At 35.0% G+C, this 144,179-nt stretch overlaps 1 protein-coding gene and 1 pseudogene across 4 annotated transcripts; one reads left to right on the top strand and one right to left on the bottom strand.

Moving 5' to 3' along the window:
• Positions 1-60,967: 60,967 nt before the first annotated feature.
• PTBP2 (polypyrimidine tract binding protein 2) lies at positions 60,968-126,348 on the bottom strand. 4 transcript variants are annotated; one of them, XM_033092961.1, is made up of 14 exons: positions 126,116-126,348; positions 124,467-124,497; positions 103,222-103,297; positions 92,080-92,252; positions 90,853-90,996; positions 84,583-84,747; positions 84,390-84,500; positions 78,986-79,181; positions 70,120-70,274; positions 68,643-68,676; positions 68,135-68,227; positions 63,079-63,295; positions 62,900-62,977; positions 60,968-62,727 (listed from the first exon to the last, which is right to left on the bottom strand). In XM_033092961.1, exons 1-14 carry the CDS (start codon positions 126,121-126,123, stop codon positions 62,598-62,600), a joined length of 1,611 nt encoding a protein of 536 aa, XP_032948852.1. In that variant the 5' UTR covers positions 126,124-126,348; the 3' UTR covers positions 60,968-62,597. The 4 variants fall into 4 exon arrangements, with proteins under 4 accessions (XP_032948852.1, XP_032948851.1, XP_032948854.1 ...); XM_033092960.1 differs by having other exon boundaries at positions 61,219-62,730; positions 126,116-126,259; XM_033092963.1 differs by having other exon boundaries at positions 61,219-62,727; positions 70,120-70,259; positions 126,116-126,259.
• On the top strand, positions 86,479-86,578 carry LOC117015495 (uncharacterized; annotated as a pseudogene).
• Positions 126,349-144,179: the final 17,831 nt, after the last annotated feature.

Below are 144,179 nucleotides of genomic sequence, written 5' to 3'. Positions count from 1 at the left end.
CAGAAACATTGGCAAAGGGAAGAACTTTGACCATGTCCTATCTGCAACCACTCTTTGTGGAATGGTGGGGGTGGTGGTGAGGGGAGTCATATATGAGGTCTGACGATTAAATTCACAAACTCATCCTAGAAAAAGTGCTACATACCTCTGTTGAATATCACTATGGTCACCTTTGAAGTACTCCGCTTCCAATGCCAGCTCTATTCCACCCTTCAAAGCAGTTTTGGAACTCTTTCTGGAATGGCCGTCAGAGCTGTCATCATATTACCCTTGATGTCCTGAATGTCATCCAAATGTCTTCCTTTCAATATTTCCTTTACCTTTGGGTAAAGAAAGAAGTCACTGGGGGTGAAGTCAAGTGAGTAGGGAGGATATTCCAATACAGTTATTTGTTTACTGGCTAAAAACTCCCTCAAAGACAGTGCCATGTGAGCTGGTGCATTGCCATGACGCAAGAGCCATGAATTGTTGGCAAAAAGTTCAGGTAGTTTTCGTCTAACTTTTTCATGCAGCCTTTTCAGTACTTCCAAATAGTAAATGTGGTTAACAGTTTATCCAGTTGGTACAAAATTCATAATGAATAATCCGTCTGATATTAAAAAGGTTAGCAACATCGTTTTGACTCTTGATTTGGACCGATGGAACTTTTTCAGTGGTGGAGAATTAACTGGCTGATTTCCATTGTGCACTTTGACGCTTTATTTCAGGGTCGGATTGGTACACCCATGTTTCATCCCCAGTGATAACACAGCCCAAAACATTGTCTTGACTCTCCAAAAAAGTTTTGGAAAACTTTGACTCTCCTTTGCTTTTGTTCATCAGTGAGCTCCTTTGGGACCATTTTTGCAAATACCTTTCTCATGCTAAGATTTTCTGTTAAGATTTTCCTAACTGTTTCTCTATCAATGTTTACTTAATCTGCTATGCTTCTCACAGTCAGCTGATAATTTGGATGCACAATTCCATGAGTTTTTGCAATGTTTTCGTCAGGTTTGCTCATTACCGGCTGCCCTGACCTCTCTTCTTCAGTGATGTGTTCTCTCCCCTCAGAAAAACGTTTAATCCATTTGTACACTGCTGTTCTCTTCATGGCATTATCCTCATAAACTTGGACTAACATGTCCCTGATTTCACTTCTACTCTTGCCAAATTTAACAAGAAATTTAATGTTTGTTCATTGCTCTAATTCTAGCTCAGACATTCTCGTGACAGCACACAAAAACACACAATAATGAACTCCACTGAGAAAGATACCACCACATGTCAACACAAACACAGCTGTGAGACACAGATATCCCAAGGTTATGAAACTTTACCGAACTGTTTGTACAGCGCTTCCAATGTAAGTGCATGGTGACAAGTTCGTGAACTTAATTGTTCCTTGTAGGAGAGAGTAGGAAGGAACAGATACAGGAAAACAGAGTAAGCTAAACCTCTATAGCCAGTGAAAATAAGAAAAGCTGAGCTCAAAGACCTCTGGACCTGAGCAGTCATTCTGGAGTTTTACGGTATGAAGGCCTTTTCCTCCTGGGCAGGAAAGTGTTCTGTGGATGGAATTACTGGTCAGGGAGCTCTGACAAAAAAGCATGCAGTCTTAGAAGTTTGTATATAAAGTTGCTTCCTCTCCTGTGGAAGTGAAAGAGGTCATAAGCAATAAGGGTAAAGAGAGAAAATAAAGAAAAGTGAGCTGAGACAGAACCTGTAGTGCTTAGGGCGTTGGCAAAGGTGAAGAACACACACACACACACACACACACACACACACACACACACGAGGCAATTTCAGAAATAGAAACTATGCAGGCACAGAAGCCAAGGACAAAGAATGTTCCAGGAAGAAATAGTGAGGTATCAAAGAATGCTACAGAAATATAAAGGATACAGGGACTGAGAATGGTCAAGATGAAGGTCATTGGCATGACCCTGTCTATCACTGGCAGGAGAAGAAAGTTGATGAGACAAAGTATGGGTAGAGTAAGGTACTGGCTTAATGGGAAAGCACATGTTGCACAGAGAGACACATGTCTCTTGGCTTCTTGAGGAATATGGGTAAACATAGGCCAGAATCTTAACTTACGTCAAAAATGCTTGGTAGCTGCCTCGTAATCATAGAATTGAAGTACCTTATCTTAAACCTGATCTGTAAGGCCCTTCACAATGGGTTCCCAATTTCTCACTTCTCAGTCTGACCTTTATTTACTCTTACAGGAACTCTTGACTGCATCCTAAAGGGACTACTTGCTCTTTTAAAAAGTAACTTGTACTTTTCTACCTCTAAGTCTGTGATCTCACTGACCTGTTCAAAATATTTTCCATTCCAAATCCACCCTTCTTGTAAGGTCTGTCTTTAATTCAGCCCCTTTAAGTCGTATCTGGCAAAACCTAAGAACATTCGAGCTCCGCAATCTGACTAATTGGTTTCCCTCCTGGTCTAACGCTTACACAATGCATGACTTTCATCAAGGTGCTAAATGTCCTTGTGCTTCAGTTTCTTCATCAGTAAGGTGGGAGTAATGGAGTAATGGCACCTTCCTCTTAGGGTCATTGTAAGTCTTATATGAGATAAAATGAATAAAGCACTTACAACAGTGCCTAACTATAATAAGCTTCCAATAAATGTAATAAATGTTAGCTTTTACTAACCAGGAAGCCTACTTTAATCGCCTATTTGGAAGTTATCCATCATTTTTGTTCTTTTAAGCAATATGGTCTGGTCTACTTACGTGTCATTTTACTACTTGAGATTCTCAGTTATCCTTCTATTTGCCTTTCTTTGTTTCTCTTTTCAATTGGATTAACAAGTTCTCTGAGGAGCAAGGTCATGTCTCATAGCTGCCTTCTTACCCCTTACCTAAAATATACCTTTGCAATACATAAATGCCTACAGTTATTTAGATGATATGTATCTATCTAAGTCATCTGTAAAAATCCAAAGAGAGACTTTATTAGGAAACTGCTTATGTATATTTTACTATATACAAAGACTCTTGAACATCAAAGAATATTATTCAAATGTTCACATCTGTAATATAATTAACTTTCACAAAACTAATAACAAGTAGAACCTGTGTGTGTGTGTGAGAGAGAGAGAGAGAGAGATCACTGAACCACTAGAAGCTGACCACTTCTAGAAATTCAAAAAATAGTTTTAAATATTATTTTCCTCTTGACTACTTGTATTAAGTACTACTTGAATTCATTTTTATCCACTGGGAAAGGCAATATAGTTTAGCAGACTTTATTCCATCATTGAAATGTTATGATGAAAAACAATAATTTCATAGGTGGTGAGATGGGACATGAAGATATTGTTAGAGACTATCCAGTTGAAGTTATTTTGTCTTTCCAAAACTGGGACAGGGCTGCATATAGGACGGGGGTGGTAAGCAGCACTGCCTAATCCTCTCCCACCGTCAGGAGACTTCAGGGTCTGAAGTTCTCTGACCCTGTGAAGAAGAAAGCCTAGAACCCCAGAGGTTGCCTTTCCCCTTGACCTTTCAGTACAGTAGTTCAGAGCTTCAGAGTAACCCTGCAGGGGACTCCTCTAGATTAAAAGAGACTAAAGAGAAATAACAATTAAGTATAATGTGTGATTCTTGATTGGATCCTAGATTTTTTTTTAACAAAAGGTGATTTTTTTTTAACAAAAGGTGAAATCCGAATATGTGTATTATATAATAGAACTATATCAGAGTTTAATTTCCTGAATGAAATAACTGAAATTTATTTATGTAGGAGATTTTACTATTGCTAAGGGATATTTGAGGGAAAAGTGGCAAAGAATAAATGTATTTACTTGAACTAGGGTAGTTGCAATTCTAATGTTGACGGATAAATGGGCAGCCCTTATCATTCGTGTTGGAGTAAACTATTTCATTAAACTCATTTATTCAATAAGTTGTATTGAGCATCCATCATATATCAGGTTCTATGCCAGACTGAAAATACAAAAATAAATGTTAATCCTGCCCTCAAGGAACTTACTTTCTATAGAGTTCACTGTATGAGTCATCAGTTTCCAACACCATATATCTTTATAGCATGTTTTGTTGCAGTGTTAAATTATCTCATTTTCTCATGAGAAAAAAATTCTAATGAGACCAAATTCTAAGATTAAAAAGGCTGTTTTGGCAATTCCAGATAGGTACGTGGCATCCATTTCTATTCTTTTCCTTTTTCCTTCTTATGAGCTTTCCTCTGGGGGATGGAAAAACTATAATCTTTATTCCTCAGACATCCTTGTAGCTAGAGTTATAAATGCAAATTAATTTCTGTCAGTTAGATGCACTCTCATGAGACCTGGAAGGTAGAAGAGAATTAGAAAGCAATTCCTGCTAACTAGTGCTGGCAAACATTGTCAAGGAGACAATGGCAGTTGTGGTGGCTGGACTCTGCTTCCTGGGGTCTTGTCATTGGTTTTACCTTGGTCAAGTGACAGTTGTGGCAGCAGTTGGGGACTGGGAAGTGGGAGATAGAAGCATCTTCCTGACTCCTGGATTGTAGTTATGGGGGTGTATTTTTAAACTCATTAGTTAAGTTAATCATTAATTAAGTTAATCATGACTCGAACTTCTCCTCCTTTTCCAATAATTTTTATATTTCTAATACCCTATATTATATTCCTTACTTTTTACTGCTAATGTTTCAGGTGTTCAAAGAGATCTGTCTACTAAATTAGTCTGAGCAGACACACTTTCCAACCCTGTTTGAGGTCTGAGAATTATTCGTCTTATCATGCCTGTAGTTCTTTGCTTGTTCTAGTAGAATTTCGTGGTATGCACACACAGTTTATTCGTCAAGCAAATACACTGCGTATTCCAGTGCAGATTTCTGGAAATCTTGCTCTAGCTCACTCTCTCCTCTGCAGTGCAGTGCCCACACACTCTAACCACCTCAGCCTCCCTGCATTTTGATCTGACTCCACTGTTCAGTGACATCTCTGTGCTCTGTTTGGGTTCAGCTTCCTTTTGCTACAGTGTGGAATGGGTCGGTAGGCAGAAATCCAGGACAATTGTAGGAATAATTTTATCTGTTTTCCTTTTCTTAAGAGTCACTGCCCTGCTCTGCAAGTAATACAATGTCTGAAAGCCACTGTTCAATATACATTTGTCCAATTTTCTAGCTGTTTAAAGTGGGCAGACATTTCAAGTACTCATTATTCTATCATGGTCAGGTATGGAAGTAACTAAAATTTTTAAAGAGAAAATTTTAGTATTTTTAAAATAAAAAAGCCTTTGAGAGTAAACTTCCTTTAATTCACTTTATAGAACTCAATGAGAATTCATATTCAGAATGATGATCCAGAAACACTGTAATATTCTAAATCATCAAATAATCTACATTAAAAATATTAGAGCTATTTTATAAGAGTAAGACTACATAAAAATACTTTTTGAGGGCTAAAATAATCACTTTTTGGTTGTTTAAGTTCTCTAGAAATTACTTTATATGCCCTTTTCATTACCTGAGTATTCTGGTACATAAACTGTTTTATTACATTTTGTTGTTATTAACATTTTAATCATTTATATTTTCATGCTTACATGTGTATGCTTTATTTTTCATTTACCCCGGGCTGTGTGTGAATATTAAAGTATATTTTTTTCATGTCTTTGATAAGTTGTTTTGGGGACAAATTCTGATTTATCTTTCTGCATAGCAGGGCAAGGAACACCATAAAAAAGAGTCTCATTTATTTCCCCAAGTAGATAATTGTCCATAGTGAGTTTCCTGAAAAAGAGTTGTACCTGGACACTAGAAAGAAGAAAGCTCAAATCATGCCAAAATGAAAAATTGAATCAGTGCCTGAGTAGGCTAAAATGGCCTTCTCCGCCCTCAATACAGCACTTGGCCTACTTTTTTTTCTTAAGATTTTGTTTCTGGCTCCCAGTTTGTCATTTCTGTAATGGGCTTTTAAATGACTTTTTCTTCAGGAAGGTAGCATTTATCATGGTGGTAGAAAGAGCCCTGGGATGGGACTTGGGAGAACTGGGTTATGGCCTTGCTGGTTCTCTACTTCTATGAGCTGTGTGATTTGGGGAAAATTATTTACCTTGTCTGAGGTTTGGAATAGAACAGGAGTTTTTTCATTCTGTTTTTCTTTTGCTTATTTGTTTTGGCAGTGGTTTTTAAGCTGCAGAATACTGTATCTAAAATAATATTTTATGAAAGTGCAATGTGAGCAAGAGATGAAAGTGGATCTTTCCTGATGGATGGGAATCTTGAGGCTCTGTAGCCACTCCTCCTCTCCCACTGGCCCCTGAGGGTACCTAAAGACAGCCCAGGGCTTTCAAGACAAGAATGTAGAACCGCAGGACTATATGAACCACCTTTCAGTTATGGCTTCCTTTGATTTCAGGTTTCTATGACATTTTCTCCACTCCATACTTTTCAACTATGATAGCTCAGAGGACAAGTTCTTCCTCCAAGAAAGGCATTATCACATCATAGAAAAAATTAAAAGAGTTGAGCACCGTCTTGTCTCTAACTCCTCTTAGTTGAGGGATATTGAATACAAAACTTTTTTCCCTTTATTTTAATTTTCTCAGTTTTATTGAGATATAATTAATATACAACATTGTATAAGTTTAACATATTCACCATAATGAATGACTTGACTTACATATACTGTGAAAAGATTACCACAAGTTTAGTTAAAATCCATCATCTTATATAAATATAACATAAAAGAAAAAGAAAAAATTTTTTTCCTTGTGATAAAGGATTTCTCTCTTAACAACTTTCATATATACCACAGAGCAGTGTTAACTACAGTCATCATGTTGTACATTACATCCCCCATGCTTATTTATCCTATAACTGGAAGTTTGTGCCTTTTGACCTCCTTCATCCAATTCCCTCTCCCCTCCCCCGTTCCTTGTTTCTGGTATCCACAAATCTGTTCTCTTTATTCCTATAAGTTTTGTTTGTTTGTTTGTTTGTTTTAGAGTCCATATTTTAATGAGATCATGTAGTATTTGTCCTTCTCTGACTGACTTACCTCATTTACCATAATGCCCTTAAGGTCCATCCATGTTGTCTCAAATGGTAGGATTTCCTCTTTTATGGCTGAATAAAATTCTATTTTCATATATATATACACACACATACATATATATATATACATACATATATATATATGTATGTATATATATATGTTATATATATATATATACACATATATATAAATACATTCCACATTTTCTTTATCCATTCATTTGTTGATGGACACTTCGGTTGTTTCCATGTCTTAGCTATTGTAAATAATGCTGCAATGAACATGGGAGTGCAGATCTCCCTTCGACATACTGATTACATTTCCTTCAGATAAATACTCAGAAGTGGAATTATTGGATCATATGGTAGTTCTAATTTTAATTTTTGAGAAACTTCCATACTGTTTTCCATAGAGGCTCTAACAATTTACATTCCCGCAATTTATAAAGGATCCCTTTCTCCACATCCTCTCAGCATTTGTTATCTCTTGTCTTTACGATAGCCATTTTAACAGGTGTGAGGTGATATCTCATTGTGGTTTTGATTTGCATTATTACCCTACTAGTGATGTTGAGTACCCTTTCATGTATGTACTTATTGGCCATTTGAATATCTTCTTTGAAAAAAATGTTTATTCAGGTCCTTTGCCCACTTTTAATTGAATTATTTGGGGGGGGGGGTTGCTATTGAGTTGGATGAGTTTCCTGTATATTTTGGATATTAACCCCTTATCAGAGATATGGTTTGCAAATATTTTTTCCCATTTCATAGTTTGCTTTTTCATTTTGTTGATTTTCTTTTTAGTTTGATGTAGTCCCACTTATTTATTTTTTTATTTTGTTGCTTGTGCTTTAGGTGTCATTGCCAAAAAAGTTATTGCCAAGACACATGAAAAGGAGCTTGTTTTTTCTAGGAGTTTTATGGTTTTAGGTCTTACAGTTAAGTCTTTAATCCATTTTTGAGCTAATTTTTGTAAGTGAAATAAGATAGGAGCCCAGTTTCATTCTTTTACCCGTGGATATCCAATTTTCTTAGCACCATTTATTGAAGAGACTGTCTTCTCTCCACTGAGTATTCTTGACTCCTTTGTCAAATATTAGTTGACGGTATATGCTTGGCTTTATTTCTGGGCTCTGTATTCTGTTCTGTTGGTCTATGGTAATGAACACTGTGTACTTTGACATTTGTGTCTTCTAGATTTCATTCATCAATATGAGTAGAGACCTTTCACCTCCTTGGTTAAGTTTATTCCTAAATATTTTATTGTTTTTGATGCTATTATAGATGGAATCATTTTCTTTATCTTTTTCAGAAAATTGTTAGTGTATAGAAACACCACCAATTTTTTATGTTAATTTTGTATCTTGCAACTTTACTAAATTTGTTCATTAAATCTAACAGTTTTCTGTTGGCATCTTTAGGACTTTCTACATATAAAATCATATCCTATGCAAATAGAGACAATTTTTTCTCCTTTCCAATTCCAATACCCTTCATTTCATTTCTTTTCCTTGCCTGAATGATCCGGCTAGGACTTCCAGTATGTTGAATAAAAGTGGTGAAAATGGGCATTCTTGTCTTGTTCCTGATATTAGAGGAAAAGCTTCCTACCTTTCACCATTGAGTATATGTTAACAGATGGCCAATCATATATGCACTTTATTATATTGAAGTACATTCCTTTTGTACCTACTTTAAGAGTTTTTATCAAATTTTGTCAAATGCTTTTTCTGCATCTATTGAGATGATTGTATAATTTTTTTCTTTCATTCTATTAATATGATATGTTACATTTATTGATGTGCATATTTTGAACCATCCTTGCATCCCTAGAATGAATCTCACTTATCATAGTGAATGATCGTTTTAATGTGCTCCTGAATTCAGTTTACTAATATTTTATTGAAATTTTTGCATTTACATTTATCAGGGATATTTTTCCCTGATAGTTTTCTTTTCTTATAGTGTCCTTTTCTGGCTTTGGTATGAGGGTAATTATGGCCTGGTAAAATAAGTTTGAGAGAGAGTCTCTTTCTCTTCAATTTTTGATAAGAGTTTGAAAAGAATTCGCATTAATTCTTTTTAAAGTGTTTGGTAAAATTCATCAGTGAAATAAGCTGGTCCTGGGATTTTTCTTCATTGGGAGATTTTGTAACAACGTATGTTACACAAATCTCTTTATAGGTCAGGTTACTAGGTTCTTATGGTGAAAGGGATTCTCAAAGAAAAAGCAATGTTATAATGAAAGCATTAGAATAGAATCAAATAGAATTTGATGTTAGTCTGAACTCCATCACTTGCAAACTCTGTGACCTTGGGCACATTACTAAACATCTCTAAACGTCAGTTTCCTCATCAATAAGATATCTATCCTATCTATTTCAAATGAAGATAAATATGCTTAACCAAAAATAAGGGACTCTTATTAAAACAGAAGTGCAGAGCAATGTAGACAAATTTTGCCTTTTTAATGCTTTCCCTAGAAACAGTTATCTCTACTCATATTCCAGTCGGAACGCTCAGAAAATCCTGTAAAGTAAAAATTCTGTACACCACACACTAATTTAAATATATTTCTAGCAGTACAGAATTTTGTGAAGGGATAAAGTGACTTTGAATGGAGTGCTGTAAGCACAATGTTCTCTAAATTACATTATATGAAAAAGTAAAGGCTATTTCAGACAAAATAAATCATGTTGGTGCATTTCAATACCTCTCTATAATTAACATTCAAGGGAACTTCATTAGGTGATTATGTTATCACTGTGAAATATTACTTGGTTAAAAATATAATTCGGAAACTGTAATATATAACCTGAATGCTTTGGGCAGATGGAATTACTTTCCTCTAGGACCTCAGGGTACTTGGCAAACATTTATTCACTTCTGCTCAGTCTCTGTAAGTCAGGTCAGGGTTTTTGTTTTATGGATGCAAAAATTCAGACCTATGGAATATTTGGAAGACTTGGTCATGATAGTTCATCATACTTCCAACCCTGAAAGGGAGATTATATAAAGTTACTTACATCCATTTCTTGTCAGTCTACCACGCTGTGCTTGGTGTGAGTGTTACAGAATTATACAGGTACAAAAAGATGCCTTTCTAAAGTTGAGAGTTGGGCTCTTGTTATGGGTTGAGTGTGTCCCTCTAAAATTTAGTGTAAAGTCCTAACTGCCAGTATCTTAGATTGTGACCCTATTTGGAGATAAGGTCTTTATAGAGGTGATTTAGTTTTTAACCTCATTTCATGAGGTCACTAGTATGGGCCTTAATACAATATGTCTGGTGTCCTCATAATAACAGGAGATTAGGACACAGACACACACAGAGGGAAGGCCACGTGAAAACACGGGAAGAAGACAGCCATCTACAAGCCAAGGAGAGAGGCTTGAGAAGAAACCAACTTTATTGGCACCTTTATCTCAGACTGCCAGTCTCCAGAACCATGAGGAAATAAATTTCTGTTGTTTGAACCATCTGCTCCATGATACTTTTTTATGGCAGCCTAAGCTCACTAATACAGATTCTATGGGAGTTTGGATCCTAGAGCAAAGGGAGTTATATATTGGAAATCCCACCTTCTACCTGGATTCACAACTGCTATTACTGAGACAGGAGGCCAGCATATTGGAGGTGAGCAAGGCTTAAACGTCTGAACTCACCAATTCTATCTCTAGTGAACTTCTGCCTTTCTGTCCTCAGCATCCAACTCGGCTACACTTTGTGACTTGCAATTATAGGAAGTCCCACAGATATAGGGTCTACTATGGGACCTGTCACTAATGAGCTAGATTGTGACAGCAGGTCTGTTTACTATTGGGCCTCAGTTTATTTATCTTTACAATGAGTGACATGATTTTGACATCAGCTTACACTACATTCTGCCTCTTAAATTTTGATCACTTAAGGCAAGAAAAAATATTAGCAAAATGTGATCCACAATCCAAAACCAACCTATTGCCTGTTTTTGCACAACCCATGAATTAACAGTGATTTTACATTTTTAAATGTTTTTTCTAAATCAAAAGAATGATAATGTTTATATCAAGTACTTTATCATATGGCATGCATTATTCTAACTCTTTGCATTTATTAATTCATTTAATTTCTATAACCACCCTGCGAAGTAGGCACTATTATTCATTTTATCAATGAGCAATGTGGAGCAAGTAGTCAAAGATCACACAACTAATGGGTTCCAATTGGACTGGAATTCACACTCAGGGAATCTTACCCCAGAGCCTGTGCTCTGAACCCGCCTCCCCATGTTGAAAATCGTCTAGCACTATGAGGGCAATACTACGGGACTCCCTAAGGGCCTACCTAAGGGCCAAAGAGAGGTGCTGGCAACACATTTCAGAGTGTTCCCTGGGAAAAAGACTGCTGTGCTGCAGAGAAGCAAAAGAAGGCTTTGGAGGAGAGTGAGGACACATTTACGCCAGGATGACAGGGAACACTAGCTTTGAATCCCAATTAAGCAACATATTACGCCCCAAACAATTTCAGATTTCTCATGAATAGACCTATCGTACAAAAAAAAAGTGTTCAATAATTATTATATTGATTAATAATATTCAATTATTAGTTTAAAAAATTGTCAACATTTGTTTTCTCTCTTTTAAATAAATAACTGCATAATATCCTAGATTTTGCCCCTAAGCCCACAAAACCTAAAATATTTACTATCTGTTCCTTTACAGAAAAAGTGTGCTGACTTCTGCTCTAGAATATTAAACTGTGAAAATAAATTTGGGTGATTGGAAAGATAATTGTAATCATTAATATTAACCTTCCTTTCCTATATTAGCAAGTTGTCAGTAAAATTAGGTATACTTCAGCCATCATGATTCTAATTATGTTTTAAATTTAATATATCATTTTAAGTTTAAGAAGTGACTATTGTTTGAATGACAGAAATACAAATATCTTTTGAATGAAGACAAAACAGAATGAATGAGGGTACAAAGAAGCACCAAACAGTGAGTGTTTTAATCAGATTTTGTTCCTGTGGCCATGGGCCATGTAATGACAAGTGATAGCATTCTATAGACAAAAGGTAAAGACAGTATAAATCTTAGTGCGAGATGCCCCAGACATGCTCTCTACATCCTTATTTGGATGGTTATTAATTTATTGTTTTGCTTACTTATTTACCTGGATACCCTTATATAGAAATTTTCCCACTACAACACTCTTGATTTTCATGAAAACATTACCATTATTTGTGTGAAATTAAATGTGAATTAGAAACTAAGTGCAAGTAATTCCTATAACTTTATCTAGATACTTATGTTTAAAAAAAAAAAAATACATGTAGTCCAATGAGCTGAGTTTCAGCCCTGAGTTCTTCTTCAGTTTGACATAGCCAGTCAAAATGTTCTAAATCTGTTCCACAGAAATGCTAATATATCACTATTTCTTTAAGTGTTTAAAACTGGGTTTTGATTTCTTTATATAACTATACTATATTAGTGACTCTACTTTCACCATATTGAACAATACATAAAACACCTCGAACGGCAAATTTCGGCAAAATTAAAAGCCAGGGTGTTTTATCTTCTCCTCAAATTTAACATGGGTGAAACTCAGTTCTAGCACCTTGCCAAACTAATAAAGTCTCCTTCTGTCTGCTCTGTTTCTAAAAATAGTACCAAAATCCACTCAAGAATAAAATCTCATTGTGTTTTATTCTTTTTCCTTTATGGTTTCAACAACCAGTCACTAAAATTGTAAACATTTATCATGGACCTACTACAGGCTTTTCAACATCTAAGTGCTTCACACATATATTATTTCTAATTGTCATAATAACCTTGCAAAGTGGATTTTATAATTTAATTGATAAAAAAAATCTTAGTCTCAGCGATGTTAAATACACTGCATGTATGTATCTTTTAAGTACTTGTCTAGATTAAAATCCATTGTGCCTGATTGTAAAGTGTTAATCTTCCAAAGTATTATTGATTTTTCCTTCTCACAAACTTTCCTATCTTCTGTTCCTTTCCATTTCTGCAATCCTGTTAGCTAACTCTGGTGCCAATTTCCCTCTTACCAGACTCACAGGCTCCAGCTTCTCCCCATTCAATCACCTGCCCCCTCCCACTCTTACTGACCTTTGTATGAATGGAGTAGAGCTGTTGGAAAACTTCCCTAATTGACTCACAGAACAAGATCCCTTCTTTTGAACTTTTATTCTTTTATTGGTCTAATATTAGTTTAATAATATTAGTTTAATATAAGGACAAATTTGTCCTTGTATGATAATTTTTTCATCTCTTTTCCTATTATAGTTAAAGATTTTACAGGCAGGAGTTTATACTCAAATATTGCTTAACATATGAAAAACCATAATTTTTCTGTTCCCTAAAAGAATTTCTTTTTTTGTTATAAATAGCTATTCTTTTATTCTTGAAAGTCAACAAGGAAATATAATAGCAGGAGGACCTTGCCGTGAGAAAACTTTTTTATAAATGTGTGGTTGCCTGGAATAAGAATAGAATTGCACTTTTCCTAGAGAGAACTGTGCATCATTTTGAGTAGCATTCAAATGACTCTCTTTGCTACATCTCCCATCTTATTGCTGTCTTTGTTAAAGTCAGGGCACCAGGGACTTCAAGGTGAGATTTTACCGACATGGTGTCGAGCAACACGCTGTCCCCTCTTGTGTTTTCTAAGATTGCTTTATATTGTTTTCACATCTCAAAACAGCACTGCCCTTCTTTGCCCTGGCATTGCACTGTAAACTCCTATTCAATTTGTCATCCACCATGCTCCCAAAATCTCACTCAGCATGACAGCTTCCTGAGTAATACCCCCACAATTTGAATCTGTGCTAAGAGTTATTTTCTCTCAGGTGCATATATTATCTTGCATGTCTTTATATTAAACCTCATCTCACTTTTGTTCAATCCGTGCCCTGAATTACCTATATGCTGCTGGGTTGGTAATATGTCATCATCTTTATCTCTTCTACCAGCAAGCTTTGTGCTATTTGCAAATTTGGTCAATATCACTTTGACCTTCTATTCAAGGTCAGTTGTAAAAAGGATTAGATGGAAAGGGTGGGCTCTGGCTCATGCCTTGATGGAGCACATAGGCCCATCCTGATAACCACTCTTTGTGTCATCTTTGTAAGCCATTCCAGTGTATCACCAACTCTCATTGTTCTCCAGACAATACTTATCTAATCTCTCAGCCAGTTGTGTGTGAGTTGGGGTCAAGTGCCCTGGGAAAAACAGAAAAGCATCAAGACTATTTATTCTAAGTGCCAAGGTGGAAAGGGCAAAAGGAAATACAATGTCCAAACTTTTTTTTAGCTCTAGTACAGGTATTATAAAGATGAACACCGTTTAGTTAAGAGCTGTCAGCTGCCTTATCCACCATTTCATGTATTGGATGTTTTAACCCCACTCCTCTGATTTTTAAACCCAACATCTGCACTTTGTTCTTGTAGAGTCCATCAGGCAGGGGATTTACTTGCAGCTGAATGCTTATGTGTCACTCCCCAAATGTATTCACCACTTTATCTCAGGTTTATTTCAAATTGTTTATTAAACTTTCAAACCAAATCAAGTTCAAAAGTTCTGCCCCTGTGTGTTTGGATTCCAAAGAGGGTAGCAGCTAATGTGCAATTTGGAATTCCTTGAGAAGGTAGCAGAGCTCTGGTCCAGAGTCAGTAGATGGAGCAGTTAAAGACAAAGGGCTGTAGTTATGTATTTCTGTGGCCTCAATTCAATTCATTATCTTCATTCTTTTCCCTTGCCATGGGAACACTAGTATTATTTATTATTAAGGGGAATTTTGTGGTTTTTAAAAAAATTTATTTAAATTTTATTTTTTTCTTTCAGTTTTATTGAGATATGATAAACATAAGGCACTATATAAGTTTAAAGTATACACCAAAATGAATTACTTGACATATATATTGTGAAAGTTTGGTCAATATCCATCACCTTATATAGCTACAAAAAAAATGTTTTTATTCCTGATGATTATAATTTTTAGGATCTACTCTCTTAACAACTTTTACATATGCCATACAGTAGCATTAACTATAGTCATCATGTATATTACATTCTCAGTACTTATTTATCTTATAACTGGAAGTTTGTACTTTTGACCTTTATCCAAATCTTCCTCTTCCCATCTCTGGAACCACAAATCTGATGTTTTTCTATGAGTTTGGGGGTTTTTTGTTTATTTTAGATCTCACATATAAGTAGGATCACACAGTGTTTGTCTTTCCCTGACTGACTTATCTCATTTAGCATAATGCCCTCAAGGTCCATCCGTGTTTTCACAAATGGCATGATTTCCGCTTTCTTTTTTTTTAAAGGAAGAATAGCATCCCCTTGTGTGTGTGTGTCTGTGTGTGTGTATAATCACATTTTTATCCATTCATATGGACAGTTAGGTTGTTTCCATGTCTTAGCTATTGTAAATAATGTTGCAATGAACATGGGGGTGCAAATATATTTTTGAATTAGTATTTTCATTTTCTTCAGATAAATACTCCGAAGTGGAATTGTTAGATCATGTGGTAGTTTTACTTTTAATTTTTTGAGGAATTTCCATACTGTTTTCTGAAGAGGTTGTACTAATTTACAATCCCATCAACAATTTGCAAGGGTTCCCTTTCTCCATATCCTCATCGGTATTCGATAGATACATCAAGTCTTTTTGATGACAGTCATTCTAACAGGTGTGAGGTCATATCTCATTGTGGTTTTGACTTGTGATATGATTGCATTTCCTTAATTATGAATGATGTTGAATACTTTTTCATATACCTGTTGGCCATTCGAATGTCTTCTTTGGAAAAATGTCTATTTTGTTCCTTTGCCTATTTTTAATTGGATTATTTGTTTTTTGCTATTGAGTTGTGATTTTGTAGTATTTTCATATTTTGTAATACTTTTAATATTTATGGATTTTAATATCTCTTATCTATAATTTTTGACAGAAGTAAAATGGCTCTTATTTCCATTTTTATTTCCCTTTTAACATTCACCTCTCAGGCATTGCCACACTTTTTTTCCTTAGACTTTTTAAAGAACTGTTTTACATAGAAATGCATCCCCAAGCGAACACTATCAGTGTGCTTATTATACTCAGAGAAGCTGAAGAATTTCTCAACAGGTGGTATAAAATTTCAATTCATTCTACTCTAACACTTGGAACAACCTAGAATCAGTATCAATTCACTATCAATAAATTTTCTTCTCTACTTTAGATTCCAGAAATGACAGGGCTAAAAACATAAGTGAATATCCAGCTGTAGACCCCCACCTGCAGTGGTTCTCAACCAGGGGAGACTTCACCCCCAGGGGACATTTGGCAATATCTTGGAGGCATTTTGGGTTGTCACAACTTGGGAGACTGCTACAGGTATCTAGTAGGTAATAGACCACGGATGCTGCCAATCATCCTATAATACACAGAACATTATTGACCTCTAAATGTCAATAATGTCAGCGATGAGAAACCCCTGGTCTAATGTTTTTACAACATTACACTACTCCAAAAAAAAAAAAAAATCCAGTAAGGTAATTGATGTAAATTTACATATGTCTTAGTACTCCCTATGTCTCAGTACCTCCCAGTAAACTTGAGGTATTTTCCCCAATAGTTTTCTTTCCATTCAACTCTAGCTTGTCTATTAATCACAATTCTAACATTAGTAGAAAAAAAACAACACATATCACCACTCTACATAATCACAATCCTTTCTTAGCCCTAAAGCAGGGGTGTCCAAACTGCGGCCCAAGGGCCAACTGCGGCCCGTGGTCCATTTTTTATTGGCCCGCCGCAAATTCCAAAAATATATTTAGTTCATTTAAATAAACCAGGTGAGGCAATATGTACTTCACCTCGAGTGAGTGGCCCGACTGTTTGTGTATTTTACTGCATATGGCCCTTGGTGAAAAACATTGAAAAAAGTTTGGACACCCCTGCCCTAAAGCTTCATCAAGAGTCCTTCAATTTCCATTTCTCTAGATGTAGGACCTCTTACAAAATCATTCCTTTTCCCTTTCTCCCTTCTGGATGCTATTGAAGGTTTTGGATTTTTATGTCATCATTCGACAAAAGCTCCTTAACCTGTGGCTGCCCCAAGGCTGTTCAACTAATGGATATCTAACAAGGGGTAGAAGGGATTGGTTGGTGAAAAAAGAGGAAGAGAGGGGAAGGGGTAGACAGAAAAGAAAGAGAAGACTGCTGAATCAGACAGAACATTTCATCCCATTCTTATCTGGCAATTAATTTACAGAATTTCTTTCTTCTTGCCAAGTGCAGCATATATCAAGTCACCCTCTTGGTTGCCTCACACCTTCATGGTGGGTCTGTTCTCCAATTAATTTTCTACCTCATGCAGATAGACACTTACTAAGTATCTGATTAATGATGCTGATGTCACTTGCTTTAATCGTTCCAAGCAGTCACAGCCACAGACCTCTCCAAGGAGTCCAGTGTCCTGTGCTGTGGTCTGATGACCCAGTGCACCCAGAAGGTGTGATGACCAGTGTGATCGGAGCGAGGAGAGGTGGCTGGTGCCATCAGGGAGGAGGTGTTCTTCTCCTTCTCCCTCCTCCTGTGAACAACAGTCTTCCCTTTCCTTTCTCCTTTGGAAAGAAAACTCTACTTCCTGTCATTTGTAATAGCCATTGGCATCTCCCACTGCAATGCAGCCCTGCATTTCTCAGTGGCCTCAATATTATTTTCAGATTTAACCAAATGTCATCAAGATAAAGAATGTTGACAGTGTTTTGATCTGTGTGCGGACAGCGTAGAACTGAAAGTTATTGTATATTTTTTAAGCTGGAATCAGAGCCAGAATTTGCACTGGTCCAGAAGATAGGAGATAATTGATCTCATATTCCAGATAAGAGAATCTGATTTCTTTGCCAAGCAACTTTCTATTAGACAATTGATAAAAGAGATCTCTCCCTCTGTTCTGTGCTTGTACTGCATTTATAGGTTACATGCCACTCTACAAATATAGGGAGAGGTACATAATCATAAATATGTATATTGTATATGGACCAACGGTTTTCTATTAATGACATCATAGAATATAGTTCAATTCAGTGAGCATATGTAAATATCCCCATTCTGCCAGGCACCGTGCCAACAAAGGTGAGCCAGACCAAGCAGATACAGTCCAGTGGTTATTGAGGGCTGTCAACAAGTTAGGTGCTGTGTTGTGTCTTTTACAAACAGGCTATCATTAATCCTTACAATAAACTTATGAAGAAGGAATTTTTTCTTCTATTTTTAAAAAGAAAGAGCCTTTTACTTTCCCAAGGAGATTTATCAGAAGGTTTATAAAATGATGTCAAAGACCTTTCTTAAAGATTTGTATGGGTTGGAATCTGTGTGCAAATCTGATGTGCAAAGCATTTTTTTTTTCTTTAATTCAACTAAATTTCTGTCTGATGTGTCCGTTCTGCCAGATGGTGGAATCTTCATCTCAGTCAGTTTGGGGTCGCAGTCACCTTCTGGGGATGTTCACAGTACCTAGGTAATACGTGTGTGGAGGGGAAAAGTGGTTGGCATCTACAGGGACAGCTATCTTCCTACCTGCTCCAAAGGGCTGGTCCATGCAAGTCACACCCAGCTCATCCCACACATCCAGTAAAAGGCCACTTCCAATGTGCCAAATCCCTCCTGCTGTTGTTGCTGCACTTTGGGAAACCAAGGTGCTAAAATCCTATAGCACTTTCCTTCATGAGATCATTTTGAGATGCCATAGTCCTGTAGACTGGGGACTCCTAGAAGAGCTTTAGACCTGTCTGCTGAGGTGGACCACACGCCATTCCCTATCTGGGTACTGCTCCCCTCAAGGATATAGCCTTTTATGCTGTCAATCACACACCTCTCTGAAAAAGCTGCCTCTCCAGTCCATCTTCTCTTCTTCTGGGACCCTCCCCTGATGCTTACTCATTTCTCATTTCTGCTCCAACTCCTTCCTCCACACATAGGAGAGAATTCACGTCTGGTGCTGGGGAAAAAAACTGCTTTTATGCTTTATTATTTCCTCAAATCTGTGCCCTTTCTTCCCCTGAGGGCCAAACTAAGGCTTTTAAAAATCCAAAGGCAAGGGTGGACTTTCTTGTCATTTGTTTTCTGCTATTCCTGAGACAATAATGCCTGAGACAATTTATTCCTGAGAATAAATGCCGTAGCTGACAGAATGAGGAAAAGTCAATGGATAAAAGGGGGTAGAGGAGAGAGGCTATCTTTGCTGTTTCAAAAGATTAAAAATTATTCAGGTAGACAAGTTAAGGAAGGGGTTACAGGCCGATGGAACCTAATGTATAAAAAGTCATCAGAAAACACACAACGGGTGTTTTGGAATAGATGAGGGGCATCTTGTAAGGTGAGGGATGACCGATGTGTTGGGAGGCAGTGGGGAGTCAGGGAGCAGAGTGTGAAAAGTTTGCTAATTCAAGGTGGGAGACGGATTGAATGTTTGTGACCGGCCCACCAAATTCCTATGTTGAAACCCTACCCCTCCCCACCCCCCAGTATGATGCTGTTAAAAGGAGGAGCCTTTAGGACGTAATCAGACTTGGATGAGGTCATGAGGATGGAGTCCCTATAATGGGAGTTGTGTCTTTGTAAGAAGACGAAGAGACACCAGAGCTTCCTCTCTCTGACATGTGAGGACACAGCAAGAACAGCATCTGCAAACCAGGAAGTGGGCTCTCACCAAATCTCAAACCAAACTGATCCCAGCCTTCCATCCTCCAGAACTATGAAAAGTAAATGTCTGTTGTTTCAGCCCCCCCCCCCCCATACACACACACATCCCCAGTCTGTGATGTTTGTTATATAGCAGCCAGAGCAGTAAGACAGAGGTAACAAATGAGTTTGGGTTTTAGGAAACATGTCCTGGCACCATGAGAACAGAAACCAGGCCTTTTCTGGGTTTTCTGTAATTGTAATGCTGAAGCACAGAGAAGGTGTCCATACGTACATTTAAGAGAGAGTAGCATTTCACACATTAGAAACCCTGCCAGTGAAACTGTCCTATCATTTATGTAAAATGAGTCCTCAAAAGTGACGCAGGCCTGCAGATTTCAGAGTAACACACCAGAGAGGAAACTTTGATACTTACTCCCTTAATTTCCATGTCTTGTTTACCTTCTTCACAAATGTCTGTGATATTTTTTAGATTCTTTTATTTTAAATTGTGGTTATTAACCTAATTTGACTTTTCAAATTAAAGAAACTGAAATGTAGCAAATACCTAATCAGAGTATAGGTTTGTTTTAAACTGAATTTAAGTGTTTAAATGCTTTGATTAGTCAATAGGAGATTTCCCCCAGTATCAAGCCCTCATTTTTAATTAAAAAACAAAACCCTGATTAGTTGCTTACCACATGTACTTAAATAACTCAGGAAGGGTGTGGATAGAATTATAAAAAAAATTACTGAGGAGGGATCCTATGTCTATATATGGGTTATCATTTATATAAAGCCTTGGGTTTGTTTTGTTTGTTTGTTTGTTTTTTGGCTTTATTATCTAATTTATAATATTCTTGGCAGTTCTTATTTTCTATGATTTCAAAAAGGGGTACCTCATTGTACACCTGAAATCTATTTAATTTTACTAACAATTGTCACCCCAATAAATTTTAAAAAAAGAGGTACCTCATCTTACGAAGCCTCAAACTGTCTGATTTTAGGGTATGTACTGAAATTATAACCACTAAAAACACTTTTAACTCTACAATTGAAATAAAGCAAAAAAATACAAACAATATGCCTTTTCATAAATATACACTTCGTTTATGCTATGGTGTTATTTGATATGTCAGACTTTTTGATGAGTGCAGATTTTGATAGGGAAAAAGGGGAGCAAAGGAATTCGGTGGTTAAAGTAGAGAAAACTTATCAATAAAGGGTTTTTGTTGTTTGTTTTTTAAATGTCAAAAATAATTCATTGAAACACAGAAGACAAAGACTTACATTTTCACCAGTCTGCTGGGAACATGCTCACTTATTAGTAGCACAAAATATCCTCAGGAACTATATTCTCCCCCAGTATAAGTAATTTATGTTGATGTTTAAGTCATTGGCTGCATCACTATATCTAGTCCACTTCTAGTACTGGAGTTACAATGCACTTGTGTGGTACAGTCAGTTATGAAATGTTGTAAGTAATTTGCCACCTTTAATAAGTACAAAGGTATAGGGACAATTGGATTTTTCATAAACATTAGACGATAATCAAGATTATATCACTATAATATGAATTTCACTCACAACTCAATATGTTCTTGAGTGAAAAAGAAAAAAGTGGACTAAGAACTAGGCTGCCAGGATTTGCATGTAAACTGTACCCCACCCGGTCTTTGCTGTACCCTATGACCTGGGTATGCCCATAAGAGTGTAGTGCACATATAAAGACCATCTCTTTTATGAGTCACAGCAGAAAAAAATGGAAAACCATTGATCTAGTGTCACCAAAATCAAAAGTAATCTATATTCAGAATCCAGGTGGTTTTCTCAAGGCAGCCAGGCCCAAATCAAGGTCAAATAGATACCCTCAGGGGCCCATGTCCACTACTTGACCTAGTTAACAAATATGGAGGCAAAGCAAAAGGTGACATTATATTTGAAACTTGAAAGACTGCTTTTCCTCTAGCTTTGATGAATTGCATAGATATTTTCCTTAATCAAGTCCCCGGTTCTGAGAAAGGCAACTTAAAGCAAACAGTCTGAAGACAGGCTAATAGATTAATGGAAAGGTTGAAGAGTTGAGAGAGAGTATAGCATGAGATAAAGTGAATAAATAACTAAAATGTAACCACTGGGCTCTCTCTAATAGCCTCCTGGGCTACACGATGGCTTTGGTTGATTGGGCACTAGGACACTGCAAATACATGGGAATTTAATTACATCTAAAGGAAGGGCTTTAAAAGGCTATGTTCTGAGAATGTTTAATGTTCTTACAATATCCTTCAAATTGTGGCTCTAAAACCACATGTGGCATTCCCACATAAATTGGCTACACAATGTCTACTGCATTTTCATGACGCATCAGTGTGATGACCATACCACAAAGGGAAGTAGGGTGAGTTTGGCATGATTTACTCTTAATTAATAAGGTTGATTCATGTTAATGGTGCTTCCTTTTCTAAGTATTTGTAAATATTTTTCTAAAAGCAAATTCAGCTGACAACTCATCTGCTTGTAGTTTGAAAAACCCTTCTTCCCCCTCATGTTTTGTTTTTGTTTTTGTTTCTTTAAATCAAGACTAATGTCTTCAGTTTGAGGGTACCTCTCCAGGACTTCCCATTTCTTCCAAATCACTAAGTACCATTTGAAGGTTGTACTTGTAAGTTCTGAGAGCAATCTGGGAGGCAGTCCCTCCACACTAGGACACTTGAACTTTTCCCTCTCTCAGGACTTATGTCTAACAAAATTTTCTGCTAAAGATAATTTTCTTTGAGAGGAAAATAACATGTGAGTTTAATGACTCTTTCCTGTATGTCTCTCACAAGTAGACCCAAAGCATCAGTTCCTCTCATTGCTTTCTTAACCTTCTGAGAGAGAAAACTGTCAGTAGAACAAGTCAAGAATTTATATCATAATGTTTCCTTTAAAGATGGATTTCCTCTTCTAGGCCATAAGCTACCTGAAGGTTGAGACCATACTTTGTAATTTCCCTATCCTGTATCTGAGTCATACTACTTAACAGAGTGCCTGGTGCAGAAGAGATACTCCATAAAGACTGAATTTCTCTATTTTATAGAGTTGAGTATCAGGGGAAATGTCAAGGGAGATTGTCCTAGTTATTCAGATTCTGATTCCATTTCTCCCTGACCTTGTCCAGAAGGATAAAGGAGATCCCAGGCTACTGAGGATTTCTGACTCAAAACACTGAGGAGAAGAAGGGTCTCTTTTCCCAAATAAAGTTATCTATTCATGACATGGTTCAGTAAGTACATGCTTTTAAGATTCTTATTAATACCATATTTAGCCATGTAAAATCTGCACATTTTTTGCCCAAATTTGTGAGGGAAAAATAAGGGTGAGCATTATATATATAGGTAGTACTAATTCTGTATCTATATAAATGTTTTTAATTCTTTTATTTATGCTCATGAGTTAAAAGTGTAACTCTAGAAATCAATAACAATATCCGTATGCAAAATAACACCCTGGAATGAACTTACTTATGACAAAATTGCAGCAACAAAAAATTCTTGGCCTTCTTTAATGCAAAAAATAGCATAAATTTGTTACCAGTACATAAAATTTCTTTACCTTGTAGCTGTTCTTCTGTTTTGTAATTATTTGTTACATAAAATTTCTTGTACCATAACATGTTAAAAAGCAAATGCTAAAATTCCTTTATAATACAAAAAAACGTGTACTTAAATGTAAACAAATAAGAGACATCATCAAAATGGCGGCGTGACGTGAGCCTCTGTAAATCTCCCCTGGAATTTATAACTAATCGAACACCTATAACTCCACAAAGGACTCCCTGCACAGCAGACAGGCAAGACAAAGAGGCCCACTACTGAATTCACCTAAAGGTGGGCGAACCGCGCGAGCTGGGGAGGAGGGAAGGGAGAAGTGCAGAGACGGAGCCGCTGGGGCACAGGACGCAGACCTCCTAGCTCAGTGCTCCGAGCTCACTGCATCCCAGAATAACCACAGCTGCAGGAGAGGGAAGAAATCAGACTGCTAGGGCTCCATTTATGGCCCACAGGGCTGAGGGGACAGCATAAAACACGGCTGAACCCAATGGCAGAGACCTCGGAGCAAAGACTGAGGGAAGAAGGCTGAAAACGGTGGTTTAAGCCCTCACTGCCAAGCAGAGAACGGAAGCCTTAGGCACTGAGACGAGCCGCCCCCTCCTTACCCTCCCAGAGCTCACCCTGCCCCCACCTGCCTGGTGCTAGAAGTGGAACAGTAGCAGTGTCAGATCAAAAGAACAGAATATTTGCTGTTCTGAGAACTGTGGACCGCAGACACAGATTCGCAGCCCAACTAGTTCAGGCAAAGGGGAGGGTGCTGTGGAAGCAGGACCGGCTGTGGTGGTGGTCGCCGCCATTGCTATGGGCCACCTCTCACAACTCATCCTGCCCCTGGCCCCACCTATCTGGGCGGATCCCTGCAGGAGTAAACAGTACTGCTGAAAGACATGGGCTCTGAATCTGGTGCAGGAAGAGTTTTGGAACTTCAAAAGCTCTCTGCATACCCACATGGACACTGCGCCCTGTGACCCAGGCTAACTATTAACAGAGGAAAAGCCCATCACCCAGGGAATCCTCCCATTGTGTGAGAAAGCTGGAATAGTACAGAGTAAACATAGCACTACTGTGTGAGAGAGAAAAAAAGGCTGCAGTCGGAGAGAAAATAAAACATTCTACCAACAAGTACCGGAACACAAAAGAAAGACATCTTCCTATCAACCTGTTGCAGAAGCCACTACTGTAGATGTCTAGGAAGAGAAATAATAAATCAGTAATTGCCATGAATAACCAAGGCAACAAGACAGCTCAGAAAGAAAGTGAAAAGTCTCCAGAAAAGGAACTTAAAGATAATGGAAATATGTGACTTAAATGACAGAGAATTCAAGATTGCAGTTCTGGAAAACCTCAACGAGATGTAAGAAAACACAGAAAGGCAGTTTAATGAACTCAGAAACACAATCAAAGAACAACATGAGCATTTTACAAAAGAGATTGAAATTTTAAAAAAGAACCAAATAGAATTTATGGAGATTAATAACTCAGTAGAAGAAATTAAGAATGAAATAACCAGTTTAGGTAGTAGAGTTGACCAGATGGAGGAAAGAACCAGTGACATTGAAGATAGAAACCTGGAAATTACACGGATGAAAGAAGAAAGAGACTTGAGACTTAAAAGAAATGAAAGAACTCCACAAGAACTTTCTGACTCCATCAGAAAGAGCAATATAAGAATAATGGGCATACCAGAAGGAGAAGAAAGAGAGAAGGGAACAGAGAATATATTCAAACAAATTGTTGATGAGAACTTCCCAAACTTGTGGAAAGAACTGGATCCTCAAATCCAAGAAGTAATAGACCACCTAATTACCTCAATGCCAACAGGCCTTCTCCAAGGCACATTGTATTGAAGCTGTCTAAAATCAACGACAAAGAAAGAATCCTCAAGGCAGCTAGGGAAAAGAAGACGGTAACCTACAAAGAAAAGCCCATTAGATTATCATCAGATTTTTCAGCAGAAACTCTATAAGCCAGGAGGGAGTGGAACCAAATATTCAAACTATTGAAAGAGAGAAATTATGAGCCAAGAATAATATATGCAGAAAAGATATCCTTTAGATATGAAGGAGGAATAAAGACCTTTCCAGATGTACAGAAGCTGAGGGAATTTTCTAATACACGATCTGCACTACAAGAAATACTAAAGGAGGCTATTCAACCACATCAACAGGGACAACTTGTGGCAACCAAAACATAAAAACAAGGAGAGTAAAGGCCTGAAACAGAATATGGGAATGGAGAAAGTAAGCGTGCTGAAGAAAATGGAATACTCTAAATACCAAACTTTATTTTACATAAACATAAGGGTGACCACTCAAAAAAAATCCAGAACTGAAATATATACTGTAATAAAAGAAGAAACAGAGGGAAACATCATAGAATACCACCACACAGAAATAATAAACAACAAAAAGGCAAAGAAACAATGGAGACACAGTCTTAACAGAAAACTAAGGACAGAATGACAGGAAATCCTCACATATCAATAATCACCCTAAATGTAAATGGACTGAACTCACCAATAAAAAGGCACAGAGTAGCAGATTGGGTCAAAAAACTAAACCCACCATATGCTGTCTCCAAGAGACACATCTCAGCCACAAGGACAAGCATAGACTCAAAGTGAAAAGGTGGAAATTGACACTCCAAGTAAATGGTATCCAGAGAAAATCAGGTGTAGACATACTGATATCAGATGAAACAGACTTCAGGGTGAAAAAGTTAACAAGAGACAAAGATGGACATTTCATAATGGTAAAGGGGACTATATAACAAGAAGACATAACAGTCATCAATATTTATGCCCCCAATCAGGGAACACCGAAATATACCAAGCAACTACTAACAGAACTAAAGGGAGAAATTGACCAAAACACAATTATATTAGGGGACTTCAATACATCATTCACAGCTATGGATATCTCATCCAAACAGAAAATAAATAACGAAATAGCAGCCCTAAATGACACATTAGATGAAATGGACATATTGACATATATAGAGCACTTCATCCTAAAACATCAGACTATACATTTTTTTCTAGTGTACATGGAACATTCTCAAGGATAGACCATATATTGGGACATAAAATTAGCCTCAGCAAATTTAACAGGAGTGAAATCATACCAAGCATATTCTCTGATCACAAGGCTTTGAAATTGGGTATCAACTGCAAAAAGAAAGAGGGAAAAACCACAAATACTTGGAGTTTAAACAACATATTCTTAAAGAACGACCGTGTCAAAGAAGAATTTAGAGGAGAGATCAAAAGATACATAGAAACAAATGGCAATGAAAATACATCCTACCAAAATTTTTGGGATGCAGCGAAAGCAGTATTAAGAGGGAAATTTATATCATTACAGGCCTATCTCAAGAAACAAGAAAAATCCCAAATAAACAACCTCATGTTACACCTTAAAGAACTAGAAAAGGAAGAACAAATGAAACCCAAGGTCAGCAGAAGATAGGAAATAGTGAAAATCAGAGCAGAACTAAATGAAATAGAGAAAAAAAAGACAATAGAAAAAAATTAATGTGACAAAGAGCTGGTTCTTTGAAAAGATGAACAAAATTGACAAACCCTTGGCTAGACTCACTAAGATAAAAAGAGAAAAGACACTAATTAACAAAATCAGAAATGAAAAAGGGGAAGTTATCACGGACACCAGAGAAATACAAAGGATCATCCAAGAATACTATGAAGTACTATATGCCACCAAATTCAATAACCTAGAAGAAATGGACAAGTTCTTAGAAACATATAGCCTTCCAAGGCTGAACCATGAAGAACTGGAAAATCTAAACTGACCAATCACTAGTAACAAAATTGAATCAGTCATCCAAAACCTTCCCAAAAGCAAAAGTCCTGGACTAGATGGCTTCCCTAGTGAATGCAGAAAAAGCATTTGACAAGATACAACATCCATTTATGATTAAAACACTTAATAAAATAGGTATAGAAGTTAAATACCTTAATATAATAAAGGCCTTTTGACAAATCCTCAGCTAATCTCATAATTAATGGTGAAAAACTGAAGCCCTTTGCTCTACGTTCAGGAGCACGACAGGGCTGTCCCCTATCACCTTTGCTTTTCAACATAGTGTTGGAAGTCCTTGCCAGAACAATCACGCAAGAGAAAGAAATAAAAGGCATCCAAATAGGGAATGAAGAAGTTAAATTGTCACTCTTTGCAGATGACATGATGCTATATATAGAAAACCCTAAAGACTCCACCAAAAAGCTATTAGAAATAATCAACGAATACAGTAAAGTTGTCAGCTACAAAATCAACGTACAAAACTCCATTGCATTCCTATAAAAAAGAAATACAAAATACAATTCCTTTTGCAATTGCAGCAAAAAGAATAAAATACCTAGGAATAAACTTAACCAAGGATGTGAAAGACCTATATGCTGAAAACTATAAGACATTTTTAAAAGAAATTGAAGAAGACACAAAGAAATGGAAAGACATTCCGTGCTCATGGATTGGAAGAATCAACATAGTTAAAATGGCCATATTACCCAAAGCAATATACAGATTTAATGTAATCCCAATCAAAATCCCAATGGCATTTTTAAAAGAAATAGAACAAAACATCATCAGATTTGTTTGGAACCACAAAAGACCCCGAATGGCCAAAGCAATGTTAAGAAAAAAGAACAATACTGGAGGTATCACACTCCCTGACTTTAGCTTGTACTACAGGGCTACAATAATCAAAACAGCATGGTATTGGCAGAAAAACAGACACATAGACCAATGGAATAGATTTGAGAACCCAGAAATAAAACCACATAAATATGGACAGATTTTTGACAAAGAAGCAAAAAACATACAATGGAGGAAAGACAGCCTCTTCAATAAATGTTGTGGGAGAATTGGATAGACACGTTCAAAAGAATGAAACTGGACTGCTATCTGTTACCACGTACCAAAATTAATTCAAAATGGATCAAAGACTTAAGCATAAGACCTGACACAATAAACTGCATAGAAGAAAACATAGGTACTAAACTTATGGACCTTGGGTTCAAAGAGCATTTTATGAATTTGACTCCAAAGGCAAGGGAAGTAAAAGCTAAAATAAACGAATGGGACTATATGAAACTTAAAAGCTTCTGCACAGCAAAGAAACCATCGACAAAATAAAGAGGCAACCAACTGAATGGGAGAAGAGTTTTGCAAACTGTGCCTCCGATAAGGGCTAGTATCCAAAATATACAAGGAACTCATGAAACTCAACAACAAAAAAACAAACAACCCAATTGAAAAATGGGCAAACGACCTGAAGAGACATTTCTCCAAAGAGGACATACAATTGGCAAATAGACATATGAAAAAATGCTCAACATCACGAATCATCAGAGAAATACAAATAAAAACCACAATGAGATATCACCTGACCCCAGTCAGAATGGTATCATCAACAGGACAAAATGTTTCCATCTCTCTCACTACCAACCCCACTTCCTTTCCAAGGCACCAGAGTCCTGTATATTATTTCTACTTAATTGCTGTAAGCTGTCCACTTGTGTTTACTGACCTACCCGATATATGTAATCTCCTCCTAAGTACAATCTTATCTACACGGTCATCGTTTATCCTTCAAAACTCAACTTGAGCATGTGGATGAAAAAGGGGCCACATACTAAACCTGACAAGCTCCAGGGAGGCTAGAATGGCAGGCCCTATAAACTCAGAGACCAAAAGTAACTACATAGGATGGACTGAACATGACAATTCCTTAAAGTGGGTCATGGCTGGTGGTCACGTCCTTGGCCTGTAGCTTCCTTGACAAAGGTCAACCTTTACCTTAAGTGAGCCTGTCTGTTGTCTTTTTGCATCTAAGATAAAATACCCTTTGGAATGTCAGACTAATCCCTTTTTGCGGACCCCTAGGACACAGCCCACCACACCAGAGCAGGGACCACAGAACCCTTCATTATTATCTTATTCCCCAATACCATCTCTATGTGCTATAAATGTTAATTATCAACTATCCTGTACCCATCAATATAAAAGAAGTATGTGTCTCTCCCTTTTACGTTTTATCCAATCCCAGAGATTTCCCTGCTTTGCTTTCTCCCACCACCTTAATCTACCACCAATGGATTTAATGTAACCCTCCTTAGGCCTCTTCCTTTGATTATAATGTGTAAAAAATAAGCTACAAAACTGCCATTCTCCAGAACATTTTCTTAATCCGTTGAGATTTTGTTTCCCAGCAATTGTCGTCAATTTGGTTTAAATAAACTCACTAAAATTCCCTACAGGTTTGGAAATTTCTTACATCGACAAACATCACTCCCTCCAGGCAGCCTTCCCGAACCCAACACTCTGATTTTTATGCCTCTCATAGATACATCTGTCAAGCACTTACCTTCTGCATTGTGAGCACCTACTACCTTATGTCTCCTCCATTATCTCCTGAGTTCTTTCAGTGCTGGCATCGTGGCTTTTTAACCCCAACATCCATGAGACTGTTTTCAGACTGAATAAATGAGGTGGGTTTTGTTTTTTTGAGATTCTTCTTCCTATAAATTCTTGCTTGTAACTGAAATTTTTTGTTTAAAAAAAAAAAAAAAAAAAAAACCCTGCTTTTAATCACAGATCTGTGGGCCTCAGGCGTTGCTAGAAAGCCAGCCTGTGAGTCAGCTCCTAACCTGCCAACTGGGAGCCACCTGTCTACCAAGCACACACTTGAATTCTCAAGGGCAGTGGCAAGACCACAAAGGAGAGACTCTAGTGAATAAAAAGAGAGAGGGAGCACCCAGAGTTGGGGGAAAGGGGACCCTCATCCAGCCGGGTTCACAAGAGTTGCTATGAAGAAAAAAGGAAAAGTCCCTGCAGTTCCTTTGCCAGAGATGACAGGAGAGAGTAGAAAAGCAAAGATGCCTGTATTAACCTGTAGGAATACAAAGAAAGGGGCTGGAGAAACCATCTGTTTGTGTGTGTGTACGCGCACGCATGCGTGTGTGTGTGTATGTGTGTGTGTGTGTGTGTGTTGAGTTGTATAAGTTTTTAAACAAATTCTGGATATTAACCCATTATGAGATGTATCATTGGCAAATATCTTCTCCCATTCAGTAGTATGTCCAGTAGGACTGGAATCGGAATGTACCCAGCCAAGCCTCTGTGCTCAGAGGAGGTGATGAAGCCAGTCCCCAACTTTGCAGAGAAAGAATTTGCTGGTTGAGGGGAGGAAGATAAAGCTGACCCTCCCATCACGCCCGCCCCCACACCTCTGCCCCCACCCCTGTCCCCACCCCCAAACACACACAAGTTCACCTGGCATCTTTTGACTACAGGGAAGGAATGCAAGACTGCTTGGAGTTGTAGAGACCTCTTCCATTGAAGGAGTAAGCAGATATGACCCTTTGTTCCAGAAACAGTGGATGCAGATAAGGGGTGGCCCTAGTTGGCAACTGACCCCTAGAGTGTTACTAATTTTGACAACAAATCCCTTTCTGAGAGTCATACTGCCATTTCTGACTGCCATTAAATAAGCATCCACTCCCTACTTAGCCATGTGAAGAGTATCTTCTGACTTAGTTGAGCCCCCCTGGGACAAATTCCTTTGATCAGAAATTTTGTTTTGTTTCAGCTCATGGAGACAGATCACAGTGAGGCTTCTGAGAGTCAATAAGAAAATGTTAATAGATTTTCTCTCACTGGGGAGGAGTACCAGTGTTTTAATCATCTTGTGCCTGCTTAATTAACATTTGTTGGCATTATTTCTGCTACTGTTAGCAAAATGTAAATATTTAAATGGCATGTATTTTTCATGGAGCAGAACTGTGAGCACAGAATTTGAGGTGAAGATCTGGCCTCATCTTCATCTCAGTTTCCATTAAAACACCCTCTTAGCTTTTGGCAAATGTCTTAACTTCCTGACTTTTCTACCTCGATTTCTTCACCCATAAAAGAGAGATAATGCAAACAGCTCTAAAGGGGGTTATAAAGATTAATCACCAACTGTCCGGAAAAAAATCTTTGAAGCTGAAAAAGAGAAAATGTAGCACTTCCACCTGTAAGCAGGACTCAACAGACAAAAAACATGAAGGGACTGGAATTATATACAGAATTTATTTTACCTACTTTGTATTCACTCCATGTAGCTGCTCAGGGTGATGTATTTAGTTATACAAGCAGAACTCCAAGATATTGTGGGTTCAGTTCCAGACCACCATAATAAAGTGAATATCACAATAAAGAAAATCGTCATCTTTTCTTTTTTTTTCTTTTGTGAGCATTATTTAGGTGGATTTTTATTTGTTTTTTATTTTTATTTATTAGTTTAGGTGTACAAAACAACATTATTAGACATTTACACACCTCGCAAATTGATAACCCCAACAAGTCTACTGCCCCTCTGACACCGTACATAGCTATTACAATACCATTGACTGTACTTTACAACCTGTAAATATATATATACATATTTAATTATAGTTGACATTCAATATTATTTTATATTAGTTTTGGGTGTACAGCACAGTGGTTAGCCATTTATATAATTTATGAAGTGATCCCCCTGATAAGTCTAGTACAAATCTGACACGTTATATAGTTTTTACAGGATAATTGACTACATTCCCCACACTGTATTTCATATCCCTGTGACTATTTTATGTCTACCAATTTGTACTTCCTAGTTCCTTCTCCTTTCTCACCCATCTCCCTAACCCCCCTCCCATCTAGTATCTATCAGTTTGTTCCCTGTATCTATGAGTCTATTTCTGTTCTATTTATTTATTTAGTCTGTTCTTTAGATTCCACATACACAGTCTGACAATTAAACTCATGAACTTACCACTGTGCACTTACATTGGCAGCACTCTACAAACTGCTCAGTGAGGATTTATAACCTTGGTATATCAGTGTCTCACAGTTGTGTTCATGTGAATGTGTGGCAATGTCTTGCTGAGTAACATTCATTATTGTTGTGTGTTTTTTGTGTGCCGTCGCAAGAATATATGAGCTTGAATGAGACCAATGAACAAACATTACATTTCTTGTTAAACTTGGAAAGAGTGGAAGTGAAATCAGGGACACATTAGTCCAAGTTTATGGGGATAATGCCATGAAGAAAACAGCAGTGTACAAACGGATTAAATGGTTTTTGAGGGGAGATAATGTGTCACTGATGAAGAGAGGTCAGGGCGACCAGTAACGAGCAGAACTGACGAAAACATTTCAAAAATTTGGCAAATTCTGCGTCAAAGTTTTGGTTGACTGTGAGAAGCATAGCAGGCCAAGTAAACGTCAATAGAGAAACAGTTAGGAAAATCTTACCTGAAAATCTTAGCATGAAAAAGGTGTGTGCAAAAATGGTCCCAAAGGAGCTTGCCGATGAACAAAAGGTAAGGAGAGTCAAAGTTTGCCAAGACCTTTTGGAGAGGCAAGACGATGTTTTGGACCATGTTATCACTCATGATGAAACATGGATGTTTCAATCCGACCCTGAAACAAAGCATCAAAGTGCACAATGGAAGTCAGAAATTTTCCAGGACCAAAAGAGTTCTGTCAGTCCAAATCAAGAGTCAAAACAATGTTGCTAGCCTTTTTAATATCAGAAGGATTATTCATTTTGACTTTGTACCAACTGGACAAACAGTTAACCAAGTTTACTATTTGGAAGTGCTGAAAAGGCTGCATGAAAAAGTTAGACGAAAATGACCTGAACTTTTCGCCAACGATTCGTGGCTATTGTAACACGACAATGCACCAGCTCACTCGGCACTGTCTGTAAGGGAACTTTTAACCAGTCAACAAATAACTGTATTGGAACATCCTCCCTACTCACATGATCTGGCTCCCAATGACTTCTTTCTTTCCCCAAAGATAAAGGAAATATTGAAAGTAAGACGTTTTGATGATTCAGGATATCAGGGTAATACAATAACAGATCTGATGGCCATTCCAGAAAAAGAGTTCCAAAATTGCTTTGAAGGGTGGACTAGACGCTAGCGTCGGTGCATGGCTTCCCAAGAGAAGTACTTCGAAGGTGACTGTAGTGATATTCAACAATGAGGTATGTAGCACTTTTCCAGGATGAGTTCGCGAACTTAATTGTCAGACCTCATATAAGTGAGATCATATTTGTCTTTTTTAGTCTGACTTACTCCACTTAGCATATCTTCTAGGTCTATCCACATTGTTTCAAATGGTAAGCTTTTGTTCTTTTTTATAGCAGAGTAACACTCCATTGTATAAATGTACCGAAATTTCTTCATCCAATCATCTATTGATGGACATTTCAGTTGTTTCCATATCTTGGCTATTGTGAATAGTACTGCAGTAAACATGGGGAGCATATATTTTTTCGAATTAGTGATTTAGATTTCTTTGGATAATACCCCTGGACAGGAATTGCTGGGTCATAATGTAGTTCTATTTTTAATTTTTTAAGGAAATTCCAGTAGCTGCACCAATTTGCCATCCCACCGACAGTGCACAAGGGGTTCCCTTTTCTCAACGTTCGCTTCGACACTTGTTGATTTATTGATGATGGCCATTCTGACAGGAGTGAGGTGGCATCTCATTGTGGTTTTTATTTGCATTCCTCTGATGCTTAGTGACATTGAGCATTTTTTGATATGTCTATTGGCTATCTGCATGTCCTCTTTGGAGAAATGTCTGTTCAGGTCCTCCACCTATTTTTAATTGGATTGTTTTGTGTGTGTGTGTTGTGTGTGCACGTGTGTCTGTGTGTGTGTGTGTGTTGAATTTTATGAGTTTTTTAATAAATTCTGGATATTAACCCATTATCAGATGTATCATTGGCAAATATCTTCTCCCATTCAGTAGTATGTCTTTTTGTTTTGTTGATGGTTTCCTTTGCTGTGAAAAAAAACTTTTTAGTTGATATAGTCCCATTTGTTTATTATTTCTATAATTTCCCTTACCCAAGGAGCTACATCAGTAAAAAATATTACTAAGGGTAATGTTTGACAGTTTACTCCTATATTTTCTTCTAGGAGTTTTATGGTTTTGGATCTTTCATCCATTTTGAGTTTATTCTTATATATGGTGTAAGAAAGTGGTCCATTTTTATTTTTTTTACATGTATATGTCCAGTTTTCCTGGTACCATTTGTTGAATAGACTGTCTCTACCCCAGTTTAAATTCTTGCTTCCTTTGTTGTAGATTAAATGACCATATATGGATGGATTTATTTCTGGGCTCTCGTATGTGTCTGTTTTTATACCAATACCGTGGTGTTTTGATTACTATGGCCTGATATTACGGTTTCATATCAGGTAGCATGATACCACCATTTTCTTCTTCTTTCTCAGGATTGCTGTGGCTATTCGGGATCTCTATGGTTACATATAAATTCTAAGATTATTTGTACTAGTTCTGTGAGAAATGCCATTGGTATTTTGATAGCGATAACACTGAATCTATGGATTGCTTTGGGTAGTATGAACACTTTAACTCTATTAATTCTTCCTATCTATTAGCCTGGTATATGTTTCCATTTATTTGTGTTCTTTATTTTCTCTCTTCAATGTCATAATTTTCTGAAGACAGGTCTTTTACTTCCTTGGTTAAATTTATTACTTTTTTTGGATGCAATTGTAAATGGGATTGTTTTCTTAACTTTTTTTCTGATAGTTCGTTATTAATGTATAAAAATGCAACTGATTCCTGAATACTACTTTTGTATCCTGCTACTTTACTAAATTCATTTACCAGTTCTGATAGTTTTTTAATGAACTCATTAGGATTCTCTGTATATAGTATCATGTCATCTTCAAATAATGACAATTTTACTTCTTCTTTTCCCATTTGGATGTCTTTAATTTCTTTTTCTTGTCTCATTGCTGTGGCTAGGACTTCCACAACTATGTTTAATACAAGTGGTGAAAGTGGACATCCTTTTCTTGTTACTGATCTTAAGGAGAATGCTTTTAGCTTTTTCCCATTAAGAATGATATTAGCTATGGATTTGTCCCATGTGGCCTTTATTATGTTGAGATATGTTCCCTCCATTCCCATTTTGCTGAGAGTTTTTATCATACATCAATGCTGGATTTTGTCAAATGCTTTTTATGCATCTATTGATATGACCATATGATTTTTATTTTTCATTTTGTTTATGTGGTGTGTCATGTTAATTGATTTGCAGGTTTTGAACCAAACTTGCGTATAAGGAATGAATCCCATTTGATCATGGTGTATGATCTTTTTAATGTATTGCTGAATTTGGTTTGCTAATATTTTGTTATGGATTTTTGCATTTATGTTCATCAGGGATATTGGCCTATAGTTTTCACTTTTTGTAATGTTTCTGTCTGGTTTTGGAATCAGGGTAATGATGGCCTTGTCAAATGAGCTTGGGAGCCTTCCAGCCTCTTGAATTTTTTGAAATAGTTTGAGAAGGATAGGTGTTATTTATTTCTTATTTCTTATTTGAATGCTTGGTAAAATTCACCTGTGAAGCCATCTGGTCCAGGACTTCTGTTTGTTGGGAGCTTGTTGATTATTGATCCAATTTTGTTGGCAGTAACTGGTCCATTCATATTTTCTTTTTGATTCAGCCTTGGAAGATTATATGCTTCTAGAAATGTATCCATTTTTTCCAGATTGTCCAATTTGTTGGAGTATAGTTGGCTCATGGTATTTTCTTAAAAGTTTTTGTATTTCTGTTTTGTCAGCTGTCACTACTCCTCTTTCATTTCTGTTTTTATTTGTTTGGGTCCTCTCTCTTTTTGTCTTGATAAGCCAGGTATAAGGTTTGTCCATTGTGTTTATCTTTTCAGAAAACCAGCTCTTGGTTTTGTGGATCGTTTTCTTGTTTTCTGTTTTGTTTTTTTTTTTCTTTTAGCCTCCATTTCATTTATTTCTACTCTGATCTTTATTACTTCCTTCCTTGTACTCACTTTGGGCATTGTTTGCTGTTCTTTTCCTAGATCCCTTAGGTGAAAAGTTAGATTGATTATTTGACATTTTTCTGCTTTCTTAAGGTAGGCCTGCATTGCTATTAATTTCCCTCTTAGGACTGCTTTTGCTGTGTCCCACAGATTTTAGGTCATTGTGTTTTCATTATTGTTTGTCTCAAGGTATCGTTTAATTTCTTCCTTTATTTCATTGATGACCCTTTCAATATTTAGTAGCATGTTATTTTGCCTCCATGTGTTTGTGTGCTTTTCAGTTTTCTTCTTGTAATTGATTTCTAGTTTCATATTATTTTGATTAGAGATGATCCTTCATATGATTTCAGTCTTCATAAATTTATTGAGACTTGTTTTGTGGTCTAAAATGTGGTCGATCTTGAAAAATGTTTCATGTGTACTTGAAAATAATGTATATTCAGCATCTGGTCTAATGTCATTTAAGACCTCTGTTTCCATGTTGATTTTCTGTCTGGAAGATTTGTCCATTGGTGTTTGTAGGAATTCCTCCTCCTGGCACAAGACCCCAGGCCTGGGGAGCCAAGTTCGTGCTGGGACCTTTCCCTCCTTTAGGAGGACCTCCACCAAGGAGGTGTCCCTTCCAGTGTTCAATTACTATCTGTGGGTTTGGGGTCAGCCCATTTCACATCTTCTACCAATCTCAATGTGGCCTCTTCCCCAGATCCCGAGTTATAGAGGTTCTGTTCAGCTAGTCTTGAGATGATTATTGAGGTTGATTTTTATATAATTTATTTGTAATTTTATTGTGATCTTGGGAGGCAGTAGGCATAGCATTTACCTAATCCACCATCTTGGACCTTTCAAGTTGTCATCTTTTTGCTGCTGGAGGGTCTTGCCTTCAATTTGCAAAAAACACAACATCTGTGAAGCAAAATAAAATGAGATGCCTATATACGCTCACAGAGCATGGTGAGCAACAGAATATTCAAGAGAATAGGCTAGATAATCCTAAAAATATTGTTGTTCACTGAGAAGCTGTTTATTTCCAACTGTAGCTAATGCCCAAATGAATCCATTAAATAGATCCAATCACAGCCTTTTGCTTAAATTTCTAGATTCAAACTGTTTACATGATAGGAAAAGAGAAACTGCAAAAAATAGAATTGTAAGTGTCATAGAACAGGCAGTCCTGAAAGAGAAGCATTATCATTCATGTTCAGCCTGTAAGAAGGGAGTTTTTAAATATCTTGCAAGACTGCATGGAGATTGGTCCATCTTCAGTGGACTTCCAGCCCTTACACTGTGCTCATATAATGCAGTGGTTTCCACGAGCAGGGACCCATTACAAAAGGCTGTAGGAAGATGAAAGGGGCTGGAAAGTGAAGTCTGGAACATCTTACACTGTCTTTAATAGTGAAAAATTACCTTCATTCTAAGTCCACTTTTATCCTACTCCCTAAGTTAAAGCAGATTCCTAGGGCTTCCATTTTGAACTTAGCCAAAAAATGCTGCTTTAAAAAAAGGGATATTTTAGGAAGTGGAAAGATTATTAAGTTAGGTATTCTATTTATAGCTTCAACATTGTACAGCAGTGGTGGAACCTTTGTTTCCATACCTGTAAAATAGAGACACTATAGAGACTTACAGTGGAGTGATGAATGTGCAGGCTTCAGATCGAACCTTCCAGGTTTAATTCCATACTCAATTGCATGCAGCTAACATATCTGGGATGAATTACTTCTTTCTTAATTTCCTAACCTGTAAAGCAAGAATGTAATAATCATAGGGGATTTTGTGAGACTGAAATGATAACATATATAAATTGCCAGAACAGACAAGGGCCCATAGTTAGCGGTCCATTAAAAGTTAGCTACTATTATCATCATTCCCTTCCTCCAGACTTCCCCAGAGTGTTTTTTGTAAAGCCCAAGTGAACGTAGAAATGCATTGCAAACAGCAATGAACTACATGAGTATAAGGTATAAACATTTTAAATAAAAAGTCCATACCTGAGAGTCTGAGATAACCCAGACAATGTAAAAGTCACAACAAGCAGCTCTCAGAGAAAGGTAGCACATTCCACCTACAGCTTGAAAGAGTCTTCTTTGTTCAACAGATTGGAGCTAGGTGTCAGGAAAGCTCAGTGCTTATTACAGTCCTAATGTTGTATGCTAGCGAAATTCTTTCACCGATCTATGCCCCTGTTTACTCTTCTCTCCAGTGTGCCATGGTTTCAGCTGCCTCATTCAGTGATCTACACAGGCAAGGAGGCTACTTCTGCCCTGGGAGAGAGCAGTGTTTCCCGAACAAAAAGCGTTCGGAAAGTTCAGGAGGTGGAAGAGGAGAGTAAAGATTATGAAACATGGAAGAGAAACATGAGGATCTGTAAGCCCAGAGCTGCTTTTCCAGCAGCAGGCCTGGGGCACATGTGATCTACATAGAACAGGAATCAACATTTGAGGCAGGATGGGGGCATCTAAAGTAGGAAGGGAAGGAAAAAGAGAAAAGGCAGATTGCCTGTTTTATTGGTAGAGAAGGTACAAATTTCAGTCTGTCAACTCAGCTGAGAAAGAAATACAGCACTGTTTTCCTTTTATGGAACTCATTTTTGGGTCCCTATTTCTAAGCGGAAGATACGCTCAAGCAGTTCCTGTCCTGGTCTTTGTAGCTCTCACATACCAGGCAGGAGCTGCTCAAACACCCCCTTATCAATGAAGTGTCTCCTAATCACATTATATAAAATAGCATCCTCAGACCGATTCCAATCTCTCTCTACCTTGTTCTGCTTTATTTTTTTCTCCATTGAACTTGTCACTACTTGATATATATATATATATATATATATATATATATATATATATATATAAATATATATATTATATATTATATATAAAATTATATATAAAAATACATACATGTGTATTATATAAAAATATCTAGTTTATATATATATATATCAAATATATAAATTTGTTTGGATATATAATTTATAATACACATACACACACGTATATATATATATATATACACATATATACATATATATGACAATTAAGTTCGCGAACTTGTTGCAACGATGTTGCTAACCTTTTTTGATATCAGAGGATTATTCATTATGAATTTGTACCAATTGGACAAACAGTTAACCAACTATACTATTTCAAGTGCTGAAAAGGCTGCGTGACAAAGTTAGACGACCTGAACTTTTCACCTACAACTCATGGCTCTTGTATCACCACAATGCACCAGCTCACACGGCACTGTCTGTGAGGGAGTTGTTAGCCAGTAAACTAATAACTGTATTGGAACACCCTCCCTGCTCACCTGATCTGGCCCCCAATGACTTCTTTCTTTCCCCGAAGATAAGGAAAATATTGAAAGGAAGATATTTTGATGACATTCAGGACATCAAAAGTAATAGGACAACAGTTCTGATTGCCATTCCAGTAAAAGAGTTCCAAAATTGCTTTGAAGGGTAGACTAGACCTGGCGTCAGTGCATAGCTTCCCAAAGGGAGTACTTCGAAGGTGACCATAGTGATATTCAGCAATGAGGTATGTAGCACTTTTTTTAGGATGAGTTTGCAAATTTAATTGTCTGACCTCGTGCGTGTGTGTGTGTGTCTGTGTGTGTGTGAAACTTGTTTATTGTCTATCTTCTCCCACTAAAATGGAAGCTTCGTAAGACTTATTGAGTATTAAGACCACCTGTGGCAAGCCGACTTAGATGACTGTAGACCACCTATATCAGCGTAACTTAGTTGTTTGTTACGGAAAACCTATTTCCAGAAAAGGCAAAGCTGTAAGTCAATAAATAACACTGCTGTTTACTTCAGGAAATTCCCTCAGAACAATTTATCAAAGACAATGACCAGCTCACCTGAACAAACAGTTTGCTTATTAACCCGTTTCCTTAGCAAGACTCACTTCCAAGCTCACTCCTCTGTGTTTGCCAGTCCTGAAAGATTATATCACCATCTCTGTTCAGTTCCATTCAGGTCTCCACTTTGAAACACCCACCTTAAGTTACTTGAGCTCAGACCCCAAACTCAAAAGTTTACTTAAGTTTACTTTTCAGTTCTCCTTTCTGAGACATGCATACCTAAAACTCCATTAAGGTTGTATTCTCTCTTACTGTAGCAAGTTCTAATAAATTTGTCTGGTGATAGAACTGACAGCTTGTCTGGTGATATTTTGGGAAATAGCAGCGTTGTTTGAATTCAGTGTTGGCCGTGCCCAAACCAATAATAGAAAGATGATAGGTGCTCTATGAGTATCTGTTGAATGGATGAATGAACAAAGAAACAGGCATAGGGTCTCCACCTCCTAGTTCCTGTAGTTCATTGAAGGGAGGTTATTCATTGGCACCAGGTCTGTGGTCCAGACTGGCATCTGTTTTGACATCAGTCATCCTTTTGGGTCCTTAGCCATTGGATCCTAAAGGATGCTGATAGGTCATTCCTTTGTTCTTATTTGTGGTGTCTCTTTCAAGCCCTGATGGCATTCTTGGTTATTTTTGTACAGTGATCATTGTGCTGCTTCCATGCCACACAAATTGCAAAAAAGTCATTAGGACCAACTTAGACTTTTCTCCAGTTTTTTGCCATTTTGAGTTTATGGGAAGTAAGCTAACTGTTATGTGCCATGCTGGTTGTTTTAAGCCCATCCATCTAAGCACACTAGGCATTTCTTCTATGCTGCACAATATTCCAAACTTCTACTTGGGGAACTGGAATTTGCCAGTGCCCAAAGCCAAGGATTGGTAAATGTTTTCTGTAAAGGGTCAGACAGTAAGTATTTTAGGCTATGCAAGCCATAAAGTCCCTGTTGCAACTGTTCAACTCAGTCATTTTAACATAAAAGCAGCTACAAACAACATATAAATGAACAGGCATGTATTTACAAAAACAGGCAGCTGGTTCATGGGACAATCAGAATTTGATGGCGCCTGTCCTAGGCTTTCCGAGGGAATAGAGGACAGGCCTTCTCTACTCTTGGAACTACAAATTTATTGAGGTTTGATCACTTCTCCCCAAGTCTCAACCTACTTTGGGGCACATGTATAATTCCTCCTCAGCCCTTGTAAACGTGCTAATTTCTTTGTTTTCCCTTTAAGTATTTCTTTCTCCCAAAATAAAGTATTGGGGACAAAAAAAAGCTGGCTTTGACAAATAACTTCTTCTTCCAAATCTATTATTTTATCTTTGAACCTCACTTTTAAGAAATACTAAGTATTTGATTCTCTTATCTATTCTTCTCGAGGAAAAGATGTATTATTTGTCCAAGTGGGAGAAAGTAAAAATATAATAAATACGATATTCCAGGAGGAAATATCAACTAATGTTTCAAAATATCATTGGCATTTTATTATAACATGGTTACTAGGGAGGATGGTAGATGGAGATGAGAAGAAAACTCATGCAGTCCATCACTGGGATAACTGAGGGAGTGCATTGTGACAGCAAAACATCCACGAGGGGTCCCGCTTTACAGGGGATGAAAGCAGCTGTGAGTCATGATGTGGCAGACCTTTCTCTCACTAACTCAATGGATTGAGGCCAAAAGTTAAGTTTTCTGCCATTCAAACTGAGGAGAGAATTTTGGTGTGACTTCTAGAAAGAGAAATTTGACTCTTTCTGGGGTGGAATCAGAAGAAAGGAGGCAGATAAGAATTCTAAGATAATGTCACCTAGGCACTCTGCTCATTTTCTTCAGGTTTGAGAACTGGATAATGATGAATTAACAATCTAGTAAAATCAGAGTGTGGTTTGGACTGGAAAAAATGAGTGTGAATTGAACAATGGCAAGGGAATCTTCCCAAACAGGTATAACCAAAGATATATTATACATATATTTGAAGATCCCCCACGTGAGTTTTAACACATATCATAGAAAGCGGCTACCATTTGGAAATGGTCACAGTAGTGCCTCCTCTAAAAATGATGGCTTCCCACTTGGGGGTGAAAAACCTGCCTTGCATTTATATAGTGTCTTATGATTTCCAGTGTGCTTCCTTATCTATGCCCATTGACACGTGTGCCTCATAATAGGAGTCAAAGCTCTAGAATTAGGAAAAGAAAAATATATTAAACTGAGTAGTATTTTTCTAAAAGAAAGAAACCACTTTGGAGGGTGGGGAACATTGCAAGGAAAGAAATATGAAAAAGGAAACTTTAGAAAGAGATAACGAAGGAAATATATTTCAGAGGGATCATGAGTGCAAAGGCAAAGGAAAAACTAATTTGAAGCAATCAGTGGGATACAAATATTTGGAAAAAAGAGGAATGAAAATTAAAAGTGAAGAAGTAGAAGTACATATGTAAAATTTTGATGTCAAAGAAAAGCTTTTACAATAGATGGAAGGAAGATGGTGGGTATCAAATAATTATGAGTTTTGAGTTCCAATAGTTTTATTTAAAAGTAACATAAGTTTAATTCTAAAAATAACGTTTATGATATTTTGGAAATTAAATCTTATCATTATTCAAATTTATAACAAGAAATTTTAGATGTCAACTTAAAATACTTTAAGGGGTACATTTTCAAAGTACTTTTAGGAGGTACATGAACAAAAAATACTGAAGATCATAGTTACATAAATATATAAATGACTTTTCTTTTTTTTCCATTAAAGTTTATTGGGGGAGGGGTGACAATGATTAGTAAAGTTACATAGGTTTCAAGTATACAATTCTGTAGTACATCATCTATATTTCACATTGTATGTTCACCATCCAGAGTCAGTTCTCCTTCCATCACCATATATTTGATCCCGTTTACCCTCATCTACCACCTCCCCTACTCCCCTTACCCTCTGGTAACCACTAAATTATTATCTGTGTCAATGAGTTTTTGTTTCTTTATTTGTTTGTCTTGTTCCTTTGTTGCTTTCAGTTTTATATCCCACATATCAGTAAAATCATATGGTTCTCAACTTTTTCTGCCTTACTATAGGTAGTAAAGGCTATGTATGTCTTGTTTGTATACTGTGCCCTTAGGATCTAGTGCAATATCTAATACATAGTACAAATTTCATACATTTTTGGAATTAAGGAAGATTATTTTTTATAGAAAATTTACTATAAAAAGGGGAAAGAAAATAGTTTTTTGATACCAAAAAAATTTATAGCATAAAAAATCACAACAGATGTAAAGGTGGTAGAATGTCCTTTGGGAAAGCACCATTTCTCTATTCTTATGTGCTTAGGACATCAGGGGCTGAAGCAAGTGATTCAGTCTTGGCCGATCAAAGAATCAACACCCTAGCTACTGGGATTGGTTCAGAGGAAGGCACATGACCCCAACTTGTCCAACCAGAGACATTCTATACTCGAGCCATAGTGATTATCTCACACATTGGCACGTGACCCAAACTGATCCCACCAGGCTAACTTCTGAGGCTGGAGGAATTACTGGGAAGTGAAGTTCATCATCTGCAAAACTGGGATAAGAATATACACTCGATAGGACGTTAGAGGATTAAATGCAGTGACATCTGTAAACTACTTGCTTAGTAAATTTGGCAGTTAAGTCATTAATGATTTGGTAAGAGAAGTTTCTGTGGGATGTTGGTGACAGAAGTCAGACTGCAGTTGACTGAAAAAGCAGTAAGTCATGAGAAATAGTGAGTAGATTACATCTGTAAACAGTGTGAATGTAAAGGGAAGATTACATTATAGTTAGAAAGGGGCATAGACCAAAGAGGTGCATATGTCTGTGTGTGAGAGATTATTTTATCAATTTGAATATGTTTGTTTATAGGCTGAGACAGAATCCTAAGGGACAATTTACAGATAGAGAAGACAGAGTAATTCATGTGGGAGTTTCTAAAAGGACAGGAAGTGGGGCATTAAGAGAAATTTTGACTAGAATAAGCTCATTCTCCAAGACTGAAGAGAAGGGCACACGTGATGGTAATGTTGACAGGGAGAGACTGAATTTCTATTTTGATTATAAACTTGGGTTGTGAGTAGGGAGGGATATCACAGGATCATCCCCCCGCCCCAATTCAATTCAATGAAGATTTTTAAGTTTTTTAAAATTTCAGCTTTATTGAAGTATAATTGACAAAATTGTAAGATATTGGAAGTGTACATTGTGGTGATTTGACATATATTCATACATTGTGAGAGAATACCCCAAATCTAGTTAATTAACATATCCATCACCTAATAATTTTTTTTTGCAAAAAAAAATTATACAAGTGTTATCAATATGTCACCATGTTTCACATTAGATCCTCAGACCTTATTCATCTTATAGTTGAAAGTTTGTATCCCTTTACAAACTTTTCTATTTCCCCCATCGCCAGCCCGACAAACATGGCAACCACTTTTACTCTCTGTTTCTGAATTTGTGATTTTTTTTATTCTATATGTAAGTGATATTAGGCAGTATTTGTCTTTCTTTGACCTATTTCACTTAGCATAATACCCTCAAGGTGCACTCATGTTGTCACAGATGGCAGGATTTCCTTTCCTCATGGCTGAATATTCCATTTCATTCTTTCATATATACATGTAATTTACATAAATAATATGCATATATATATATATATATATATATATGTGAAATCTCATATTTATCTGTTGACAGACATTAAGGTTGTTTCCATATCTTGGCTTTTGTGAATAATGCTGCAATAAACATGGGAGTGCAAATATCTCTTCGACAACCTGTTTTCATTTCCTTCGTATACCCAGAAGTGGGATTACTGGGTTATATAGTAGTTCTATTTTTTATTTTTTTGAGGAATCTCCATACATTTTTTCATAGTGGTTGCACCAATTTACATTTCTACCAACAACGCACAAGTTTTCCTTTTCCCTCACATCCTCACCAACACTTCTCTTTTTGATAATAGCCATTCTAACAGGTTTGAGGCGGTATCTCATTGTGGTTTTGATTTGCATTTCCCTGATGGTTAGTGATGTTGAGCACCTTTTCATGTGTCTGTTGGCCATCTGTATGTGTCCTTTGAAAAATGTCTATTCAGTTTCTCTGCCCATTGATTTTTTTTTTTTTACTATTGAGTTATATGAGTTCTTTATATATTTTGGATATTAACCCTTTACCATATATAAGATTTGCAAATTCTTTCGCCTATTCCGTAGGTTGCTTTTTTATCTTGTTGATGGTTTCCTTTGCTGTGCAGAGCTTTTCAATTTGATATAGTCCGTTTGTTTTTGTTTTTCATTGCCAAGGAGCTTATCCCCCTTCTTCTACTTTTATGGTTTTAGATCTTAAATTTAAGTGTTTAATACACTTTAAAGAGTTGATTTTTGTGTATAGTGCAAGATAGGGTCTAGTTTCATTTCTTTTGCATGTTTTCCCACCACCATTTATTGAAGAGACTATCTTTCCCCATTGTATATTCTTGACTCTTTTGTCATAAATTGACTATACAAATGTAGTTTTATTTCTGGGCTCTACATTCTGTTCCATTGATCTACATGTTTTTATGCAACACCACAGTTCTTATTACTCCAGCTTTGTAATACATTAGGTTGCTGCAAAAATAATTATGGTTTAAAAGGTTTTAATTGCAAAAACTGCAATTACTTTTGCACCAATCTAATAGTTTGAAATCAAGAAGTGTGATGCTTCCAATTTTGTTTTGTTCCTAAAGATTGCTTGGGCTAGCAGAGTCCTTTGTGGTTTCATACAAATTGTAAGATTGTTTTCTCTCTTTCTGTGAAAAATGCTACTGGAATTTTGATAGGGATTGTATTGAATCTATAGATTTATTTGGATAATATAAACATTTCAATATAATGATTTATTCCAACCCATGAACACAAAATATCTTACCATGTATTTGTGTCTTTCTTTATCAATGTGTTATAGTTTTCAGTGTATAAATTTTTCACCTCCTTGGCTAAATTTATTCCTAGGTACTTTATACTTTGGACACAATTGTTGAAGGGGATATTTTCTTCATTTCTCTTTCTAATAGTTCTTAGGTATAGAAAGGCAACTGATTTTTAAATATTGATTTTGTATTCTTTATTGAATTTGGTTATTCTAAGTTGTTTGGTAAATTTTTTAGGGTTTTCTATATATAATATGTCATCTGCAAATAGAGACAGTTTTACTTCTTCCTTTCTGATTTGGATGACTTTTACTTCTTTTTCCTGTCTAGTTGGTTTGGCTAAGACTTCCAGTACAATGTTGAATAACGGGTCATCCTTGTCGTGTTTCTGATCGTGAAGACAAAGCTTTCAGCGTTTCACCATTGAGTATAATGTTAGCTGTGGGTTTGTCATATATAACCTTTTAACGTTGAGGTACATTCCCTCTATACTCAATTTATTGAGATTTTTATCATGATTAGATGTTGAATTTTATCCAATGCTTTTTCTACATCGCTTAAGATCATATAACTTTTATCCCTCGTTTTGTTAATGTGGTGTATCACATTGATTTGCTGATGTTGAAACATCCTTGCATCCCTGGAATAAATCTCACTTTATCATCGTGTATGATCCTTTTAATGTATTGTTGAATTTGGTTTGCTAATATTCTGTTGAGGATTTTTGCATTTATGTTCATCAGGAATATTGGCCTGTAATTTTATTTTGTTTTAGTGTCCTTGTCTAGTTTTGGTATCAGGGTAATGTTGGCCTTGTAAAATGAGTTTGGAAGTGTTTCCCCACTTTCTATTTTTAAGAAGAGTTTGAAATCCAAAAGGACAATTTAGAGACAGAGGGGAGAGGTGGTTCTTCATAGGGCATTTTCTCTTCTTCATAGGGCAGGAAGATGACCATTGAGAGGAATTATTCTTGAATAGAATGAACATGTTTTCTGAGACTGCAAAGAGCTTATGTGATAGTTATGTTGGCAGGGATAAATTGAGAGCTTTCACTTGATTTCTATTTTGATTATAAAGCTGGGATAGGGAGAGGGGAGTGGTATTATAGGATTGTTTACTAAGTGAAACAGCACATGCATGCATGCATGCATTAGGGCCATATGTTTGTGTGTACATGTTTATCAGGTAGGGGACTTCAGTTACATGTGCTGAGGAGAAGGGGAGCAGTTCATCAAGGTAAATTAAAATGACTGATAGGAGGCACTGAAGACCAAGTGAGACTAGAAATCCCAAATTTGTTACGGCCTCAATCTGATAGTTGTGAGCCTAAGCCCAGGTGCGTGAATGGAGATGTCTAATTATAAGACTGCACTAAGAGTAGGCAAAACACACCACTAAACAACTGATATTCACAGTAAGTTTTGGACAGACTTGCCATTTGGGTCCCATCTAATGCACTCTTTAAAGCAACAGTAATAATATTCCAAGGAGCTCTCCATCATCATTTTATACTTAATATATTCTAAGTCTATGATCTTAAATCATACATGTTAGGTCTTAAAAGTCCCAGAGAGATCTTTTAGGCCAACCATGATTTTCAAGATAAAAGCACTGTTGTTCAGTCCTTAAGCTAGTTCCTTATTTTAGGAACTCAGCTCTTCTAATCTAGATCAGTGTTTTTCCCACTATGTGTAATTTTTTTCTTCCACTTAATCTTTTTCGTTCTTTTTCTTCCTAGAGATCATATAGTCAATTACTTTACCATTAAAAGCATTATTCATTGTCAACATTTTTAAAAATGTGCAGCATTTTCTGTTTTTCCAAGAAGGAATATTTTAGTTTATCTGCAATTGTATCAAATTTTTATAGTAATTCTGTTCATGAGAAAATTTATCTTCTAAATGAGTAAATTGTTTATTCAAAGTCAGATTTAAATCAGTGGCAACTCTCCTAGACTTTTAATGTTTTTCCTTATATACTAAGCTTCAGTTTTTTAAAACTGAATTTTTCATGATAAACATTCTCTAGATGAAAAAAAAAAACAATTGAACTAAATAAATGTAGTAAATCAGAGGCTACAAAGTCTTCAGTTTGTATAGACTTCAGTATAAACAAATTAAGAGTCTAAATAAATATTTTTATTAATAACTTATTTTAAGTAATCATTTTTGAACTATATCTTGCCTAATCAATTGGGGAAAAACAGCTTAGTTTAATAAAAGTATCCAGGGGGAAAAAGTGCTCTGAAATTTTACTCTAGGTAGGATCTTATATTGTATTATTTCAAACAAATGGTCTTTATAGGCCTCACAAATTCTTGCCAGATCAAATATAAATGGAGTGAAACTAACCTATACTTCGTATGGTCATCAGGAAAGGTTTAGAATTTAACAAATAAAGTACACATGCTTCTAGGTGCAACTTAACATTTAGATCAATACACAAAGAGAAATCCTATTTTGTTTGCAATTTTGGTATATATCCTCTGATTTTTGAAACATGTTTTAGTTTCATCCATTTAAGAATTATGTACCCTAATAGTAACAGATACTGGCACATACTGTGTTTCCCCGAAAATAAGACCTAGCCGGACCATCAGCTCTAATGCGTCTTTTGGAGCAAAAATTGATATAAGACCCGGTCTTAAATTAATATAAGACCGGGTCTTATGTAATATAAGACCCGGTCTTATATTGTATTACATAAGACCCGGTCTTATATTACATAAGACCCGGTCTTACATTATATAAGACCCAATCTTATATTGTATTACATAAAACCCGGTCTTACATTATATAAGACCGGGTCTTATATTAATTTTTGCTCCAAAAGATGCATTAGAGCTGATGGTCTGGCTAAGTCTTATTTTCGGGGAAACACAGTAAATTGTTTAGATAATTATGGTCTTTTTTTTTTTTAAAGTACTTACAGTATGAGAAATTAATAGAAGAGTTTTTGTTACCACAAAGGGATTTTTTTTTTTTAACAAAACAGTACATAAGATTTTGAGCTACCAGTGAACAGTTTTAAGAAATATACTTTTGTTCTTATTTTGGTGAATGATTTGTCCTAACATTTTAAAAAAATCCATCAAGTATTAGATTTTACTTACGTATTGTCTAACAGCCACATTAGTAAATCATGGCTGTTGTGATAATCATTAACTATCAAAATAACTTGATAGTCAAATTAATTCCTAAATGGAAAATATACTTACATAGCACGTAGTGCTCTCTCTTATCGCTGTTAAATGGACGGCTGAAAGTCAGCCATAGTCACATACTTTTGAGTTAATACGTATTGTACTCGAATCCTTTTATTAATACCACACAACCAAAATCTGATATGTAGGATTTGGCAAACTTCCTGGTGTATCTATAGTTAAATACATGAAGATAACACATGATAAAAGTACCAATATACAGAGTATTAGTCTCAAAGAACGCTAAATTGAAATTTATACTAAAAAATATAATAAGTAATGAAACTTCTGTGATTGACTGATTGGCATTTCTCAAGAGTTACACGAATAAATTTGAACCCAGTCAAAGCAGTATTTTAGCACTTACTGATTTCCTATGATAAAAATAGGTTTCCCGAGATTGAACCTGAGAATGAAATTTCTAGCAGCTTCATTACAGCAATAAGACAATTTTAAGGCAGTGCTTCTTAAAATTATAATCACATTTGCGAATTTCAAATAAAGCTCAAGTTTCAATTCTTCAAGGTCATGATTACATATTTTCCTTTAAAGTAATTTTAAAGAATGGATGAAAATCTAAAAGTTTGTAACTGAATATTGTTTTGGTGTCATAATATATATTTTAAAATATGATACTCTGGGAAAAACATCGTGCTGAGGAGGAGCAATGCAAAGCTTTCAAGTGTTTTATAAATCAGATCATTACTATCAACTAAGCACTATAAGTAGTCAATAGCTGTAAGAAATATATAGCTACTGGCCCCCTTTAATTTGAAAAATATGGAGAAACTAATGATGTGAAATGCTTATTAGACTTGATAGTTATACAGATATAGATTAAGAATCAGCACAAAAATGATAAGCTGAACCACAGAAAAGAGATTTTGAAGCAATTACTAATCAGGAAAAGATTCTAATAAATCAATCAGCATTTCAGTTGCTCTTCATCAGCTAGATTCATGGTATTGCAAATTATTTACATTTTTAAATGGCTCACCTGGCTTAGCAATGATATTCAAATAATTTTCATAATGTTACCTGACAAGGACATCTTAGAAAATTGCTTATTTAACTCTGAGATTTCTAATGGATCAAGGGGAGGGAGAAGGAAAAAACCCTACTAAGCCAGGTAGAGGAAATATAAAGAAAAAAAAAAGCGCCATAAAGGAGTAAAATTTTAAGAAATATCAACACATATAAATTCAGCCTATCTACACAGAGTATGTGTGTCGATGTAGAATTGTGATTCTTCTGATATTATAAGTCATTTATATAATTAAAGAATATTGATTTCTAAGCCTTTTTTGTACATTTGGTGAAAATCATACAATACATAGGCCTATTCGTATGTTGTAGAATTACTGATTAGCAAATATGGAAGCTTCATAGCAGAACAATAGAAAGTGACAATACTGCATAAATATTACTTTTAAAAAAAGTTTCTGTCCAGAAACACTTCTGAAGTGAAACTTTGTCTGGATTTATCTAGTAAGTTCCATAGACCATTCAAATTTTTCCCTGCAGTGGAATTTCAGTGGAATTTCATCATATTATACACCTTCCCAGAAATTACTTCCTCAACTATTCTGTGCTGAACAGTGTGTAAGCAAAGAAAGAAGAGTGCTTCAAAGATAAAACAACAAAGAAGGGGGGAAAGTTCTTTATCAGATACCCATTTGTGTTGAAAATATGGATTTCCTCTTTTGGGCTCTTAGGAGGATACAAAATTTGACTCAATCCCAGCCTCAATGAGCACACAGTCTATTTGGATAGAGTTGAGATAACATGGTATAAAAATTTCTACCCACTCCTATTGCGTAAACTACTATCTATATGGTATGGCCACAGGCTCCCTGGATATTATCTCCACTCCCACCTTTTCTCTGGGTTCCATACATGCTTTTACAATGTTAAGTGGATGTTCCAATGGTTTTTTTAAAGAAACTGATGCTCTAAAACCATACTCCAAGTGCTACTTCTTTTCCTACATTTTTAATACAAATAGCATAACCCTCTGGTTATCAACTTTCTTTTCCTTCACTTTAGTTCCCCAGCCCATCTCTGAAATATTTCTCAAATTCTCTCCATTTCCATTGCCTGAGTTCACAGCAAGTGTTACATTTGGCTTGCATTGTTTCATGAGTTTCCCTCCTGATCTCAGCTCCTCCAGGTTCTCTTCACAATCCATCCTCATTACTATGTTATCTAATACAGATCTGATCACATAAAGCCCTTGTTTAAATACAATTTTGTATTCATAGGGAAGACTAAAATACTCAACATGACAACTTACCAACTTTTCTAGTCTTATTTCTCTCCATCCCACCTCCAATACTGTATTTCATCAATCTTTATTCATGAACGTAATGTCTTTCCATTAATCTGTACCTAAGATGCCCACCATATCCATTTCTCCTGACAAATAATTACCCTTTAATACTCTGATTAAATGTCACTTCCTCTGTGGCATTAGTTTATCTTTCCCATGTGCTCTCATAGCACAGTTATACATCTTTATTACAATCATGGCAATATAGTTGTTTTATATTTTCTTCCCTAGATTGTGGGTCATTTTAGCAAGTTTTGTTTGAACAGAGTTGGCAAGTGCAGTGATACAGATATACAGTTCATTAGTGGAGACAAATGACCAAGCCTGGGTTGAGAAATCAGGGAAGGGTTCCAGGAACACAATTCAATAATTTAAGTGCCCATCAGCAGGCTAGGAAAGAATTACAGAAGGGAGGACAAACGTTATGTTCTGTGATCTGTTTGCTAGTGGTAAAGTTGGAAATATATATTTAAAATATATATACACTGTATATATAGTATATATATATATATAGTATATATATATATATATATATATATATATACTATATATATATAGTGTTGGAAATATATATATACTACGGGAAATAGGAAAAGGGAATTGACCCTGTATTTAGCAATTCAAGCAAATATAGATTTTGATGTTGATCTGGATTGGGATTAGTTGGGCAGATGTGGTGTATTACAGGTATAAAGGAAATAAAAGATTTTAGTGAGTAGTTCAGATGACAGTCCTTGGTTTTAGACTAGGCAGAATTAGGAAGAATCAAGGAACACAGGCTCTTTGTTATCAAAAACTAGATATACTAAGAGATTGATATTTAATGTTGTTTCATGAATCTAACAGGTATTTATTAAGCATTTACTATATGCCAAATATACTGTTTTAGGTGCTGGGGATATAGCAGAGGAAAAGACAAAAATTCCCAAGATGTTTGTTGAAGTTCAAATTTTCAGAGGTAAAAGTTCTGGAAGATACAAAGATCAGATATTGTCATGGGAAAGAGAGAAAGACTCTCCTAAAGAATATATCCCATATGTCATAAGCATGGACAGGAAATCAATCAGGACATGTCAGTACTTAGGTCACAAGAGGAAAAAAGCCAGGTGTGAAGTCTTCAATAAATGTGAAGGCGTAAGCAGGAGGTTGTTATATTGTAGAGATGAAAGCGCGCAGGAGGCACAGTCGGATGCAAAAGTTTCATTGTAGTAGTGTTTACCTGAAAGTAAGGGATAGAGAATTGCAGTTCAGAGACAAGAGCATGCCCTACTTTCTGATCATGTGGGACACATGAAATAAGAATCAGGTTTTAGTTAAGGAGGTGGAAAACACATTCTAGGAACACCCGAAGGACTATGTTTACCATGGAGGAGTGAGGTTCCATAAGCCCAGTACAAAGGGAAAGGAGAGTGGCAGTGGGAAGCTGGCTCAGAAACAAAAGCACGGAAAAGATGAGTATACGGTGGATGATAAATGAGAAACACTTTCTGAGCAGGGATCAAGGAGAGGACTTAAGGGACTCAATGTCACAAAAAGCATAGGCGCAGCAGATAGAGCCCAGGTTGTAGAGACAGAGTTCCTAAGCTCCATTTCCAGCTTCACCGCTTACCAAACCTGGGACTTGGGAATGATATAAAATACATCTTTTGTGTAGATCCTACACATAGCAATTCTTAATTACTAGCTATTATTAATGTGCTGAAACCCAAGAAAGTGATGAAAGTTAAATGGAGGCCTGTTCTGTAAGCTAGTGTCGGCAAAGGCCCTGGAAAATCCAATCCAAGAGTAAGTCCTTGGTGGAAATGGCGGTCTCTGTACCGAGAAACTGTATGGAGGCCTTAGTACACTGTTATCAGTGAAAACAAATACCCAACTTAAGAGACTCAACAACAAAGAGTTCCCTCACCTGGTCTCTGATAATGCACTCCCACTGGAAAGGAAAAGGGAATTGTGTTTACTTGGCTCTGAACGCTAGAGCCTGAGGTAGGCAGGGCAGTGAGACAGGATAAGAATGTCAAAAGAAAACTGCCTGTCTATGGAGGTTGATAATAGCGTTATCACTAAAAGGCTGCAGGCTAGAAGGTAGTGGGAGGATTAGTGTTTAAAACATGGGACTCTGGTAGTAACATCTACTGAGCATCATTGGCCTTAGTATAAAAACATTTGCCTCACTCACACTGTTGCTACAGGAATTGAATGTACAAATCCACCTCGAGTTCAGTACATGTCAGCATTACTAGAATAATCTTTAAATACTATTACTTGCTACAAGACCACAACTATAAATCCAGACGTACTGGACACCAGATGTGTTTCCTGTTACCCCTGCTCCAACATGTGTACCATTTCCTGAAGCTTTACTAAACTCCCCATTATCTGAAAAAAGAAAACATGTTCTCCTGCTCACCCTGTAGGAGAAAGATAGAGGACAGCTGAGAGAATGTTTTGGTTCCCTAATGCAAAAGTGCATGTTGATCTTATGATAAAAATGTACAAGATTTACATCTTAAAGGACAGAAGAAATGTTAATGTAAAATAGCGTCAGGGATGTTATATAGCTAAGTGACCAGGACCAACAGAATAATATTCAACAAAGATCTTTTCTTCATCTTCAGCTGAGGGACACAATACTGATAGTTGGCTTTTAGTGTTGGTTGTACAAATTAAAGGAGTATGTCTTCTTCTGGTACTGCAAATCTAACACAGCTAAATTAGGTCTACGGTTGATTTTGACCATGTCTTTATCATATCAAGTAAAACTATATAGATTTAGGTTTTTAGAGAATACAAGCTCCCCTCCCCCCCCACCCCCAAAATGAAAGAAGGAAAGAAAAGGGTTCACCTGTGATTCCAGATCTCTCTGCATGAAGTGTTGGTTGTTGAGTATAGATAGAAAAGAAGGACACACCTAACTATATTTGTGTTCTTTCAGAAATCCTGTTACTTTGCTGCTGCTTTCTGTCTCGTTTTATAAATTGTAACATTTCCTACCACTGCTTCAACTAATCTATAAGGAACCAGGGACTTCAGCTCTCCAACCCCAACAAGCAGATTCTAACTAGTCTTGGAAAAAGAAACTCTTGTGTACTAGTATACTAGTAACTGTGTATCATGGTCAGATTTAAAATTTAGTAAAAATAGTGAGATGCCAAATGAAAACAAAATTTGGGTTAATTTTGTAAATTATTTTGTATTTATTAGACCATGTGTTAGACAAAGATGGTCTGAAATTTATGCAGTAAATACATTATACATAGAATGAATGACAGTTCTTTGATCTCCTTAGGTCAAACACTATTAAACTAAATCACATCTGCTCAGTAACAATTCTTTTAAAGTATGGGTCAAAAAATGTGATAGTGTTGGAGTTTCTAAACTGGGATTTGACCTGGATATCAACTCCACACATCATCCTGGTTTAGAACAATTAATAAAAAATAAAGGAGAAACACAGAGAAAGAATATACGTGAGGGAGAGAGAACACATAGGTAAGGAACCTCTCGAGTTCTACGTCAAGCACAGTGATACAGTGATCAGAAAGGAAACAAATAGTAAATTCCATTTATAATAAAGCTCAATATTCCCATAGACATCTTGTCTACTTGACTTCAAATAATTTTCATTAAATTTAATTACATATGACTTTTGTATATAAAATGATTAAGCTGAAGTAGCAAATTTAGAGGCACAGGTAGTAAAAGTAGGTTGAATTTTCAATCATTAAACTGGTTTTGTGTGTGGCTATAAACTCATGAATGCATTGCAAGTATAATGCTACTGGAAGTAGCTAAACGGTCAATTATGGTTAATACGTTTTTATTAGCAAGTAATATTTAAAATTACTGTGAAACTTCGTTTTAAAAAACATGGTTATTACATTTTTATAAAGGGGTCTTTGTTCATCTACATTGATTTTGACTCAACAAAATTGACATTTCAGATTTTTAATTTATTACTTAAAAGTAGGGATTCTCATAATTCTCAAGTCAAAATGGCAACCTTAACAGCACTGGAGAGTGAACTTGTCTTCCTAAGGGGTCTTGAAGTACAGCTTAAAAGGGCCCTAAGGAGCACAGTGGCTAAAAGAGCACAGTGGCTTTGCAATTTCATCTTAAATCACATAACTTACAAGGTTTGTGTTCTTTTGATATGTACGTTTGTTTTAATAGGAAAATATTTCTAATTACTATAAAAAAGGACAATCCAAAACCATGCAGTAGGTTTGTTCCCATGGCTTTGTCTAACCCTTATATAGTTAAAGCAGCATGGTCATGGGTTTCATATTGTCGAGGATAAGGCAGCCTTACAGTGCGGGTCTTCCTTTTAATGGCATTCAACCCAACTTACTTTTACATCAAGTTTTATTTGGAGTTCTTAGATGTTAGATAAGTTTAAACGAGCTTAAAATTTGCGTAATTTTTTTTAGAATTAGAAAAATCCTTTGTATTTAAAATGATTATTTAATGAACAGGGTAAATTACCAGTGTATGTCATGTCAACCCCATTCCCTCCTCTTAAATCTGTTTTACCAATAGCTGTTTAGAGTCCGACTGCTTTAGCATGGCCAATGACCTGGCCTCTTCCTATCCAAATACATTCCTCTAGCCTTTCCTTGTCTCATCATCTATGACCTAGCCATGTTGAATTTTGTTTCTCCAAGGTGCCATAATATTGATTCAGGTTTCATTTCTTGTAACATTCTGTCTACAATTCTTCCTCATCCCTCCCTCGAACCCAGCTAGCTGTACCTCCAAGAATCCTTTCCTAACTGATAAAGATTGAGCATCCTGTAATACCAGCACCCTGTAGTTTCTCCATAAAACTTATCAAATAGTTGCTTCTTTATTGATCTCACAGCAGACAGAAAACCCCACAATAGGGAACTGTGTTTTCTTTGCTGTTTCACAGTATCTAAACTGGCATGTAGTTAGCCTGTGACAATGTGTTAGATGAAAAAATAAATTCTCAAGAGGTTAAAAGTAGATAATTAACGAAATATAAACATTGTAAAAATTAAGATTCTAGTTGATAGAAATGCATAGTGTTAGGGGCTAGTATTTTACTTGAAGGCATTAACACTGCATGTTTCATAGTGATAATCTTCTAAACAAATTTACATCTTCATTTCTCTTGTAGTTAATTTTATAAATATTGGCAAATAATTATTTAAAAACAAAAATAAAGTCAAGGGAATAAATTGATAAAAATAACTTATGTACATTGTGTTATTCATTGTAGTGTAGAGAAAAAAGAACATGGGCTTTGAGGTTGAAAACCATCTCCATTCACTCAGAAAAACTTTGTAATTTATCTCACCTTCAAAGTGGTCCAAAAGGTGAATTTGCACCACTACAGACATTCTCAAAGCTATGTACGTACAGCAGTTTATAAAGTGCTTACATAAATTATGTTGTTTGAAACTAAAAATGACCCTGTTAAGACACAAAGGGTATTGATGCAAAAATAGGCTCAGATAACTAACGTGCCTTGCTCAAGCTATACTGATCAGTAAATACGATGCCCAAACTCAAACCCTGTTTTCTGATGTCCAATATCACATTATTTTGCTAGTTTGTCATAATGTGAATTAGACTTTAGTTTCCTTGAAAGTGGACAGTTCTGTAACACAATATAAACATTTACTGCCCCACTATGCAAAATACACAGTAAAACCCACTAGGTTTATGGGAAAAAAATGGGGTTAGGGGCACAACACTCAAGAACTGAATCAGTGACACAAAAACAAACAAAAAAAATGTCAGCAGTTTTACATGTAAAATGGTTAAGAAATTAATATTGCTATAAAATACCTTGCAAAGACCTGATGTCTGCTTGTTGAAGTACTGCAGCTTGTGAGTTACTGTGAAGTATTTAGAAGAGTTATCTGAAATTGGACAGGAAGTTAACTCCAGATGTGGTAGTGTGGCTAACACATGTGGAGAACTGAAGTAGCCGACAGATGTTTGAAGGATGTACATGGGTGTATTCTGTTTCTACACAGCCCAGTTTAGCTGGGTGCAGTTTTCTGCTTTCATCAATGATTCTCATGATGAAACTGCATATAAATGTATAATTCATGTAATGTTTAAATTGTTCCCTAACGTATCAAATATATTGGAACAAACGTGCATTCTCAAATTAAGTGTTATACAAGAACCGACTGCACTGTTTATCTTAGTATTCCTCACAATGCATACAGCAAGTACCCAATAAGTATCTTTTGAATAAGAGGTCTAAATACCTATTTAGGGGAAGGAACCTCCATATATGGAACGCCAATGCTCTTCCCCAAGCAAAGGAAAATGTATTAATGGAATGGAACTGTGTTTCACGTAATCCTCAGCGTGAGCATGAGGCAGATGGTATTTCCATTCTACAGATGAAAAAATAAAAGCCTTTAAAGGTCTTATAGGTTAAGATAAGCTACTAGGTTACTCACTGGGTTTCAACAGTTTAGTCTAATGTCAATGCCTGTGCTTCTTCCAAAATAAAAGACATTTATAATATACTATATTTATACTTTACATTATAAAATTCCAAATTTAGCAAAGAAACTACAGCAATGTTACTGTACTCCCCTTAGAGCTCTTTTACTTACATTTCTTTAAAATATTAATTATTCCTTTGAACATACGCACTTTAATTTCTAGGAATCATGACTTAATGAATTGGAATCACCGTTTAGAATTTTACAAGTCTCCTTAAAGGAGATCTTGAACACCCAATTATATGACAAATCCCCCCTTCCATTACAGTTGAATACGCTGGTGATAAACACACAAATGCTTCAGACTTCTGAAGAGTTCTACTAGTGATTTCAGCCAGCTGGAGTTGTTACAATCCCAAAAGTTAAAAACCAGAAAATTAAAAGACAAAAAGGTGAAAGGATTTTAAGCTGAACCAGACAAAATAGTAAAACATCTGAATATTAAATACAATGCACATTCATTTGTCTGTTCATTAACCAGAAGTAAAAAGAAAAATCTAATTGGTTGATTATGGTTATAAAAATGTCACAGCAGTAAGGAACTTAACTGAAGACGGAAGAAAAATGAAGAGAGAAATAAACAGCCTAAGTGATGGACAGCTTAAGCAGTAACAAAGTTTAGAGACAGCAATGGGGGTGTTAAGCAGAATAGAGAAAACCGCTAGATACAAGAACATTAAAATTTACAAAAGGATATGGGTCATAGCCCCTGAGGGCATACTAAGGCTAACTCAGAGAGAGTATCCATCATCACACAGCAAGCCTCAAGTATTTCAACTATATTAACTGTGCTATCCAAGTGGAGTGGGGAAAGGGATTGAAGAAATGTTCAGTGCATAGGAAAGCTATTTACTAAAATGACCCAAGGGTATCATTTTATTATATGATAGAATCAGGGCTTAACAGTGTTCATTTATAGTCATTTAAAAAATCAATTCACTTGTAAGGTAAACTTTCCCCGTCAGGCTAAATTTGATGTTTAGTACTAAATAAAAAATCATTGATTTGTTATTACCTATTAATTTGTGTATTAGTTTTAATTTATGAATAACAGCAAGCCTCTATTTCCCTTATTTAGTATAAGACATTGGAGGACTGGACTGGAGACCCAGGGAGCTGTATTCTAATTACAGGTAAATCACTATAAATATGTTGCTAAACTATTCATTTGATCTCTCTAGGACTGTTCATATTTAAAACAAGAACTTAGAAACTATATATATTTGTAGAGTTTATATATATGATCCTTTTCAGTTCTACAATTATTTTAGTGTTATAAACAATACATGTTTGAACTTAAAATTACCAGTAATTTTCACTTAGGAAAAAATAACTTTTAAGCTGATTTTCATAGAATTGAAAAAGGTTTACTAGTGTGCTTCTCAAACTTTACTGTCCAAATGGATCTCACCCGCCAATCCTATCAAAATGTAGATTCAACATGTCAGAGATGGTACCAGAGACAGCTTTTAATAAGCTCCCAGGTGTTACTAACTGCGGTTAGTCTTGGGACTACATTTTGAATTGCAAGGTTCTAGGATCTGAAGAAACTGTACTGCTGATAAGCTAGGCCTGCCCACAGGAGCGACTATAATCATGTAAGGAAAACATGCCAGAAGTCTGATAATAACATATGTCTGGGATTTGCAGTAATATGGGAGATGAGAAGTGGGTGGAGGGAACAAGAAAACTTGGTAACTCAGGCTGAATGTGGGGGTTTGTTAGTCTGCTATTTTGTGCGGGTTTGAAACCTTTCATAATGAAAAGTTAAAATTCCTTGACTAAAAATCCTACACAACACTAACACCAAATAAGGGGATAAAAACAAAGATGCCAAATACTTTGTCCATTGAAATGGGAGGAAGTTGCAAGAAGGGTGGGTACAATGTGAAACTAGAAAAGGTATGTTTGTATATAAGAATCTTATACATAACTTCGAAATACTAACAGTAGCTCCTTTTATACCTTTTATATCTTCAGGAGAAACCTGAGACTCAAACAACTATTTATTGAAAAGAAATTAATTTAAAAAACCCTTCAAACAGGTTAAATATTATGAGATTTCATAAAGGGAATATCAATGTCCAAACATCCTTATCTTATAAAGTATGAAAAATGTTAGGTGGAAAAAGTAGTAAGTGCATAGGTGTTCATTATGTTTTTGTTTTTTTTCCTGCGTATTTGAGCATTTTTGTCCTTAATGTGAGTAATCTGACATTCTTCAACTTTATTTTCATTTGCAAACTCCGAAGGAAAAAAATGATTAACTTAAAGGGAATAAATATATTTAGGACAGTGAATAACTATAAAAATTAAGACTTTTTACAATCAAATTTCTTATAGTTAGCTGAAATAGAAACACCTATGCAATCTCAATTTCACTAAATAATTCTGTACCCATTTCTCTGATCCCGGATGAAGGAGGTAGGGACCTCTCTACTCCTTCTGAATACATACTTACACAGTTTGCATTGTCCGTTATTTTTTAACAGAACAAACCTAAGGAATAGAACCTGTCAGAACAAACTTGACACCAATATACCTGTCTCAAAAAAGTGACCTAAAATATTTTGAATAATACAAATAGCACCCTTAATCAGAATCCTTTAAAAAGTAAGTCATAACATCACCGATTACCCTTACATTTTTAAATACCTGTATGTATGTCTTCCCACCCAAGGCAAAAGCAAGAGGACATGTTTCTTCCCAATAATATCAAGTATCTTTGTTAAAACTAGCAATGGTTGACTAAGATTAGTAGATCTTTAGCAGACACAAAAGATGAAAGATGAAACTGCAGCAAGAGAGCATGGCAAATCCAAAAGATCTATTACTGCATAAATCTACTAGAAAAATAACAACAACAAAAGAGATAGAGAGAATTAACGAGCTACAATAAAAGTTCTGTCTTTAAAGCAGATTATAACAGGGTGGGAAATGTTAATTCTGTGTCCTCCTTGGGAAGCAGTCACCATCTTTTAAATTAAAAAAAACCCGCTGGTGTATTTTCACAGCATCTCGGTTTATTTATGGAACAAAGCCATGGAATTGTAATATCATTACTCCTTTCCCACCCTGGCAGAGAATAAACATGAATTCAGAAGCACAGTGGAGTGAAAACAAAGAGGAGAGAGAAAAGGCAGCAGAGAAAGACAGAAGGTGAATACAGAGCTACAGAAGTGTTTATTGAGCATGCTACAGAGGTAAGCAGAGTACACACAAAAGGAAATTAAACAACCATCAAACCTCCCAACTTTGTTAGAAAATTAATTTTTAATTGTGCCGCTTTCAAACTATACTGAATTTTACATTTCTAAAGATGTAAAAACTCAACTAATAGAAAATATACATGACCATTCTGTCTACATAGATAACAGAATCTATGAATCTTGAAACTAAGTACATCAATTTCAAAAAAGTATTGGTCATTTAAACAGAATCAACAATTCAGATTGACAAGAACTGTTCAAATTAATTTGACCTGTAGATTCTGAGCCATGTTTTTATTAAAGTCAGATCTATTCCTAAATACAAAATATTTTGAAGATTTATTAAAACTGAATATTACAATGCAAGGTAAATTAAGACTAAAGGCACATAAACTTTGGTCCCACCTGGTTGTCAGTTTTAGAAAACTGCCACAAAATTAATCTTCCTGCAAATTTTTGCAGTACACTTTCTTTATCTTTGAAAAATACATGCACCAGTTCCTGAACTAGCTAGACCAGTCTTCACATGCTCAGAAATCCACAACCATATTCCAAATCTTAATTACAAACTAAGGATGGCAATATATATTTAAATGCACATAAGTCATGTCAACTTCAAAAACATCTACGAAAAATATTCAGCCACAAACAAGACATTACTTAGTGCTGACATTTATATGATACGTCCCACAAGAGTGTGTACAAAAAGGTTAAGATTCCACAATGCTTTCCACATAGGGCTCAAACTTACAGAAATCACTTTGTTGTCTTAAGAAATTAATACTCTGCATCTTGTTAATTTTAACTAATGCCTACATTCATAACTGAATCTAGACCAGAATTGTGAGATACAAAGGCCAATGTTTTTTTTTTAAAGCAATAAAGCCTAAGGTAGTAAAAACTAAAAAATGCTGCTTTATTCTTCCAATATCCTGTATCTTATTTGACTAAGTAGAAAGAAATGTGACAAGCCAATAATTCAAAATAAGTTCCAAGCAGGAGAAACAAAAACTTAACCTTTTTACACACCCCTGCCTAAACATATTGTTAATTCCCATGTAACAATGTGCCCTAGACAACCAATTCCTTTTTTCTAGTAAATGCACAATAGCAACACTAGTTTTCCTTTTAAGGCACGTATGTCAACTAAGTTGAAAAAGAAAATTAACCTGAAATTTTAAACAGACAATAAAAATGGCTTCCCTATAGAACAGATGAAATACAGCAGTTAATAACTCTGCCTTTACATATGCCATTTCACTTTAGAACCAAGGAATGATAACAGCATGAAAAAAAAAAAACAACAAAAAACAAAAAACAAAGAAACTAGAAAAAAATCAAACTCTGGTCCCGACTATTCTGAACAGTCAATAGGTGATGACACCAAACAATGTGATTCACCTCCTATCTTCATCTCCCCTTTTTTAAATTGTTGACTTGGAGAAAGACACTCTCAGATGATGGTTTTCACCAAGGTTATAATTATGAAGATCAATCAAGGCCTGGATAGCTTCTTCCACTGTTGCCATCTGAAGAAGAGCCATTTTGTGATCTCTTCTGAAACAAAATTATAAAATTAGATACTTCATAAAAATTAGGAAAGGCTTAAATATTTGAATTTTGTCCATTTCAGAATCAAAAATTTCTATAAACAAAAAGAATACTACTTGAAGAGAACTTTTATTTCTATCCAGTCACTAATTTAAAGACAAGAAAGCTTGCTTACTGAAAAAACTTAAATGCTTTCACAGTGCCCCCAGTGTTAGCAAACAGTGTTCGTAGATCCTCTTCTGCTACTGAAGGACTAGGAAAATTGGATGGAAACAAAGAGTAAAGATTAATAATAAATTTTATATTTTAGTTCTAAAATGTGTATCTTTAATAAACTCCAGCTTTAATACTTACGGGATATTGGACAGGTGAAGGGTTGCAGACGGAGGAAAAATGTTCTGAAAATTTTTGGATCCAGGTTTCTTAAAACGATGCAGTGGGGAATTACCAAAATCCTTTGTGAGCCCTTGATCATCAAGTCCTTCTCGAGGTAGTTGTACAGTCTGATGTTTAGATAGAGTAACACGAATAATTTTTCCATACATTTTCTGTCCATTAAGATGGTTCATGGCTATAAAAAAAAAGAATGCCTATTTAAAAAGTTTTAACAAAGTTCAAAGCAAAAATACGTATTTTAGAATACTTTAAAAATCTGACTCTGATTTTAAAGTCAGTCAGGAGTTTCTAATAACTACTGGTAACAAGACTTAATTCACTTGTACTAGACAAGGCATTCTGGCAAAAAAAGCTCTTTCACAGAATGAAAATCTAGATTATGAATCTCTCTTGCTTCACAATTCTGATAAATCAGATACTTAGATGCCTAAGAAAGAAACTTAGCACTCATTCATAACCTTTTCTTCCTTATGCTCCACATCTTAATTGCCAAGTCCTACGATATTCTTCCTCCTAATCATCTCTTAAATTCATCTTTTCTCCATTTCTCCACTTTTCATTGCCATTATTTTTGATCTGGATTAACTCAATCCATTTACTAATTTGTCTTCCTGTTGTATTTTTCTTTACTTTTCTCCAATCCATTCTTATACAGAGCAATTGGATGACCTCCGTATATTGCAAATCTGATCATGTCATTACCTGTTTAAATCCCACAGGGGTAAAGTCTATAAACTCATTCTTGAACTCTGCTTATACCTTTCCCAGTGTGATCCTAACACATCTCTCCTACCTCTTGGAACAGGTATGTACTTATGATGTACATACAATACCAACCTCTTTGTGAGAGCTGAGAATAAGTGGTAAGACTCAAATGGTAAGGCAGGAACCATTCCAGTCCTCATGGAACTTATGGTACCTTAGCACTGTGCTCCTTGCACTTTCTGTTCCAGCTGTACAAAACTTACTTCCTTAAACTAAGTGCTAGTTTTTCTTAGCCTTAGCCTGTGTGCATGCTGTTCTATCTGTAACAATTCCCTATCTCTTTCACTATCTCTTTTAATCTACTCATCCTTCACTGTTACTTCCTCAGGAAGGCCTTTCTCCATCCTCTGGAAAGGTTCAAAGCCTCACTAGATATTCCCCATGCAATATGCTTTACTTCTTTTTAAGTTCATCACATTTGAATTATCTATATCCTCCTTCAGACTGTCAGGTACGGGGAGGGCAGGAATCACAGTCTCTCCCCAACACACAGCACAGTGCCTAAACACAACGAAACATTATGTAGGTACTTATTGAAGTATCAACTGGGTTATTATTAAAACTAAATGAACTGGATTGAGATTAGAGAACAATTATGTTTTATGTTTTATTCACTAGTTACAACCACTAAAAAGACCATTTTATAAGTCATAGACATTTAACTAAATTCAAAATCTGATATGACTACTAAAAGTATTAAGAGTGTTAATAACAGAGAGGTAAAGGCAATGTGGGAAAGTGGATAACTAAGAACAGAATCCCTACTCCCAAAATGTTTTGAATTTGATTAGAATACACAATCTGATATAGGAGATACGAAGAATTTAAAACAGACTTACTTGTATAGAATAAACCAGTTAAAGTAACAGGTCTGAAAAGTAAAATGCTATAAAAGTATAAGGTACCATTCACAAAAGAATCAAAAGTAAATTCCTTTTCACTTTCTACTTCCTTAATTTGTAAAAACAAGTTTACTCTTTCTGTTTTACTACAGTCTTACATACTTGTAAGTTTTTTCTTAGACTTTCAACTGAGACTAACAGAAAAAAACTCATCTCAGGCCTGAATTTTCTCACTAGTTTCTTATACTGCATTTCACATATACATATAAATTTATGCTTACACTTATAAAATCAACTAAATTATTGATAGTGATGGTACATATACTTCTTTCATAAAACTTACTTGAATTTAAAAATATAAGTTCTACAATTCTATTGTTTTAAGTGAACAGAACTTTGCTTATGATACAAGTGCTATTACCTCACACAAAATGTGTTTTAAGGAATGAGTTTGGGGAATAAAGTGGTATTAAGAAGTAGACTTAAGGCTGTCCTAAGAAAGCAGTCTTAGTGCAGCTTTGAAGTTATGAAAAGACTGAACTTTGAGATACTGACGGGCAGGAATAGAAAACAATAAAAGGTCCTGGGCATAGTAATAAACAGGAAATGGACAGAGAAATGGGATTAAAATTCAACAAAATATGGGTGGCTGGTTAGCTCAGTTGGTTAGAGCATGATGTTAATAACATCAAGGTTGCCGGGCCGATCCCCACATGGGCCACTGGGCCCTCCTTAAAAAAAAAAAAAGTAAAAAAAAAATTAAAATTGAGCAAAATAACCAAACAGCTATCTGAGGAAGTGGCCAGGTAATGAGATTCTAGTCAACTAACTCCTGACAAAAGGATATGAAGTGATCTGAAGTAGATTGGGGCTGGGGGGGTGGGGTGGGGGGGGGGGGGGGAGGAGAGGTATTTAGAATAACATGGTTTTTAAAGAAAATATTTGTCAAAAATTGAGGTACACATAATGATTAAACAAAATAAAGCAGGCTGTTTGAATTAGTAATTTAAAATTAATCAAGTTTAAATAATGGGACTCGTATCTTGAAATCTACTGTTCCAAGAAAATAATGGTATAAATGGACAAAGCAACCAATAATAAAGGAGAGAAAAGTCAATACTGCACAGCAGAAATGGAATTTTTGGTTGAATACAATTTTTAACTTTCCCTAATCCATCTTTGAAGAAGACATTAATAATGAAAAGTTAAAAGATACCAAAATATTTACAGATATAGGACGAGTTCATGTAATGTGGAAATGGAGCTATATCAATACTTAGTATCCTTTATAATTCAAAATATTTGTGTTACCTCTTCCATTTTTAAAAAATTAATCTCAACATCCACTTGTCTATTTTATTAGTCTTTTTAAAGGACCCAACTAGCTCTGTTTTTTCTCTCAACCACCTACAACTATGAATTTCTAGTATTGTTTTTATTATCTCCCTTAAGTTCATACCATTATTCTTAAAATTAAAACTTTCTGTCAAAACACTGCTTTCACGGTAACGTATCTAATTTGTATAGTACTTTATCCTTTCTCTTTAAGTGATTTTAAATTCCCATTAAAATAACTTCTTGGGTAACAAAATCTACCTTAGCAGCAATGAGAAATAATAAATTATTTGCCACTACATATAGTCCAAAAACTATAAATCATACTATTAATAAGTCAAAGCTTTAGTGAAAAGATCTTATAAAAATTAGGGCTTTTTACAAATACAAGTATTGTTAGGCACTGAATTGTATTCTGTGTTGAAGCTCTACCTACCTCCCCACTGACCCCTCACCGCCCTTGTGACTGGAGATCAGTCTTTGAGGAGGTAAAGTTAAATGAGGTCATAAGGGTAAGGCTCTAATCCAGTTAGACAGTGTCCTTAAAAAAAGAGGAAGAGATACCAGAAAGCCCAGAAGAAAGGCCAGAGAGGACAAAGGGAGTGGCATTCACCAGCAAGCCAGGAAGAAAGCCCTCACCAGAAACTAAATCAGCAGGCACTTTCATCTACCAGCCTCCAGAACTGGGAGAATATAAATTTGTTTAAGCCACTCAGTCTGTGGTATTTTGTTATGGCAGCCCAAGCAAATTAATATAATAAAAATTAAAATATTACTATTTAAAATAGTCCTTACATAAAACAAAACCAAAAACTATTCAGAAGAATTTGGCTTAATTCTACCTGAGGTACTTCTCAATCATGATGTGTGTATCTTATTTATGAGGGTAATGCCACCCATAGCTCACATGATGAGGGAAAAAATGAAATATTTGAGAATGCTTTGTTAACTATGAAGCACTGTAAAATGCTACTTACAATGTACATTAAAAACAATGGCAATGACTACCCTCATCAGACTACAGAAGTGTATGTACACACGCAGAAGAAAAAAAGATTTACTAAGCATCTATGACATGATCAGCTCTTTTATGTCTGTTCTTAAAGACAGATATCTCCATTTTAAAAAATGGAAACCCAGACGTAACTTTTATACACTGAGCTATCACAATAGCTAATAAGAAACACTGAAATTCAAACTTATTACTCCAAAGGTAAAATGTCCAGTACATCATGTTGTTTGTGAGTCTCTTTGGATATGATAGGAAAAATACACTAGTCCTTACATCAAAAATGGCAAATTTCAAAATTAACCATGTGAATACCATCAGTCTGAAGCACCATCATTCCTGAATCTCAATTAACAAATTTACAAGCTAAGAACATACTGATATTTACAGTCAATCACTCTACGACTATGCAGTTATATTCTAGTTTTATGTAATCTGAGTTTGTGTATGAAGTAAAATGAGGTATTCATTAAAATCACCAATTATTTATCTAAATAATAATGTAAGTGTAACTTGACTAAAGTACATTTTAAGATTCCAAAAGGCATTTTAAACAGGGATTAATGCAGTATTTGGCACATATGAACCTGGCATTTTTAGAATACTTTTTCCACGTGGACTCTTTCCATTACTAAATTTAGCCCAAATACTTACAAATCACATTAGAATTAAAATAACATGGCATTAATCAGGATTCCATGGATTATATGAATAGTTCACTTCCGTTACAGGAAGTAACCAGGAATGAAACACCAAAGATCTTTTCATAACATCAATGCCATAATTCTTACATAAAATTATTATTGCAATTTTGGAGCCCAAACCCCTTTCCATTAGACTGACCATGAGAAACTGCAAAAGGACAGCAGAAAAATACAAATATGTTCATCATATACAACTATTTACATTAAAACATGAAAACTGACATTTTGAGCCCTGGCTATTAAAAAAATAAATAAATGGTTTCTTACTAACATAAAAGGGTTTGTTTTTACTCACAGATTTGCATTACATATTTGAAATCAATTTGAAGATGTATAGGTAACACATGGTTTAATCTTACCAAGTTGTGATTGGTTTCCATCAGCCATCTGGATTAGAGCACTGTCTTTCTTATTGTACAAAATCTTCACACGCTGCACATCTCCATAAACACCTTTTTTGGAGCCACAGAGAGTAATCCAAAAATGGAATTAATCTGATGTGCAAGTCAGCTAAAGATTATCTTTCTGACATATTAATGAAACACCCAGACACCAACATGATCACTCATTCAAACTCAACATTCTCACAAATGAATAAAGAAAGATCAAGATTTTGAACAGTGAATTTTGAAAAGAATAATTTTTGATAAACCCTCAAAGCTATGTGAATGATATTAAATTAAAGACCATGCAAAATAAATCAGCATGCATTAAAACAAATTTTGTGTCTATGGAGAGTTTTAAATAGCAAAGAAAAATAGCAAAAGATTTACTATTCAACTTTAAGCCAAAGTGCTAGCTAAATAAGAATTAAGGTGAAACAAAAATCAAATCAATAATAAAAGTATAGTGCTAACAATAACATACCGAAGAGGGTAAACAGACTTTGGGGCGTAACCATCTTTAGAAGGAGAGAAGAGCAAGCAGCGTAAGACAAGAAGAGAGAAGAGTCGAGGAAGAGCGGAGATGAACAGATCATCCATAACGAAGGGTGGTTCCCGCAGAATGGTGAGGTGGTCATGGATCATGGTTCAAGGCGGTTAATTGGGGCAAGTTGGTCCGAGGAACATTTGTTCAAGCACAGAAGCATGAACATAGGGAATGGTGACAGGGAATGAAGACAAGGACAAGGAAAATAAAGGATAAGACAGGGAAGGGAACGGGCATTTGGGAAAATACAAGGAAGGGGAAGGTGAACACACAGGGAAAAGGATGAAATGGGGAAGGGAAACAGCAATGCAGAAGAAAAAAATAAGGAATTGGGGAACAAAAAAAAAAAATAAAATATAGGTCAGTACATAGGAAATGCAGGAATTTGGTCAGAAAATGGTTGGTTTATGTACTGTACAAGAAAAACTGAGTAAAATGTAGTCATCCAAGACAAATATGGGTAAAGTACATCTATATCAAAGAGTAAATTACAGCATTTCATCTCAACATGGGGAAGGAAAGCATGCATAGGAATTTTAAACTTTGAACTTTAATTGCATAAGCATGGCTGGTTATGAAATGCAGGCAAAATTCTTAAAAGAAAAACAAAGGCACTCTGATTCAAACATTTTAGCATGCAGAACTATGAATGACAATAGTATTAAATGATAAAATAAGCTTAATGTTCGTATTAACAGAGGCCAATTAAAAATGAAACAAATATTCAAATTAGACACCGTAAACTGATACATTGAGCTTCCGACATTTCATACCAGCTTTCATAGCAATCAAAATAAAATATACCAGACATAAAATGTACAACTAAATAAAATAACTCAACAATAAATTTTATTTAACAAGAAGGGGGGGGATAAAGTTGAAAAATATTTTTAGAAGACAATGACTAATAACTGCAAAGAAAAAATTACTAAGAAAGACTGGAAGAGTGCCTCGTCAAGATCTTTGGAAGAACCTTCAAAGAAAAATGTATTAGAGTAATTCACATAAAATAAGATTTAAAAAAATGCAATGACACATAAGCATGAAATGAACAAGCAAATAATTAGAAAAGGCAAAGAGCAAAACTGTTTTACAGTTAAATCTGCAAATTAGATTACATTTGCCTTTGAGAACAACAAAAGGATAAAAAGCCAAACTACGGTACTTCACCATATTTTTCTTAGGAAAAATAGGTAGTTAGGTTAAAACTATATATAAATTGATATGACCGTCTAAGGAAATAAAGTATTACTTAAACAAGTACACAGATTTTTATTCAGAAGTAGAAACATACAAAAAATTCTTTGACTAATGAATGTACATAAAAAGGCAAGTGCAAAATGAAATAAACATGAAAAACTTTCACAAATGAAATGGAGTTAAAGAATAAATATTAGAAAATTACTTTACTAACCTCCTCATTTAAATTGCTAACCAACAGGACTGTATTGCCACCAGCTGAGACTCCAGGCATACCCACTCGGCCAGCAGCAGCCGCGGCAGCAGCCGCTGCTGCATTTGGAATAGCCAAAGGACTCAGAGCTCCTGGAACAGCTGCAACAGGAAGCCCTAATTTTAAAATAAAGCATATTTTACGAAATACACACAAGTCGTTTACAAAAACCAATTTAAGCACGATGGCTGCGTGGCTTAGGACTGACCCTTCCAAACGGTTCCTGAAAATTAATTTTTGTAATATTTAGGAAAATGTTTGCTGGTATGTAGTACTTAGAGAAAAATAAGTGGTTTCAATGAAATCATTAAATTATTAGAATACATACCTGTATTGTTAAAAAATTTAAATATAAAATATTCCATTTCCTATGAAAAAGCAAACAAAAGCATAACGAATGTATTACCAAGTAAGAGACTTGAAAAATTCACTTCTGTGGTTTATAGCGAGAAGCCTAATATATTAAAAAAATCATCTTCAACATAACAGTAACTCACACTTTTTTATGTAAGTGCTATCTTCTTCGTAAACTCACACTTGAAATCACACAAGCAAAATTACAGCTTATGAAACTAATAAGTCCATCAGTTCCTACAGACAGTTCACCGTGAACGTGATTTAATTCAAAGGGCCTACAGAAAATGATACCAAAATTTGTTTGCCTTAATTCCACACTTTAGTTATAACAAACGTAAGTTTCTCAAATACACTACCCCAGTAGAATAAGAAAATATCACTCTATCACAGGCTTGTTCAGTATTTTCTTACCCTTTGCCTACCAGTTTTAGTATTTCCTTATTTCTATTGTTCTCCTTTCCAATCTTGTTGTTTTATCATCTTTAAGATACTTCACTCATTTATTCTAGAGAGAATTCCCTTTGTCTCAGCATCTTTTATCCACTTTTCAATTACTAATGAACTCAGAATCTTTCCATCCCTTAAATTCTTACATACCAGCTTATTTCTCAATAAATATTAGTTCACTAAAGAAATAAACATGTTTTCTTTATCCCCTTCTCATGATAAAGGAAACAAATGACCTACCTGGGTAGAACTGGCCCTTAGCACTGTTATCCCATAAGCTGACGTTTTATCTCCTTTTCTCTTTCCAGTCTTCTTGTGTATGTCATAGAGGTGTGCTGTTACCTTTGGTTTCAGAAACCTTTCTTTTAGCCAAGTTCTTACCTTTTTACTTTAGAAACTACTATGACCTTTCATTGTCAGTCTGAAGGTTCTTTAAAATTCACAATTCCTTAACCTCTATACTCTTTTTTTGACTTAATATTTTTCTCTTCAATTTTTTTTTAATCTCTTCTTTCTGAGTGCTCCAGTGGAACAGTATGTTTCTCATTTAGTCTTGCTCTGGATGAGTTTTATACCTTTTTGTCCACATCATGTTTTGGAATCCCCCTTTTTTCTTCTCCACTTCTCTTTTTTAGAATTTGCTTTTTATTTTGGAAAATTTCCAAGATATACAAAAATAAAGAGACTAGAACAATGAACCCCATGTACCCATTACACTGGTCAAACAATTATTAGCTCATGGCCAATCTTCTTTCACCCATTCACCCATTTTATTTTTAAAGTAAATCCCAGAAATAAGGATCTAGTTTTAAAAGAGAAGCTTATGTTTAGTATTAATGCATAGTAGTCTTTAATGCCTTTTTGGATCTACCAGTGTGGATCCTTTTAACCAACTACTCTACGGTATTACTCACTTCTCCATGTTAAATAAATACCATAGCTCTCACTACGCTTTATAGTTTCCATTTAACATTCAGTTGGTATCTTCATTTGATGCTGATGTCAAGTATAATATAAAGATACATTCCTAACTCCTACTCATGCACTCACCTTTGTTTTTGCATACTCTTAGAAAGTGACTCCCCCCCTCTTCTCTTAAAACATTGTTTTTCCATAGTTTCACATAGCTTTGGCTGAATATCATCCAACTAAAGTTGACAACACAATTATTTAACATTGGCAGAAACTCCAGGTGTAGGCATTACATTGTCAAATCATTCCTATTTCCCTGCCTTTAAAATATTTTAGTAGAAAATGTAACTTAAAATTCTGTTAAGTTCCTCGGTCTTAATGGGATACAGTTGATGGCACATGGGCGTACACACGTGCGTGCATACACATACATACATACACACACACACACACCCCCATGAAGAAAAAAGTTCATTGTCAACCCTCAAATTCCTGTTTAGCAATAAGTAAAAGCTATTTAAAAAAAAACCATCAAAGCCATTTTACTGGCTTTTACACAGGCACACAAAAAATTTAATTTCTGGTTTCATTTTCAATTCTAACAGGCAAGAAACAATAATTCTCAAGGCCTACCTGGCCAGAAAAACTTCACTGACGAACTAATTAGAATTAGTTATCAAAATTAATCTCACAAAGCTCCTAATACTTAGCATTGTCTCTATACATTTAACCCTTACGAACATGTTTATTAAAATATTTTGTATCTCCTCCTACTTATCTACGAGAGTCGTCTTGAACTGTTTCCCACATTGAAATTCTCTTGCTACACCTTTTTTTTTCTCCCTCCCCCATCCCATTTTTCAGCCATTCATCTCTAACATTTAAATCCCCTTTTCTGACTTCATTTTTCCAATTTCCTAATTTTCCTTCTCCCACACAACCACTGCACCACTTTTGGCCTTCATGGTGACGAGCAGGCCCCTTTCTATCCTCCCTTGGCTTGATTTTACTATGTAGTCAGTGTTTTAGCTTACTTCTTAATTAATCCAGCAATGCTCTACAATGCCAGGCTTGGATAAATCAACCTTATATTCTGGCTATGCTTTCATCTGGGTTTGTGAAGTATTAAGAGTGAAGCGCGCGCACGCATACACACACACAGCGAAACTGATTCCACAAAGTCTGTTATGCAACACTAGATTTCCTAGTCTATTTTCAAAAGTTCCCTAAATTTCCCACTGATTTAAGTCCTGTATCCTACTCTTAACCTCATTATGTTCAGCAAGCATCTTGTAAGACTGAGATAGGAATTCCCTCAATTTTTTTCAATCAATTTCAAAAGTCCTCTCTTCTTTCATCTGTCCCTTTTCCTTTCCTTCATAAAGATAAAGAATGGTGAAAAGAATATGGACTATAAAGCCAATGATTTTATTTGTGATTCCAGCTCTGCCCCTCCATTTCTGTGTGAGCTTGATAAAAATCCTTTCCAATTCTCACAATGATCCTAAACAGTATCTGTATTTTTCTAGACTCCAACATTTCCACTATACTCTTGATCCAATTCATTATGATTAATTCTAAAACTGAAGCTAGTTTTAAAAACAATTACTAGCTAATATGAAATGAGCATTCATTGTATGCCAGGCATTGTACAAAGGTCAATGAACATTAACACTTAATCCTCACAATAGTCAGGGATTGCTATGATTGTATCCATTACACATGTGGAAACCAAGACAGTGAAGTCGAGCCAGGTTTTGAACTCAGGATATTTGGATTTGAAGTCCATACTCTTAGTGATTATGCATACTTCCTCACTATAAACATTTTACTCCTAAACTCCTAAACTACTTTACTCCTAAACTACCATCCAATTTCTCCTTTCTTTCTATATAGCACAGTTCTTGAAAGAGTGGGTACTTTCTTACACTGACACCCTTAATCCATTATAATTTGATTTATACATACTCTTGTAAACAATCTTAGGGAAACAACTGAATAGGCACTTCTAATTTTAATCCTATTTATTTCATCCCTCAATTTCGTGCCTATTTTACCCACAGTATAAACGTGTACTGTTTAGTTTCAATTTCAAGTCTTTAACCCTTTTCCTCTTATACCTTGGGAATCTTAAACCAAATTTTAAATATCACACCTCTGGCCTCCAAATTCACAACCCAAGGAATGCTTGCTCCAAGTCTTAGGCTGGATTTCCTACTGTCTAGTTGACTCCTCCACAAGTTTAATTCTTCATAAGGAATCTTATCAATAAGATACCATATTGTTCAATTTTTTCATTTGTTTTCATTGTCATTTCATGTTTCTACTTTAGATTCACAATTACCTTAGGCAATTACCTTATTATTCTTAGGTCTCTGTAGTGCCTACCACAACGCTAAAATGACTGTTGAATAAAGCAATGAATGAATAAACCAGGATGCCACTGAGGTGAGGAAGAATCCTGTTAGGGACGTGAAATACACATACTCATTACTTAAGGCGGCTGTCAAAAAATCTAGCAAGTGGAGCAAATAGGAAAGGTAGATTCAGAGAGGATGCCACTTTTAAAATAAAATCAAAATCAACAGGAAAAATATATAGAGAAACTAAAAGGAAATAGAAATGTGAAGTTAGGGAAAACTCGGGAAAAAAATCAAGAAAACTAAATTAAATTTCTTTTATGTATCTATTGCTTTCTTGGTGTATCTTTCAAGGAACTAGTGAAAACTGTCTGCATAATTTTTACCTCCTTCAGATAGAGAAACATGTTATACTATAGTCACAAACATATATAGTTTTTCTTCTACTAATTGCAGAAGCAGCAGTAATGTACTTTAGAAGGCTTTTATTTTAGCCATATCGTATATATAAAACTGTCAAGTCTTAAAAAAAAAAAAATCACAAAAATTTTCCAAAATAAAATCTACAGTCTGATTTTATTTAAACCTATGTTCTGTACCCAAAGGCTAGAGTCTATTACCACAGAATTCAAGCTGATTAGCCTTAAAAATATGAACATTTGGATGAATAAGAGAAGTCTTCAAATATTTCTCATGGAAAAAGAGAAGGTAAATATAGGATTAATAAAAATAAGAAATTTCTTAACACTACAGCTGAAAAACAATAAAATGGATGAATGTAAAAGTTCAGTTTAAGCAAAGACAATGTGATCATCCATTAAAAACTATATGAAAATCCTGTCCTGAATAGTTAATAGGTGACCTACGGATAACATTTTAGTCTAAGTAATAAGCTTATTCCATTTGAGAATGCTGGTGAGTAAGTAATGTTTGTAGAACATCTGTGACCCATCACACAAACATACTTCTTTTGCTCAGAATACAAATAATTCCAGATTTAAACACTTAAATATCACTTACAATGGACTAAAGAGTTAAACTCTCTAAACATTATTGCTTCAAGTTAGTTCGAGATTCAGAACTTAAAATTTTACCTACTGAGAGAAACTACCTCAGCCCTTGCAACTTCTTTTCTAAAAAAGAGATTTTAAAGACTTAAAAATTAGTATTTTTAAAATTCAGCCACAGCAAAATGAAAGATAGCTCAATAATCCAAAGTACTCAACATCACTTTTAAAAAATTCACATATGAAGAAGTAGGCATCTCCCAACTGTAACTTCTTACTGCTTAGCTGTTAAAACAAATAAATTGAGAAAAGCAAACTTACCGGACAGTGAATTAGAACAGGGTATGTTCATGTGACTTCTCACCAAATATTTCTGATTTATGTTGAACATGATAAAATATTGTTTTAATCACATTTTTTTTGTATTTTGATATTACAGCATTTGGTGATACACTTTGAAAATCTATGTTATTTAATATTTCTGAGAAATATTTCTAGGATGTTTGTGTATTTATAAATATTTTGGTCTTTCTTGGAGGATAGCTTTGTTTTTACTTGCAGGATAGTCTGCAGCAGATGAGTTATTTGGTTAGACTTCATGGTCATAATTCTTTTTTGCTATAATTAGTCTTATTAATGGAATATTATAGATTAGAGTTTTGCAAAATTAAGATTTGGGTATGTAAGTTTTAATGTATATTTTGTAAAAACCTGAAAATATAAATTCAGTTTACTATATTTTCGCTTGCATGTCATATATACAATATATGTATTAGGTTGGTGCAAAAGTAATTGCGATTTAAAGGGTTAAAAATAACTGCCAAAACCGCAATTACTTTTGCACCGACCCAATATTCTATATATGTATAAAACATATATGATATATACGTTATACATATATATTCCTATTTGGTTGCAATTTTGAATGTATATAAGAACAATGTTCGTCAACGGAGACATTCGAAAACCGAGGTACTACTGTACTTAAAAATACTTTTTCATAAACTGGCCAGTCTAAAATGTGTGAATAAAGATGAAAGATCAGCTCATGTTAAATGTAAACATGATACTTAATATGCATTTTACATGTACTGAACAACCTTGACAACCAATTCAGAGACTTATAAATACCTAATAAGAACCTAAAAAATTATAAACTAGATGACAAAATAAAAACTAAAATAAGAATCTGACAGTCGTATCAAATGAAGATCCTAACAAATTAAAAAAGAATATTCACTGCTGGTTGAGGGGAAAAGTGGAATATCCACCCTTATGTACCATTCATGTTTAAATTAATATCACCATCTAGAAAGAAATTTGCAGTAAGAATCAGAAACCTTAAATATTTTCTTTGACCCAGTAATTCTAATTCTAGGAATCTAGCCTAAGGAAATAGTTTGAGATACAAAAACATTGTTATGTACAGGGTGTTTTTCACATGCCACTTATATGAATAAAAAATATGAAGTAGACTAAGTGTCCAACAAAGTTACTTTCTAAAAAGTATGATATATCCACTATCACACTATTCAGCTATTAAAATTACCATTTCCCTCCAAAAAAATCTTAGTAAAATGACAATTGCAATATAACACAAAAATGCAAATACAGTGATTTTAATTTTGTATTTACATAGGAAAAAGTGGTTATCTCTTGTAAATTATCCAAACTACTCGAGTTCATTATTTGATTTGTAAAACTTATAATTCACCTACTTTCAAAAACTTTTTTAGGATACTTAAAATAAAAGCCCAATTATATACAACAAGATGCAAAACTTATTAAAACGGGTAAATGATGAAGTTATTTAGTAAAGGAAGGTGATTTCACACATTTTCACCCGTTAAAAAATGTTTTCTTTTTACGTATTAGGCAGAATGAAGAAACAAAAATACATTACATTAAAATATTCAACACGGAGCTGGAAAGAAACTGGACAATTTATTAAGAACTTTATGCATATGCTTTTTATGCAAAAAATGTAGAACTGGAAAAAAATAAAGGCACAGAGTAAGATAGAAACTAGTTATGCCAAGGTTGTACAATTTTTTATGAGACTTTTAATTATTACTTTTTAAAAAAATTCACCAAGGACATGAGATTGCAAAGAAGGTGGTGATAAATTCCCCAGGAGAAAAAACCAGGTGACTTTTAACTGTGACACTCCACCCAGAAATACAAATACATCTAACCTTACCCCAATGGGCAAAGGCACAAAGCTCCTATGTTTGTTTGATGGTACCTGAAGTTTCTTGGTACATTATCCTTAAATTATTTCTTTAATGAGTTGAATTTTTTAACTTCTCAGAAAACTATATATAAAATATTGATGTTATCTTCTACTTCGTTTGGTGTCTTAAGGATTAATGCATCTGCCAAGTCCCTAGCGGAATGCCTAGGACTTAGAAGCTACTTAATAAATGTTGATTCTTTTCTCTTCAATAAAATAATACAATTTCTATCAGTGAAGGATTTAAGAATCTATAGTAATAATTATAAGAAAAGGCCTTGTATAACTCATACTGTCCCACTCGACTTTACCTTTAAAACCAGCACATGAAATTGTCAATATTAACTTATAAGGTAAGTTAAGAATAAAGGTTTAAACTAGGACTATAAAGTGATAAGAGACTGTCAGGAAAGAATGTTATAAACCTAAAGCATCTATTATAGTCATGATGAACAGCTAAAGCTTTTGTAGATGTAAAAGAAAATCAGAATAAAGTAAAGGGTCAGTTTTGTCCGAAGTCACACAATTAATTTCAAATATCAATTGCTTCTCTTGTGCATTAGTGTCTCTGTTCATATATGCATCACTTATATTACTACATATTTACAAATGGAGAGCACAAATGTTACATATCCATAGCAAATAAATATCTATTTCAAGAATTACTTGATTATAATGCTTTTTCTTTTTCTTTTGATGGACATAAACTAAATTGTAAAAGCTAGTTTGGGACTCATTAATCTTGAGTTCCACATGGACAGAAACTCTGAATATAAACTTACAAATGTCAGAAATCAAGAATTTCCCATACACATCCAATAAAAAAAACTGCAAAATTTCATCTTATGTTATAAATCATTTCACTCATTTTATTTACAAAATAACATTTTCCCCATTTTGTCTTCATCTTGATTCCATTAACTATTAGTTGCACATTTCCGTATTTTTTTGTTAAGTGGGTCAAATTCACTGTAGTACAAGGTGAAATATAAATGACTAAGACAAAATCAAATAAATGCCAAAATAAATTTTATAGAAAATTCTCTCGTTTAAATTGTTTTTTTTAAAGAGAGGCCATGAATACTCCTTACTTCCACTATATTTTTTGTCTGTTAACGTGTTTCTATGCAGTTTTAAGTTAAAACAATCAGATTAGCTCTAAAGAATATGCACAAGAGATCTAGACTTAGACATCTACATAGACAGTGTGACATCAAGTGTAAACATTTTATTAAGAACACTTATTTCACTAGAGCTTTTCTTCTTTTATTTGGGAAAATGAGAAAGATGAGCATAGTGGAAGACATAACTGATACAATTTTAATATAACTGAGGAAGAACAATTTAGGTTTTCCCCAACAGAATTCATAAGCCTTCTTACCTGAGAAAAATAAAACATAACACAATCTCTTAAATTCCAAAATGGGGGAATCATACTTACTGGTGGTTTAACAGTCACTTTCTCATTTGGCAACATGGGAGAAAAGTGGTATAGACAATAAAAGTCATACCTAAGAGGGATGTCTCCTTGGCAAATGCTGCAGCAATAGCTGGGTCCAATGCAGGTTGTCCATCCCCAGATGGAAGGTCAGGTCGAGTATAATCCCTACTTTTATCATTGTTGTATTTTACATTCAAATTCACAAGTTTGGAAAAATCAATCCTTAGAGTACAGCAAGCATTATAAATATTCTGACCATCTAGGGCCTGTAAAAATGAGTAAAGTGTATCATCAATATTAAGGAACAACAGTTTACAAAAGGTAAGACTTTGACAATAAAACTCAACAATGAAAACCTGCACATAAAAGTCACCAGAAAAGGGATTAAATGTAATACATCATTCTTTGCTATCCCAGCTGTACATGTATTAGTTTTCAAAAACACTGTCTTCTTGAAATACAAAGTGCCACTTAAATCTAAAATACAACCAGTTAAGCACATGTGATAGTACTTTTAATTAAAAAAAACTGCAAATAATTTTAAAAGACTAACAAGGGTCACTAGTTAGTAGTCCTTCCAAAGTAGTACCATAATAGCCTACACGATAATTTTATTATATATTTTTCTGCTGTGTGGCAATACTTATAAGAATTGGTATAGTTTTATAATGTAATTTCTGTTTGAGGCACTTCAAGCCAAATAAATATCACTATGATGAATAGCAATTCCCATGAAATGTGCAAAAGCCATTATCTTCCTTTAACCTGAAGAGTTTAACTGAGTAAGAATAACTTGTTGAACTAGCAAATACAACGACATTCCAGTAGTTCTGGAGTAGAAGAGTGCCAGCTCTAGAGTTTAAGTCTACACTCAATTAGATCATGTTGAGCAAATTACTTAACCTCTCTGACTCTCAGGCTTTCTTAATCTGAAAACCAGAGATGAAGAGATGATAATGACTGCCATGCTTCCTCATGGATTATGTGGATTAAATAAGAGATTATATATATGAAGGTACATCATGAATTATAAAGAACTATGCTGCTGTTACGATTATTATGTTTTTTTTTCCTGTTCCTATATAACCATCATATCTACTCCATCTAGATGTAAACCTGGAACAAACTAGAGAATAGGGAAATTTATTGTTAATTTTTCATTAGAGTAAACCTTTACTGTATACCCGGGGTGCCAAAAAAAATGTATACAACTGGACACTTTGGTCAACATTGCTCTAGCAGTAGTTGGCTGTCATCAAAAATGCCTGGACACTGGTGGTAACCATTTTGAGCACCTCATGTATTTGCAAAACTCCAAGAAATAAGAGTAGCACACAAATCAGTCTTGTGTTCAGCAATCAGGATTGCAGTGATATTGCTGGAGCAAAGATTTCTGACTGGAAAAGCTCAAGTCAATATGCAGAAAGACCTCTCAAACATGTCTACTCACAGGGAAAGTTGAGAACAAACAAAAATAATCAGGAAAAACATTTTCATAGTAAATATCAAGAATTATGGCTAAAACATAGTAAAACTTAGGGAAGATGTTAGACATAGAATGCATAAACATCATAATGAAACACTGCATATGAATTAAAAACAGGGAAAGTCACAATAAAACTATCCATTTTATTTCACTGCTGTTTACTATTTATCTATGTCTTTTACTTTTCTGAGAAGATTGGTGGGGGTCACTGACTTAGCAGATTGCTCAGGAAAATCTTAGGCTCCAAATTCTTTAAATATCTACCTTTAGCTAGTCACAAAAAATTTACCAAATCAAGTACATAAAGTTTCATCCTACTAATAAAATACTTCAAACTAATTAGTTACCAATATAAAAACACTCCAGACTACTAGATAATGGAGGATTTTCCTAAAACATCCTGAAATCATTAGTTTCATCATAAATCCTCCAACCATAAGCATGTGGAATGCATAGACTGTAAATACTAAAAAGATGTACAATTAGGAAGATGTCAAGGAGAACTGAATCTCTGCCTAAGAAAACAGAAAAGGATCATTTCATTAGGTCTCTCACAGACTCTACAAAAAGCAATGAGTATTAGGTACGAAGGAATGAATAGCATGATCTTACTGCAGCAAATATTTTATTTACCTCATGTTTATTGTTACTATTAAGTAACTAATGAAATACAATTTCCTAGAAGGAATCATTAATGAGAAACAATCCACTTGTACGCTAAAATAAAACGACCATTTTAAAGGACTTCCAAAAGACACTAGCACTATTCAGTGCCATCTAGATATTCCTAATGGGTAATGCTCCTGAAAAGCTGTTTTTAGTAACATACAAACAAAAAGAGCCATTTTCTACTCACGTGTGTTATAATTTTAGGACTGTATAATACAAGTAATTTTAAAGTCTAGGTGCACAGCAGATTACATCGTAATAGATTACTCACTATTAAAAAGACTAGGATATTTCTGATGTATCTAGTAAAACTATTTCTCGAAAATATAGAAACTGAACTAGATAGTCATGGTAAGGCAAATTTTTTTGCTCAGTACACTGCTTGCCAATAAACAAGATTTTCAAAAAAAGGCATTAGGGTGTTTTCTTTAATAAATGTGAGGACCACTTAAAATATTTACTTCTTATTTAATAATTATGATTGTTACTATGACTTGTGATTATCACTCTACATGTTAACTCTCAATATACACATTACCTTTTGTTATTGACTAAAGAGGTTTTTAAAAAGACTGTTCTGCAACATATACAAATTCATGAGATTGTTGCAGTACTTTTCCCTCCAACCCTCACTAATAAATCTCCATTGTTAATCTCCTTTTTTGCTGAGTTGTTATTCTGTAGCAAAATTCCAGGGGGGAAAAAATTCCTATTTACTGAAAGTAATTGCCAATAATAACAACTAGTATATGGAAAGAGTTTGGCTCTGTCACTCAAGCTGCATTTACTAGCAATGGTTCCCACAGCTTTCAAAAACGAACAAAACAAAACAAAAAACCCCAACCAGCCAAACAACCCACCCCAGAGTACTGGACTCCCAACTCCAAAGATTATGATTCGTTAGTTCATGATGGCCTAAGCTTATTTTGAAATAAGCAATCTATATGACAAAAACATAGGTGGGCTATGGACCATACTTTTTGAAGTATGGTCCATGAATTCTCTTCCCCCGCAAACCTGAAGGTACACTTTACCGGCTAAATGAATTCCCAGTGTTTAAGAGACATTTTTTCATCTCTCATTCATTTAAAAAATTATCACTAGAAGTAGAGAAGTAGCTTGAGATTTTCTTCCCAAACTCTTATTCTTTGCCTCTAATTTTTACATGACCTCCATTGTTTTAACAAGCATAAAAATGTGGCAACTAAATTACAAAGTTTAGAACCAACTCATTTTATAATATATTGAGAAAGGTGGGGAAGAGACCTGTGGCACATCAGGTGCTGGGAAAGTTGTGACATGGGAGGAAAAAAAATCCCAATACCTATAATATGCCATATATTGTGCTAGGTTCTAGGACTATAGAAGAGAGCAAAGCAGACATGCTACCCACTCTTATATAACTTACAGTCCAACAAAAAAAAATACTATACATCATATTTATAATTACTTATAAATATAAATAAAGTAATTACAAATATGATGTATGATATTGAGAACTAAGAAAGGAAGGGATCTAATCTAGATGAATGGTTACAGATGATGTCTCTAAGAGATTTCTACACTGATACTTGAAAAAGGTATATAAGAAACTGGGCATAGAGAGATGATGAGAAAAGAAGATTAGCAAATGGAATAGCAGGTTGTAAGCCTGAGAGATCAGAGAAAATACAGCATAAGCTATAGTTTGATGCTTATTATCTGTGCAGAGAAGATTGCGTAAATGAAAATCTCAAACACTTACCATAATTGAGGCATAATATTTTATAACGAGATTAAATGTAACTACAGATTACTCCAGACAAGATACACATATAAACTCTTTTCCCCATTAAATTATAACCCAAATGCAGTATAATTCCTAATCAAATTAGATTTCATTGGTCCTTTACCACATACTCTTTCTTGATCAGAAAAGAATGGCCAAAAAAAAGAAAATCTACATTAAGAAAACTGCACTACATTTAAATATGTTTGAGGTTGTGAAAATGCCATAGAAATCATGGCTTCTAGAATGTCTGCTATTGATCAAACCTCATACATTGATTTTGGTAACTCTTTAAATACAAAATATCTTCAAAACTGGAGGGCTGGTGCATACTAAGAAACAAAAATATTTCTGGAGAAAAAAATTCTAATTGTTAATTTATGCCTGGAAGGGAAAAATATAGTAAGATGAGATCGTGTAACTTGGGAACAAGTAAACAGCAACATACTACAGAAAAATAGACATAAACAATTACAGAGTATGCATTATGATAAGGAATTTATCTTTAAATCTCAGCACCCCCTTGTAAGACAGGAAAAATTCCTGTTCAGTTTACAACATAGAGTAGTAGTCAGAAAAAATGCGTTAAAACTTGGCAAACCATTCCAATTATGCTAATATTACTGTTATAGTCTTTCTGCTACCCAAAGCTATGTTTGCTCCCCAAATGAGATTCTGAAGATGAAAATGCAATGAAACAATAATCAAAAATAGTCTGGGTTCCAGACAAGCTATCTTGATCTGGAGGAAGCATTTAAGTATTACAGACCATAATTAGTCTGAAAGGAAAAGAGTGAAAGGGAGAAAAAGAGGTAAGACAAGACCATTGATTTAATGGTTTAATAATGTAAAAACAATGAGATAATATGGCACAAGAAGTTAAAGAGGTAGAGCAAAGTAGATTTAAATTAAGATACACAAACAGATGATTAAAGCATTTAAAAAACAAATATGCGGTATGCAGTTTTCATGACAAGGTAAAACTTTACTTCTTTTAATAGTTTTTTTCAATTAAAATGTAACTGTGAATGAAAAGTAGACTAGGAAACTATTCAGAAACCTGTCTTTAAAAAAAAAAAATCTTTAAAAATATTATTGGGTACTCTTAAAAAAACTGAAAGCCTATCGCAGCATTTGAACCACATGTGTACTCATGTATTTCAGCGAAACTATCTTGATAGCTAAATTAATTACTTTGAAACTCCTACCGGAAAACATTTAAAAGTCTTATACAGGTGTGTATGCACAATACAATCCTGCTATATCCTCAAGAGCATAAAACTTTGACCTAAATCAAACAAAAACGCAATAATATAAGCCTATGTTGTAGATAACTACTGATACAACTATCCTTAAAAATAAACATATTTTTTAATCACAAATTCTAAGCTTTTCTAATATTATCTTAGTGATACCAATCTGTGCCATGTATAATGCTATATGGTATTGCTAAGTTACATCAGTATTAATAACATTAGCTGGTTTTTGTGTGTGTGTGTATCACTAAGATACACAAAAACATCACCATCTCAAAAAGAGCTCTAGACTTACTAGTTTTGCTTGTTGAGCATTTACTGGATCACCATACTGGAGGAGAGCTTGAAACTGGTTATTTTTTGTAAATGTGATTATCTTCAATACAGCACCAAATTTAGAAAATATCTGTTAAAACATTAAAATCAAAACATTATCTACTGTTATTTCTCCAATTTATAGGTTAACATGAAACTTAAATAAAACTTACTTGGTGAAGAACATCAAGTGTTACAGGGTAGTACATATTGTCAATAATTATTCTAAGCACTGGACTCTGGGCTGGAGTCACTGCACTCTCACTAACTGTGGTGCCACTAAGAGGAGTATTTGCTGTCTGGACAGCTGTCACAGCTTGAAGAACTGCTTGAGCCCGCTGAAAATTGAAAGATAAGCACTTTAGAAACACACACAGTATTTTCACTTATATTTTGCTACATGTAACACTATCACCTCATTTCTTTTCTAAAACACATATAAATTAAAACAAAATTTAACACTCAATAAATACTTTGAGCACCTGCTAGGTATTGTCTATTTATAATTCAAAAATTCGAGTGTTTACTAGAAAACATTATCTAGAGTTTGGGACCAATGGTGAACAAACAAAGATAGGCAATGTAATTTATTTTTAAAAGAACATGATGCAACTACATTTTCTAATTACATGGCAGGAATTTGAAGAGAATAATCAAACTTCAATATAACATTATTCAGTCTATAAAAAGGGCACATGACAAACCTCAAGAAGCAGATTACTCGATTATCTAAAAGAACTCCCATACAGCTTATTATTTCTAACACAATCTTAAAAGAATACCCAGAATAACAAATTCTTTTTTCATACTAGTGTAACTTCTGACAGCAAAATTTTTAGAAGAGAAACTGATGTACACTATAGTATAAAGCCATTACATTCTCAGATGAGAAGATAAAATATACTTCAAGATAAAATATAAAGGGTATTTTCCATATGTTATGGTATCTAAAACACAATCAATTGTAAATGCACTATTATTTTATGTATGACTAATAAGATATTACTAATTAAACAATAACACTGACTATTGCAACATACATCCTGATTTAAGATTTTAAAATGTGAAAAAATATACATAATAGAAGCAATACAGGGCTGGCCCAGTGGCTCGGACGGTTGGAGCTCTGTGCTCCCAACGCCGAAGACTTCTGGTTCGATTCCCACCTGGGCCAATGGGCTCTCAACCACAGGTTGCCAGTTCGACTCCTCGACTCCCGCAAGGGATGGTGGGCTCTGCCCCATGCAATTAAGATTGAACACGGCACCTTGAGCTGAGCTGCCACTGAGCTCCTGAATTGCTCAGTTGGTTGGAGCACGTCCTCTAAACCACAAGGTTGCCGGTTTGACTCCCACAAGGAATGGTGAGCTGCGCCCCTTGCAACTAACAACGACAACTGGACCTGGAGCTGAACTGTGCCCTCCACAACTAAGATTGAAAGGACAACTTGACTTGGAAAAAAATCCTGGAAGTACACCCTCTTCCCTAATAAAGTCCTGCTCCCCTTCCCCAACAAAATCTTCAAAAAAAAAAGTAAAAAGCAATATAGTATTTTAAGGAAATCTGTCTACTAAATCACATTAAATGCTCTACAAGACTGCCTTCATTACTACCGTGTTTCCCCAAAAATAATATCTAGCCAGACAATCAGCTCTAATGCGTCTTTTGGAGCAAAAATTAATATAAGACCCGGTCTTATTTTACTGTAAGACCGGGTATAATACAACATAATATAATACCGGGTCTTATATTGATTTTTGCTCCAAAAGATGCATTAGACCTGATTGTCTGGCTAGATCTTATTTTCGGGGAAACACGGTATTATGCTATTCCTAAATACTGTGACAGATTCACTGATAAGAAAATAATTTCTACTTTATCTAGAGTCAAAAAAAATCTATATGAAAGGAAATAATTATTAAATGTAACAATGATAAATACCTCTACGTGCTTTAACGTTTAAAAAAGCTGTATTGGCAGATGAATAAGAATATAAACAGCACAATGATGAATGAAAAGGAAGAACACAAAAGAATTAGGACACTTATGAGAATAAACAAGAATGGTCAGTGCTCACTTCAGTGGCACATGTACTAAAATTGGAATGAGAGATTAGCATGGCCCCTCATCAAAGATGACACACAAATTTGTGAAGTGTTACATTTATTTTGGAAATGCTAGCTAACACTGCAATATATATCAAATTAACAGCTGTACACCTTAAACAATGTTGTATGTCAATTGTATCTCAATAGGCTGAGAAAATGATCATTTCACTGAAATACAATATAACAATGGGTCGTATTAGCTTGGGACTCAGAGATCATGTATTCGTCTAGTCAAACCCCAAAATTTAAATGCTAATTAAACAATAAGATGACCTATAAATTTGTTAGCTAAAGTGACTAATTCAAATCCAACATTTTGAAACACATAATATTTAATACAATAAAGATATTTACACTATATGGAGAATATAGTTATAAGAAAAGAGAGGAATAAAAAGATTTCTAGAGCAATGTTAAGTGTTTCAATATTTAGTTAAGTATTCACTTAATGTCATCAATATGTTCTGCAACTTTAAGCAAAATGACATAATGAAACCAATTTTACCATAGTCTGATATAAACAGGAGTTAAATTCTTATGGCGTCTCTTCGTTATGATGTTATCCAAGGACCTGCTGTATTTAACCCAATACACATTTAAATAAAGTTTTAAAGTAGCTCACTGCAATATTACTGTTTTCATTAGAGAACATGTCCCTTTTCAGATATGAAATTACAACAAGCATGGAAAATCACAACTAAGGAAAATACTCACACCTGCTATTTCAAATAATGGAATGTCTTTTTAAAACGGAAATCACATGATCAATGGTACACTATCCAAATGGTACAAGGTTAAAAATTTCCTCTGCAACCCTGTCACCCTCTCTACTTTCTCCTACCAACACCTCATCAATTATCTTGGGTATGCTTTCCAAAAATGCAATCTACATATACAAATACATATGCATATGTCCATTCCATACAAGCATATAAGTACATATTCATTCCATACATTTTTTCCAGTACTATTTACTGTTCTCCATCGTCCTTTTTTAGCTTAATTATCATTAACAAACAACTTCATAAATTTTAATTTATGAAGCAGAGTTGGCTTGGCAACACAGATTGTAATTAAACTCCTTATTGAAACATTACATATACACAGAAAATAGAAATCCTAAGTGTATACAACTCGAAACATCCTAAGTTGGACATATCTCTGAAATGACTATCTAGATAAAAAACAGAACATTATCAAACTACAGAAGCCACACTCATGCTTTCTCCTAGTTATGTAGATGGAACTGTATAGTATGTGTTCTACTTTGGTCTGATTTTTTTCAATAAACATATTTACGATACAAATCTATGTTCTGCAGGTACCACTAGTAGCTTGTTCATTCTTTGTGCCAGACAGTATTCCAATAAATGAATATCTTACAACATATCCTACTGCTGCTAAACATTTAGATCGTGTCCACATTACGGTTATTACATGGTGTTATGAACTTTCTCATATGTACTTTGATGTACGTGTTTTCTCAGGTATGTAACTAGGAGTAGATTTACTAAGTCAAAGGATACGTATATACTCAGCTTTAGTAATTATTTCAAGTTTTTAAAAATGATTCTATCAATTTATGTTCCTGTAACTTATTAGTAAGAGTTCAAGCTTCTCTGTATTGTTACCAACATTTGGTATTTGTCTTAATTTTAGCCAATCTAGCAGTATAGGGTAGTAACTCACTATGATCTTAATTTGTATTAAAGGTTCTTAATTCGAATCTCTTTGTGGATTAGAGGATGGCTCTCCAGAGGAAACTAGCTAAGGGGAGACCCAAAGATATCTAACAACTGGCCATGTAAAGTATGGGTGGAAAGGTGGTATAAGGCAGGCAAAGCTACAATATTCCATGCAAAAGTGACAGCACGGAGACACAATGGCCTCAAAAGACTGAAAAATAAAAAATAAAAGAAAACATGCCAGGTTAGATGATCTACAATTATTTTTGGGATAGAAACATAGATAAATAGAGTGGGAATAACCATAAGATGGAATACAGAAACTTTAGCCATCTCAGAAAGGGCCTTTGTCCTGAGCATGAAAAGGATCTACTGCAGGGGAGTGACTTAGATTTTTGTACTTTAGAATGACATACCGAGAAAGATTTTAAGAGGGAAAGGTAAGAAAGTAGATAAATAAGAGGGCTATTAGAGTAATACAGCCAAGAAATGACTGTGTGTGAGCTAATGAAAATAGCAAGAAAGATGAAGGAAACTAAGCAGATATTAAGGAGAGGGAATTGATAGGACTTGGTGATTTGAGGAAGGATTTGGAAGAATTCATGGATGATACATATTCATTTGTTTCTCTTCTATTATGAAACCCTATTAAAATGCCTATTAAATGAATACAAAATGGAATAAACACAAACACTAAAGAGAGAGGAGGTCATAATTAGCTAAGAATAATTTTTATCAATTTCCTGGTACACAGAAAATGAATGGAACCAAATGGAGAGAAGACATAGTGAACACATAGCAAACAGGGTTTGGACTGGTTGCAGCCACAGAAATCAGATTAGAAATTGACAGGTTCACAGGAGGAGGAAGACAGTGAAAGGGGTTAACAGAAAGTCAAACAGCTTAATTTCTCCTTTCCGCCTCCCCCCACCATCTCTTTCCTTTACCATTAAGAAAACCACAAAACCAAAATTAACAACAACAAAATGCTTCCTTGAAGGAAACAGAAATTCTAAACAGTTTTGTTGGCCCAGAATAAAGACCTCTGGCATCTGAGGGGATCCCAGCTTAGTATCCAACTCTCCATTACTTTACAGGAAAGCATGCAAGTCAATAAAACCTAATTGTCCATTCTGAAATTTGAACAGACAACTAGGGGTGAGAAGAGGAAGAGAAAGCAAGATAAACATAACAGCCAACACTGAAGAAAATAAGACATAATTTAGAGTATAATGAAGTGTTTTAAAAATACAATTAGTATCCTTAAAGAATTCTGAAGTCATAAAACATATCCAGTAGAAATGCAAAAAGGATGATCAAAGTTTAAAGAGCTTTTGAAAATTAGAAATATGGCTGCACAAATTTTTTTTCAACAGAAGTAGTTGACACTGTTACCCTATGTCTGAAAAAACCCAGACTGGAGTGCGTGCCTTATTCCCTAACCACTTTGAAATCTGTTACTCAAATGTCACTTCTTGATGGAACTTTCACTGGTTATCCTATTTATAATGACAAACCTCCCTCTCCTATATACATCTATCTATTGCTGCCTTATCTTTATTCTTTACATGTTCCTTTCATTTGAATCTTTTGAAATAAATATGTATTCACAAATTACTGAAAATACTAATTTATGAGACTGGGATATTAAAAACCATTTTAAATTATAAGTAAAAAGATTAGAGAATATTTTCTTGTGATGTATTTCCTATTAAATTCTTAGAAATACTTCTGGTTCAAAAGGAATAAAAATTATTACCAAATTTTAAAAAAAGAAAACAAAAACAGCTGAAATTTCAGTTTTATCTTTTAGACAAAAAGTTTTGTATGCTTATTTTTCATAAACTTAATAGTTTTAATAAATGATCTTAAGTCACTTTTTATGAAGGTTAAAAATCTATGGGAATTATTTTTCATTAAATTTTCAGTAAGACGAAGAGCCAGAGACAGTATAGATTTTACTGAAACAGAAAAATGTAATTAGCTATAAAACTGTATTAAAAAATAAAAGAGCTCTGGTTTTTAGATCATTACTGCAGTCCATGCATTTAGGTCTAAAACCAGTCCTATACTATTTTTAAAATATATAATTAAATAGTTAATATCTTCTACATTACATTTTTAAAAGATCTATACATTCATATACATTCTATACATTCTCAATTCTTACATATTCCCCAACACCCCCGCCCCGGAAAACCATTAACACATCTTAACTAGGCATTTTTTCGTAAGAAGACTTATAAAAAGTCAAATAACCAAAGGCATTGAACTTCATACCTTAAAGTCCAAGCAGAATCGTTGTATAAATAGTTTACACTAATAACTTCTACCTCCTAAACAGTTTCTGTACAAAAATTTTACCTTGCAATAAAAAAAAAAGAACATTTGACCAGGACCTTAGAAACAATGAAAAAATATTTAACAAATTCATCCAGTACTAACTAAAAATATGAAGAGAGCACACATAATTTTTGTATATGAACGTAATATTTAACGTAAGGATGTACGGCAAGAAAATGTCTTAAAAATAAAGAAATGTCCATAGAAACACCCTCGGAATGGTTAAAAATTTTACTTTCTGCTAACATATTCATGAGATTCTTAGTATGTTCTAGGCCACTTCATTTATGTACCTACTCATACTCACTTGATTTAATGTATTATCTGTTTTCAGTTCTTTGTGATTGGAGTACTGGATATAAATTGGTTGGTTACGAAGATGAGGTGTCACAGCAGAATAGTAATTAACCATAGTAATAGCTGCTTCTTCTGTTGCTAGTTCCAAAAATGCCTGAAAATTTAAATAGCAAAAATTTTAATACTATGAATTAAATTCACATAAACTTTAATATCTGTGTAATCTATTCAGCTAATTAGAAAATCAGTATCTAGAATATAATCTTTCAAGTTACATTTAGATGCTCTAATAAGTAAACAAGTAAATAAAATCCTTTATTGAAAGTTAGGTATACAATTAAAGCTAACCTAAGAAGACAGCTTTTGAGTACATGGTGCTTCTGCCTTCCACCTCTGATTTTACACAAATTTTACACAAATGTAAAATACACAAATGTATTTCCCCCTACAAAAGCCAGAGAAAATTAAATCTAAATATTTTCTAGCATCAGAATTTTACCATTCCTAACCTACAGAATATGAGATCTGTCATTTTTAAAGCAGTATAATTTAACAGAGAAATATAATTTCTCTATTAAAGCATTATAAAGAAAAAAGTTAAAAATGTCAGATCATTAGTAACATTAACTATATTGAAGAGAATGCTAAATTCTTCCAAATGGTATTAGAAATTTTAAAACAAAATTTGATTTTTAATATACCTGGGTCTTACTGCTACTGGTATATCTATTCAATGAAGAATATCTCAAATTAATGATTATTTTCTTTTAATGTTATCATGTAAATATTTCCATGGAATACTTTCAAAGGATGAGCTGCTACTATTGCCTCTATTGATTACCGATAGTACAAAGAACAGACCCACAATAAAAAAAATGTATTAGGTTGGTACAAAAGTAACTGTGGTTTAAAAGGTTAAAAATAACTGCAAAAACCACAATTACTTTTCCACCAACCTAACAGTACTTCATTTGTATTTTCCACAGTCTCGTTACAATTGTTCAATTAGAATCATAAAGTAAATTCAACAGGCAAAATCTGAAAACTATGAGACATTCATTTTAGTTCCTCAGCATTAGTTTCCCACACACAACTGCCAGGAAGTCAGAGTAAGACTTCTGTTACGTTTTTTTAGAAAAAAGAGTGACATTCTACCCTTATTTATTATAAGGTAGCCAATTCATACCTGCTGGTTAGGTTGTTGCTTAACATTTTATAAGTCCTGAAAGAAGCATACCTGATTTTTTCCTTTCAGCATAAGGATATTGGTCACCTTTCCAAAAGGTAAGCCTAAAGCAATAACTTCAGTTTCTGTCACTTCACCAGGTAATTTTCGAATATGAAGTACACGAGAAGGAGCACCATCCATTTTATCTTCTCCTTTAAATTTTTTACTATCATTACCATTAGCTGGAAGACATGAAAAAACAATCTTTCTTATATTACTTTTCCTTATCTGCATTAAAAAGCAGTGTTTATAAAAAGAAATTAAAAACACAGCTAAATATACTTGAATAATTCCAAAAATTAAAAAACTGAGGTTTCAGAAGAGAAAATGTTATCCACCAATTATTATTAAATATGAAATTAAATTACTAATTAATTAAAATTACCACTGGGTAAATGTTTCAGAGCAGTATATGTAAAGAGTAGTAACTGATAAAGCAGAAACATTAAAATGCAATTTCATAAAGAAATTGTCCAACTGTTAAAGAACATGTTTTATCTTGCAATTTGTCTTAGATTACACAGACTAACAGAATAAGTAAGTTAAGCAGGGATATAATATATATATTAAATCATAATTGGCATACAAATGAATATTCTTTTCATGTAAGAGAATATTTCTTGGCAAAGCAATATGACCATAGAATCCTGATAGTTTTTGTTGCTCATTCATTTGTTTAAACAACAACAAATACTTCACAATCCAACCTAAAGCCTGAGGAGTTAGAGATTACGGCATCAGGAAACTCAAACAGCAAACTTAAGTTTTTCCTAATTTAGTCTGCCCTTTTACTTCTGGGAAAAGGACAAGGAAAAAATACAATGAAGATACCATATAATACTGTACATACGGGGGGGGGGGAATACCTTCCTTTTTCAAATGATTTGTAAAACATGATTTCCCCAAAAGCAAAAGGTTCCTAACCCTATTATTAAGAGAACAGTTTGTTTTGAATTAATTCCTAGACAGTGGATGGTGAGAAGTAAAACAGCTGAATAATATAGGAAGATGTGATGTTTTTGGCAGTCCAAAAGAAAATAAATAACCTAGGTTTTGCTTTTTCCTTTTTTTTTTTTTTTGAGAAATATAAACAAGATGGTACCTTTCCTTTACATCAACATTTTTTTTTATTAAAGTTTATTGGGTGACAATTGTTAGTCAAGTTACATAGCTTTCAAGTGTACAATTCTGTAATACATCTATATTCAATATTCATGTTAATTAGTGGTAAAGAGAGAAAATGGTACAAAAAGAATTAAAACTTGGGAGTGTTACTCCACAGCCTGTGCTTTTAACCCAACGCACTAGGAGGATCCCAAAGACCAATTTCACACTATACACGAGGTCTGACAATTAAGTTCGCGAACTTGTTGCAACGATATTGCTAACCTTTTATTGATAGAGGGATTATTCATTATGAATTTGTACTAACTGGATAAACAGTTAAAAAAATTTACTATTTGGAAGTGCTGGAGAGGCTGCATGAACAAGTTACAGGACCTGAATTTTTCACCAACAATTCATGGTTCTTGCATCACAACAATGCACCAGCTCACATGGCTCTGTCTGGGAGGGAGTTTTTAACAAGTAAACAAATAACTGTGTTGGCACACCCTCCCTACTCACCTGATGTGGCCCCCAATGACTTCTGTCTTTACCCAAAGATAAAGGAAATATTGAAAGGAAGACATTTTGATGACATTAAGGATGTCAAGAGTAATACAACGACAGCTCTGAAGGCCATTCCAGAAAAAGAGTTCCAAAATTGCTTTGAAGGGTGGACCAGGTGCTGGCGTCAGTGCATAGCTTCCCAAGGGGAGTACTTCGAAGGTGACCATAGTGATATTCAGCAATGAGGTACATAGCACTTTTTCTAGCATTAGTTCTCGAATTTAAAAGTCTGACCTCATGTGGTGGCCAAGAGAAGATCTGTCTTTTTCTTCCAAAGACCAAGTAACTAACAAAACTTACACTCTCTTCACACTACCTGATACTCCCTCAGTTAGTTAATAGATTCAGAGTGTGGCTACTAAATTTTCTTATTTTAGTGCTAAATATTATGAATATCTTCATTTGAAAAAATGATACTATGAGAATATGAAACTGGAAAATGACTTTTTTAATCATAAAACTAAGCCTGCTTTCATATATGAAAAGACCCCAGGCCTGGAAAGGAGGGCAGAAGAAAAGGTATGGCCCTCAGCTTATAAATTACCTAGGCCATTTATTCCTCTATCACAAAAGGAAGTTTGGGTCTCTCTGGGTTACAGATCTATGATTCTTCAGAAGACAAAATACAATAATTTGGATTTATTTCCATGATTTCGTCCCTTCTAGTCCTCAGGTAAATGTGGAAACTTTTGGATTGGGTATGTAAAACCAAAAATTATCATTTTTAAAATTTATGCAACAACAGATGTAGTAATGCTTTTTGCTTATGCTTGTAAGTGGTATATATATTCTAAAAATCTTTAATTATACCGTTTCCCGTATATTATTTAGCTTCTGAAAGCCTTCTGCTTAGGGGGGATATTCTACTCAAATTCAAAACAAATAAAATGTAAAAACTGTTTCTATTTGAATACTTCTCTTACAAACTCAAAGTGGTTTTCTACCTCAATTTGAAAGTACCTTCATCTTTGATCAGTCCCAATTCATCTCTTTCCTCTTTGACTGACCTTTGTTCTCTACTAACTTTAACCTGTAATTTTCACAGGAAACGGGTCTCACCATGATCATGGGTAATTTGTTAAATCCTGTCCATGGCTGAAGAACTGTGAAGACTCTCACCATAATCACGTCTTTCTGTCCTCACAGAACCCCAACAATTCATCTCTAGTTGTCTTCCTTCTGCCTCATCTGATACCTGCTTTGAACCCTCTGTTTACTCATTCAATCCCCAAAATGGTTGGCGTTCCCCAAGCTGTTTTCGTCCTAAGGTCTTTCCTTTACTTGCTCATGTAAGTTTACTCCATACTCCAATACGTGGATTTCAAAATTCATGTTCTCATTAAATTTATAAATATTATTTTAGTCCCATTCATTCACTAATATTTTAATTCTATTCTTTCAACTGCTACCAACCTGAAGCGCAACATTTCAAAACTTTATTATATTTCGTCTGTCCAGTGAAAACTTTTAAAAAATGTAATTCTCGTTCTTCATGTCTTTCAGAATCAAGTATTTATAAAGCACTGGTAACTTCCTTTATCAAAAATCGTATGAGAGGCAAAACAGTTTAATTCCAAGCTGTTTTAAACATTGGGGTAACGCAGTGTTATAGAAGCTGGCGTTAAAAATAAAAAGAACCAGAGCTAAGAAAAACGAAAGCTCATACTCTCTGCATTCCTATATGGGAAAACAAATTCCAATGCGTTGACCAGAAATGCAGTTGTATACAGATAGACAGTACGTCTGTTATTCTGCTAGCTGTTTAGTTAACTCCAACTGCCACCACACAGAAAGTTACTAGGTTTATTTAACTCCATTTCCAAGGAGTTGTATAGCTTAACTGCTGTAAGTACCTAATGCATGAGCTAGAAAAATATAGAAAGCTAGACTAAATTAGAGGAAGGCTCATTAACTCATATATGCAAGATATGTTAGAATCCCCATAAACATTCAAACTTAAAACAGTGTACTGGAATACTCTCAAACTATTACAACAAAATGAAATGACATCATATCAAAACTGTCTGCATGTGAGAATTAAAATGAACACCTCAAACAGTTCTTACAACACGTACCAGAATTTATGAAATGATGTCAGTTATTTCACAAATAAGGCAAAAGTCACACTTTTAGCAATAACAAACCCTGCTATTATAACAATATGTAGTACAGGTAGAAATAAGTATACTTAACTTAAAGGGATATTCCATTTCCACAGCTCTAAAGAAATGATTCAAAATCCTATATTTTGAAATGTTTCACTTATTTCTAAAGGAAGTAGTTTATTACAAAATAAGTCTTAATGCACTGAATTATTAGATTATTTCCCAAGACACAGTTTCTAATAACATTAAACTTTCTGACTTCTAAAATTATTTTTTTCTTTGACATAAAATATAGGTGTACAAAAAAACTTCTGGACAAGGAAAGACTGTTGAGATAGATGCTGTTGGAAACAAAATTCTATAGTAAAGTCAATTAGAAGAAACATTTTGGGTAACGTTAGAAGAATGAAATCCTGTTCATATCTGCTAACCATAAAAGTGTTTTTGTAATTATATCTGTAAAAGCTCTTTTTGAGACATCTCGACAGCAATAGTATATTTTTCCAGGCAAGTATAATCACTAGTTTTTAAACGTCTTTTACAGTATTAGGTTAGTGCAAAAGTAACTGCGGTTTAAAAGGTTAAAAATAATTGCAAAAATCGCAATTACTTTTGCACCAACCTAATATAAGCAATAGTATTCAAATTGGAGTCTGTCTGAACATACAGAGACTCACCTTTCTGTTAGGAAAAAAAAATAATATTGAAACTAAATGTTTCTTCTGTATATAAAGGTAAAATAAATGGAATGCATGTAAACTTCTTGCGTTAAAACAAATTTGAAGGAATTTTATTCCATCACTACAAAGAAAATGGATTCACTCTTTAGTCCTAAAGTACATTAAGTATCATTCCTAAACATACTTTTAAAAATACAGTAATGTATTATTCTTTCTTTTCGGCAAAAAGAAATCTCCTTTTCTACATTTTTCCTTTGTTAATGGGACTATCATCCACCAACTCAGCAATTCTAACAAAACTCTTAATACTTGTTTCTCCCAAACCAGTCTAGTTCCAAATAACTCAATATTATAATTTCTTGATATATCACTTCCTCCACATTCTATTTCTGAGACCCTAAAATTCAAGACATCGATGACTTAGATTATTAAAAATTTTTTAACTGTCCTCCCTATGTATAGTACTAAAGCCCCTCCACCCCTTACAAAACACAAATGGAACAAAAGTCCTTTATAAAATGTAAATCTGGTAAAATCCAAGCTCCTTAGTGTATCAAATGCTATATATCCAGACCATAGCCTATGAGGACTCACCTTTAGTCACCTTTGCATATTTTACAGTCCAGCAAAAAACTGTAAGTAGATGATGATTCCCAGAGGTAGCCTACTATTTCAAACAAGTTTTGGATTTCTTTTAGAATTTTACCAATTGATATAGAACACATCCATCATCCCAAAAAAATCCCCTTGTATTTCCTTTCTGTTAATCTCCAAACACAAGCAACTACTGCTTTGGTTTCTACACTAAAATTTATCTGCTCTTTAACTTTAGAGAAATGGAACCACACAATATGTACGCTTTTGTGCCTGACTGCTTTGCTTCATATGGTGTTCATTAATACTCACTCATGTTGTTGCACGTAATAGGTCATTCCTTTGTTATTAATTAGTAATACACCGTGAGACTGTATCACAATGTATCGATCCATTTTATTTTTTGTTAATAACGTTTTTGTTTCAATTACAGTTGACATACAATATTAGTTTCAGGTGTACAACATAGTGATTAGACATTTACATAACTTACAAAGAGATCACAATAAATCTAGTACCCATCTGACACTACACATGGTTATCAAAATATTGACTATATTCCTTATGCTATACTTAACATCCTCATGACTATTTTGTAACTACCAATTAGTACTTTTTATCCCTTCTCCCTTTTCACCCATCCCCTAACCCCCCCCCCATCTGGTAACCTTGAAAATGTTCTCCGTATCTATGAATTTGTTTCTATTTTGTTTGCTCGTTTATTTTGTTCTTTAGATTCCACATATAAGTGAAATCATACATTTTTCTTTGACTTATTTCATTCAGCAGAATACCCTCTAGTTTCACCCACGTTCTTGCAGATGGCAAGATTTCATTCTTTTTTTTGTGACTGAGTAGTATTCCATTGTATATACGTACCACTTTCTCATCTACTCATCTATTAATGGACACTTAGGTTGCTTCCATATCATGGCTATTATAAATAATGCTGCAATGAACATATGGATGCCCATGTCTCTTAGAAGTTCTGTGCTGAGTTTCTTTGGATAAATACCCAGAAGTGGGATTACTGGATCTTTTTGTATCTCGTTATAACTTTTGTTTTAAAGGCTACTTTGTCTGGTTATGTATTGCTACCCCAACTTTATTTAATTTCATGAAATGTTTTTTCCAGACCTTTACTTTCATTCTGTGTGTCTTTTAATCTGAAGTGAGTCTCTTCTAGGTAGTATATGCAAGGGTTTTATTTTATTATCCATTCAGTCACCCTATGTCGTTTATTGGAGCGTTTAATCCATTTACATTTAATTATTGATTGGTATGTACTTCTTGCCATTTTATTATTCATATTTTTAACCTTTTCTTCTTCGAACCAAAGGCTGCTGGTTCGATTCCTACATAGGCCAGCGGGCTCTCAACCACAAGGCTGCCAGTTCAACTCCTCGAGTCCCGCAAGTGATAGTGGGCTCCGCCCCCTGCCACTAAGACTGAACAATGGCACCTTGAGCTGAGCTATCTCCCAGATGGCTCATTTGGTTGGAGTGCGGGCTCTTAACCACAAGGTTGCCAGTTCGATTCCTTGAGTCCCACAAAGGATGGTGGGTAGTGCCTCCTGCAACTAAGATTGAACACAGCACCTTGAGCTGAGCTGCAGCTGAGATCACGGATGGCTTAGTTGGTTGGAGCGTGTCCTCCCAACCACAAGGATGCTGGTTCGACTCCCGCAAGGGATGGTGGGCTGTGCCCCCTGCAACTAGCAATGGCAACTGGACCTGAAGCTGAGCTGCACCCTCCACAACTAAGACTGAAAGGACGAGTTGAAGCTGAACGGCACCCTCCACAACTAAGACTGGAAGGACAACAACTTGACTTGGAAAAAAGCCCTGGAAGTAAACACTGTTCCCCAATAAAGTCCCGTTAAAAAAATTTTTTTAAATGTGATACTGGTTTGGTGCTCATGAACTCCTTTAGCCTTTTCTTGTCTAGGAGGCTCTTTACCCCTCAATGCTAAATGACAGTTTTGCTGGGTAGAATAATCTTGATCGTAGGTCCTTGCTTTTCATTATTTTTAATATTTCATGCCAATTCCTCCTGGCCTGCAAAATTTCTGTTGAGGAATCCAGCTGACAGTTTTATGAGAGCTCCCTTGTAGGTAACTAGTTGACTTCCTCTTGCTGCTTTTAAGATTCCTTGTCTTTAACCTTTGGCATTTTAATTATGATGTATCATGGTGTGGACCTCTTTGGGTTTGTCTTCTTTAGGACTCTGCATTTTCTAGGCTTGTGTATCAATTTGCTTTTTCTGGTTAGAGAAGTTTTTGATCATTACCCTGTTTCCCCGAAAATAAGACTTAGACAATCTGCTCTAATGCGTCTTTTGGAGCAAAAATTGATATGAAGACCCTGTCTAATTTTACTATAAGACCGGATATAATATAATACAATAATACAATATAACACCGGGTCTTATATTAATTTTTGCTCCAAAAGACGCATTAGAGCTGATTGTCCGGCTAGGTCTTATTTTCAGGGAAACACGGTATTTGTGACAACATGGATGGACCTAGAGGATATTATGCTAAGTGAAATAAGTCATGTAGCGTACCATACCATATGATTTCACTTATATATGGAATCTAAAAAACAAAATAAACTAACAAAATAGAAACACTCATAGATACAGAGTACAAACTGGTTGCCAGATGGGAGGCAGGTTGGTGAGCTAGGTGAAAAAAATGTAGGGGTTAAGAAGTACAAATTGGCAGTTTCAAAATAGTCACAGGGATGCAAAGTACAGCTCAGGGAATATAGTCAATAATATTGTAATAACTATACATGGTGTCAGGTGGGTACAAGACTGATCAGGGGGTTCACCACGTAAGTTATAAATAAATGTCTAACCACTATGTTGTACACCTAAAAGTGATACAATATTGACTGTCAACTGTAATCGAAAAATTAAAAATAAATTTTTTAAGTCATGTTGATTATCTGTAAGACAATTTTACTTCTTCCTTTCCAATCTTTATGGTTTTTATTTTACTTGCCTTAATATAAGCAAAAAAGCTGGAAAAATTATGAAAACAGACACCCTTACTTCACTCTTGTGATTAATAAGAAAACATTCAGTATTTTACCATTAAAATGGAATTTGTTGTAGACTCTCAGAACATGTTCCTTACCTACCTTGTGCAACTTCCCTTCTTTTGATGTTATTCTGATTTTCATCGTGAAAGGATGTTGTTGTTTTTCTCAAATGCTTTTTCTGCTTCTATTAACATGATGGGTTTGTTTTTCCTCTATTCTATTATTGCGATAAATAATATGGAGTTTATTTTCTAATTTTAACCCTTACAATCCTGGGGTATGTCTCAATTAGTCATCATAAATTATCTTTTATATACTCCTGGATGTGATTTGCTAACATTTGTTAAGAATGTCTGTGTTTAAGTTAATAAAAAGTATTAGTCTGAAATCTTGATTTCTTCTAGGTTAGGCATTACCAGTTATAGTTGCTTTATAAACTATTTTCTAAAAAAGTACCCTGAAGATGGCAGTTACTTCTTACTTTGTAGTTTCACAAAATTACAACAGTGAAACTACCTACGTCTAGAGTAATCTTTCTGGAAATATTTTTTAATTAAAAATTCAACTTTTGTAATAGATACAGAGCTAATCTATATTATGGAATAACCAATTACAGCAGTTTTAGTAAATTCGATTTGTGAAGAAATTTGTCTATTTCATCTCATTCGTTGAGTTTATTGGCATTACCACTGTTTATAACAGTGCCTTATTTTCCTATTACACTGTAGTGATAACTCCACTTTCATTCCTAATGTTGGTGATTTATGTTTTATTCCTTTTCTTGATAAGATTTTAAACCTTCTAATACAGGTATTTTCTAATATAGATAGCTATCTAATATAAATATAGACCTATTTTCCCCCCTATTCATTTCCTGGGCTGCATCCAAAAAATTTTGCTATGTATTTTTCATTTTCATTCAGTCAGAAATATGCCTTTATACCTTCAGCCATATGTTGTTCAGAACTGTGTAGTTCAATTTCTAAATATTTGGTAATTTCCTAGATTTCTTACTGTTTTTAATTCCTAGTAAATCCCACTATGATCAGAAACTATATGAGCTTTCAATTATTTGAAATTCACTGAGAATCACTTTATATCCTCATATATGGTTTGTCATGATGAATATCTATGTACACTTAAAGAGTTATGCTGTGTGGACAAACAAAGTAATTTGTGTGGACAAATTTATCTTTACATTATTGTGACTATATTTGGTAAGTAGTTCATTATAATTTTTACTTAACTGTACTGCCAGGGATGTGTAGTATATGTACAGTGAGGTATACATACAAGCATCCCTCAGAGATAATGTGGGTTTAGTTAGAGACCAACACAATAAACGAGTATCACAATAACGTTAAGTATCACAATAAAGTGAATCATAATCATAATCTTTTTGCTGGTGGAGGGTCTTGCCTTCAATTTATAAAAATATGCAACATCTGTGAAACACAATAAAGCAATGTGCAATGAAATGAGCAATGCCTACATAAACAAGCAATGGCTACATGAAGGAAATTAATATGCTTTCAGTCTTTAACAATCCTTTTATTACCCAATACATTAACTCCTAAAGCAAATAATTTAGTAAAGGTTTTAGAAAAAAAGAACTTTGGTTATTAGGTTAAAAATATAAAATGTAAGGTTGTAAGGCAAACTCATTCGATCATCATCAGATTCAAATTTTGGTCCATCAGCCATAAAACTAAGGTCTAAAAACAGTCTATATTTGTTTACAAATATTACAACCAACAGTATTATTTCAGACATAACTTAAGAAAAAAAGTAACTATGAAGGTAAAATAAATCACCTTAAATTTCCAAGCAGATAATATAAAGGAAATCAACTCAAAGATTTAAAATATCGTTACAGCAAAGGAAAAGGGTTGAAAGCATACAATAAAAATAACTATGTAATTGAATCTTTCGGTTTCCATTTACAGTTTGGGTTTTTGGGTTTGTGAAATAGAGAATTAAAACCATTTTTTAACACGCAAACAAAAACTAAAATCAAAAGTGAAAAAACGGTGAGATGGAAAAAAGGCTTTTATTTTTGTGATTTAAAAAAGCAGACTTACCATACTTCCCTGAAAATAAGACGGGGCCTTAATTTTTGCTCCAAAAGATGCATTTAGGGCATATTTTCTGGGGATGTCTTATTTTTTTCCATGTGCAACAATCTGCATTTATTCAAATACAGTCATGTCATCTTCTTCCGGAACATTATCATAATATACTAAATGTGTCCATCTGGCTGAAGATCTTAACTGGGGCTTATTTTTGGGGTAGGTCTTATTTTCGGGGAAACACAGTAGTTACTTGCCCACAGAAGTCACCATCTTCAGGGTTTTTCACTTAACATAATATACTCTAGTAATTAAATTTCCTCTAACATGTTAAGACAGGGGATTGTAATGGTGGCACTAAATCTTCTATTTTGAGGTTTGGGTCTCTGGTGTAATCTGATTTAACAAGTGTAATTTAGCTTGAGACTTTTTGAAAGCCTTTCTTTATCTGCTTCCTTTCTACCAGGCCTTAATGATTCTGCTTGCTGTACATTTACTATGCAGGCCAGTTTCAATGTTTCTATTTACTTCAGCCCAGTGCTGGCCCTGTGACTTGGGAGAGGTTTTGCATCTGCATAGGATCCACTCTTAGCTCCAATTTAAATCTACATAACACATGCAAAGGTTGTGATTACCAGCTTAACTGCACAACCCCCACCCCCCAAATAACAAAGCCCAACTCAACAGAAAATTCCATTACAGGCCGAATTGATTTACATCCTGGTTAGAAAATATAAAAATTGAGACCAAACACTGGATGCAGTAGTTTCCAGCAGACCTTTCTCTTACTTTAATAAACCTTCGTTCTCTATTTCTACCTGCCTTCTGAATGCCTTCACGATCAGTGAGCAAGCAGCCACAACATAAAATGTTTAAAAAGAAAGCATTTAAAAATAAAGGCTATTCTGGTAAAAGAGACTAGATTATAGTCTTCTAACATGCTGTCCCATAAAATGGCAAATAATTACAGAATGTTAAAACTTACCTGTAACCACCATGCTGCTCATATTAGAATTTGGACTACTGAGAACACTACCTGAGAGTAGTTCGTCAGATCCTCTCTATAAAAAAAAAAAATTAGCATAAGACATCTTTGATTTTAAAGTATTAATCTGAAAATCTGTCACTTACCTATAACTTTTCAAATAACCACTGAAAAACAAAAATGTCAGGTGTTTCACTACTGAGAATAGTTAAAAATTTTAATCTCTAAAATAAAAACTTTAGTACGAATCTCACTTCCATTTCCACAAAGCCAACAATTTCCTTTCTTCCTTTCACCCAAGTCCAAGAGACAATAAATAAAAAAAAAATGACTTGGTTCCACAATCAAAAGCTTTGGAGAACTACATCAATTTTTTATAAACACTCTAACGCCACAGCATGCTGGACTTTCTCACATTCTGTGAAAGTCTTTGGAAAATCAGAACTCCACAATGGTGAGTTGGACAACTCATCTTCATCATCGTCATTAAGATGTATTAGGTATATACGTCAGTGACTAAAACACTGAAAGCAAAACAAAATCTATGTAATGAGTTTTTTTTTCCTGCCAATATAAACAGAGACTGAATCATAAACATAAATTTGTATATTTTCAGAATAGCACAGCTGTTCCAACAAGCCAGTGTTGTCTTAGCTATTTTTAAAATGTGTGTATTTACAAAAATGAGTAGATTAATTCAACTGTTTTGCCTATTTTAAGTAGGCTCTTTTTACATATGAGAGTACGTATTAATATTTAAAATAGCTAAATCAATGCTAGCTGACTTAAACAACTAAAAGTACAATGGAGTTGAATGCAACCATCAATGAAAAAGTGTATAAAGGGGATAATTTATCAAAGCATTTGAGAAAGTCCCAAACAACTCAAGTTAACCACAATGATATGTGTGTTTATTAAACTCATGAGTTGTATTATAACAAATATCAAAACTGTAAACAAATACTCATAAATCATCTCCATAACTGTTGTACAAGCTTTCTACTCATCAAAGGCTCAGAGAAATGCATGAGAAAAATTAAAATATACTATTAAGCCACATTAATACTACGTATGCATCATGCCTAATTTCTTATCAAGGTATGGAAGATTCAGCACAGCATAGTTTTATAAGAACATGATGAACAGAACTAAACACTGAAATTCTCGAAGTATGGTCCCCAGACCAGCATTAGACCTGGAAACTTGTGAGCAATCCATGTTCTCAGATCTACCCCACACCTACCGAATAAAAAACTGAGAATACGATCCTGTTTTAGTCAGCCCTCCAGATGCTTCTGATGCATGAAGTTTAAGAACCAATGATATACATTGTTGGTTTACAATCAACGTTTCCTAGTTTTTTCACTTTTCTTAAGCAGTTTTACGTTTAAAATAAAATTGAAACAGATTTCCCAGAGACCCTGTACCCTCCACACATGCATAGCCTCCCCCACTACCAAACTCCCCCACTAGAGTGGTATATTTATTATGAAGATAAACCTACGTTGACACATAATCACTCAAAATCCATAGTTGATCTAAGGGTTCACTCTCGATGTACATTCAATAGTTTTGGACAAATGTACAGTGACATGTATCCATCACTGTATCAGTTTTCCACTACCCTAAAAAAAATCCTCTGTGCTCTGCCTATACATGCCCTCCACCTAAACCCCTGGCAACCACCGATCTTTTCACCATCTCAATAGTTTTGTCCTATCCAGAACGTTATAGCTGGAATCACAGTATGTAGTCTTTGCAGATTGGCTTCTTTTACTTAGTAATATGCATTTAGGTTCCCCATGCATAGCTCATTTTGTTTCAATGCTGGAAAATATTCCACTGTATGGATGTACCACAGTATTTAACCACTCACCTACTAAAGGACATCCTGATTCCTTTCTTGTTTTTGCCAGTTGTAAATAAAGCTACTATAAAATATCCATGTGCAGGTTTTGTGTGTATGTAAGTTTTCAATTTCTTTGGGTCAATACCAAAGAACACATAGGATGGGTAGTATGGAAGAGTTTAGTTTTGTAAGAACTGCTTAAACTATTTTCCAAAATGGCTGTACCATTTTGCATTCCTACCAGTAATATGAGAATTCCTGTTGCTCCACGTTCTAGTCAGCATTTATGGTTGCCAGTGTTCCAGGTTTTGGCTATTTTGAAAGGTGTATAGTGGTATCACATTGTTTTAATTTGGATTTTCTTGATGACACACGATGTGAAACATCTTTATATATGCTTGTTTGCCCATCTGTATGTCTTCTTTGGTTAGGTGTCTGTTAAGGTCTTTGGCCCATTTTTAAATAAGGTTTTCTTATCGATGAGTTTTTAGAGTTCTTTGTGCATTTTGGATAATGTCCCACTCTGTTGGAGAGTTCTTTGTATACTTTGGTTATCTCCCAGTCGGACTTGTCTTCCAATTCTCTTGATATTGTCTTTCACAGAACAGAACTTTCTGAGTTTAACGAAATCCAGCTTACCAATTATTTCTGTCATGGATTGTTTGGTGTCTTATCTAGAAAGCATTATCACACCCAAGGTCATCTACACTTTCTCCTGTTATGTTGTAAGAGTTTTACAGTTTTGCATTTATATTTATATAGGTCTATGATCCATTTTCAGTTAATTTTTGTGACAGATGCAATGTCTATGTCTCATTTCATTCTTTTGCATGTGGATATCCAGTTGTTCTAACACCATCTGTTGAAGAGACTCTCTTTGCTTCATTGTATTGTCTTTGCTCTTTTGTCAAAGATAAGTTGACTGACTATATTTACCGGGGGCTCTAGTCTGGGTTCTCTATTCTGTTTTGTTGGTCTATTTGTCTATTCTTTCACCAAGACCACACTGTCTTGATTACTATAGCTTCATCGGAAATCATAGTAAGTTGGGCTGTCCTCCAATTTTATTCTTCTCCTTCATACTGTGTTGACTATTCTGGGTCTTTTGCCATATAAATTTAGAATCACTTTGTTGAAAATAACTTGCTGAAATTTTGATTGGGATTGCACTGAATCTGTACCTCAAGCTGGGAACTTTCATTCATCAGGGTTTTGTAGTTTTCATGTAGATCTTGTACATATTTTGTGAGATTTATACCTAAGTATTTCGATATTTTGGGTCTAATATAAATGGTATTTTATTTTTAATTTCAAATCAAACTTGCTCATTGTTACAGTATAGGAAAGCAACTGGTCTTTGTATGTTAACCTTGTATCCTGCAACCTTGCAGTAATCACTTATTAAATCCAGATTTTGTCTTGTTGCAGATTTTCTAGTCTCTCATGTCATCTGTGAATGGTTTTATGCCTTCCTTCTCAGTCTGCACACCCATTACTTCCTTTTCTTGCCTTACTGTATTAGCAAGGACTTCCAGGAGGATGTTGAAAAGAAGTGATAAGAGGAGACATCCTTGCCTTCTACCTGATCTTAGTGACAAAATTGAGTTTCTCAAACATTAAGTATGATCTTATAATAGCTATAGTTTTTGTTGTAGATGTTTTTTACTAAGTTGAAGAAATTCCCCTCTATTCTTAGTTTTTCTAAGAGTTTTTATCATGAATGGGTGTTGTATTCTGTCAAATGCTTTTTTCCTTCATCTAGCAATATAATGTGACTTTTTTCATTTGTACTCTGTTGATATGATGGATTAACCTATATTTCTTCGTTTTTATGACAGGTATGGCATTAGAAAATTAAGAAAAAAGGTTCTGTAGTTTAGCTTCCACCTACTATGTAACTGGTAAAGTACTTATCTATTCTAAGCCTTAACTTCCTCATTTGTAAAATAGGGTAACATCTGTATCAGTCCTTGGAATTAAATGAGGTAATACAGGCATCCCTCAAAGGCATTGTGAGTTCAGTTCCAGACCACCACAGTAAAGGAGTATGGCAATAAAATGAGTCACACAAATTTTTTTTTCATTTCCCAGTGCACATAAATGTTTACACTATACTGTAGTCTATTTATTAAGTGTGCAATAGCATAATGTCTTAAAAAACACAATGTACATACCTTTAATTTAAAAATATTTTATTGCTAAAAAATGCTAACTATCATCTGAGCCTTCAGAAAGTCACTCTTATTGCTGGTGAGGGTCTTGCCTCAATGTTGATGGCTGCTAAAGGAACCGGGTGATGGTTACTGAAGGCTGGGGTGCTGTGGCAATTTCTCAATATAAGATAATGAAGTTTGCCACATCAATTGACTCTTCCTTTCAACTGAAACACTTAGAGGACACGGTAAGGTTATTAATTGGCCTAATTTCAATGTTGCTGTATCTCAGGGAATAGGGAGGCCCAAGAAGAGGGAGAGAGATGGGGGCACAGCAGGTTGGTGGAGCAGTCAGAACACACACAACATTTATCAATTAAGTTTGCCACCTTATATGGGTGCAGTTAGTGGCGCTCCAATACAATTAAAATAGTAACATGAAAAAAATCACTGTTCACAGATCACCGTAACAAATATAATAAAAAGGTCTGAAACATTGTGAGAAATTACCAGAATGTGACACGGACACATGAAGTGAACAAATGTTGGAAAAATAGTGCAGAAAAACCTGCTAAACTCAGGGTTGTTACAAACCTTTAATTTGTAATAAATGTAGTATCTGCAAAGCATAATAAAGTGAGGTATGGCTATACATGGACTGTGATTACCAGGCAAAGAGCCTGGCTCACATCAGTACTGTTCACTGTAATATTCCCAAGTGTAAACTAAGCATAGGGTCCATGAATAATTGTTGACTAAGTGAATAAATGCTGATAACTATTAACTGCCTTTAGTTCTCAAAATAACACTTCGACTTCTCTAGTTTTCAAAAGTATATTTGACCTCTTTTCAAATATATATTTGTCGTTTACTCTTCAGATGTTTGCTTACTTGTTAATCAAAATCCTTCCACCTCAGTGGATTCAGAAGTAATTCTGGAAATGAGGGGTGGGGAATATTAGGTCTACTGAAGCATAAAAGAAAGCCTGTAATTCTGATGTGTGGTAAGCAGGACACTTGCTTCCTCCTTCCTGCAACGTCATCTTTAGGAATGGCAAAATTTTGTTAATTCTTTTATTTTTTATCAATGGTCTTTTCACCTCAAATGACCTGCTGCTAAGAGAGTAGGTTTAACAGCCTTTATAACTGAGTCAGAAGAATAATAGGTTATTTACAATTCTGAGATATTTTCACAAAAATTACTGAATATTTTCATAAACGTTATTACATTATTTTTTATAAAAAAGCAATTTTATTTGCCTTTCCACTGAGTAAAAAGCTTACCACTATTATGTCCAGAAGTGATTTTGTGGTACTAATAATGTTAATATTTCCATGTTAACTGATGGAACAATTTTATTTGAAATACCTCAACAAACCATAGCTGCCTAACTTGGAATAGGTATAAAATCAAATGACTCACTGGTACAGTGATTGGTGGCTATTCTGCAGTAATGGTTGTTGTAACAAATTAAATTAGTAGCACTTAAACTTAGAATCACAGCCTCTACTAAGTATGTACTTTTTAATTTAATTCATCTAAGATAAATGTGAATTGATCTTAGATTCAATTAAGGGAAGAAATTAGGTGCTAAGATGGGCACTAATGTCCCTGGTCAATTTGACCACAGAAACCTTTCTTCCTGTATAATAACAATGACCATTCACAAGAAACTAGCATGCCACAAAAACAATTAGGGGGTCAGCCTGATGACTCAGTTAGTTAGAGCACGAGCTCTGCACAAGAGGATTGCTGGTTCGATTCCCACATGGGCCAGTGAGCTGCGCCCTCCACAACTACATTGAAGAAAATGAGTTGCCGCTGAGCTTCCGGAGGGGTGGCCAGATGGCTCAGTTGGTTAGAGTGCAAGCTCTTAACAACAAAGTTGCCGGTTCAATTCCCGCATGGAATTTTCCCTGCAACTAAAGATTGAAATGGCAATTGGACTTGGAGCTGAGCTGCACCCTCCACAACAACTTGGAGCTGATGGGCCCTGGAGAAACACACTGTTCCCCAATATTCCCCAATAAAATTAAAATTAAAAAAAAAAATTAAAGGGAAAAAAGAAAATAAATCTGGTTGGTAGTACCAGTCAAAAAAAAATTAGGAAAATGGTAATACAGGAAAATACAATCTATATGTCAATCAGAGAAAGGCGTTTAAAATAAAAAGTACAGTTTAAACGACATTTGGCTTTCATTCCAGTGACAGAAATTTCTAATTGTTTTCTACTCACTAATGTACATTAGTCCAATACAACTACCATCAATCACTCCCAGGTGGAAGAGCTGCTGGATCTACCAGAAAGGCAAACAAAAACTGAAGGCTAACACTGAACAAAATCCCTGGGCTGTGCTATGATTCAAGACTGAGGGCTGCCCAAAGATTTTCTCCTCTGGAGAACAGAGAACCATGACAGAAAAACACGGGTCAAGGATGCAAATATCAACTTCCTGAGGAAAATTAGATTATCAGAGAGAAAAGAAGGTACTCACTCATGGGAGTATTTCTGGTGTCACTGAACACAGAAGTGCTGCCAAGGAGCTAAATCGGTGGCCCGAGTGCTACCTACATACTAGAAGTTGTGAGTTCACTAACTCAGAAACCCATAAAAATACAGAGTACAGGTAGCAACGATACACTGAAGAGGATCAATAAAACCAAAAGTTCATTTTTGTAAACAAGACAACAAAATACACACCCTTCAGGTTAAGAACAATCAAGGAAAAAATAATCAAGGAAAAAACTGTACAGCACTGCTATAACCTCATCAGAACACACAGACAAAAACAAAAACTTAGGGAACAATGAAGCAACAGATGAAAGAAACTTGGCCCAGTGAAAAACCTCATGGAGCAGACTGATACCACTTCCTTACATCAGCAGAACTTTTTGCTTATGAGAAATAAACTTCTGATCTATTTATGCCACATTATGCATTTTGTTACAGCTTAGCCTTTACTCTAAAATACATACCTGTAATACGCAAAAATGGCACTGCAAATTTTTATTTAATTGGTTATTTCTACAAGAACAAATAAATGAAATTGAATTCCCACCTAATACAATACACATACAAAAAATAATTTTCTCATGTATTATAAATGTAAAAGGTAAAACTTTAAACATTTTTAGAAAAAACATCTTTATGACCTGAGTAAGGACTTTTTAAATTAAAACACAAGAAATCTAACCATAGAAGAAAAGTAATGATAGATAAATTCTACTACGAAGTGGCCACAAAAATCTCTACAAAGAAAAACTGTATCCCAACAACAGATGAGAACTTAAAATCCATTATTAAGCATTGATTTGCAAAAATTACCATGAAAGACATCCAGAAGAACAAGGGAAAAGTTAAAATGGGTGGATAAAGAACGGGAACACATACTTTTCACTAGGATGGCAAAGGGAACTTGTGGCCATATTAAAACCCTACATGTTAATATTAACAACTTTTATTCATCAAAAGACAGCACAAAGAAGTGATAAAACAAGCTACAAACTAGGAGAGAATATTAGCAACACAACCAACAGAGAATCAGTAATTATATTACATAGTAATTGCAAAATCAGTTTAATTCAAATTTTTATTAATCAAAAATACAAATAGGCTTTTCATAGAACTTCACAAAAGAAGAAACACTGATAGCCACAAACACGTTGTAAAGGGGGAAAAAAAGATGTAACACCTAATTAATAATAGGAGACAGAAAAACCAAAGATACTACACACTAGACTGACAAAATTAAGAAATTTAACAATTAAGTGCCGATGAGGATCTGAAATAGCAAGAACTCTTGTGCACTATTAGTAAGAACATAAAGTCAAACAATACCCTATGTATCACACTTTGCAAAGTTTAACATACTCTCCTTTGATATATACTTTCCAGAACTCTTGCATACATGCACAAAAAAATAAGAACAAATGTGTTCAGAGTAGCATGTTTTTAAAATCAAAAACTACACAACCCAGATGTTCACCAACAGGAAGATAATTAAATCAAGATATTTTTTACAGAATACTACATAGTAATGAATATTATACAACTATACACAAAAATATGGCTATTAGAAATACTACCAGATTAAAACAGAAGTCACGTCAAACATATGGGCATACTATTTTCATAAAACAAAACAAAAAAACCCACATATAGAACAACATATTTTTGTCACATAGACTACAAAATCATAAAGACAAAAACATATTCATGGCAGTCACTACACAGCAGGGAAGCAGGAGGAGAAAATGGAGCATATAAGCATACCCAACAATATTGATAACATTCACTATTATCAATTCCAAATATAAATTTAAAAAACTCAACCCCCCAAAAAATAGAAAATGTAAAAGCAAAGTTCTCCCCAGTCCAAAATTTATTATCCTTAAATTTCATACGATTCTTTCCAAATATTTACATCTTTATTTTTAATATTCATACGAAACATACATCTACAAAATATTCTTGCTAAAAATTAAGCCAGAATCTGATCAAGACTCATCAAACTGCAAGTTTACAGGAAATACAGAGGATATGAGGAACATTTGAAATGACAACATAGAGGTATAAATAGCAAAAACAAGAAAGTGCAATTTTTCTGAAAACTAAAAACTAGATGACCCAGTTTCCCTAACAAAGAAAATCAAGAAAAGGGGAGAAAATAAACTGATGTATAGATACAGAGACTTAAAAGACATTAATCAACATATTCCCTTTCCTTGGTTCCTGATTCGAAAGGGAAAAAAATAAGACATTTTTGAGTGAACTGGGAAATTCTGACCGTTGTTGGAGATTAGATAACATGAAAATATTATTTTAAATTTTATTAGGTATAATAATGGTATCAATGTTATCTTCGAGAGACTCTGTTAGAGATATTATACATACTGAGGAATGATTATGATCTCTGAAATTTCCTTTCATATTCTCTACCAGGAAAGAAAAAGAAGTGGACAGTTGACACTTGTACAGTTGACACGTGAAGAATCAGGGGTTGGGACACTAATCCCCTGTGCAGCCAAAAATCCATGTAAAACTTTTGACACCTCCAACACGTAAGTTGTCCCTTGGTATCCACAGAGGGTTGCTTCCAGGATCCTCCGCCAATACCAACATCTGCAGAGTCTCTAGTTCCCTAAATAAAATGGTGTAGATCAATGTATACAGTCAGCCCTTTATATTTGCAGACTCCCAACCATGGACCAAAAACAGTGCAGGTGTTTACAGAAAAAAATTTCGCATACAAGTGGACTTGCACAGTTCAAATCCACTAGTTCAAAGGTCAACTTATTATACCATTCACACACTACCGTATACCTTGAAAGCTTTACAATAGTTTTAAAAATGAAAAAGACATTGATTAAAAAAATTGAAGACACAAATAAATGTAAATATGTTCCATGCTCATAGATTAGAAAAACACTGTTAAAACATCCACACTACCCAAAGTGATCGACAGATTAAATGCAATCCCTATCAAAATTCCAATAGCATTTTTTCATAAAAACAGAAAAAAAAAATCCTAAAATTTGTATGGAACTATAAAAAACTCCAAATAGCCAAAGCAATCTTGAGAAAGAACAAAAACGGAGGTACTACATTCCGTTTAAAATATAGTACAGGGGTGGCTGGTTAGCTCAGTTGGTTAGAGAGTGATGCTAATAACACCAAGGTTGCCAGTTCGATGCCCGCATTAGCCACTGTGAGCTGCGCCCTCCTTAAAAACAATAATAAAATAAAATAAAATACAGTACAAAGTTACAATAATCAAAATAGCATGGTACTGGCATAAAAACAGACACATAAGTCAACGGAACAGAATAGGGAGTTCAGAAATAAACCCATGCCTCTATGGTCGATTAATTTACAACAAAGGAGGTTAAAAAAATACAATAAACAGCAACTTCAATAAATGGTGTTGGGAAAACTAGACAGCCATATGCAAAAAGAATGAAACTAGACTGCTATCTTATACCATACACAAAAATCAACTCACAGTGGATTAAAGATTTAAATTTAAGACCTGAATCCATAAAACTCCTAAGAAAAAAGAAGGTGGTAAGCTCCTTGGCATTGATCTTGGTACTGATTTTTTTGGATCTGACACCAAAAGCAAAGGCAACAAAAGCAAATATAAACAATCAGGACTACATCAAACTAAAAGGCTCCTGTATGGCAAAGGAAACCATCAATAAGATGAAAAGGCAACCTAAGAAGAAAATATTTGCAAATCATACATTTGGTAAGAGATTAATACCCAAAATATATAAAGAACTCATACAACAAAGGAAAAAAACAATCTGACTTAAAAAGGACAAAGGAAGTGAACATTTTTACAAAGAAGACATACAGATGGCCAACAAGTACAAACAAAAGTGTTCATCGCTAATGAATGAACATGTATGTTCATTAGCGTGTACATCGCTAATCATCAGAGAAATGCCAATCAAAACCTTAATGAGGTATCACTTCACACCTGTTAGAATGGTTATTAGAATGACTACTATTACAAAGAGAAGAAATTACGTGTTGGTAAGGATGTGGAGAAAAGGAAAGCCTCGTGCGCTGTTGGTAGACATGTAAATTGGTAGATCCACAATGGAAAACAGTAGGTGGCCGCTCACACACAAAAAAAAAAACACGAAAAACGACAAAAACTTTGTAAGTACAATTTTATGATCCAGCAATCCCATTTCTGGGTATTTATCTGAAGAAAATAAAAACACTATCTCAAAAAGATATCTGCACCCCCAGATTCATTGCAGCATTATTAATAATAGCCAAGATATGAAGATAACCTGTGTCCTTCGACAGAAAATGGATAAAGAAAATGCAGTACACAGATACAATGGAATATTACTCAGCCACAAAAAGGAAATCCTGCCATTGTGACAACAGGGATGGGCCTTGAGGCATTACACTAAGCAAAATAAGACAGAAAAAGACAAAATACTGTATGTCACTTTTATGTGGATATTTAAAAAAACAGAATTCATAAAAACAGGACAGATTGATAGTGGCCAGAGACAGGGGATGGAGAGGAAGGCAGGATGGGCAAAATGGGTGAAGGTAGTTGAAAGGTACAAACTTGCCATTATAAGTTAAATGAGTCTTGGGGAACGTAACATACACCATAGTGACTATTAGTTAATAATACTGTATTGTATGTTTGTAAGTTGTTAAGAGAGTATGTCTGAAAACTCCTAAATAAGAATTCTAATTATATGTAGTGATGGATATTAACTAACCTGCTCTGGTAATCACACACACACACACACACACACACACACACACACACACCTCTCAAATCATTATGTTGTGCACCTGAAATTAATACAATGTTATGTCAACTATTTACCTCAATAAAGAGAAATCTTAAAAGTTAAAACCTGTTGCCAAAGATACCAATTGATCTTTCTTTATCTTGAATGCATTTTTAACAAGAAAATAAACGAGTTCAGGATCTAATTTAAAAGTGGACAAGAAACAATAAATCTAGTGTGGGCACAAAAAGATAAAAACAGAAACTGGTAAATTATGTAACAAAAAAATGCAGTCTGTTTCTTTAAAAACCATTAAAATAACGTCTCTGAAAAAAGAAAGAAAAGAAAAATACAAATATTCCATATTAATAAAAAAATTTTTTAAATGCTGTACTAACTTTGAGACATCTGAAACTATGTAAAACAGGTAATTTTCTAGAAAAATACTGAATAACGGAATAAACCAGTAACTTTGGAAGAACTATTTGTCAAAAAAGTATCCCTTTCACTCCCCTACATATATATACATGGAAGAATGATGGGAAGCACATTCATCCTGATTAGCTTTGCTAAAATACTGGTGATTTATTTTTCTTTTTGCATTAAGCATTTAGTTTTCTGCATTAAGCATTTCTTTTATAATTAGAAAATATATCAAGGGGAAGAAAAGGGAAAATTCTTCAAAGAAATATTATAGTTCTCAGCCTGAGTTCAAATGTTATTTTATTAATAGTGCAAATATAATGTTCCCCCAATTAACTTAGAAATTTAGTGCAATTATAATCAAAACCCAGTCTTCAAGGAACTTAAGCAACTCATCTTAAAAGACATAGAGTATACAGTAAATGTCAAGACAATATTGAACAACAAAGTTGTGAAATTCACACTACAAGACTTACTGTGATGTTACACTAAATTAAGACAATGTGGGACTCATACAGGAATTAAACAATGAAACAGAAAAGATAACCAGAAATATATAGGAAAACCTGACAGGTGACACTGTAGATCAATGGAAAAAACATTAACTATTCAATGGAGCTGGTAATAAATTTGTTATACATAGGAGGAAATCATTAAACCTTTATCATACACTACACAAAAATTAAGTTCCAAATTAACTTAGACTCTAAATGTGAAAATCAAAATTTTAAACTTTCAAAACAAAATCCACAAGACTATAAAACCTCTTCAGTTAAAAAAATAGATTTCTTAAAACAGAGACCTAAATGTGATGTGATGTTAAAATTTCCAACTTCTATTCATCAATGTAAAAAAAAAAAGTCTAAGACAAGAAGAAGTTATATGCAGCATGCATAACTAACAAAGCTTTAGTATCTACAATATATAAAAACTACTAGGAACCAATAAGAAAAAGATAAAAATTACATTAAGAAGAAAATGGACAGACTACTATGAACAGGAATTTAAAAGAAGAAACATGAATGGCCAACTAAGAAAATAAATCGTTAATACTCAAGGAATTCAAATTAAAACAAGATACCATTCACACGTACAACATGTGTACAACCATTAAAAAGTCCAACAATGCCAATTATCAGAGAAAATGTGGAGAAACAGGAATTCTCATACACTAAGAATGGAGTATAAATTAGCACAACCACTTAAGAAAGCAACATGCTAACATCCAATCCACTTGAAAATAGACACAACCTATAACCCAGCAATTCTGCTTCTAAACTCAAATCTTGACATATGAGGTGTGATCAAACATAGTGAATGTTTAAATAAATAAATAAATGTATGACAGTAAAAGACACATTGCCATTAATCCCCCTCAAAATAATCCCCCTCGCTTCAAACACACTTACCCATTGTTCTTGCCACTTTCTAATAAAACAGTTCTGGAAGTCCTCTTTTGTGTCTTTAGTTGCACTGTTGTGGCTGCCTTGATGTCCTGAATCATTTTGAATCTGGGGAAGAGCCAGAAGTCACACAGTACCAGATCCGATGAACAAGGTGGATGAGGACATACCATAATGTTTTTGACAGCAATTGCCGTATACCAGGAGCGATGTGTGACACGGAGTGTTGTCATGATGGAGGATGTGCGGTAGCACAGTTTAAAACACACCTTCTCTCAACCCTAACTCACACCCGACTATGTCGAACAAGCTGGAACTTGTCACGCACTGTTACTAAGGTTCGACACACTGCTTCCTGTATTAAAGATCCTTGCCTTTCCATTGGATGGCACTCGGCAGCAGCATTCACCGTATTTTGTCATCACAATAGAAAGGCTCCGTGTCACACATCCCTTCTGGTACATGGCAATTTCTGTCAAATAAAAACATGATGGTATGTCCTCATCCACCTTTTTCACAGGATCTGGTACTGTGCAACTTCTGGGGCTCTTCCCCAAAGTCAAAATGACCATGCAAGTTAAATGTTTTGAATTGATTCTGGACATAGAGGCAGCCACAAAAGCACAACTAAAGACACTCATCAAAGAGGACTTCCCAGAACTGCTTCATAAAGTGGCAAGAACAATGGGATAAGTGTTCAAAGCTAGGGGGAGTATTTTAAGGAGGATTAATAGCAATGTGTCTTTTACTGCAATAAATGTTTTTTATTTAAACATTCACCATATTGTTTGATCACATCTTGTACAGTTGGTGACAGAGGAACAATAAAACAAAGTCTGTGTCCTCAAGGAGCATCTACTGTCTCAGTGTTTTTAAATCACCAGTTTCTAAGAAAGTTCTGTCATTAAGTGGACACACTATAAATGTGTGTAACTTGAAATCCTAATATAAATACCATAGCAAGCATTATGTAGCATTTTAGCTACATAAGAAAAATCTAAACCTAAAAACCCAAGTTTTTAGTAACTAGCATACCTACCATGAACAACCAGTTACCTTCAACTATTACAAAAAAGTTAGGTTTAGCATTATTTCATTGTAAAGATCTAAGAAAGCCAATGATGGTGAATTCAACAGCCATTATCACAACATAAACTACGCATTTAGCATTTTTATAAATAGTGCTTTCACAGTACTATTGAAACCCAACTTGAAGAAAAGCTAACAACTTATATTTTAACAAATAGGTCCTTTATTAATTGTCCTATTACATAAAGGCTTCATTTAGTTAATAAAAAGAGAAGGCTACAAATTTCACCATACTTAAAAGCTGCATCCAAGAAGTTAACATTTTACCATATTGCATACCATCATTTATTATTCTGCATTCGTTTCATGCATTTCTGTCTTCCCAAACAATAGGCCCATTATTTTGCAAGGATTTCACACTGGCAAAATGGTTAAGAGTATAGAAATGAAACCCCTGAAGTCAATTACAAATTACAAAGGATGTATAAAAATTTTAAAGAAATGCAACAAACTTCAAAATTAAAAATTCACAAAATTCCTTTCTTGTTTTACAGTCTCATTGAACTACACAAAAATCAGTGAGAATCAACTACAGCAAATTTATAAAGGCAATGAAAAGTGAGATTTAAACATATCCTATCCTAGCACTTAATAAATATATTTATATGCCCAAAACTATACAAAGTCAAAAAATACTCTAAAAAAAACTAACTACAACGCACATGAATCAATTTTCTTTTCATACAGTTATAACAAAAGAAATTAAGATGATCATTAAAATAGGTCACATATACAAAGAAGCAGTTCACAGGAAAAGAAATATAAAGTTAAATTTTTAAAATCTCACCCTTCAAAATATAAATTAAAAAACACCTTAAGCATAAAATTAGCTGATATTCCATTTTTATAAAACCCGAACTGGCAAGGGTATGGAAAAACAGACACTCCCAAACACAGTTGCGGAAAACAAATGCCTTTTGGCATTGTGGTTTTCATAAATTTTTAACTGTAAACTTCAATGACACAGCATTATTACTTCTATTTTAAATATTTCCACACTTTTTAAGTGCTAACAGAGTCAAACCAAAATGTCCATCAGTGTAGAATGGACATTGTGGTGCATCCATATAACAAAGAATGAGTTAAATCTTTAACTGCAAAGACCATATTATGTAATTTAAAGAAAAAAAAGTGGAGTTCTGCTTACAGCCAAGATGGTATTATGTGGACTGTTAAAAGAGGGATGGAGGGAGGGAGGGAGGTAGGGAGGGAGGGAGGGAGGGAGGAAGGAAGGAAAAGAAAAGAAAAAAAATCACATAAAATATATTCAAGACTGCTGGACACCAGACAATGATAGACAATGATTCCTAAGAGTCAGAAAACAAATGAGATGGAGTCCACGATCACCCCAGCTTACTCTCTTGAAACAAAGTCCAGGCCATGGCACAGCTCAGATGGGAAAACCGGGCCAAACTTCAAAAACTTCAAAACTTCAAACTTCAAACACTCCCTGAGTTGAGAAAGAGCCAGAGTCCAGAAACCAAAGCAACTAAAGTTTGTATGGCAGAGTACCAGAGAAGAAAGAACCGCACAGAGAGAACTCCAGAATCTGCAGAGAATCCCACCAGTATTCAATGCACATACACCTACATAACTAGAATATGGGTAATATAGAAGATATTTTTATTTTAATCTTTTTAAAAGATAATTGGTTGTTTAAACAAACAAAAAGAATGTAGTAGGATTTAAAAGATATGTAGGAGTAAAATGTAAGATAACAACAGCACAAACACCAAAAGGGCTGAAGTATTCTAATATTCACATATTACATGTAAAGAGACACAAACACTCCTTGACAAAAAGGCTGTGGTAAGTCAGAATTGTATGCTATAAATCCTAAGACAGCCACCAACATAACAAAACAGAGTTAAAAGCTGATCAGCTAACGAGATAAAATGAAATTAAAAAATCCAAAACAAAGCAGAAAGAAAAAGAGGAACAAAAAACACAAGGGACAAATGGAAAACAAGCAGCAAAGTGGTAGTTTTTAAATTAACCGTATCAGTAATAATGTTAAATGTGTACAGGCTTAACCAAAAGAAAATGGTGCAAGACCGGATTTAAAAATCAACTCACTACTTTATACTGTCTATGAGAAACACACTTTAAGGACACAAAAAGGTTGAAAGTAAAAAAATGGAAAAAGATATACTATGTGAACTCTATTTGAAAGCTGAGATAGCTGTATTGATATCAGAAAAAGCACTTTTAAAGCAAAGAATATTACCAGACATAAAAATGGTCACTGCATAAGAATAAAAGGGCCAATGAATGTATCAAGAGGATATAGTAATCCTAAACATTTGTGTACTAATAATAAAACTTGAAAAACACAAAGCAAAAACTGGTAGAACTCTAAAGGAAAAATAGACAAACGCACAGTAGCCTTTTCTAACTGATAGAATAGACAGAAAATCAGGAAGGACAGAGATCACTTGAGCAATACTATCAGTAAACATGACCTAATCAACATTTATAGAAGATACCACTCAACAGCAGAATTTGCATCCCTATTAAGTGCAATGAAAACTAACAGAATATATATTTGGACCATAAAATAAGTCTCAACAAGTTTACAAAGATTTAAGTCTTACAAATATGTCCTCTAGTCACATGAAATTAAATTAGAAATAACAGGAAGATATACGGGAAAACCCAAATATTTGGAAATTAAATAACATACTTCTGAATAACCCATAGGTCCAAGAAATAAAAAATATTAGAATGTATTTTGAACTGAATGGAAATATGTCAAAATTTGAGGGATGCCTTAAAATAGAAATACATAACACTAAACCTCTATTAGAAAAGGTATGTCAATATCAGCTTCAATGTCAAACTAAGTATCAATATCAGCTTCAAAAGCAAACTAAATACAAAGCAGAAGGAAAAAACAGCAGAAATCCACAGGAAACAAAAAACCAGAGAAGGCTTAATAAAACCAAAGGCTGATTTAGGGATTTATATTAATAAAATTAATAAACCTCTAACACACTGATAAGGAAAAAGACACAAATTACCAATACCAAGAACGAGAGAGGTGCCATCACTACAAATTCCACAGATATCAAAAGGATTAGAAAGTACTATCATGAACAACACTATACAACTAAATTCAGCAACTTAGCTGAAATGGACTAATTCTAGAAAAGAAAAATTACCAAAGCTCACTCAAGAAGAAATAGATAACCTGAATAGTCCTATATCTATTAAATAAATTGAAAGGTAGTTTAAACCCCCCGCAAAGAAAACAAACACCAGGCCCACACAGCTTCACAGGTGAATTGTCCCAAACATTTAAGAAATAATATCATTTAGGATGCTCACGCTAATATTAGGAACAAAGTAAGGACACCTGTTCTCATCATTTTTATTCAACATTGTAACTAGATACCACAGGCAAGAAAAAATGCCATACAGATAAGAAAAAGATAAACGGTCTATGTAAAAATCTAATGGTGTTTACAAAAAATGCTATTAGATCTAATAAGCGAGTTTGGCAAAGGTGTGCAATACAAGAGCAATATGCAAAAAGAATTTGTATTTCTAATATAACTAGAAATTGAATTTTTAAAATATTTAACAGCACCAAAAATAACTAGGGATAAATCTGACAAAAAAATATACAAAATCTGTACATTGAAAACTAAAAAATTGCTGAAAGAAATTCGAGATCTAAGTAACTGGAAAGATATGTGTTCCTGGGTGAGAAAACTCGATACTGTTGATTTATCAATTTTCCACCAATTGCTCTATAGATTCAAATTAATTCCAATAAAACCCCGGCAGGCTTTTTTTTTATAGAAACTGGGTCATGAAAATGTAAAGAACCCAGAAGAGCCAAAACAACTTTGAAAAAGAACAAAGTTCTACTTGATTTCAAGACTTAACATAACATAAAACTTCAGTAATTAAAACAGTATGTTTTTGGCTTTGAGATAAACAAAATAATAAATAAAAATGGGTTAGTGGAAAAGAATACAGTACAGAAATAGAATCATACATACATACATAATTGATTTTTGACAAAGGTGCTAAAGCAATTCAATGGAGAAAGAAACAGTCTTTTCAACACATCGTGCTGGAAAAGTAGATGTCCACAACCAAAATCAAAAAGTTGATTCATACTTTGTACCATATTTTTAAAATTAACTCAAAAACTTAAATGCAAAACCTAAAACTTTCCATTTTTATTAGGAAAAAAGGAGAAAATCTTTGTGACCCTGGGTTAGGCAAAGATGGCTTAGATATGACACCAAAAGAGTGATCCATACAAGAAAACTGGTAAGCTGAAGTTGAAGACACTGTTGAGAATGAAAACAAAAGTGACAGAAAATATTCTGATAAAAGACTTGTAACCAGATTGAAGACTTCTCAAAACTTGGTAATAAATAACCCAATTTAAAAAGTGGGCAGGAGATTTAAACAAACAATTCACCCAAGAAAATATACATCTGGCAAGAAGCAAATGAAGACGTCAGAGACATCAGAGAAATACAAATTAAAACCGTTTAAGATTACCACCTCATACTCACTAGAATGTCAAAAGACAGGTAACAACATGCATTAGAGAGGATGTGGGTGGACTGGAAATCTCATACCCTGCTGGGGGCTATGTAATATGGTACAACCACTTTGGGAAAGTTTGCAGTTCCTTAAAAAGCTAAAGATATGCCTACCATATGTTCCAGCCATTCCAATCATAGGTATTTCCCCAACAGAATTGAAAGCATATGTTCACACAAAGACTTGCACAAGAATGTTCACAGCAGCTTTATTTATAAGAGTCCAAACTGGAAACATCCCAAATATCCATCAAGAGTTGAATGAGTAAACAAGGTGCTGTTTACCCATACAATGTAAGTAACAAAAATGGACTACTGATATACAACATAGGCGAATCTCAAAATAATTAAGTGGAATGAAATAAGCCAGACCAAAAAAGGGTAGATATTGTATAATTCCATTTATTTAAAACTGCAAAAAAAAAATGCAAACTAATCTACAGTGACAGAAAGCAGATCAGTGGTTGCTTGGAGAAAGAAGGCAGATGGGAGAGATTACAAAAGGACAAAATAATACTTTTGAGGGTGATAGACGTTCATTATACTGATTTTGGTAATGGTTTCTAAGTGTATGCATATGTGAAAACACTGTATACTTAAATATGTGTAGATTATATCAAATATCTCAATAAAGCTGTTTTTTTTCCCCAAGGCAAGGCAAGATATGGGCCAGCACACATGGCATGAGTCCATTTGAGTAAACAAACAGGGACACTTATGTGTGGTAAATATAAATTAATAATTTCAGGAATAAACACCAGAAATATTTTAACATAATTATCTACCTACACCTAAGAAATAGGACTGGGAATCAGTGAGAAATACTTTGCACCGAATTTTTAACCACGCATATTACTTTTATTTAAAAAAAAAAGTATGAAATCTTTACTTGTACATAGGTCTGACAGCAAAACAAAAATTCTTAACCACCATCATAGAAAATTATATAAAACATAACTTTATTCTTTTATATTCAACAATGGGGTAAAAATGGTTAGCAATTATTTTGATATCATTTTCTCCTCAAACTACTAATACAGAAAACTGGTGAAACCAATAAGCCCTATTTGAACACTCTTCTAGAAGTCTCATTTCTCTCTGCCTTCTCATTCTGGGTCTTGTCTAGTTCTTTCTCTTCTCATCCGTTAGTAGGGGACAACTCAGATATGTATCATTTATTCTTTTACAAGATTCACTTTCAGAGGATATTTGTTTGGATAGTAACTACAATCTCTACATCTTGCACTCTTGAGCTATTCCTCATTTCAAATCAACTTAGAAAACATCACTGCCAAATAATATTAACTAACTTACCCCCAATCTACATAATATGAACTTGATAAATAAGTTTATGTATTAAAGCATGGACAAGTATTTGGTTCACTGTAAGGCAGAGGACAGAAAACACAAAATATCTCCAAAAGTATTCTAAAGACTATCACACTACTATAGATGAAATTTTGAAATTCTAAAATATGTTTTGAACAGTCAGCATCACTGAACAAAGCACACAACCTCTCAAGACTACTCACACACTTGAAAGGGGAAAAGTATCATTGCATCCCACAGGTATCTGAGTACAGTAAGTCCTCCTTTAACATCATTGACAGGTCTGCAACTTTAAGCAAAACAACGTATATAACAAAACCAATTTTGCCAAAGACTAACTGATGTTAAACAAGAGTTATAACAAAACAACGTTATTTGAGGACCTGATGTACTAGGCTTGGAAGATGTTGCGCCAAGCTTGGAAAATATGTAAAGCAAAAATCATGCCCTAACAGGGCAGATAGGCTTACAAACAAAATTGTAATACATCATGATGTTAAAATGTTCTAGAATTCAAGGAAATGAAAGGCCTACTCATTTGAACTAAGGTTTAAAGAATGAGTAGTTCTCCTGGCCAAAAAGTGATTATGAGGAAAGATTCCAAACGATCTCTATCTTAAGGCCTATCTTCCTTTACTAGAAAGACAAACCAGTCGGCTGACTAAAATTTGAAGATTGCCTGAACAAACTTGTTTATTGTTTTAAGAATCAGGGTAACTGATTTCAAAAGTGGCTTAATATTGGCAAAACTATCTTAGTTTTCATAAGACAAAAGAATAAAAAGCTTAGCTTCAAAGTAAAATTTTATGATCTACATCAAATCACTTATTTGCCCATTTAAAACCTTAATTTCCCCTCAGACAACTGGGGTATCATTTTATATTCACAAGAAGCCACACCTAAGAGTATTTTTAATTCCTTGAACACTATTCACCCCTGTTTTAAAATGTTATTCTCACAGACTACCTTTCTAGAACAACGTATGGCTGGTTGTCTAAGTTCTAAACTACCATATGCAATTTAACTAACTTTAAAAATGAAACACTTTACACTTGCGTTTTGTTAGCTGTATTATAGTTTTCAAAAGCTATATGAAAAGTTCCATTAATGATGTTAATAGCAGATTCACCAATTCAGTTTCCATTTGTTTCAATCTTTTCCTACCTTCACACCAACTGCAACCTCAGTGACAATTCTGTGAAGAAGAAGAAAAAAAAAGTTTCAACCTCCTGTTATTCTAATGGTCATTGTTCGAAACTTTTTAGGGTAGTTAGTTCATCATTCATAAATCTTCCACTCATAATGCAGATAAAAAAAATACACAGCAGGTCAGTGACACTTCATTGTACTATTATCAACTTGGTTTTCTAGACTTTCAAAGGTGAAACAAAATTCACTATACTTACAGTATTCTTAAACACTTTAAATAGCAAAAAGAACAGAACCCCAAACATTATGCCATTTCTACAAAGCTAGTACAATTAGGTTAATAACTTAAAACTTAAATCAACTCTAGCAATCTTGAAAGAAATCAAGAAACATTAATTTCACACCACGTTTTGCCATCAATATTTCCATGTTGATCTGGGGGGAATGCTGCACTTCTCTGGATTTTTGTTTCCTCAGGAAAATAATCCCTAGATAATCTCTAGGATAAATTTTTAAGTTTTGTTACTGTTAACTTTTATGTGATCTTCACTTAGTATCATTTAAAAACACCAAACTCCAGATACTTAATCAAAGTAAACTCCTTTTTTACTTCTGACTAGTCAAATACTGTTGATTATAATAAATGTACTTTTTAAATGACACTTAATATCCCAAACGGGCTGAATAAGCCAGATTTTGGCCCTAAAGGGTGCCTCCTTTCTGAGTTAATTATTGAGTCTTCAGATGTGGAGCATTCAGTACTTGAGAGACCCTGGTCCACATCATTTGCCTCACCTCCCTCAGCATCATTCTATCTCCATTCGGCCTTTCAAAGATGCAGCAGGGTCTGGTTTTTTGTAGCTCTTTTGTTTTTCCAAAAACTGGTCAAAGTATCTAAAAAGATGACCCTGTGTTGACTATCTGCTCGTTTCTGCCATGACTGTTGGCCTTTGCCCATGTGACTGATGCCGACCGCGAACACTTCGTGTTTTAGATAATTTAATTTCTGGGCCCTCATGCCAAACCTTGAATATTCTCAGGCCCCACAAAAAGGCATTTTTCCGGCCTCCCGCCCCCACCACCAGACTCCAGTGAAAACAAAGGAGTGTGACATCCGCCCTCCCCCTTCCTTCACTGCACGCCTCCCCGCCCCCTCCTCAGCGGCTCCCACTCGCTTCAGCGGCTGCTCCCGCCATTCGCATATCCCCAACCTGCGCGGGCCGAGCGGCTAGGGACAGCTGGCGGGCACAAGAGGCCTGTTCCCTTCGCCCCCAGGATTCCCCTAGGCCTCCCTCTCCGGCCACAACACTCGCCGCTCTCCTGGGTCCGGGTCCCAGGTTACTGATCGAAATGGCTCCGGGAGGGGGCAGGGCCAGCGAGTCGCTCTGGGTGCTCGCCCCATCCCCCGCCGCTGCCCGCTGCCCTCAGGAGTCGTCACCCGCCGTCCCCCCAGTGCCTCCCCAGCTTCAGAGCCCCTTTCTCCCCGTTTTCGCCACCAGAGCCGCCGGAGAAGCGGCGGGAGGGGTGTGTGCGATGGGGCGGGGGTGGGTAACGGCAGCCCGGCCCTGGGAGGGGCCGCTGGGGAATCACCGCTCGACCCAGGCACGGGCCGCAGGGGGCCCGACTCCCCTCTCACACACTTCTTTGCCAGCCCGGTTACCTACCCGTCCATCGCCGAACCGGACAAAGCTTCGCACACAGGAACCGAGCCACGCAGCCAGCCAGACACACAAGCGGCGAGAAAATGGCGGCCAGGGCTCGACGGAAATTGCCGAAGGTGCCAGAGCGAACGGGGCTGCGCTCGGCGGAAAGAGCCGAGCGCGCCGGCGCCCGACTGCGGGAGGCGCGCGGCGGACGCGAGGACGAGGGGGAGTGGGCGCCTCCTCCGCCACGGCCTCTGTGCTGCGACACTTGGGGCACTACGCCTCCGGGGTCAGGCCTGCACCTGCGGGGCACGGCGCCCTGATTCATTTTGTACGGTCACCTGAGAAAGCCCCAGTGGACCTCCTGGGGCGGAGTTGGGTGGTACACCTCCACACCCCCTGCCCCGGACTTCGGGAGGGTGGGCGGTGGACTGCAGGACTGCCCCCACTTTTCGCCTCAAATCCCAACTTGGCTACCCTCGAAAACGTGGATCAAGGAAAAGAGATATAACTTTCCTCCTATGCTATCTTATATTTGCAGACCCTCCCCATCCTCTAAAGCAAAACAAAACAAAACAAAACAACTTTGCCTCATGAAACACGACCACTGCCTAGTGAATGCAATCCTTTCCAAAGCAAGTAGATCTCATCAGACTGAAACATACGTCTTTGCTTCCAGCCACCTGTATAGCTCATACCATTTGGAGGAAAAGATGATTCTCACCTCAGTTAAAGATTCGTGGGCACCTGTAGGAAATAGTCACAATACCCCGGTTTAAAAAGAGCACAGGTGAGATGTTTTAAAGAGTTGGTAAGAAAAATGCTACCCATGATTAAAATGCCATTTGGGAGCACAAAAGGTAAAGGGGATGCGAGTGGTCACTGAATCTTCACCATTGGTTAGAGAGGGAAGAACCATTAAAATGGACTACACACATCGATTTCCTTTTTGTCTCACAGTGTCAGTTTTAATTTTAATAGCATTTTGGACATTATCCTTTAATGTGTTTTATCAGAGGTTCTACACAAAATTTGAAAAGGCAGCCACTATGGAAAAGCAGTGGGTAACAGCTCCTTTTCCTCTCATTCACACTTCACCCCCAATCTTGAGACACACACAAATCCAGTTCTAATCCTGAAAAATGAAAAATATTCCCTATGTCTCTCCAGTTATTCTCAGTGTCCACTCTTGGTTTTCCTTCAGGCAAACCTCTTATCCCTTTACTAATTGTAATTTCACTGTACTAAGTGGTAGTTTCTGTATAATTCATTTAATTATCTTATTTTTAAGTTGAACGAAACTTAAAGAGCATCTTGTCCAAATATTTTGTTATAGAACTCTTCAAAGCACTCAACTATTAATTCCTGATTTGCCTCAGGAACTGACAATCTTTGAAAAACATCATTTCCTACAACGCCTTTCCTTTGCTTTAACCACTGACTTATAATACATAAAGGACCCATTATCAGTGACATTAATAATCACTTTTCACATATTTGTGGTTTCATACATGTTATTTTCACTCAACAATTAAATATGTAAGCTCCCAAAGGGCAGGAACTCAAGCATAATTCTCTGTATTTCCCACACTGATTCAATCAATATTGATTGATTGGCTCTTGGCAAAGACAAACTGTTCCATGAGGGGAAGCCTGTTCTTAGGTGGCAAAAGAAATTATAGTATTCACAAAAACACATTTCTCTTTTTTTTCTCTTAATAAAGTACAACAGTACAAACAATAGTCAATATGCTTGCTTATTTAAACCCATCACTTTCTAGAAAAGATTTAAGGTTGTTTACAAGTCAAGACACAGAAAGTAGTAGATGAAATAAACTGAAATAAGAAGGAAAAAACCAGAAAAATATAATATGAAGTCAAGAATGAAACTAATGCAACAATGTATATCACAAAAACATGTTGATTAAAGACTGGGTTCAAATTTAGCTGTTTCATGTAGTAGCTGTGTGACTTTAGGCATGTTCATTAACCTCTCTAGGAAAAAATTCCTTTACTGAAAGTGATGGGATTTCCTTTACTGACAATCAAAGCTGAATTAAAAATAGGGCCTTCATCATAGATGTTTGTGAGGTCGAAATGCTTTAATGTATGTAAAGCACCTCCCTAGCTCAGTGACAGGCTACAGTAAATACTCAATAAAGGGTGATAGCATCATCCTTATTATGTTTGTTATTAACTATTATTTACTTGAAAAGGAATTGATCACAAATTTGGCTCTTGGATTTTTAACAACCAACAATATTCTTATAAATAAATCTATATAGAGGTTTCCACAAAGGCTAAACGTGTCAGTACAGTAATTAGATTGGCAGGCATCTAGTGGAATAAATCTGGGGAAATGTCATAGATAAATTTCTAAATCCCCATCCAATCTAAATTTGTATGAGTTTATGAGTTAACCATGGGCTTGATTATTAATCTCAACATTAGCAGATTGCCAACCTTTGTAATATATGACAAGAATATATTAGTGTTTATGAATTTCTAACAAAATAAGGCAATAAACAGTGAAGTGCCTATACAGTATTATTTTCAAACACTTATCTTTTATCAGCATAATGATTTGTTCTTTCCTTTTTGCATAGTAAATGTTTTGACCTTTTACAGAGATTTACACTTATGTGAACAATGATTAAATCTAAATTTCAGTGTATGGGAAACTAAAATGAGATCTAACACTGATGCAATAAAAATACAAAATAGGATCTTGTTCATAATACTCTAACTTTATTTCTAGCCCCACCTCTCATCCACTTATAGTAGTAAAGACTTTAACTTTTTCATGCTGCAGTTTCTTCTTTTGAGAAGAGGGAATAATAATACGGTTAATTAGATAATTTTTTGGTATGTATTTTTGAATAGGTGATTTAAATTCAAAATAGAGAAACAAATTCAAAAGGTATAAAGGCATATACAAAATGCACTGGAAGGGCAAATACCCAGAGGCAAAAGTACACTAATGTTTGCCTAGGGCTGGTAGTAGTAATGGGGAACCGTAAAATGAACAGTTTCTTTTTAGGATGATGGAAATGTTCTAAAACTAGATTGTGGTGATAGTTGTACTATATACTAAATATACTAAAATTCATTGAATTATACACTTAATACTGGTGAAACTCATAGTAGGTAAATTATATATCAATAAAGCTGTTACGGAAAGAAAACTCATATCCTTTTTACTCCTGTTCTCCAGCTACTGTCCTCTGTTCCGGAGGCAACCCATCCTATTAGTTTGTTGCATATCCTTCCAGAGATGTTCTAATGCATAAACTAACTATATAGTTTTTCTTTTGATTCCAAAGCAGTAATTATACTACACAACATTCTTCAACTTATTTCTTAACTTAAAAATATACATCTTAGAGACCTTTCCTTACCAGTACATTTAGAGCTGCCTCATTCTTTATATACACTTATGGCTGTATGATATTCTGTCAAATAAATAAATCATGATTTATTTAACTAGATCTCATTGAGGGACTTTTGGTAACCTCTAATCTGCTATTTACAAACAATTCTGCAATGAATATCCTTGTTTCTAAGTCACTTTTCACATGTGTGAATATAGCTGCTGGATAAATACTATAAATTTGTGGATAAAATGCATTTTTACTGTTAAAAGATGCTATCTAATTGCCCTCTAGGTCCTTGAATCCTGTGGGATGATATTAGCAATTCCCATCATTAAAAAGGAGCTGATTTCTTTAATATATAAAGAGTTCCAACAAATAGAAAGTCAAAGGCCAACAACCAAATAGAAAAATAAATAAAGCATGTTAATAGAATATGAACAAACATTACAGAAAAGTAAAAACAAAAATGTTCCGCCTCACTTATAATAGGAGAAATTCAAGGTAAAACTGTCCTAAGATACTCTTTTTCACCTGTCAATGATACAGGAGAGTTACCATGTCCCTAGGTAGACAGGGAGGTCCCTGGTGGAATAAACAAAGACAGTCATATCCTAAAACTTCAGGTTTTGAAATCACTCCTTTGCTCCAGGACATAATGTAACAAGGCCTTGAGGTTAATCATAAAATTCATTTTGGCCTGACAAATGGAGCAGATCTGATAAATAAAGAGTGGGTTACTTTGCTAATTCCTTTAGGATGGGCAAGCAGAACAAACCTGGTAGACGAATTTCATTAGAAGGCGCCAGTTCCCTTCTTCAAACAAGTTCCCTTCTTCAAACAGCTCCCCTTCCCCAAGCAGGCAAGGGAAGGTATAAAAGTAAGAGCTTTTGCTTCAGTCATGGGGCACCCCCATTCCGGACCCCCCTCCCGCTCAGGGGCTGCAACCTCCTCCTGCCTCTAATAAACTATCCTCTTTTTAAAACTTTTTGCCTCTCCCTGGTCTGTGTTTCCATTCTTTGGCTTCACGAGACATGATCCCCGCCCACACTCAGAAACTGCCGGCAGATGCAACATCACCTACATCATCAATGCCTACCTCTTCCCAGGTGGACATAGCACAAAGCTTCCTGAGAAAAAGGATTCATTTCCAAACTATCAGTAACATGTGAAAATAGAATAAAAATACTTCTAGGTACATTAAATGTCAAAAAATTTGTTTCTTATGCATTTTTTCTTTGAAATCTTCTGGAAGCTGTATTTCCCAATGAGGGAATACATCAGTAAAGAAGAAAACAGGATCCAGGAGACCCGAGATCCAACATATAAGAGAGGAGAAGGCTGCGGCCAACAGTTATGAAGCTATGCAGCTATGCAGCAGTCCTTCAGATCCAATGCGATATGAGATCACAAGGCTCCAGGAAAGATGTCTCCAAGAAAAAACATGGACCTTAAAGATCAAAAATGTCTAAGTATATAGCAAAGTTTTAGTGCTTAGGAAAAAAAATTAAAGGTACATGGAAAAATTTTTTTCAATTAACCCTGAGATAAATAAAAAGTTGTAGAGAAATATCATAGTACTCTCCGTGGCTCAGCTATAAAAAAAAAGAAAATTACATCTTCATAATAATGTGAACACTGAATATTTGTAAAATTAAGATTGTGAAACAATTTTGTGGGAGGATGGAAGACAAGTAGGGATGTGTGTGTGTGTGTGTGTGTGTGTGTGTGTGTGTGTGTGTGTGGTGGGAATACAAATTCTCATATTCCAAAGCGGGAAGTCAATAGATAAAATGTAGAATTGATACATGAGAAAATCCCAGATAAGCATAGTATTCAGAAGCATGGAGGTAAATACCAGGAGAATCAGGGAGAAGAGTCAGAAGTGCTTGTTTCTGGGGCATGGTACTTGGGATAAGAAAAGAGTAAAACAGAAAAGTATGGTTTTGGCTTTTGTTTATTTTGTGATAAATCTTCCAGAGCTATTTACTTTTTAAGCTTGTGCGTGTGTTACTTTGATAAAAATAAATTTTACATTTAAGAAAGAAAGGATTAGATGACAGTGAGGAAAGGACTGTCTTAGCACAAATACCACCTCTTTTGTATTCAGCAGAAGTGACTGCTTATCTACGTGTTCACTGAAAAAAGCTCAGCATAGCTGGCTGTCCTTCCTATGGTGTGCATATAATAAGGATTATTCTTGGAAGAGAATACAATAGTTTGAGTGGATCAGCAGTTTTTAAAATGATCATGCATAAAGAACTAAACTAGAGAAGAGAATGAGAAAAGTGAAGAAAAATACACAGAAAAGTAAAAGATGAAAAAATTGGAAAACAAGGAACATCATTTTGCCTCATAAACTATGAAACATAAATATGTTATAAACCCATATTATAACTTATGTGGCTCTCTGCAAATAGCCACATAAATGATAACTGAGGATAAGTGATTTGCAAATAAAAATACAGGTTTTAAGCTCATTCTTGGAAAGAGTAACTCTTCCAGCCTTAAATTCTTTTTGATACCTTCACAAAGAAAGGAAGCAAATAACAAATACAAACAATCAGCCTTTTCAAAATCTTTTAATATTTCTAAAGTTTTCAAAGTAGTTTGAATATATTTGTTCCTTAACACTTGCAATGAAAAACTGAGAAATGAGAGCTGAAAATAGTTCAGATTTGGTTAATTCTCTTAATTATTTTGTAATAGATGTCTATGTTGGAGCATTGTCCCCTCTGTCTATGATCCCCTCAATCTGTACATCCATTTTCTGTTATAGAAATAAAGTATACTTTTAAGAAAGGGGAAGGGACTATGATTTTGTTCTTATTTAATATTTACAATGAAGTATGTGTACTGAATTTGCAAATGACTGAAATATTAGGAAGATAGAATCAGCATTCAAAATAATATTAGAAGGAATGCAACAGGAAAAGAAATGCATACTCTCTTATTTAGGTTAAAAAAAAATCAGTTGCAATAAATACTCTACATATAAGGGTTTGATGATAGATCCTTTAAAGAAATCATGAAGCACTGACCCAAAGCAATTAAATCTTAGGATTCTTAATGAAGGTATTCAATAAAGGATGTAATAGTCTCATTGTGTTCTACTCATATTTTGCCCATAGATTATGTTGAGTTAGAATAAATGTTAAGAAAACAACAATAGTTATACCAGATAATTATGGACAATATTATGGTGGGCAGCTCAACAGTCATTCTATTCTCTCTTTGTGGAGTAGCCATGTAATTTGGCTGAGTTTGACCCTTATGCCCAGCTCCAGGGGTAAGTCAATCAAAGTAATCACCCCCTTCCATAGTGATAGGTTCAGGTAATCCAGACCTAAGGCATTCCCTTTGAACCCAGGGGTTGGTTCAGGGGTGTGTCAATTAGTGTGAAATTTACCATCATTTGATGATGGTAGTAATCATCCTCTCCTCCTCGATGGACACAAATGAAGCACGGAGCTCTGATCAATGCTGGCAGCCCCACTAAAATCACAAAAGGAGCCTACCTAAACATTAAGCCTACAGAAAAACAGAAAGAATCTCTTGCTATCCAGTCACCTGTTTTTCGTAGGAGCCGGGGAGTCACTCCTCTACTCAGAATCCTGAAATGGAATCTGATTTCATTCTCAGTAAAAGCCAAGGTCCTTACAAAAGCTTATAAGTCCTATATGATCTTGTCCCCTACCCTTTCTCTGTCCTTATCCCTGATGACTCTCCCCTTCACTCATTCTTTTCCAATGTACTGGCCTTCATTGCTGCTCCTAAAACATGTCAGATACTGTCTCATCGTAGGGCCTTCCTTTAAGATCTTTTTTAGACAATTGAAAGCACACTAACCATTAAAATAGTGAAGGATGAGGGATCCATATCAGAGAAGAAATATGTGAAGGAGCTGGAGATGTTTACCCTGGAGAAAACCAGTGAAAAACACGTTAGTAATCTTCAAAAAAAAGACAGGGCTGTCATCTGAAAAGAGGAATTAGGCATATTATTTATTGTTCCACAAAGTAAAGTTAATTAAAGTTATAGAGAAGCAGCCTAAGAATGAACCTTCTAACAATAAAACTGCCTCATACTGGAATGAGTTGCCTCATACTTTAGTCAGTTCTCTATTATGAGTATTCAAGCAGAGGCTAGATCCATCCATTTAAAGAGAAGATAGAATGGATCACTCCACTGGGCAGCAGATTGAATTTGGTGACATTTTGAGTCCCTTTCTACTCTAGAATCTGGTATGAAGTATTTTGACGTGGGTACTTATAGGATATTTGCTTAGTCTATAAATAAATCCTCTTTCTCTGTGAACTACCTCTTCCCTCACTCCTTAGCTCTCTTCACATGGATGGGCTTCAGGTGCTATATTTGCACTGTGAGAGTGCAGTCCCTTTGGCCACAACTGATTAGACCAGAAATGGGCAGCTTCTCAAAGCGTGGCAATCAGATTCTCCCACATAGAAATTTAGAGATAAAAGACTCTCTGCTAGTCTTTTTATGTAATTAGAAAAGTAACATCTTAACTCAGAAATAATGGACAACCATATTCTACCATGTGAGCTAAAGAGTGGAGATAACTGGTTTGAATAAGGGATAAAAGAATGAAGCTGATGAAAAGAGAGAGCTAGACTTAGTGACAGAGACTAAACTGCCTGGCTATTATTAGGCTTCCCAGTTCCTAGCTCTAGTCCTTCCTAAGACCCATTGGTAATCTTACCCTTGAGGCTCTCTCTTTCTTGGTCTATTTCTTTATCTCTTTCTTTTCCTTAAGTTGGTCAAGTTATTTCTGTTATTTGCAACCAAAGAGTCACAACTAATCACCATTTTATTTAGCTTTTAACCACTGTTTATCTGGGTTAATAAACTGAATCATCTATCATTTATGTAAATGGGGTAAAAATAAGATTCTACACATCAATTGGAACTGCATACACTCTCAATGAATTGAAATAATGTCATGTGATATTTTTTATAATGCATTGGTTGCTTTACCATTATCACCATCATGTAAATATTTGATATGAAGTTCTAAAAAATGTGATAATAGTTCTAAAATGTTGAGTATTTTGGGATTTCACAAGGTATTATATATTTCTATTCAGGTACTTTAAAGCCATTATTATGTCCTACCACTTTGGGTGGTATCAGTAGTTTCTGTTCCTGTCCTCTATTTATATCTTTTGTTCTTTCAGGTTTAGTTGGTGATGGAATTGTGAACATGACAAAACAGGTATCACGGACTAAACAGTTTTAAAAAGCAAGAGTGGCACATGACGTTGGTTCATACCTCATTTAGCAATGAGGAATGTAGCACTTTTTCTAGGATGAGTTTGTGAACTTAATTGTCTGACCTCAACCTCATACCTTATTGCTGAATATCACTACGGTCACCTTCAAAGTACTCCCCTTGGGAAACTATACACTGAAGCCAGCGCCTAGTATACCCTTCAAAGCAATTTTGGAACTCTTTTTCTGGAATGGCCTTCAGAGCTGTCATCTTATTACCCTTGAGGTCCTGAATGTCATCAAAATGTCTTCCTTTCAATATTTCCTTTATCTTCGGGTAAAAAAAGAAGTCACTGGAGGCCAGATCAGGTAGGGAGGGTGTTCCAATACACTTATTTGTTGACTGGCTAAAAACTCCCTCACCGACAGTGCCCTGTGAGCTGGTGCATTGTCATGATGCAAAAGCCATACATTGTTGGCAAAAAGTTCAGGTCATCTAACTTTTTCACACAGCCTTTTCAGCACTTCCAAATAGTAAACTTGGTTAACTGTTTGTCCTGTTGGTACAAAATCATAATGAATAATCCCTCTGATATCAAAAAAGGTTAGCAACATCATTGCAACAAGTTCATGAACTCAATTGGCAGATGTACCATATCTTCGCTATCCATTTATCTGTCAATGGACAGTTAGGTTGCTTCCGTATGTTGGCTATTGTAAACAATGCTGTAGTGAACATAGGAGTGCATACATCTTCTTGAATTAGTGTTTCGGATTTCTTTGGATAAATCCAGAGTGGAGTTGCCGGGTCACATGATAGTTTTATTTTTAACGTTTTGAGGGAACTCCACACTGTGTTCCATAGTGGCTGCACTAATTTACATTCCTACCAACACTGCACAAGGGTTCCCTTTTCTCCACATTGTTACCAGCACTTGTTTGTTGATTTATTGATGATAGCTATTCTGACGGGTGTGAGATGATATGTCATTGTAGTTTTGATTTGATTTTCCATAATGATTAATGATGTTGAGCATTATTTCATGTGTCTGTTTGCCATTTTTAAAACTTCTTTGTAGAAATGTTTATTTAGGTCCTCAGCACATTTTTAATTGGATTATGTGGGTTATTATTATGATTATGATTATTTTGATATTTAGTTGTATGAGTTCTTTATATATTTTGGATATTAACTTCTTATCAGATATATCATACGCAAATATCTTCTCCTCAGACCACTAAGGATTTTTATTACTTAACATACTGTTAGCTGTAAGAGTCTGAGTAGCTTCAGACTTGATAGCTGAATGAGTAAGGTCGAATTGTGAAATCTTTTCTTTTTAGTTTTGTCAAATGAATTTGGACATTTCCCCTTTCCTCAGTGACTATCCCTGTTTAGTACCAACTTGTTTAGTACCTCTTTATTTAGAACCTAACACCACAATGTCTGCTGAAAATATCCACCTACATAGGCCATAGAACAATTTTTGAATGCATAATTACTAACAAAAGTATGTTTTCTATCTCATGGAGTTCAGGATATGCTATCCCAAAATATGGGACATTGGTACATTGACTATCTTAAGCTGAAAGATTTTGAGAAAAGGGCAGAAGCAGGAAGATCATTCGAACCTCCTCGCCCTTCTTCCCTGAAACAGATCATAAAACTCTCATGTAAAAGATACTCTCTCTATACCATGTGGAAGGACAGCATTCTTACCATGAGAGAAAGGAACTGGGGGTTGAGAAATCAAATAAACAAATCTTGTTAAACTCTCCTTTATCTTCCTAGTTCCTTCTTCACCACTTACACCCACAGCTCAAACCCCTCTGTCTTGTCAATTCTTCACAAATTTGTTGTTTCTTTGTCTAAAACGTATAACGGCTTCCTGCTCTGGTCACTTCTTCAGGTCCTCATTCTCTTGTGAAGGCTCTCATGTACATGTAAAACTTCAATGCAATTTGTATGCTTTTCTCCTATTACTCCATCTTTACCAGTTTAATTTTCAGACCCAGCCAGGGACCCTAAGATGTTCGAGAAAAACTTTTCCCTCCCATATACATCTCTCCAGATCACAATATAATCCAAAATCCAAAAAAAAAAAAAATTACTAAACCTGGCCCAACACACTTTTTATAGTGACCATTTGGAAACCTTTAATTGAAAAAACACTGTGGTGCCCTAGCTTTGGGGCATCCTGAGCACAACATTATCCTGATACTGTTTAATTCAGCATTAGCCCATTAGTAATCAACCTGACAAGCTTTTTTCAAACAATGTTCTGGACCAGCCAAAGAGGAACTGAGAGTCAGCACTTAACTTTAGGAATAGATGCCTATGGTTTTTGGTACAGAGTTGTTATAAGGGTGGCTTTATTTGTAGTCCAGCCACAGGAATTTACGACAGTCACTGAAAGCACATATGTTTCTGGTTATTCAGTCTCTCTCAAAAAATTTACATGTGCTATCATAGTACTCTGGTGTTTGAAAATGTCGTGCCCTTGTTATATGTAAATGACAGTGCTGAGCTGTGCTTTGAGTTGTTTATTCAAAGGCAGTGAAAGGTCAGCGATCCAGTCACTCTTTTCTCTCCTGTTCCTCTTATAAAAGGTAACATGCATCCTGAGAGGTATGACTCAGGATAGAGTTTATGTATTAAATGCTCCATTGGCTAGGCAGTCAGGAGATACGGAGGGATCAGTTTGCATCCTCTCCTTGAAAAGCTACAGAGGGGGCCCTTCCTTTCTTGTCTTTCTAGTTGATGATCCATTGGTAAATGGGTTTTTATTTATTGGTTTGTTTGTTTGTTTGCTTCCTTAGAGTTTTTTGGTAACAATGTGCCCATAGGAATACAGTTAGCTCACAATGGCTAAAATATAAAATGTGAACTTCATTCTTCCAAAGTCTTAACCTTATGTAAGCAAAACTCTTAATTTTTATTGTGAAAATACACAAATATACAAATGCTCATGAACAGCTTAAAGAATATGAATAAAATTGATAACATCTGGGTTAGGAAATAATGGTTAATGAAATAAGATCCTGAGCATGCATCTGGCCCAGCTGAAGTTGGACAAGGTCCTTGAGCTACAGCAGAAAAAATGGCCAAAGGGAGTAGGCCCTTTTTTTTTTCTTCTAAGACTGCTCTGTTTTATCTCCATCTCTCAGGAGTGAATCAAACTAAACTACTTCTATGAGGTGAAATCAGGGTTATCAGCAATACAGTAGTCCCCCCTTACCTCGGAGGATAAGTTCTAAGACCCCCAGTTGATGCCCAAAACCATAAGTAATACCAAACGTGTATATACTAGGTTTTTCCCTATATGTACATATTTACAATAAATTTTAGTTTATAAATTAGGCACAATAAAAGATTAACAACAATAACTAATAATAAAATAATTATAACAATGTACTATAGTAAAGGTTATGTGAACGTGGTATTACTTTCTCTCTCAAAATGTTATTTTACTGTACTCACCCTTCTTTTTCTTGTGATGATGTACAATGATGTGAGGTGAATGACATAGGCATTGTGACATAGCATTAGGCTACTATAAGGGATCCTTGAACACAAGCACTGTGATACCTCAACAGTCGATCTGATAACCAAGAAGGCTACTAAAGGACAAACAGGTGGGTAGTGTGTACAGCATCGAGATGCTGGACAAAGGGATGAACCATGTCCTGGGCAGGATGGAGAGGGAGAGGGAGAGAGTTCATCACACTACTCAGAACAGCACACAATATAAAATTTATGAATTGTTTCTTTCTGGAATTTTTCATTGAATATTTTCAGATCATGGAAAGTGAAACTGCAGATAAGGGGTGACTACTGTACAGCAGCAATGCATGGAGGGGAAAACAGAAATTTCACTAGTGATAGTCAAGATAAGTCAACCATAGGCAAGAATTTGCGTTCTGTTCATTAGAGACCTTAGCCATTAAAGAGTAATTGGGACCTGACTTGCCTTTTTACCATTAACATAAAAAAATACTAGAAAACTTGAAAAAATATAAAGAACCAATGGGTTTTGTACATTAGACAACAAGTAGTACAGGACTGAGAAAAGGAAAAAAAAAATGAGGTGAGTGAGCATTGATTTCTCCAGCTTTGTGCTTGAAGGCACTTTCTGGAATATCATGAGGAGAGAGTTAAGCAAAGCAGAACATGACAGTCTCATTAAGTGAGGTGACAGATATCAGATTTAGGAGAAGCTAAATCACCTAAACTTTGGAATGCTGAGAATTAAGAGGAAGAAGAGCACGAAAAAAGCAAGAGTTATTCTAGAGTCCATTAGCAAATACGGAGATGCACTTGCATAGGGTAAAACTTCTTCAAGCTTGTCAAAGAATGAGGAGCTGTGAGCTGAGCAATGCCTATCATTCACATAGGGCTCATGAGGATCCATAGTGGAGAGTCCTTGTTGAACTTTCTAGATACTCAATAGAGACCCCAGCAAGGTCACACCTTAATGGTAGGGCTAAACTTGCGCTAGTGTTCAGATTTCTCTTGGCCATCCCTGACCAATCTACAAAACAAATCATGTTGGAGTCAAACTGATCCAAAAGTAACTTAAATGCCTACCAATGAAGATTCAACACTGAAAGACAACAAAACACAAATACATAACATAAAATTTGCAATTTCAGAACTCAATACAAAATTACAAGACATGCAAACAAGACTAATATTCAAGAGAGAGATCAATTAATAGAAATATACCCAAAAATTATAGAGATGATGGGTTTAGCAGATACTTTAAAACAGCTATCATAAATATGCTCAAGGATTTCAGAAAAATAAATATAATGAGGACAGAAAGAAAAGATATAAACAGATTATTACAAATACAATTATTATATATGCTATAGATAGATAGATAGATAGATAGATAGATAGATAGATAGATAGATAGATAGATTTGTATTAAGTCCAGGGAATTGAGAAGGGAACAAGAGGGAACAAAAGGCAGTCCTCGTGTAGCATATCACCTAGCACAGAGGAGAGCTGTTAACCAATTTACAAGTTGCCACGAATATCATGATAGGCAAGGCATGCGGTGTCACGGTTGATTCATCCTGCCCAAGAACAAAATGGGACTTTAGAATACGTCACTGCATTTTCAAATAGAAAAAGAAAAAGAAAGGAAACCACTATCTTTCTCTGATCTCTCAAATTTAGTTCTTTGCCCTTTGAAGCCCAAAGCTAAATTATTTGATATATACACTGTTCCTTAACAACCAACTCATATATATGGAAAATGGTAAAAAATTGCTTTAATAGAGCTGAAAATTAAACATATCTTAGCTATATCAAAATATTATATGAACATATTTCAAAAGATTTTTAAAAGTTTTGCCATAAAATTAAGTATATAGTTACCAAACATCCTTTCAAAATGGCTAACAGTGTGTCAGTGGTTGTAAATTTTTCAAAACAATAAAAAATAATTCAACTCATGCTAGGAAATACTTAATGTAATTGCTCACTGACCATGTTGTATGGCCTATCACCCAGCACATGTAGAGTTGGGAAGAAGGTTTTGATGGGGATCTATGGTCATACAATGTGTCAGTAGTTCAGGAAATTCAGCCAAGCTAGAAGACACAGATGGCTGGTTCTGGAAAGCTTGAGCTGATAAGCTCCAGAGTCCAGAAAGTGGGGAAGCGATGATGGCTGGAGGCAGCAGCAATCAGCAACAGAAGAAGGAAATGCATTCGTTGAGTGAGTCTACTGCAAGTCGTGTTGCCTTCTCACCCACCCTTATGCTTCTTGCAGGGAATGGAAAGCTATTGGGCTGTAGAGGGGCAACAGGAAGAGTCACAGCTCTGTTCTGCAAAGTGCAGAATTGGGGCAAAGCTTGAAAAGCTCTATTCGGATTACAGAGTCGTCTGTATGCCAGCACTCTAATAATAAGAAAACACACAGTCAGCCTTAAAAAGGAAGGAAATTCTGATACATTCTACAACATAGACGGACCTTGAAAACATTATGCTAAGTGAAATGAGCCAGATACAAAAGGACAACTATTGTATGATTCTACTAGTATGAGGGACCTAGAATAGACAAATTCATAGAAATAGAAAGCAGAATAGTGGTTACCAGGGGCTGATGCAACTGGGGAATGGGGAGTTACTGCTTAATGGGAATTGAGTTTCAGTTTGGGATGATAAACATGTCTGAAGACAGATGGTGGTAAAAGTTGCATAACAATGTGAATGCACTAAATGTCACTGAATTGTACACTTAAAAGTGATTAAATGGTTAATTATCTGTCACGTACATCTTACCATAATAAAAACCCCACATATAAGCACTCATTCATTCATTTAATATTAGTGAACACCTACTATTAGGGTTACCAGATAAAATATAGGACACTCAGTGAAATCTGAATTTCAGAAAAACAATGAATATTTTTTTAGTAAAAATATGTGCCATGCAATATTTGGGGCATACTTATACTAAAAATTGTTTCTTGTTTATCTGAAATGGAACATATTTATACCAAAAATTATTCATTGTTTATCTGAAATTCAAATATTACTGAAAATCCTCTAATTTTATTTGCCGAATAAAGCAAAATTAAGTACTATTCATCAGACAGTGTGCTAGGGACTGACACATAATGAGGCATAAAATATGATTCTGGTCTTTGAGGGATTTTTTAAAAGTTATGATCATTTTTAAACATCTTAGAGTATGAATTCTACCTTTATAAACGAGTCACTACACATAAGAGTGATATAACTTGAAAAGAAATGTCTGAGTTACAATTTTTGAATGATTAGGAAAAAGAAACTCTAATGCTAATAATAAGAAAACAGGAAAATGTCTACGAATTTATTCCCAATTTTATAGTGTTTTATAGTACTGGCAGATGTTTTTATACTATATTTTTTTTCCTTCTTATTTGAAAGAACACAAAGAGAAAGTTTTTTTGAACCTTACTTCTTTCTAAAAAAATCTCTATTTGAGACTATAGTAATGATGCCTTTTACTCTATGTTAATATTTAAAAATTTGTATTTTCATGTACATGTATTTATTATTTTGTAAATAATGACCACCATCCTTTTTCAGTCAGTATTTTAATATACACTAATCTCTCAGTTATAATTTCTATTTCCTGCCATCTATCACTGATGGATTAATCTTCCTCGTGCATACTCTGATACTGTTTTCCTGTCCAAAAATTGTCAGTAGCTCCCCTCTACTTTAGAACAATATCTGAAGTTGTTGGCTTGGATTTCAAATCCTCCAAAATTCATTCCTTTCTTCACCTCATTTTACTTTTCCAGCCTTATCTCACTCCTCTAGTGAACTCTGTCCTCCAGACAGTGAACAACTTTGTCCTTCAATGTTTCCGACTTTTGACCTCTGCCAAAAATATGTCATCCTTGAAATCTCTTCCATCTTTAAATGTAGTGGATTTCAAGTGGTTTTTGTTTTTGTTCGTCTTGTTTAACTGGGACCCACTGTAATAAATGTATTTTTACATTTTAACCCAATATACACACATATGTGCGCACGCATGCAAGCACGTATAAAAAAATGGAACAAAATTTTCATGAAAGTACATTGTCCTTATTTTGTGTGATGTAAATTCATATTTTTTACTGTACTGTATTCTACTCTCTACCATTCTATTTCATTAAAAGAAACGCTAGTCTCGTCTCATCAAACTGATTTCTTCACTCAATTATGGGTTACTATTCTCCAATTGAAAACATTTCTTTAATGCTTATCTAAGATGTTCCTTCCTGGAGGAACACTTTTATCCCCTTAATCAGAAACAGCCTTTCCTTGTTTGGAACTCTAATAAGGGCTTTTTATTACTGATGCACTTATTAACACAAGACCTTGTATTATAGCTATTTGTGGGCATTTTGTGCCTCCTTGTAAGACTGTAAGCTTCATGAGAGTAGGGCTGATACTTATTCTGTGTCTTCTTTTGCAGCTAGCATATAGTGGAGTCTCACTAGAAGTTAGTCAAATGAAAAAAAAAAACAACCTTGGTATTAGTCATGATATACCTCATTTAATCTATCCCAAAAGGTTTCTTTGTCTCTTCTTTTAGCTATATCTGATTTAGGGATACATTGATGAAATTATTCATTGAGGTATTCTGTATTATCTATAACCAATTTACGACACTTTTGAGTAATTCATCCAGACACTGCCAGTTCTTATAAAACCTTTTAGGTCACAGGTCCATGTTGGTTCCTTTCATAGTAGTAATTTTTATAGTACTTCTGAATCTAATCTGACACAGGGTGAGGCTGGGAAACCCAATCCTAGTTTTATAGTATGTAGGAGGAGTCCTGGTATAGTAACATCTTCAATTCCTCTTATTAGAACAAAATGATTAAACGTATGGTAATAACGGGGGAAAAAGAAAAAGAAAAGCAAACCACTTGAAGAGAGTAACATTTTTCAGAAAAGCAGTCTGAGTAGCTAGAAAACATTCAAAGGGGGAAATCCTTTAAATATTGTTTTAAAAAAAAAACTTCAAAGAGGATACCCAAGTCACGCAACTGTTTTTTAACATGAAAATCTTCAAAGAATACATTTCCCATGCAATGCTTAAAATTCTCAAAGGGGGCTCCCTCTGGAGTAAAACTCTTTGAAGGTGAAATCTCTTCAATCATATGAGTTTTTTCAAAGAGAAAACCTTTTCCAAATTTTCTTTAAGTCAGTGAATTCTTTAAGGAGGAATTATGTCAGAAATAGAAAAACTGCCTTTTCAGTAATATGTGCATTCTTAGATTCCTCCAAGTGAAACCCTTAAAAATAACGAAAGTAAAATACTGACAGGAATTTATACTACAGTTAAGTTTGGTAAGTGAAAGAAGATTCTTGTCAGCACTGTATACAATACACTTCATTTTAATTTTGTAAAAAATATAAATGCCTTGACTTAAGGTTGTTAGATACATAGATCTAATCACAATAAGGGAAACAAAAATATTATTTTCTAGGGTCTTCGTTTGGTTCCAAAAAAAAAAAGCAAGAAGAAACTATGTGTGGCTCAAACTTAATTGCTAGCTTTTATACCTAATGTAACCTTTGATGAGATCTTACTGGTGATTTCTTTTCAACTATCTGTTATAAAGGTAATTTTGCAGGTTACTCCTGCATTAGAAGTGAAAAATTGCCACATTTAAGGGGTCAGATCCATTGTCCACAAATATTCTGTCATTGGTACCTGGAAATGTGCTTTCGTGGCCTGGCCATTTAGTAATTTATTTATTCATTCATTCAATAAATATTTATGATACTTATTATGTACCAAGTATTATACTGTGTGTCATCCCCCATGACATCAATATAAGAAACTAGCGTATATGTCTTCCAAAGAGTCTTTTTCATTTTCTCTTCTCCAGCAGTAGCTGGGATTAGTAACCAGAAGGACCTAAACAGAAGCAGATGTTTTCATCTAACCATCTAATTTAGGCCTTGATCCCCACTCCAGACTA

Source organism: Rhinolophus ferrumequinum, chromosome 22, assembly GCF_004115265.2.
Source record: "Rhinolophus ferrumequinum isolate MPI-CBG mRhiFer1 chromosome 22, mRhiFer1_v1.p, whole genome shotgun sequence".
NCBI classification, from domain to species: Eukaryota; Metazoa; Chordata; class Mammalia; order Chiroptera; family Rhinolophidae; genus Rhinolophus; species Rhinolophus ferrumequinum.
Note: the sequence above shows the minus strand (reverse complement) of the source record. Positions and strands in the feature narration are given on the sequence as shown.

Coding starts and splice junctions, on each gene's coding strand:
- PTBP2 (XM_033092960.1), bottom strand. Junction 90,997..92,079: donor TGCTGAAAGGAAAAAATCAG/GTATGCTTCTTT, acceptor TTAAATTTTCAG/GCATTTTTGGAACTAGCAAC. Junction 84,748..90,852: donor CAGATAATACATTAAATCAA/GTGAGTATGAGT, acceptor TTCAATTTTCAG/CGGGCTCAAGCAGTTCTTCA.